The sequence below is a fragment of the Lynx rufus genome, unplaced genomic scaffold, assembly GCF_022079265.1.
Source record: "Lynx rufus isolate CCGP_SWC_20201006 ecotype Redwood Valley unplaced genomic scaffold, mLynRuf1.p SCAF_9, whole genome shotgun sequence".
Taxonomy (NCBI): Eukaryota; Metazoa; Chordata; class Mammalia; order Carnivora; family Felidae; genus Lynx; species Lynx rufus.
Genome location: NW_025814897.1, coordinates 16,628,381 through 16,743,087, shown reverse-complemented (window position 1 = coordinate 16,743,087; position 114,707 = coordinate 16,628,381). Strand labels below are relative to the sequence as shown.

Here is a 114,707-nt window from a genome sequence, read left to right as displayed (position 1 = left end):
TGCAGGGGGAAACGGTTCTGGGGGAAGAATAAATGCAAACTGACAACGGGCAATTGAACAGAAGTGTGGAGGGGGACAGAGATAGAGAGAAATAGCTACAAAAGTCTGCAGGTTCCTAAATCCACAAGGGGGAAATCCCTGACGTTTTTGCTGTTTTCATTCTAGCCAGTACGGTGCCCAGAGATCCAGGTGGCAGACAGATGACAAGGCTCCAGAATAGCAACAGGGCTGGAAGGAGGGTAGAGGCTGCCTCACAAGGGCAGGTCGCTCACCATCCTCCTTCCCCCAAAGTCGTTTTTCCAGCCATTCATGACTCCAGCAAGATGCTAGAAAGTATCCCCAAGAGGGAGGCACCATCAATAATTTAAGTAGAAAAATTTAGGAGCCTGGCGGGGGGGGGGGGGGGGGGGGGGCGTCAAGCAAGTCCACTAGAGGGAGCCCCGACAAACTCAATACCACAGAGAGCCCAGCAAAGTAGTTTCTGAGCACCTGTCTCTGAAAACCAGCCTCATAAGGGAATAGGGGAAGATCAGTAAATTAAGTCTCCACAAGGGAAGATAGCCCTGTGAATGCCCAGTTGAAACCCAGGCCTTACAGGATTTACAGAATCAAAGATTTAAAGACCAGGAAACTGAAGCTGAGCAAAATTAAATGGCTTGCCAAGTTTACATAACTGGAGGGGGGACTAGAACCCATGGCTCTTGTCTCTAACCAGTATCCTTTCTTCTACATTTGTAGCCTCTATGTCAGCAGCCTGGAGTCCGTGGGTCTATCTTTCTTCTGTGTCTCCTTTCTCCGATGTGAGAAACTCTCTCAACTCCCTTCTCCTGCATTTCTTTCCCTTGTACGCTACAGAATGCCTTCCCCAAGCCTAATGTCATTTGCTGATCAGCCCTAGGGATGTAAATTGCCCGAAATGGCTACTATGAGCTCTTTTCCGCTGTATCAGCATAACAGCACCATGTCAGATGTGTAAATCTGTAACTTGTAAGTCTCCAAACCTCAGGCAGTGCTACATGGAAATGAAGCATAGTTACCGGGCTCCAAAGCCCTTTCTCCTCAAACTACATTTAGAACTTAGGGATAAGGAGAGAATTGAAGAATTGACCCTCTGGGACCTTGCTATTTTAAGCTTTGTACTTGGCCCATTCCACCTGTCTCTGACTCCATGTTTCCCAGTTACCTGGACAACACTCAGCCTCCCGAAACCGAACCTTCCAGTTCTCAGTCCTGCCCTCAAAGGAAATTTGTCACCCTGGATTGGCTCCCAGAACCCAGGCTCCTCCTCAGGCTCCTAGCTGGTTGGGCCATTTCTCTGCCCCTCTCCATGAGTGGGTCACCCTACAGGGAAATACAACAGAAGCAAGAGAGGATCCTACAGGTAGGACGAGGCAGGGTAAGGGTGACTGGAAGAGGGAAGAGACAAGTACTGAGGTTTATTTTCTCCAAAAGAGGGTAGAGGGGAATGATTTCTGTACATAGAACCTTACTGGTAGAAAGAAACAGCTCTACCTTCCCCCTACCCCAGGCTTGCCTAAAGGTCCAAGGAGACCAAGAACAGAAGCTTCTGGAAGGTATAAGAGACATGCTCGGAGACTAGAGCTCTAACTCTCCTGGGACTCCTGGTTCAATCTAGGGGTCAGGAAAGCAACCCCATGTGCAGTCTTTTTTTAATTTTTTTTTTAACGTTTATTCATTTTTGAGACAGAGAGAGACAGAGCATGAATGGGGGAGGGTCAGAGAGAGAGGGAGACACAGAATCCGAAACAGGCTCCAGGCTCTGAGCCATCAGCACAGAGCCCGACGCGGGGCTCGAACTCACGGATGGCGAGGTCATGACCTGAGCCGAAGTCAGACGCTTAACCGACCAAGCCAGCCAGGCGCCCCCCATGTGCAATCTTAAATACAAGTCCTCTCCTTCCCCAGGACAGCAAGGAGATGCCATCTAAGACCAAAGGAAAAGGGATGAAAGCTGGGTCACAGAAGAAGAAAAAGAATGTGGGTGCTGGTGAGTCAGGGTGGATGGAGGTGAGCTCCTCCTGCTTCTCCATTCTCTGGCTTGGACACCAAGCAGAGGTGCTCCAGAGAGAATTCAGCCCTCTGCATGACAAGATAGAGCCTTCAGGACCCTCTCCCCCCATATCTTCCCTCCACGTTCCATGGAGCTGGGAAATTGGGGAAACCGGCATATACCCACTCTGTGCTGCCCTTCTGGCTTTGTGCCTTCCCTATATATTCATCACACATATTCTGAGTACCTACCCTGGGCTGGGCTGCCAGGACACAGCAGGGAACTCAGTAGTCCCTGCCATCAGAAATCCCTCCTTGAAAGGTCCTCAGATCTCCTGCAGGAAGAAAGTTCAGGGCGTGGCATGAGGATGGGGAGAAGTGAGGGAGGCTGAGATCATGATAAGGTCCTAAAGGTCCAAGGAGACCAAGCTGAGGCTTTGCCAACTTGCCAGGGCAGATGTGGAAGCCAAATCCGCACACAGGCTGGCAGTGCTGGAAAAGGAGTTGCTCCAAGACCACTTGGGTAAGAAAGTGGAAGCTCAAGACAACAGAGGTGGGCTGGGGGGGGGGGCATTTCACATCGTCAGAGGCTCGGAGGCTTAGAGCTGTTTGCGGGAGGCTGAGGTGACCCCTGCCAATCCTCTGGTGGAGGAAGAACTGACGTTGCGAGGAAGGGTTGGGCCGGGAGGGTTGGTGATGATAGCTAGCTTTTATAAGCAGAACATAGAGGGGGGTTTCCCTTAGTAAGGAAAAGCTCATGGCATTCCAGGGACAAACCCATTTCCAACCCAGAGGGAAAATGAAAGGCTGGAAGCCTGCCACCGGGTTCCCAGAGGTGGGCACGGTCCATCAAGCCCACGGGGCCACGTGGGACCCCCAGCCAGTCGTGAGGACGGCTCTGGGACTTTTCACAGCTCTGAGGAGGGACGAGGCCCGCCGAGCCAAGGCTTCTGAAGACCAGCTGAGGTGGAGGCTGCGAGTGCTAGAGGCTGAGTTGGAAGAGGCCCGAAGTGAGGGGAAGGCCGTCTATGCAGGTGTGTGTGGTTGGTCAGGCAGGTGGGCAGGAGACAGGGGCCTGGAAAAGGACAGCCAAGAGGGCCAGAGGATACAAGGAAGTGAAACAAGAAAGATGTCCGTCTGCCATGCCTAACTTTAACCTTCCCCGCTCAGCATGAATTGGGCAGGGTCCTGAAGGAAACGAAGGACAGCCTCCTGGGATCCCAGGCAGGAACCTTCCTGGATGCCTGACGCCATGTGCTTTGTGGATTAAAAAATGCAGTCATGGCCTTTATCTCATTCATCCCATGGGAGTGAGTGGGGAGAAGGGCTACAGTCTAGGTACTGAGTTGGAATGGGGAAAGGGGCTTGGTTTCCTAGCTCTTCCCCAGCTTTTCGGGGTCGGCCAGCCTCTCAGAATCACAAGAACCACCAAGGCGGCCTTTATGCTCCTGTCCCACTGGACCAAGAAGGCCCTCCCCGCCCACAATGTCCCTTCCTTTCTCCACCACTCCATCCACACCTGGGACCCTCTGTCCCCACCACAGAGATGAGTCGTCAGTGCCAAGTCCTGCGGAAGGAAATGGAGACCCGCAGCAGGCAGCTGGAAGAAGAAGTGAGGGGCCTTCGGGAGCAGCTGGGTAGGCTTCCACTCCCTAACCCCTGTCTCTCCAAGGGGCACTGACAAGGTCCAAGTCTGCAGGGGTGGACTTACGATGGTCCTTCTCTAGGGAACCCTGGGCGACTCAGTCTGTTGAGCATCTGATGACGGCTCAGGTCATGATCTTACGGTTCGTTGGTTTGAGCCCCGCATCAGGCTCACTGCTGTTAGCATGGAGCCCACTTTGGATCCTTTGTCCCCATCTCCGTCTGCCCCTGCCCTGCTTGTGCTCTCTCTCAAAAATAAACATTAAAAAAAAAAAAAAAAAGTCCTTCTCTAGAAGACTGCTATCTAGGCTCTCTTACCCTTTACTTTTTTTAAAAAAAAAATTTTTTTTTTTACATTTATTCATTTTTAAGAGACAGAGAGCAAGCGGGGGAGGGGTAGAGAGAGAGGGAGACACAGAATCCAAAGCAGGCTCCAGGCTCCGAGCTGTCAGCACAGAGCCCGAAGCGGGGCTCGAACTCAGGGGCCTCAAGATCACGACCTGAGCCAAAGTTGGACACTTAACTGACTGAGCCACCCATGCGCCCTCTCTTATCCTTTTCCCCATCAACTCTCCCACCATGGAGGATTGGAGCAGAGGGTTCAAGATGGCAAAAACCTCTTAGGTTGTAACTAAAAAAAGACCCAAGTCTCTTACCCCATCTTCCTCTCTCAATGGTCTCTCCAAATCCAGATCTTTCTCCCCACACTGCCATGTCTGTCATGGGCAAAACATACTTCCTCTCAGCTGATTTTCACAATGAAACTGAGGAAAGATATTAGACTTACGTCCATATGTTCAATGCCTCATGCATGCTCAGTCCTACATAAGTACTTGCCACATAAAGGAATAAACCTTCCAGATAAGCAAAAATGTAAAAAACAGGAAGTTTTTCCTTTCTCTCTTGGTTACAGGATGCAGTTGAGCTATGTTAGCGTGCACATAAGATCTTTCACAATTGTGGTCTCAAAGTTTTCTTAACCTAAAATAGCCTCAGTTTAACCTAAAATAGTCTCAGATACCCAAGAGTTGCTTATCTGCCATGCAGACCCTGAATGCCCTTCCTCATCCTTGCCTTGTCTGGAATTTAAATTCGATCCGCATTTATGGAGCACCTCCTGTATATACTATACATTTCCCCCTATATGCTCACATTCAACTCACAGTAAGCCTGTAAGGTTTGGATCATTCTGTCTTTAAAGATGAAGAACCTTAGGCTCAGAGAGAGACATGCCTAAGGTTACGCAGGTAGTCAATAAGCGACAACCAAACTCTGGACCCACGTCTCTTGTCCCAATGCCACTACTCTCTCTACTGTACCTTAGAGGTATATGTCCGCTCTTTATACGGACTGTGGGAAAATTGGTGATACTGGGGGAGTCTGGAATGATCCCATTTAAGTTCCGCTTTGGAGACTCTGTTCACAGGTAGAGTGTCACTACCCAATCCTCTTTCTCCTTCTGCCCGGCCCCACAGAGACGTGCCAGAGGGAGGCTGAGGCCGCACGGGAAGGGGCAGAGCAGGCCCTCAGAGAGCGGGACCAGACTCTGGCTCAGCTTCGGGCACACGTGGCAGACATGGAGGCCAAGTACGAGGAAATCTTACACGTAAGCACCCCTGTTTGAATCCCAACCACCCCAGTACCCAGCACTCCCCTATCCCCCCAAACCCCAACTAGTATGACAGTGACAGACCGGGGGAAGGAGAAGAAGCATCTCCACAAGGAAATCTGCTCTGTCTTGAGGGCAGACAACCAGGGGATGCAACCATGCCCACTAAGTGTAAAAGCTCTAAGAAGCCACTGGCAAAGGAGAGCTTACAGACCAGCCTGGGGCACCCCTCACGCTGCCCTCTCCCTTCCTGGGGCCTGAAGCTTGGTGTCTGCAGGGCAGCCTGGACCAACTCTTGGCCAAGCTGAGAGCAGTGAAGCCTCAGTGGGATGGGGCCGTGCTGAGACTTCATACCAAATACAAGGAGCGGCTCCGCCAGTTTGGACTCAACCCCCTGGATCTGTGAAGCTGTAAGCCTCTAGCCTCTGGGGCTCTGGGAGGCTCCAGCAATAAAGCTGTCTCCATGTGGAACTCAGCAGAACTGTGGGCTGTGGCTTTTTGGCAGAGGTGAGGACCTCTTACGGGGCAGCTTGGTTCTGGGCTGACCCATTACTCCGAAGACTGAAAGAAATTCGGTAAGGTCTCAACTCTCTTTTAGAGAAACTGGGTCCCATGCCTTGGGTCTGGAGCTTTTTTGGTCCCTCCAAACCACCGTCCCGGACCACCCCCCCCCTCCACCAACACAGGCAGCCAGATTTGTAGGAGAAAGGCCATTTCTATAATAGACTAACAGTGACCAGCCACCAGCCCGCACAATCCTCAGGTTGCAGAGGAAGGTGTAACTTGTCCCAAATTCTTGCAATATACCCGAGTCTCCTGGCGTCATGCCTAGGGCAAGTTCCAGATGGCTTCAATCCTAGCCAGCCCACAGCCCACCTAAAAAGGGAAAACCCTGGGATTCTCCTCTATTTTACTACAACCCTCCCAGTACTATTTCACCTCTGGTCAAATGTGGGGGGGGGGGTTGGTTTCCCACACCAAGAAATCCCCTGACAGTTCTGTGGACACCAGCTGGGTGCCTTACAAGTTAACTCAGTTCTGTCACTACTGACGTGAAGAGAGCATCAGATCCCTCAGGCTCAGCCCCGCAAGACCGGCCCCACTTCAAAAGCCAGCGGTTGTCATCTGTGCTTCTGACCAGCTGGCCAAAACACAAAGGTTCCCACGACCCCGCCCCCCCACCCTTGGGTTCCAATATTTGCCAGAGCAGCTCACAGAACTCAAGAGAAACCTTTTAATCGCTAGATTGCCGGTTTTTTATAAAGGACACAAATCAGGAACGGCCAGATGAAAGTAGGAACGGGACAAGGCATGAGCGTGGGAGCTCCATGCCCCCTCTGGGTACACCACCCGACCAGCACCTCCAGGCTCCCTGAACCCCGTCCTTTTGGGGGTTTTTTTATGGAGGCTTCACTATGGAGGCACGAGCAGTGAAACCATTGGTCATTAGTGATTAATTCAACCTCCAGTGCCTCTCCCCTCCCGGGAGGTCCAGGGTGGGGGTGGGGTGGGGCGGGGCGGGGCTGAAAGTTCCAACCCTCTCTAATCACGTGGTAGGTTCCCCTGGCAACCAGTCCCCCAACCTTAGGTGCTTTCCAAAAATCACTTCCTTAATTAACAAAGTCAGATGTGGTTGAAAGGGGCTTGCTACGAGTAACAGAAGACACCTTTGTCATCTTACTACTTCGGAAATTCCAAGGGTTTTAGGAGCTCTGTGCTGGGAAAGGGTCTAATTTATTACAAATCACGAAATCACACCATTCTTCGTTTCGGGCGGGAAGTTCATCCCAGGGACACAACCCGAAGCTCCTAGGCCCCCTAGTGGGCCTGCCTGCCGGAGGCCTCTGGCCACACCCTCTTCTGGGAGGAAGGGAGGGAGACCTTGGGCAATCCTGTGATTGGGGGTGTCCGGAATCCTAGAGCTGCAGTTCTGGCTTAAAGAGAGCTTCTCAGCTCCTACCATCACAAGCCAGAGAGTGAAGACGGGAAGGCCAATGGGCAGATCTTTGTCCAGCAGAGGAGGACTACAGCAGCTCTGAGGCTAGAGCCCCGTCCTGAGCACAGAGAGAGAGAAGACAGAAGGTCATTCACGGATCAGAAGAGTTCCTTTTCCCTGCCCCCACCCCCACTGGACCGGCCAGGGATGTGGCTTGTTCCCTGGGTCCTTCTGTCCCCACCTACCATGGTCTAAAGTCCCAACCTGCATGCCTCACACCGCTTCACCCTGTAGCCCTCCTCTTGGGCTCTAACTCTGGCTACTCACTGCCCGTCTGTCCCTACTTCCTTACCTCTCCAAACCCTGGGCGATCGCAGGCTTCGAAGCCCCCGCAGGACCTGGCGGCCACCTTCAGGCAGAGGGGTGGCTCAGCCTCAACCAGCTGCTGAAGCTTTTCCAGGTCATTCTCTCCACCCATGGGATACCCATTCACCTCCAGAATCACATCTCCCGTTTGCAGCCCGGCCCGGGCAGCTGAGCCTCCTAGGGTCACCTGGTGAAGAGGGGGGGGTTACGGAACATGCGACACCGTGGAAAAGTTGCTGGATGCTCTAAGACCTTGGGAGGGAAGCAGATGACGGCTCATCAGGAGGCAAAGGACTGGAAAGATCCGAGGTCCATAGGGCATAAGTCACCTGAGAGACGAAGAGACGAGGCTCACTGGCCACACAGGTTAGCCGGAAGCCGTAGCCACCGCCAGGCCCAGGGTACAGGAAGCACCGGCGGGAGCCACAGGGGACAAGAGGCATGGCTGTGTCTTCAACTGGTAGGTCCTTGGTTTCAACCAGAGAGGCCGAGCAGTTTTCCTGGGGAGAGGCAGGAGCCTCTGTGCTCTCCAAGAAGAGAAGTGGGGACAAGCGAACCTGGAAGGAGGCAGACAGAACAAACCTTTCTTTTTTGCTTCTCCCCCCTACCGGAGCCCTGCTCCATTCCTGCCCCCACTCCAGCCCCCGGCCCTCAGCTCGCACCATGCTGAAGAAGCGGTCAGCCTTACGGTCGACAACAGTGAGGGAGACAGAGGAGCCCTGCGCGCGGATCCTGGACACTGTCTCCTCGTGGCCCAGCCCCTCCACACTTTCCCCAGCCACAGCCACCAGCCGGTCCCCAGCCTGCAGCCCGGCTTTCTCAGCTGGCAGTCCTGGGTCCACCTCCCACAGGAACTGTCCTAGGACGTAAACATCCTCATGGCCCCTTCCCTGCTAACCCCAGTGCCAGCCCAGGCCACTGTGGGCACACTGAGGGACTGACCCCGGGGCGGGGGCGGGGGGACACAGTTAGGAGGAGGCTCAGGGCTGGGGTTCAGCCAGGGATACCACTTATATGCACTGAGAGTCGAATGTGAACAGGTTTAACACACACCTTCCCTACCCGCCTCCGGGACTACCACTCACTGGGTTGGCCGTCAAGACCTTTCTCCTCCCGAAGCAGGAACCCAAAGCCCCGGGGCCCCTTCTGTAGGTGCAGAGAGCGCGGCTTGGTGGGCAGTGCCCAGCCCTCCGCTAAGGGCGCAGCCAGGGGCATTCCCAGCCGGCGACACTGTTCCTCCACCTCTGGCCCGGCCACCAGCAGGGTCACTTGCTCTCCACTCTGCCAAAGCTGTAGGAACCCAGCAGGGCATCGGCATCAACCAGCTGGGTAGGGAGGGCAGAGCCAGCCCCTCCTCCAAACCCCAGGAAGGAGGCACTAAGGGTGGGGGAGAGAAGAGCCTAGCAGGAACTGTGAAGGGAAGGATGGCAGGAGGTACAAGGTCAGATGAGAAGATGAGTGTGAGGGGGAGGAATCTGCTGCCTGAGGCATGGCCCCCGGGCCCAGAGGGGTGAGGCCCGAATGGGGGAAGACAGCCGGCCATACCTTCCTGCTGAGTTGGTTATAAGTGAACTTCTCCACGCTGACCCCATTCACTTCTAGCAGTCGGGCCCCAGGGGGCACCCCGGCCCGCTCAGCTGCTCCTCCAGTGCTCAGCACCAACCAGAAAGGAGCCTGATAACCTGGAAGCCGGAAAAAACAACAACAACAACAACAACAAAAACAAGTAAGTTTCCATCTGCCACCTGCCCAGAACTGGGCTGAGATCCCGCTCTTGACCTCCCTCCCGAGCCTCGGGGCTCACTGTAGGTGACACTGAAGCCAAAGCCGCCGTCATCTTTCACTACGTGACACAGTCGGGGCCGGACCCCTGGGCCGAGAGTAGGAGACAGGTGGGCACTGTTCCCCTGCCGAGCTTGAACCATGTCATACACGTGCTGCGCCAAAACTGTCAGCAACACCCGCGGACCGCTGGCCCGGATACGGCGCACCACCTAAAGAGAGGGCATGCAGGGGGAGGTTGGGAGCGGCCCCTCTTGCCAGCGCCCCCTCCCTGGAACCAGCTGTCTGCAGCCAAATGCTCTACCCCTGAGCTATACCCCCCGGAACCAACTCTCCAGATCATCCCAACCTGGGCAGCCCTAAATCCTGGAAGGTGGGGGAGGTTGAGGCTTAGGGACTGCCCCCATCTATCCAGGGAAGTGACTTTCTCTCCCCTTGAGGTGCTAAGGGATGTTCTACGCCACAGGGAAGCCCCAGCCCAACCTCACCACGGCATAGTCTTCACATTCCACAACGTGGTCGTTCACCCCTAGGATCCGGTCCCCTTCCCGAAGACCCTGGCGCTGGGCAGAGGTGCCTGGCTCCACCCTGCACACCACAGGCACAGCCTTGCCCAGATCCTGTCTCAGGTGGAAGCCAAAACTCCTGCCCTCCTCTTTGCTCAGCAGACAGAAGCGAGGCCGCTCCAGGCTCCAGAGATCTGGAAGGGGATGTGGGCAACAGAAAAAGGGGGAGGAAGAGGGGGCCCAAATACAAGTCGCCTTGTGCCTGGCAGACGCTACCCTTGTGACAGGGCACTGGGCAGGCTCCTACCCAGTTAAGTATTGGGCAGTGGGGCCAAATACCCAAATGTGGGAAGAGTGGCTTGAACAAAAGAAAACACCCAAACCCCTCCTACCTCCACACAGTTACTCCCCACCAGGCTGCTATCAGAGGGAGGCCGAGTGGAGTGGTTACCAAGGAGACGGGAGGCCGGAGAGGAGCTGTGGTATCTCTGGGGAAAGGGAATGGTTGCCCAGGGCGAGGGGGTTACCGGAGGGGTCAAGGTCTTCAGCCAGAGAGAGGACAGGATTATCAATGCCCTGCTTTGGGTTAAACTCAAACTTCCTGCAAGGAGGCAAGGGACACAGGTAGGAGCAAGCTGACATCGGGACTCTGGTCCCGGTCTCTACTTGAGGTGCGAATGAAGGCCTTCCCCACCTTGGATCTCCTCCACCCCTTGCCCCAATCCTTCCCAGCATGGCACTTACAGAGTTAACGAGGCTGTGTCCTGAAGATCTGCTGGGCAAAGAAGGGATGAGGAGAGGAGGGGCGCATTCCCTCCCCACCCCGCTCCTCTTCCACAGTCATTAACTGAAAGGACTTGGGCGAACCCCCAAATTTAGAACTTGCCCCCTCCATTCTGCTCCAGAAAGACCTTCCCTTCTTCTCTCTTCCCTTTGCCTCCCAGTCCACAGAAATCTGAGCATATCAGGACGGGGCGTGGACCAGGAAGACAGACCTATCCACTCACCTCTTCTCTTCTAACTTGCCATCTATTTGCCTCCGGGCACCAAGCCCCAACATCAAGTACACCCTGGTCCCAAAGCCTTGGCCTCCCAATCTGCCCGCTCAACTGCCCTCTCAAGTCCCCAGCAGAGGATTTCTCCCAGTCTCCTACCTGCAGCTGCTTCCATAGTTGGATCAGTGACCCAGTGCTCAGGGTAGGGACAAGGTCCATGAAAAACAGCTGACCCTCCCACCTAACCTGCCACGTCCCGCCTCCTTAAAGACACTGCCTTAGGAGCAGTGAGGTAATGGTTAACGGGAGGAGTCTTATCCCCCAGGGAGAAGTATGTGTGTTCCTCCTGCCCCCATTCCTGGGCCCCAACTTTCTCTGGAGACTGCTGCGGTCCCAGCTTCTGCTCTGGGCAGACAAAGGTAGGTTGCTTTTCATGATAATGCCAAGCCTGGGATAGGTATGTTTGAAAAGGTGATAGAAGTCCTATAGCCCCGCATGACTTCCTCCCACCCCAGTATCTTGTTCCTAGACCACCCCCAGCCCTCGCTGCCTCTGAACCTAGCGTCCAAGAACCACCTGCAACAGAAAGTGGTCCGAAAACAGCGCCCCTTCTTGAAAGCATCAGGCAAGAAGGAGGCCATAGTAGGTAGAAGACACAGCTTTTTAATAGAAGCAGGGCAGTGCACAGGCCCCTCGGAGCCACTGAGCATAAGTACGATTGTGAGAAAGGGGGCGTGAAGGTGAGGAGAAGGCACCAACAAGAGAGGAAAGCGGCTCCGGGCATCCTCCGTGTCCTCTGATGAGCAGAAAGGCAGAAGGTGGAGGCCCTCCAACGCATCTGATGGCAACACCGCCGGTGAGGCGGGCAGGAGAAGTGCGCCCCCTGGTGGCACACTCGGAAGCTCCTCGAGAGGCTGGAGGTAAGGTTGGTGGTGCCACAGGGCGACTGGCTGCCAAGATGCCACATGAAGAGTCTTTCTCAGCCCTAGCTGAATGGAAGGAGGCACGTTCCGTGACCCTGGCAACTCCAGACTTGGGGGAGCAATGGTTGGACACGCCCCGGGAGAGCAACTGGCACAGTTGTGCCCTATCCTTTACCTCCAGCCCCACAGGGATCTTTCTGGAAGTAGTAGTGCCAACCAGGAGGCCACAGAGGGCAGGGTCTTGGGCCCAGGGGTCACATAGCTCGGTGACTGCCGCCACCGCTTCAGCTTCCAGGGCCTCCCAGCTGCTCCAGGAGGGCCCTGACCTCACCCTCCACTCGCAGCAGCTGGGCCTTGCGCCAGGGGTTAAGGGTGTCCCCTCGGCTGTCTTCCAGATCTCGAAGCAGCAGCTCAAGGTGGCGCCGGACACGACTGCGATCCCAGCTGTTGAGGTTCCGCTGGACTTCACTAAGGATCACCGACCAGTACTCAGACACTGCTGTCCCCTGTGTCAGCGATACCACGACCCGGGCACCACCTTTAGCCGTGCTCCCCACATCTCGCAGAGCCTGGCGGCCCTCTGAGCTCAGCTCATTGAAGTAGAGGCTAGAAGGAGAGAAAATAGAAGATGCCATTCAGCGGGGCTCTGAGAAGGAGGGCAGGGGGTGGACGGGACAGAGCCTGGGGGGTCCTCACGACTCCTCCCCTGGCTGTGGAAGGTGATGGGGGCGTGTGAGATGAGCCAGAGATGGAGGGGGGTGGCCAACAGGAGGTGGAGATGACATCTAAACTCAGCAGGACCCGGGACAGTAGGGATGGAGCCACTAGGACTCGAAGAGAAACGGTAGTAGGGAATCGGGGCGGGGTAAGGCGTGGGTCGGTTCCGAAGCGGGTCCGTGAGGACCAGTGAGAAGGCAGGGGGAGAGGGTAGGCCCTAGGGCAGGAAGAATGCAGTGGAGACAGGAGGGAGACTGAAGGGCTGGGGTGGGGGGATGGCACCGAGGACAAGACTCACTGCAGCAGCTCCAGGGAGGGGTGGTCCTGGGCAGCTTGGGCCAGGGCCAGGGCCGCTGTGTCACCAGCACCATTGTAGGCCACGTTCAGCTCCTGCAGCTGTTGATTACGGTCCAGCTGGGTGGCCAGCAGCTCCAGGCCCTCGTCCCCAAGGCCCGTATGCAGCAGGGACAGGTGTGTCAGGGAGGTGTTTCCGGCCAGCCCCTCCAGCAGCAGGGCCACACCGGCCGCCGTCAGCGGGTTGTTGGACAGCCTACGGCCACAAGCACCCCAACGTTATGAGGGCCCACGGCAGATGCCCTGCGCTGGGCGGCGGGACTTGGACCGAAAGGATACACAGCCTGGGGTGGGGGGAGCCTGGACACAAAGGTGTGCGGGCCGGGGAGAAGAGCACCAAGAAACAGGGGTGTGGTAGAGCGCACAGGAGGCAGAGCAGGGTGGGGGCTGGCTTCTCCTCCTTCCTTCCGTTCTCTTCTGCTGACCCACCTCTCTTCATCGTTACCACTTCTCTTCTCCTTCCTTTTTTCACCTCCTCCCCAGACCGCCCTGCCCCTTGCCCTCCCCCTCTTCATTCACCTCCTCTTACTCCAACCAGGCTTCTGGGTTCCTAGTAAACCAGTCAGCGCTTTGGAAGCATCTGCTGAGTGCCCAGCATTAGGGTCATCCTTGTGAGGCGACAGGGAAAATCCTGGGAGAGCATCAGCGGCACTGTTGCCAGGCAACCGGCCTGGCTATTATTCCCCCGGACCCACGCTGATTTTAGCCACCAGAGAGGCACCTATCCCCAGTGGCAGCTTTCCTCCACCCCGCTGCTTGTACTGGACCTGGGCGGCAGGACGGGGTCTAGGCCCCCACCCCCTTCACCACACCAGGGGTGGGCCAGCGCCAGGTGTGTTGAGGCGGGAGGCTCACCCTTGACCTTAGCCTGCCAGCAGGATGGCCAGAGCCTCCCTCCAGCCCTCCCCCACCCGTCCCGAAACACTCACCGCAGGGTGGTGATCTGGCACTGGTCGTGCAGCAGCAGGTCTCGGAGGTCGCTGCAGGCCTCGGGGCCCAGGCTGTTGAGTTGCAAGCTGGGACGGAAAGTGGCCAGAGGGGAGGTGAGAAGCAAGGGAGGAGTTCAGCACGGAACGTGCCCACCCACCGTGCCCTTTTCTCACCATCTTGCCTCTCAAAGCCCACGCAGCCCTCCCTTCTATTGCTTGTCACCTCCACGCACCCCAGACTTCCTCGTCCCGCCCCCTGGTCCTTCCTCACTACCTTTGGTCTCCCCAGCACCTTCTCTTCCCACCTCTTCACCCCCAACCCTCTCCTGACTTCCGGCCCATGCTTGAAGGCGGGTCCTCACCCCAGCTTCCGGGCACGCAGGAAGACAGGCCTGAGTGTGCGCAGCCCGGCAGGATCCAGCTGACAGGAGGCCAAGTTCACCTCATCCAGGGCGTGCCTTCCGCTGCCCAGCACAGCTGCCACCACTGTGCACTTGAGGGGTGTCATGCGCACACCGGCCAGGTTGAGCTGGCGCAGGGAGCTGAGCACCTCAGCAGAGAAGCGCTGATTCTGGAACTCATAGTGGAAGAACAGGTGGTCCAGGAGCTCTGATGGGGGCAGCACCTGCCGGCCCAGTTTGCCCAGCTTCTTCTTGATGGCCTGGGCGTTCTCCAAGGCATCCAGGTTCTTGATGGGGCAGCCGAGCTGAGCCAGCACGGCCCGGTTGTGCGCGGACAGAAGCCCTCCCATGAACATGGGGAAGAGCTCAAAGACCTCATCATCGGGAGGCTCGTCTGGATGGCGCCGGGGGCCTTCCACGCCCAGGATACTGGCACCCATCTGGTCCAGGACATCGTCGTTGTAGTAGTCCTCCTCTCGGAACATCTCCAGCACCATGGCCTGGGCCACCGCCTCGCGGCTCTTACCCACCACGCGCCCAAACACTCTTGGAACCACCTGGGAGGGGACACAGGGACGGTGCTGCAGTCTCCTGTGTGCTCGCTCGGCCTTCAAAGCTCAGCGGAAGGTGCATTCTCCCTGCCCATCCGGCCTCACCGTCTCTCTTAAACCCCCAGCACGATTTGTCTGATCATACTACTCCCCCATGGCAGCACCCGCCGTGGCTCCCCACTGCCCACGCAGAATAGAAAACTTGTCATAATTTGGCCCCAATTTGACCTTTCCACAGTCACCTCTCGATACTTGTGTCCTACATTCCTGACATTAGGAAATTCTTTCTCCCGGACACCCCATACATTTGCAAGCCCGGTGGTGGGAAGGAATTTATATCGATTTTGCATTTGGTTTGGTACCAGGCTAGGTGCTGCTACGAAGATATCCTCATCTTCCACATCATCACGGTCACCCCAGCAACAAAGACTGATGTCGCTCTTGCTCCTTCAAGGCCCTGCCAGCCACACTGCCTCCAGCTACAGACTTCTTACGCTCACGCGCTCTGCTTCTGTCCTTTCGGTTTTTGTCATTATTATTATTTTTCGACAGTACCACGGTTCCATTCCTTCAAAGCTGTATTCTCTTTCTGGGGTGACTCCCCTCCCCAATTCTTCTCCTTGGCTATGCTCCAGGGTCAGGTTAAATGCCCTTCCTGCAGAGAAGTGTTTCACACACACACACACACACACACACACACACACACACCCATCAGGTCCCCCACTTACACATTTTCACAGCACCTGCAACTTTGCTTTCCAGGCACTTACCATAATCTCATTTATTTTTTTTTTTTTTTTAGTTTTCATTTTTTTCTAATGTTCTGTTTATTTTTGAGAGAGAGCACGCAAGTCGGGGAGGGACAGAGAGAGAGGGGAGTAGAAGATCAGGAGCAGGCTCTGTGCTGACAGTGGCAAAGCCCGATGGGGGGGCTCGAACTGGCACACTGTGAGATCATGACCTGAGCTGATGTCGGACGCTCGACCAACTGAGCCACCCGGGTGCCAAACCATAGTTTTAAATCACACGGTCACAGGGACATGTTTGTGTTCCCACTGGAGGACCAGAAAGGGCAGAAATCTGGGGCTTCGTTAATTGTTTCTTCCCCAGAACCTAACACATTGCCTGGTATACAGCAGGCACTCAAATGTCTGTTGGGGAAATTAACATTTAGGAGGTTTGGGACATCGTCTCCTGTCCTTGCCTTGGTGCAAGGCAAGGAGGGCCCGTGGCTCTGGCAAGGAGCCACAAGGTTGTTTTGTGGCACCTCCTCTAACGGCCGGTTTGGTTTCTTTTTTCCCTTTTTACAGGTGAGGTCTCTGCCATGGAGGTTATAGCGCTCCTCCCTCAACAGTCACATGGTGACAGCATGAGAAAATGTCACCCTACGAAGCTGAGTCAATAGGCTCGTGAAGAAACAAATCAGACCAGCGTTCTGCTCAGCAGCCCTCCCTCCCAGAGGGCCGGAGTTGTGGTGCTAACAATTTGGTGCACCGAGGGGCTTCTGGAATCCTGTCAGGAGACCACAGCCTCTCACTGTAACCCAGATAAGGCAAACACATCCTCAAAGGGCTGGGCTGGCCTGAGCAATGGCCATTACCTTCCCGTCTGAGCCTATGGTGTGGGAAAGGGTGGGCTTCCCGAGCCTGTTTTCCTGTCTAACAAACAATAAATAGCACTTATGATGTACCAGATCCTGAGGATGAATACATTTACTCCTCCTATTAGGCCAAATGCTACAGATTCTGTTATCCCCATTTAACAGGTAAGACTTGGAGGCACATAGCAGTTAAGTAACTTGTCCAAGATCACACAGCTAGTAAGTGGCAGAGCCTGGATTTAACCCCATATAGCTGAATTACTGAATCCCTGCTCCTAAACATTATTCTTCGGTGCCTGTAAAGAGGAAAACCTGTTAAAATTTTGCCAGCACTGACCAGGGTTCTACCTCCCAAAGGAGAGTTACTGATGCATTCCTAGAGAGGACCAGGGTTACCTAGCAAGGCACCAAAGCTTAACAGAAATATCTATCACACACCAGTAAGGTTTGGCAGAGAGAGCACAGGGTTCAGACTCCTAAACCTGGACCCAGATCCCAGCTATCCCGCTTACTGTCTGGGTGACCTTGGACAAGTTACTTAGCCTCTGTGAGCCTCGGTCTCTTAGGATTTTCTTAGGATTCTACAAAGGGATCATAATAAGATTTCATTCCCAAGGCACCTGGTAGCTAGCCATCACCAGAAGGTGGATCCTTCTTCCCCTCAAAAACTTAGCACGTCTGCCCTGCTCACAGCACAGTCCTTGGGCCTGTGATTTGGACTCTGGAGCAGGCCTGCGCTATCCTAAGCCAATTACCAATGCCATTTCTCCTCCTGGTATAAATGAATAAAATGGCATCTGCTTTATAAACTTGTCTCTGGTGATTTAGTTAGAATGAGTCATCATTCCCGGAGTCTAACCACCTCCAAGGGAACAGAGACATTGGAGTTTCTGGGCCTGCAAAGAAGAGGCCAGACCCTGGACTATAGCGCGATTCCTGCCTCCCACCGACAAAGACCAGAAGAGAGGCAAAAAGAAAACCGTCATTAGGGTCATAGGATTGTGACTAAAGTGCCTGCGCCCTCAGATCCTCCTCCCAGCCATCAAGCCTTCCCCAGTCTGTGGTTTCCTGCTCCCCCTTCCCTTATGTCTCAATCCCACTAAAAGCCAGATTGCCCAAATCTGAAACCAGAGTCAAGAAGAAGATTCACAGCTACACAGGAAGTAGCGGTTTCCTTCTGGGAGAGGAGCAAGGGGGTGAACGGGGGATAGGGGGGCTGAGAGCCCGGGGTGCTGGGCCGTTACCTTGAGCAGGTTGAAGAGCAGAGGCAGGGCTCGCAGGGGTAGAAGCTTGGCCACAATGCCCAGGACCAGACTGACGTCCTCCCCGACGCGGCCCACGAGCTCGGCCACTTCCTTGCCCACCCGCTGCAGGGTCGTCTTCCGCAAACCCAGCACGATGTAGAGGGCGGCCAGGTATTCCTGCATGGCAGGCACGGTGAACACAAAGGTGCCCTGGCGCCCTGGTTCCACACACGGGGCCAGAAAAAACCTCAGGGCGTCCCGGCGGAAGACATGTAGCAGCTGGAACTCTTCCTCAGTCTTCATGCCAGCTTCCAGGCAGCCACGGACATCCTCTTCAGAGAAGTAGGTCTTGCGGGAGGACACCCCCTCATAGGCCAACTTGCCCATGGTTCGGGCTGCATAGGCCATTAGGGACAGCTTGGAGGGGTCCGTGCTGTCCAGCATCTCCCCACTGAAGTTCAGACGCAGGAAGCTGGTGTAAATGCTCGTGAGGGTCTGTCCAGCCGGCGTGGGAGCGTGCAGGAAGTGCAAGGTGGCACAGACGAGCCAGCAATAGGAGGGCAGGAAGCAGGCGGCGGCGATCTGGTGGTGCCCCTCCAGGTTCCGGGAGAGCATCTGCACCAGATTGTCACGCTGAGCTGGCGTGGCCGAGATCCCTGCACCCCCAGCACCGTACTCACAGTCTGGCTGGTTGAGGCGGAGCTGGAAGTAGAGCTTCTGCAGGTTGGTATCAGAGAAGCCACAGATCTGGCCATAGCGGCCCACATACTTGCTGGGGATTCGGCCGATGGCGGAGGGCCGGGTGGTCACCAGAATGCTGGCCTGGGAACGGCACGGTTGAGAGTTAAGCAAGACCTTTGTGTCCTGATGGCCTCACTCTCCAGAGAGCCCCTGAAGATTGAGTGTCCCAGGATGGAAATGATGATGCCCACAGCGCACCCGGGTGGCTCAGTTGGTTAAGCATCCAACTTCGGCTCAGGTCACGGTCTTATGGTTCACCGGTTCAGGCCCCAAGTCAGCGCAGAGCCTGCTTGGGATTCGCTCTCTCCCTCTCTTCCCCCCTCTTTCTCAAATAAATAAAAACTTAAAAAAAAGAAAAGAAAATGATGGCGACTATAATAATTATAGCTAACAATTACTGAGCCTCCACTAGGATCCAGGGCACCGTGTTAAAGTACTTCCTATGCAGTGTCTCAGTTGATGAGTATAGCTCTAGGAGAGAAGGAACAGAGCTTGGGGAAGTTACTGGCTGGCTTAAAGACACACAGCTGGGAAGTGGAGGGGCCGGTTTGAACTAAGCAAGAACCTATGCCCCCACACCAATAAAACACGAGGGCTCGGGACACACAAGTCTTTAGGAGGCAAGTCAGGGGCAGCAGTGGTGAGGCAGGGGGCCACTCACCTCGGGCAGCATGTATTTGCGCAGCAGGTTGACAATGATGGCAGCTGGCGCCTCTGGCTCCTCGGGGTCACTGCAAAGCCCTGTTCCGGCTAACCGGAAGTCGAGGTTGAGATGCTCCAAGCCATGGAGCACAAAGAGCAGGCGGGACCCAGCAGCAGCCAGCAGGGGCAGAATCTCCTTCAGGGGCGTGTAGCGCTGAGCCACAAGTTGGCACAAGGAGGCGGGGGCGGGGCCCAGGGATGACAGATCCTCGCAGGAGAAGGGGATGAGCAGCTCGAAGGCTGGCAGCTGCCCATGACACCAGTCCAAGACCATCTTGCGCACGAGTGTGCTCTTCCCCGTGCCCACTGTCCCATAGAGCACCACTGTCTGCACCTGGCGCCCGCAGGCATCTGGGTCAAAGAGCTGGGACAGAGCCAGTGCGGGGAGACCGGCTAGGGGTGGCTGATGCTCCAGGGCCAGCTCTGCCGTTGGGCGAAACAGCTCATCGGGGCTGCTCTCGCGGATCACAGGGTCTACATGGACCGTGTCTAGTGCAAAAGTCGGGCCGAACTGGCGCTCTTCTCTGGGCAGCCGGCTGAACCACTCGGCCAGATTCCGGCGATAGTGCCGGACAGCTTCTGGATGGGAAGGCAAGGGGAATGGGTCAAGGAAAGGGGCTGGAAGATGCAGGAGCTTAGGGCTGGCCAGGGAGGTGGTGGGGTCAGGCGGCAGAATCAAATCACAGGACCAGGATACCGAGACCCAGAACAATGCTGTGCATAGAGGACACCCTCAGACAACAGACTGTCCAGAGAGTTTGGAACGCCCATGGCAGAGAGTGGTGAGCCTTGAGACAAGTGACACCAAACCTGGGTTGACTGGTTGTGTGGTTGTCTGTGCGCAATCTCCACCTGAATGTCAGACCCCCGGTTTGTTGAGGGCGGATGTGATATATCCCCCCCGCCAGTGCTTTGTATACGCTAAGTGTGCGAAGAGTATACTGCACAAGTGTTGCAGGAAGGGATACATGGACAGGTGGACGATGGGGTGAGGGGAGTTGATGGATCCTCTCTGCCTCCTTCTTCCTGCCTGCTTCTCCCTCCAGACCCAACTCCCCGCCCCCTCGCCCCCCATCAATCCCCATCACTAGGATCCCATTCAGCCCCTCTCCTCAGGCTGACCGAGCAGCCAGTCTCTTTACCAGATGCAGAGATGTCCTGGAACAGCTGTCCATGCCTTCTGGATGGAGGACCACTGCCTGCTGAGCTTCCATGGTGACGTATAAAGGCCCTGAGAGCAAGAAGGGTTGAGCTGGGGCTCGGCTACTGGGCTCAGCCTCTGCACAGGCTCAGAACCCAGGCCCGTCTGAATTGCTGGACTTCGAGCTTCCTGAGATCCAGGCCTCACCCTGGATACCCAAGTCGAGAGCCTTATCAGACTCCCACACCCTTCCCGAGGACTGAGGTCTTTGTCCCGCTCACCCTCTACCCCCGCCACCCCCCCCACCACCACCCTGCTGACTGCCTGCCTGGAGCTCAGGCTGGCCACTGCCAGTCTCCACCCACTTCCCACAGATCCTCCCTCTGGCTGCCCACCGTCGCTTGTACGGTAGATCATGTAAACCAACTTCATCTCAGGCCTGGCAGCTGACTCTGTACCCTCCCCACCCTCAGAAAACCAATCTCACTCCCGAGGGATCAAGATCTCTCCAGGTCCTGCCCCTTCCCAGGCTACTCAGCTATGCCCAGGTGTGTTCTAAGGCATGGCATGGAGGCCTCACCTAGAGAGCCCAAGGGGACGCTCCCCTTTATGGGGCCAACTCCAGTGGATCAGGAAGGGGATTCGTCCATCTACAGAGGGAAAGAGGAAGGAAGAAATAGCACCCAGATCCCACCCACATTTTCCCACCAATACACAGACTCCACGTCTACATTAAATCCCCCATCATTTGTTCGCATAACATCGTGTGCTGCCCCTCTGTAGCAGTTACCATGCAATTTTATATCTTGTTGTATGATTATTTGATTAACAGACATTTCTGCCCCACCCCCTCCACGAGAGCAGGGACTCCGTCTGTTTTGGTTCATAATTACATACTTAGAACCTAGCACAGGGTCTGGCACATAGCACATACTTAAGAAATATCTGCTGAACGCAAAACGAAACCAGAGAAGGGATCCTAGACTCCTGTAGCTACAGGGACCCTCAAAGGTCATCTAGCTTGACTCCCTTATTTTAGGATGGGAAAAAGGAAGCTCAGGGAGGTGAGGTGGCTTGCCCAAGGCCAACAGCTCCTGAAGCACAGTTAGGGCTAGCACACCTGGTGTCTGGATCCCTGCCCTCTTGGAGACACCATCTGGACCCTGAAGAGGAATGTAGAAACAGAAACTGCTTCTTCCTGCTCACCTGCTGGCTGGAGTACTCTTCCCAGACCAGGGCCCCAAGAGGCCCTGGGCAAGTGGCAAACCCACCACATGGTAGGAAAGGTCAGAGCCCGGGGGACTTAGCACGCCACCTTCTATCCTGTTCCCCTGTAAGAAGACTTCTGTGAATGGACCACACACACACACACACACACACACACACACACACACCTCCCCACTCCCATCTCCCCGTGCAGGCCACAGAAAGGCCTTTCTCCTCAGGGAGCATCAGCCTTCCCTTAAATGTCAGCACTGCCAAAGCCTTGACCTGGCTTCAGATCGACTCCCTCCCCTACACCCCCTACTCGAGGGATTCCGTTTCATCTCCTACTACCCCTGAGCCTTCAACGAATGCCTTTCTCTCGACTTCCAGCCTGGTGAACTACTTTATTTAGGCGTCGTTTTCGCTTGGCTGCCAGCAGGCTCGGATGAGTCCTGTGTTCATTTTCAACGGCTTTTCTGAGCCGACGTTTTCAAGTAACAATTATCCACTTTCCCCAGCTCTCAGGTCCTGTTGGCCGAGTTTTAATGATTTCATCACTTTATCTATTCTATGACTTTTATGTAAGCCGCCTTTGAGGCTGGCATAAATAATAAATGAATGGATGACTTCCTACTTGACATCTCCATATGGCCATCCTGCCTGGGCTTCATGCTTCCCCCATACACTCCTCACCCCCTCCCCACCCCTTTTAGTTACTTTATTGCTTTATCTTTCCAAGCACACCATCTATACTAGGCACCTGACCTCTTGGGTCTTGAAACACTTTCTCCCTTCACACACTTGAAACAGCCCTACCGACTCCTCGTGCCAGCGTTTTGCCAGCCTGTTTCTATGGTATTGCCTCTGTGCTACCTCAGATTCTCTGCCGACTTCTGAGGACCCCCTTCTCCTTCTCTGCTCTCTGCCTTCAGTCTCACCCCACCCTCATCTCAGCCACCAATCACCTCCCTACAATCCTGGGTTACGCAAAGAGTCCAAACACCTGGCCCACACAAGCTATTTTTCAGTTTGCCCCCAACCCCTACCTCAGTAGCCAGGCTCACCAAATTCTTGCTCTCAACTGTCCTAACTGTTCATACATTTTCTTGGGCTTGAAATGGCCTTTCTCCCCTGCCGCAATCCTACCCAATTTTTTAAGACCCTGCTCCAAGGTCCCCTCTCCTGGGACCCTGATGCCCCTTAAATGGAGCGTGCTGCTAATTTGGTACCTGGTCTGCCCTGAGATGTGGCTCCTTAAGGGCAGGACACGTTCGGGAGAGGTGGAAAATGGGCTTGGGCCCACCCACCAGCAAGGCCCACCGGTGGAGCGGCCGGGGCCAGAGCCGAGGTCCCAGGGGCTGGAGAAGGGTTAAGAGAAGGCCCTGGAAAGCTGAGAAGAAAGCTCGGGGAAACTAGCTCAGTGGGAGAAAGTCAGATCCAGGGCCACTGCCTCAAGATGGGGCTCGCCGAGCAGGCGGGGCGGCGGTGAGGGCAATTTCCAAAGATCATTTCCAAGCAGCGGGCACAGCAGGAACAGTACGGGGGCTGTGCTCAGAGCTCCTCCCCGCCCTCCAAACTGGGTCCCAAACAGCTCTCCCCGTTCCCGCTGGCCTCGGAGCCCAAGGGGAGAGGCTGCCGGCAAGCCCACCGCTCAGCGCACCCGCTCGCTCCTCCGGGTCCCGGGCTTGACCTCCCCGAAGCAGCGGCCCAGCCGGGGGGTGGGGGGGGGGGGCGCGGGGCTTCGGCGCCGCCCGGGCCTTCACCCGCGGGCCTCCGGCGGCTCCCGCTTCCTCCCAGAGGCCCCCGCTCGGCGCGTCCCGTCCGCCCCGCCCCGCGTGCGCGGAGCCCGGCCCGCCCCGGCAGCAGGCCCCGGTCGCGGGCCGCGGGGAGGACGGCCCGGACCCCGGCGGCCCGCGGAGGAAGGGGACGGCGCCCGGAGCCCGGCGCCGCGGCGAGCAGACCCGGGGCGGGGACGTCCCGGTGCGTCACCCCCCCCCCCCCCCCCCCCGCTTTGCGCCCGCCCTCCGCGGCTCCGGGCCTCGATCCCGGCTGGCCCCGCCGCCGCCGCCGCCCTGATTGCCCTCTGCAGGTTACCAGGCGCCGGTGCCATCCAATTACTTCTCCCCTCTCGGGCGGGGCTTGCTGTCGTGCCCATTGTACAGACCGAGGAACTGCAGCTCAGAGGGTGGGATGACTCCCGCAGGTTGACACAGTTAGGAAGTGGAAGGGCCGGGAATGAGAGTTCCCGGCCTAGATCTTCCGGCCTCACCCCTCCTGAGGCACCTACCCGTCCCCGGGGCATTTCTTCCCTCTGGGCCTCTTCGCCTCCTCAGCCTACCTCCTGGCAGACAGCCGAGTCAAGGCCTTAGCGGGGGCCCCCCCTCTGTACCGGGCCCTCTTCAGCCCCCAGACCTCTGTGTATGGCTTCTGGTCACTTTGATCAAGAAAGGAGTAAGAATGAGGGATACGCTCCCGCCCCAACCTGCTCTTCTTGTCTGGCGCCCTGTCATGGCCTCGCCCTGGGGCTTCCTGGTCCTCAAAGCCCTCACTCTCATCCCTGTGGCTCCACACAGGGCACACCCAGGACCCACGGAGCTGATAGAGCAGCCACCCACCGCCCACAGCCAGGGCCCGCCTCCACATGCAAACGTAGGTGTGCGATGTGCACGGAGCAGAGGTGTGCAACAGGGAAGCCATAGAGAGGCACCTTGAGGCAAGGCTGGGAAGAGGGCTTCGTGATCCCTACTGTCCATCCGGACTGAAGACAGTGTTGACATTTCATTAACACACACAGGCCTATGTTCACTCACTGAATACATGGTATGGGGTTAGTTCTGAGCCACCGGAACAAGGCACGCAGGGTCCAGACCGTAGCCGCTCCCCTCCGGCTAGCCCAAATGATGGTCCATCGGAGGCAGACAGAAGCCTTTGGAAAGGCTGGGGGAGGAAGTTACTAACTGCCTCTGACAGAGAAGGTGACATTTGAATTGGATCTCGAGTAAGTCCAGGAAGGGAAGGGCAGGGCATTCCAGAACAGCAGGGGAAATAGCACATTTTCATTTTAAGAGAAGCTCTGAAAGGGGAGAAGAAGGGGGGCGGGGGGGGACTACGCTGTGAATGTGGTCTCAGGGGTGACATTTCAGACCTGGGGGACTCTTCCAGCTTCACTCCACTTACCTAGCCGTGCGAGGCAGAAGGGCCCCCGGCTGCAGTTACTGGACACGGCTCAGAGCAAACCATTCCCCTCCCCCACCCCCAGTGGGTATGACAGCCATGTCGGCTTTATTAATAACCTTTCATTTGACCGGCATCTCGCGGACAGAGGTACCCTGAGTCACGCTGTGGGCATGTGCTCTGTCATCCAACCTCAGGATGGGGCACCAGGTGCTGTAGACCCATAGCGTGGAGAACTGCCTTAATCATCTCTGCCCTCCAGCCCCTTGCACGGGCCCTGGCACAGAAGGTGGCTGCATTGAAGGAAATGATCTCTGAGTCCGGGGAGGCTGGCACTCAGGGAGAGCAGGCCCATTCCTAAGCATGCTTGGACGGGCAGAGGGCACACCCCTGCAGGTTGATGGGACCGGTGGGAGAAATCATAGGTGGCTCACAGTGGCAAGAGGACAGGATCTGGAGAGCTTGCTCAAGTTGCTTCTCCAAGCCTTGGTTTTCTTCTCTGTGAAAGGAGGAAATGATAATACTCATCCCAGCAGCCTCATGGGGTTACTGTAAGAATCGAAAGAGCTTTCTTTGCAAAGACATGAGCCACTCTACAAAATGTTCTCTGGGCCTGAGTGGCCCTTGCTAGCTCTGGATGGCTGTTCGTCTCCTGTAGCTCCCAAGGGCTCTTACCAGTGTGTGAGTTTATAAATGGTTTACTCTTTTTGGAGTATTTACATTTTGAAAGAGAAAGTAAAGATGAAGAATCTTAAGAAAGACGGCTTAATGGTGGGATTTTGTGCCCTCTGATTTCAATAAGCCACCTGCAGGCATTACTCCAGGGAAAGGGCGGCACCCAGCATGGCCCCTAAAGCTAGCTGGGGTTCCAGAAGCTAGGACTCTGACCTCTTCCCACTTCCCACCACCACTCTGAACCCCTCACGATAACGTCCATCTCCAGGGGTGCCTGGGTAGCTCAGTCACTTAAGCGTCCGACTCCTGGTTTCCGGTCAGGCCATGATCTCACAGTTCATGGGTTCGAGCCCTGCCTCAGGCTCTGTGCTGACAGCTCGGAGCCTGGAGCCTGCTTTGGAGTCTGTGTCTCCCTCTCTCTCTCCCCCTCCCCCACTCGTGCTCTGCCCCTCTCTCTCTCTCTCTCAAAAGTAAATAAACATTTAAAAAATTAAAAAAAAAAAAAGTCCATTTCCAGGCAGGCACCCAACCAGTAATAGACTAGACCCTCATCTGGCCCGGGACACTTAGCTCTGCATGTAGCAGACGCAAGGTAGTCCTAGCAGCTGGCAGGGTCAATGTCAGTCCCTTCCTTCAGTCCCCAAGCTTCAGGATCAGGAAGGAAGAGGGTGAGACAATGTGCTACTTCTTGGGTCACCTTGCCACCAACCTTCAAGGACTTCTGGGCAGTTGTCTACTGCAAACCTCAGACCACCAACCCACGTCCAGTCCTGATGGCTGATGGCTGGGCCCTGGTTAAGTGTGGCTCAGGGACGGGGCTGGGGGGTGGGGGGCAGGAGAGAAGAGAGGAAGAAAAAGAGAAAGCTGGGGTAAGTTCGGTGAGGTGCCTGGTATTCTCATCCTAGCGCTTAGGCTCCGGGGTCTTTCCTGCTTCTCGCTGCCCTTTATGACCACTGACTAGATGCCCTCCCCCCCCACCCTGCCCCGCCAGGCACAACCGGGGCTCAGTGAATTCTGAAGAGAGGGACGTGGATCACTTGGCGAGAACACACCCACGCGACAGACACAAGGCACCCACACAGAGCATGCAGGTCCACCCTCATCATCATCATTGGCCAGTGTCAAGAATGAAGAGTCTGGAGGCAGAAGACCCGGTTCCCAGATCTGGCTTCACCTCCATTAGCTAAGGGTCCCTGGGCAAGTTACTTAGCCCACGTCTCAGTTGTCTCATCTGCAAAATGGGTTATCATGAGGGACGATGCAGAGTCGGCATCGGACTTTCTTGAGATAATGAACACAAAGCATTTGTAACATATAAAGCATAATACAGGTACTTTATATGCTATACGTTCGCTACCTTGACATGTACTAGCTTGGCTTACCACCCACTGCCACAAACTCCCTAAAGTGCGCACTCCTTCCAAGTGCTTCGAAGACCCCTCACAGCCCGTGGTCCTGGGTGCCACGCCCGTACACATTTCTACACGGCATACTGTATAAATATAGGTTTTATTAATAATGGGTGAAACCCCACAAATACAACCGGCATCTCTGGGTGATGGCGGGAATCCGTGGCAGGACAAGAGAAGGAAGAGTGGTATGTGTACAGAAATCCGGGGGGCGGGAAAGAGCCCTGGGGGAAGGGGAACTCAGAAGCGGCATGAGCCTTGGACCTACCACAACGGCCAGACACGTTCTGTGTCTGTCGCTCTGGTGCCCAGGGGCCGCCTTGGCTGATGGGAAGGGTGTGGAGAGACCCAGACGGGAGTTTGAATGAGCAGCAAGCGGCTGGGGAAGGGGTAAGAGAGTGAGAATACCAGCCTGACGCACAAGAGAGGGGGCATGGGGTGGCAGGCGGCCAAGGCCAACTGATGCCCGTGCTTGTGCTTGTGTTGGCTCCTGAACTCCAGAGAGATAGTGCCTTGTGCCGCCCCTGACTTGGAGGGGAAGGAAGACTCGGGGGTAGACACCTGCAGATCCTGGAGACACCCCGGGCAGCACCAGCCTCAACCTTACAGTCCAAGCGGCATGCCCAGGAGGAGGCCGGCACTGCCCTTCCCGCAGCTCCCATCGCCACCACTGCCACCATCGCTCCTCGGAGCCACGGCGGACAGCGAGTGTGTGTAGGTCTGAGATTGCCTGTTCGCATGTATGTGCCCGTTAACTCTGGGGAGGGTAGGGAGTTTTGCAGGACCGGGCAGGAGAAGCAAGAAAGGAAGCTTGGTCTTCTCCTACTCATGCCCCAGAATAAAGTGCGTTCTCCAGTTCCAGTGGCAGGTGAGAGAGAAACACGAACATTATTGCAGAGGTGCCACCAGACCCTACCCCCACCAAAGGGGACGGGGAAGGGTAAACGGGGCGTCCCGTGGCCCCAGGCCTCTCCAATCCCCAGGATTGGGAGGGGCGACCCAGACAGAAAACCCAGCTTCTGTCCCAGCAGATTGTCCAAGGCGGCCAGGTCTGGGGGTGGGGAGAAGGTGAGGAGGAGGAACAGACTTCCAGAGCCTTCCCTGCTCCGTTCCAGTGTCCAAATGGGACTTCCAGGGGGCCCCACCAGGGCCCAGCCCTGGAACCTGAACCTCAGAACAGTCCAGTTTACAAACACTTGTGTGGCGGGGACCCCCAGAGGAGGCCACTTTGGTCAGTTGTAAGTGGGGGCCTGGAGACCCTGGGGCTCCCAGGCAGACAACAGAGGAGGGTGCCGAGGGCGGGAAGGAGGGCGGCAGCCTCCTAGTGGTCTTTGCATGCAGATGTTGGAGGGACTAGGGAGGAAGCTACAAACTGCATCAACTGGGGAAGACTCCTGGGCATGGCGGGGAGGGCTGGAGCCCCGGTTGCCACGGCCACGGCCGGGAGCGCAGTCCAGCAGCCAGCCTGTGGAGCAGCTGAGAGAGGGGAGGATGGCTGCACCAGCAACCAGTGCCAAAGTCTACGAGGTTAAAACAGTCCCAGAGGGCTGGGGCTGGGGGCTTCCGCTGCGGGGGCTGGGGCGCAGGCCAGGGCAAGGCTCTATCTCTCTGACTTGACCCGGTAACGGAGCACAAGGTACGCCAGCAGCCGCAAGGCCAGGAAGAAGATGCCCAAGACCAGGAAGTCCATGTAGAGCTTGGCGTCCTCCACATCCAACGCTCGGAGGATACTCTGTGGATTCTGGAAAGGGCAGTGCTCCTCCAGGCAGGTCAGATCTTCTCGATCCATGCCATAGATGGTCAGAATCACACCCTCAAAGCCATACCTAGGCACATGGGGACATCAGAGCAGGATACAGAGCATAGGTCACTGTTCCCTGGGCAAACCGCCAGGGCCCAGTTGCAACTCTCTCAGCCCTGGGGCCTGGGCTCCTGCCGGAGGGTGGGGGTGGGGGGAGCAGGGACAGATGGTGAGGGAAGGGGCACTGACCTGACATAGGAGAGGTAGGAGCTCCATTGCAGGTAAGTGGGGATGGTCTTGAAGCTGACAAAGAAACCGGAGAACAAGAGGACAGGGATGGCGGTAACTGGGCCCACAAAGGTGGCCACCTGGAGGGGAGGGAAGGGGACCGGGCCATCACAGGAGTGACCAGGATAGACTCAGGACTGAGGTGGCCCCGGGGTTTCCCACAGATCCATTCCTATGCCAGCCCCTGTTTCCTCCCACCAGATCCCGTGCACCGCCCCTCAAGATCCCCAAGTGCCGGCCCTCCCACCTGTAGGGAATTGGAGGCGGCTCCAATCAGCAGCCCCAAAGACTGGGCCACCAAGGCGGTGGCAGTGGCCAGGGCTGAGAAGAGCAGGAAGCGACTGGTTTCAGCTGGCTGGCCTGTCATCCAGTACATAATGCTGCAGTATACCACCGGGCACACCACCTGGGGAGGGGACACAGGCCTGGGCAGTGGGCCGCGAGCCAGGGGCATGGTAGAAGCCCTAGAACAGCTCTTCCTCGAGCGTCCGTGCTTAGTCCTGTCCCCGCGCTCTGTCTGCTGTCCCCGCCCCCCCCCCCCGAGGCTGACCCATGACCCCTTCCTTCCTGGCTATATGAACCTATTCTCTTCCTCCGGTGTCACCATTTCCATTAGACCCACTCTGACCAGTTCAGGCACAGCGACTTCTCCATATCTGAGCTCCGAAACCTGGACCAGCTTATTCTTTGTATTGTTGATTAATTAACTCTACATCGGAAGCACACTTTGTCCCCCTCTGAGCTATCAGCTCCTGGAGGCGGAGTCCAAACCCACGAGTACGGTACGGCAAGCTGCCCCCTGCACAGGGGCACCCAATCGAGAGGCCACCAGAGGCCGAGATCCAGCTGTGCTCTCCCCACAAAGCCATGCACCCTGGCGCGGGGCAGCAGCCGCCCTGAGGAAGGGGCATCTTCGTCCAATCTGCACAAAGGTGCCCTCGGGATTACTGGTGGCCCTGGAGCTTGAAAAAGAGTGGCAGTGGCAAAAAAAAAAAAACAACCCAAACTGGCTAACATTTAGTGGGCACTTTAGTGCATGCCAAGCACTGTTCTTTTTTTTTTTTTTTTTTTTAATTTATTTTAATGTTTACTTTTGAGAGACAGAGCGTGAGCAGGGGAGGGGCGGAGAGAGAGGGAGTCACAGAATCCGAAGCAGGCTCCAGGCTCTGAGCCGTCAGCACAGAGCCCGACGTGGGGCTCGAGCCCGTGAACCGTGAGACCACGACCTGAGCCGAAGTCGGACGTTTAACTGACGGAGCCACCCAGGCACCCCTGCCAAGCACTATTCCAAGTACTTTACACGTATTAACTCATTTAATCCTCAAAAACGACCCTGAGGTAGATACTCTCGTCACCCACTTTATAGATGGGGACGTGGAAGCAGAGAGAGACAGGGGCTAGCTCAACGTCTCCCGGCTACCAAGTAGCACTAAGGCCCCAGGGACTCCACCAGCCCCCACTGCCGTGGATAAGATTTACAGAGTCATTCACGGGGTTATTATTCTTATCACTGTCTGTCTGTCATCGGTCGTTCCCACAAGAACATAAGTTCCACAAGGTCAGGATTACATCTGTCTTATTCGTTGCCGGATCCCAGCGCCTGGTGCACAGTAGGGACTCCCCGCCTATTTGCTAAGTGAAAGGGAAGAGAAAGGATGGCAGGGGACAGGGTTGAGGGAGGCCAGCAAGCAAGTGAGGAAGGAGCCAGGTAGGAGGGAGGAAGAGGCTTACCTGAAAGGGCACGTCGGCCATGGTCTTGGCCAGATAATACGCTTTGAGGCTGTACCAGTAGTTGAGATGCTCCCTCATGAAGACTGCCATCTCTAAGGGGACTGAGGACACAGGCAGATTAGGCACAGCTGTCTGATACCCTGACCCCCTGTGCCCCCAGCCTCCCCCCTCCCCCCCCCCCCCACCCAGGGCAGCTCAGCTCACAGGTGAGCACAGTTGGCATAAGGGCAGCAAACATGAGGAACAGCATGGAGAAGAAGAGGCAGCCGGTGTTGTTGAAGACCTTGCTGGCATCGTTACCGATGTGCAGGTAAAGGAGACCAATGAGCACGCCGATTACCACGTGGGACACAAACCGCAGGTGGGTCAGGACCTGGGTGAGGAGAGGGGATGGGCCGCAGGCCAGGGATGAGCAGCCACACTGGGGTAGGAACTCAGAGCTGCCCTCGCGGACACACGGACACACAGGGGCACTGGGAGACTGCCGGCGGTGGGGGCTGGGGGGAGGGGGGACATTCCCCTCCCAGCTGCTGAGATCCTATGCCCCCCCAAAGCCCGGCCTCTACCAGCCTCTTCTCCCCCAACTTGATGCCTCACCGTGTCCCTGAGGATGGACAAGAAGGTCCTCTTGAAAAGGATGCAGAACTGTGTAAGGGTGCTGGTGGCAAAGGTGTGGCTTTCAATGGGATCCACTTCCTGGGGAGAGGACATTGGCTTAGGTGAGCCTGTCCCACCCACTCACTGCACATCCAGCTCAGTGATGGGAAAACCCCTGAGCCCTTCCTCAGGGCAGGGGTCCTCCAGGTGTACTGATGGAAAATTCCCCACCATTGAGGTGCGTGCCTGGAAGCTGGCCTCAGAGTCATGAACTGGAGCGAGATTCCAAGAGAGAGAGAGAGAGAGAGAGAGAGAGAAAGAGACAAGGAACAAGTAAAAACGTGGGAGGCAGGAGAGAGCAAGGAGGTCAAGGACACCTGTGGGGGCTAATAGGAGACCCGTCACTCCTCTTCTTTACTCCATCAAGAAACCTTTACCCCAAGGGCATAATGACAATCATATCTAGCAATGATAATAATGACCGCAGCAACAGTAAAGAACCCTTCTGGGTTTTGAGGCCAGCATCCATCGTATCAGTTCAGAAGAAAGAATTAACCAGAGGTCATATGGCCTCCAGGCACAGCTGGACCAACCAAGGGATTGTAGGAGTGCAACGCCACCAGCTCACAAGTGGTTAATTATCACTACCCTAAAGATATAAGCACCAGATGGACCGAATGAAATCTCTAACATAGAGAACAAAGATTTTTCAGATTCCAACTCTCTTGAGGTGGGAAAGATCTCCATCTGCTCCGGACGAAACAGCACCACAGCACCTGCTGGCACGACCTTATGGGTCTCCAGTGAACGCCATCCACCTTCTCAAGAGACCCTTGCCCCAACTTTTGGCCTTAAAAACCCTCACTTGCAAGCCCCTGGGGAGTTTGGGACTTTTGAGCACTAGCTCCCCATTCTCCTGGGTGGACCTACGGTGCAAAGACATTTACGTGATGATCTAGTTAGTCCTGCCAATGACCCTGGAGGTAAGTGTCGTCACCCCCAGGCTGCAGATGACAGTAGGACACGTTTTGGCCATGAGGCGAGAGACAGCATTGGTTTGGCTTACCAGGTGGCACCGTGCCGGCACCGAGGACAACACACAGATGCTCAGTAAGAACTTGCTGAACAAATAAATGAACGAGAACGCCAAAGCTCAGAGATCGAGCAACGTGCCCAAGGTCACACAGCTGTTAATATTAGGTCTACTCCAAGTTCTGGGTTCTTCCTAGAACCCAGTGGTTGTGATGCCTCTGGGGGAAAGCCTCTTTGGCAGGGCCGTTGTCCATCGTCCCATCCCCCCTCCCCCACTTTTCCTTCTCTGCCGTCTCCACCCCTACTCACCTGAGGGCAAGGGGGGCAAGGGGTGGGGACCTCATTCTTCTCTGGGATGCTCTTCTTCTCAGCCATGGTACAGAGCCCATTCTGCACAGCCCTGAACAGCATGGGGTTGAGGTCTCCGTACTCTCCAGAGGCCACTTCGATGACTAGGAGGCACAGAGGGGAGCGCTTAGCTAAGATGCATCCTTGGTTCCCAAGGGCAAGCCAGCCCCTCCATGGGTGTGTGGGGAAGGCCAGTGACAGTGAGGCCTCTGCCCCCGAGGAGGCCCGGGTGCATGACCCGATCCCCCAGGTTTGGCCCAGCGTCATCACTCACTGAAATCAGCCGGGTTGTGGTAAGTGGGGCAGTGCAAGCCGAGCCCCTTCAGGTAGGGGATCAGGTTGGTGACCACGCCCTTGAAGATGCACTGACCCTGGCTCAGGATGTAGAGCTGAGGCAGAAAGAGAAGGGTGAGGAAAACACAGCCAGTGGACCCGGCAGGCCCCACCAGCACCTCTACTGATGCCCTGCTCTCTCCCCGTTGCAGGCCAGGCACGTGTGAGGCCCAGAGACCCTCACCTTGTCGAACATCTCAAAGAGCTTGGCACTGGGCTGGTGGATGGTGCAGATGATGGTACGGCCCCCCTGGGCCAGGGACTTCATGAGGGACACCACTTGGAAACAGGAGGCGCTGTCCAGACCACTGTCCAGAGAAAGGGGGTGGGGTGGGGTGAGGTGGGCAGAGCCAAAGAAGGGAGTGTTTGGGGTGGGGCGGCTGCTATGAAGGGGATGGAGCTGGCAAGGAAGGGAGTCACTCTGGCCATCCCCGTAGCCTGTACATACTGGACGATTCAGGCGTTTGGAGTTACCAAGAGGCCCGGAGCACCACTCAGTTCAACAAGCAAATATCCAGCGAGCACCTGTTGAAGGCCAGGCACTGGGATTACGGGGATGGATAACTAAGACAGACTCCGGTCCAGAGGGAGGGAGAGAGAAGCGCACAGATCACTTGAGATAATGTGGAACGTGGCCTGACAAAGAGGGGAGGGTTCAGGTCTGCCATACAGGGGTTGGAGGGCAGTCAGAGAAGTTTGCCGAGTGCATGTGGAAGAAGAAGGAGCTACGCCAGCTCTGGTGGAAGGGCAGGCATGGAGGCGAAGGGCATTCCAGGCACAAGACACAGCATGTGCAAAGCTTAGGGGCAGGAAACACATGTCCGGCCCAGGGAATTATAAGCAATTCAGTGTTATTAGAGCATAAAATATAAGACGGCATGAAGCAAGATGTGAGGCTGGAGAAGTAGGTTCAGACCAGGACCTTGTAAGTCCTCTGATTTTATTAGGAGGGCAAATGGGAACCGTTGGGTGTGTTTTCAAGCAAGGGAGTGAGAATTGCCAGACTTGTCTTTTAGAAAGCTCTCTCTGGCTGCACTTTGGAGGAAGGATTGGCTGGAGGAGACTGGAGGCAAAGAGATAGGAGTCGGTTGCAGAAATGCGGGCAAGAGCAGCTGATGTCCTGAACTTAGGCAGGAGCACTAGGGATGGGGGTGGGGCAAATCTGAGAGACGGAGAAAGGAGGTAGAATCAGCAGGATTTGGTGACTGATTGGCTGTGGGGAAGAGAAGGAGAGGGAGGCATCAGTCAAGGAGGACGTGGGATTTCTGCCTGCATGAAGGATGGGGCTGCTACGGCAATAGGATTGGCAGGGACGGACGAGGAGTAAGCCCTTATCTTGGCCCCGGGAGGCTGCGAAAGCGGACTCTGGTCTCCAGCAGTGGAGCAGATTCCCCGGGCTCAGGGCTGAGAGGAGGGGGCATCCTGCTGGGGGAGGAGGGGGAGAACTACCTGGTGGGTTCGTCAAAGAACATGACCGGCGGGTTGTTGACCAGCTCCAGGGCGATGGCCAGACGCTTCCTCTGCCCACCGGAGAGCAGGGCCGTCCTCGTGTGGGAGCAGGACATCAGGCCCAGTGCTGTCAGGATCTCCGTCACCTGGCCCAGGCCCCACCCCCATCCCAGGTCAGCTTCAGAGTCTCCGCTCCTCCCCACCCCCACACCGCCCCAACTTAAAGAAGTCTTCCCCTAAGTCCACTGTCCCCACCCGCCCCCCCCCCCCAACTCGGGGCTCTAGGACTCAGAAACACACACAGGGCAGCCGTCCTGTTCTCACCCCTGTCTCTTCCCCACTCACCAGTTCCTTCTTCACCTCTTGCTTCTCACTCAGCTTCAGGTTAGCAGAGACCTGAGGCCCAGAGAGTAGGCCGGTCAGATGTGTGTGGGAGGGGGGCCCTGCCTCGACCCCTCGAGGATGGGGGCGGGGGGACAGAAGCGGGGGCTGGGAGGAGGAGGCGGCCATCCAGCCCTCACCATCATGGCTTCCAACACCGTCAGGTGTGGGAGCAGCATGTCTTCCTGCATGATGTAACAGGACATCTTGCGGAAGGTCCTCAGTTCCCGCGGCCTCCCGTTGACCAGGATCTGCCCCTTCATGCCAGACTCCCTGGAGGAACATTGGTCGCGGGTGGGGGGTCAAGGCCACTTCAGATCCCCTTCTGGGCTCTCCCGGGGATCCGGATCCGTCCTCCCGGCCCCTTTCCCCGCTTCCGCCCCAGCCGCGTCCTCACCTGTACCCTGCCAGGATGTTCATGAATGTGGACTTGCCAGCCCCCGAGGGGCCCATGATGCCGATCAGCTCCCGGCGGCAGAATTTACCCGACAGGCACTTGAGGAGGGTCTTATAACCTGCAGTGAGGGAGGGAGGCACTTCTGATCAGGGTTGCAGTGAACAGAGGAGCCCCAAACTCTTAGCAGCGGCCATGGCTTTTATTGAAATAGGCAGTCCCTACTCAGGGTAAACTGATTCGGACGGAGGAACGACCTTCAGAGCAGCAACAGTATTCACACCCTCTCATCCTGGTCCCCTAGAAATGGCCACTCCTAATGTCGAAGCATCAGAGGTGACCATACTCTTCGGTAGGCTATGAAAAACCTCCACACCTCATGGATGGTCGCGGAGAGCGGGGTCAAGCTTATAGACGACCCTGCTCCCCTTCTGTACACACAGCAGTGACCCTCACTGCCTCCAGGAAGATTTTCCCAACGATCAGCCCGAGTGAGCTGGTCGAATGTCCTCGGTGTTCCCATAGCGCTTTGCATATGCCAGCACGGTGGCTATTTGATGCGCCTGTCTCTCCCCCCCTGCCCCCCCAGCCTCTTAGTCTGTGAGCTGCTTGGGGGCAGAGTCTGTGGCTTGCTCATCTTTGTAACCTCAGGAGACCGTCTGGCAGGTACTAGGTGCTCAGTAAGTGTTCCCGGAGTGAGTGTTCTCAGAGCTTTTGCTTCATTCTGGAAAAGCCTTCTTTGTGCTCCCTTGGCCCCCTAGGCTTGTCTCTGCAGCCCCTAACGTGGCCCAGTAACATCTCATCATTCATTCACTCGTTGGGAGGCAGCATATGCATTAAGAGCACCGATTTGGAGTCAGGTGGATCTAGGTTCAAATTCTGGCTCCACACTTACCAGCTGTGTGACCTCAGGCAAGTTGCTTAACCTCTCTGAGCTCCAGGTCCCTCATCTGTAAAATGAGGATGATAGTACCTATCTCATAGGGTTGTTGTAAAGAGTCAATGAGATAATATATGTAAAGGCATATGACACAGTGCTTGGCACATAGAGTATATTTAAAAAATGACATTTTATCATTAATTCCACTTGACAAATGTTTATTGATATCCACTACATTCCAAGCTCTGTACCAGACACTGGACAAAAAAAAAAAAAAAGGAAGAAGATACATTTCCTGCTTTCAAGAAAGTCATAATCTGGGGCACCTGGGTGGCTCAGTTGGTTGAGCGTCCGACTTCAGCTCAGGTCATGATCTCACAGTCTGTGAGTTCGAGCCCCGCGTCAGGCTCTGTGCTGACAGCTCAGAGCCTGCAGCCTGGAGCCTGCTTCAGATTCTGGGTCTCCCTCTCTCTCTGCCCCTTCCCCGCTCATGCTCTGTCTCTCTCTGTCTCAAAAATAAATAAAAAACATTGAAAAAAAAGAAAGAAAGAAAGTCATAGTCTAGGTAAAAATGGTGGGAACGTCTGTGGATCTAAGGAAAGATAAAATAAGGGTTATAATAGAAGCACAAATAATGCACAATGAGAATGCAGAAAATGGAACTGAGGAGGGTGGAGGGGCAAGGGGAATATCAAGAATGGCTTCCTGGAAGAAGTGGCAATTGAGCTAAGTCTTGAAGGATGCTCAGCACTCAAAAATGGAGAGGAAAGTCAGAGGCTCGCCAATCCTTGGAAGGAGGAGCTCTGCCATGTGAGAGAATATACAGAACACAACCCAGGAAGCAGAGGTCAGAGACTACAGGGAGTCACCCGGGAAAACAAGGCAGAGAGGAAGGAGGAAGCCCATGAGACCAGCCTTGCCTCGTATGCTTGCAGACCTGCCTCAGTGAGGCAGAAACACCAATCTCCCACCGGAGATTTTGTTCATTACCACCCTCCTCCGACCCCCACTGAGCCCCACTCCCTCTCCACAATACCTCCTTAGCAGAGACAGCAAAGGGATGTGATCTTTCACTCTCCCTCCACAGCACCCAGCTATCCCTCTGGACGCATCCATTCAGAAGGAGGCTCAGCTGCTGTCCACTCTGCGGTCCTGATCGCACCGACGGCCTGGATAGTGCTTTCCCGTTTATAAACTCATTACCCGGGTTGCTGCTACAGCAACATGGACAAGCCAACTGGGGCCCAGGGACATCCAGTGACTCACCCAAGGTCACACAGCAAGTTCTTCACTGGGAGAGGGCAAGTCACAGGTTCTATCCCTCTGCCTCAGTCATTATGACCATCAATCCGAAAGACGTGTGGTTGTATACTCCAGCAAACGCCTTTCAGAACCACTCACAGGAAATGATTTCTTTTGCAGGGGAGGAAACTGGCAATGATGAACCTTCCTCTCATTTAATCACAGCCAAGCACTAGATGGGACACTGATGCCTAATACAAATATCATCTTACACTTGCCTTTCACAAAGCATTTCCACAGATAATGTCTCAGCTAAGCCTGTGCAATGACATTTCTTATCACCCCTATTCACAGATGAGGAAAGTGAGGCCAAGAGAGGGTAAGCAGATGGCCCAAGGTCATCTTCCAGTGGACAGGTGGCTAGGAACCCAGTCTTTGAACCCCTGCTGTTCCATAGCTGCTCTTCATGGGAAGGGCCTGCCAGGCCTTGACATAAAGACACATCAGAGTTCTAGTCCTGCCTCAGCCAGTAACTCTCTTGCAATTCTGTCAAGTCCTGTCAAAATCAGGACAGTAACATCTCCTCCCAAGGCATAACAGGGTTATTGTGAATGTTAAGTGAGGTATTTAATAATAACTAATAGGAAAGTGTTATGAAAACAAGAAACACCGTAATAATTAGGGGAAAAGGGTGGCAAATCCTTACCTGGGAAAGGCAGAAACTACCCTCTCTCTACATCCCTCTCTCTTTTTCCTCTCTGCCCACCTCTAACTTCTCTAATTGCTTTCTGTCCTCCAGACAAGGGGAGAGGGACTCCAGTGAAAAGACAAGTCAAAGAGAGGAGGACAGAAGACAAAGAAAAGGGCAAGGGGCAGAAGAGACAGCAAAGTGGACAGTGGAGAGTATGGGGCTGGCGAGGTCAAAGGAGAAAGGACCTGGTCAGAGGTGCCAATTTGTGACGGGTGGGTGGGTTGAAGCAACCGGTCCATCTAACTACATTTCTTTCTTATCTACACATCTCCTTGAAACTGAGGAAACGAGAGGGCTGAGGACATAATGGCTACCTCTTCATTTTGCCCAGAGCTGGTCTCGGGGCGGAGAGGCTGCTCAGGGACGGGCACCGGGCAGGGGGCCCAGAGGCCTCAGTTGCCATTGGCTCAGGCCCCGTGACCTTTTGGTCACTCATGGGAGTGAGGGTGGGGAGTACAGAGACAGCTCATGCTTGGTCCTGCTCGGAAGCACCCCAAACTTATTCTTAAATCTCAGAGAACAATGTCCCAGCTCCACCCCTCGTCCACACCCAGCTCTGGGGGAAAACAAAAACAAAATAAACCCCTCAGCTTCTCTATGCCCAGCTCAAGCTGCCCGTGGCCGTGGCCGGCCAGGGGCAAGGGATCCAGGCGATGGCGAGGGTTCCAAGGAACTCAGAGCCCCAGCCCTTCCCCACCTGTGCTGATGAGAGAAAAGAGGAGGGGATGGGAATTGGTGTACCAGGGAAGTTAAGAGACGGGAAAAACAATACGCAGAGAGCAGGAAAACCTGGCTTCTGGTCCCGGCTCTGCCACGTATGAGCTGTGTGGCACTGGACAAGTTACTCAACTTCCCTGGACCTCAGTTTCCTTATTAGTGACGTGAGGATGTCATCTCTCTTGCTAAACCCTCACCCTCCCTGCCTTGGAGGACTTCAGCAGGAATGGAGTAAGATGACAGGAATGAGAACATCTTTTAGGATTAGCAGTGTTTTGTGGGTACAAGGATGTTGCTAACCGCTGGGGAGAACCTGTGCAACACAGCCCCCCACTTCCTCGCACCAGCCCTCAAAGGCAGGAATTCTACCTAAAAAAAAAAAAGAAGGAAAACTCCGCAAGAGTCACTGAACCCCCCCGAGGTCATCATGTCAACTTAGAGGGAGAAAGCTCCAGTAGCCAGTTGAACCTAGAGTCCCACACAGTGCTCACGGGTGTGGGGGGAGCACAGCCCCGCCGCCTCAACTGTGTGCATAGCCAGCGGGTTGAGACTTCAGTGCTCCCACAGGGGCCCATTGGTGCGGAACAGGGGACTCCCAGACCTCCTGCTCTCCACGAGGCAACTCCTGGGGGCTCCACAGCTCCCCACCAGACTGCTCCCTTACCCCGTTTGCGCCAGCAGGGCCCCTCCCGCACGGAATAGGACAGCTCCACGAACTCGATGTCCACTGCTGAGCGCTTGGGTAGGTGGGAGAAGCGCTGGGCTTCGGTGATGTGGTTCTCCACCTTCTTCAGGTGCGTGGTCAGCATCGGGGGCTCCGCCCCGTCCTCCAGCGCCACGGCCATGGCCACGGCCCCGGGTCCTAGTCCACAGCCCACGGCCTCCAGCGCCTTCTCCGCCATCACGCCGCCGGCCTGCAGGGAGAGGGCCTGCTCGGTTCGGCGGAGACCCCCAAGCCTTGGCTCAAACCTCCCTCGCCTTCTGATGCTCCCCCGCCCCCACTCCCCGCCTCTTTCTCAGGGCAGATCTGCTACGGAGAGCACCCCACTCCCCACCGCCAGAGCGTCTGCCCCCTCCTGCCCCCCACTCCCGGCGCAGCAACGCTCGGCTCCGACCTCTCCTCGGTCCGGCCAGCCCCAGCTCCGGCTCCAGCCTGGCCGCAGCCCGACCCCTACAAGCCCTCACCCGCTTCCCCCCTCCCCGCGGTGGCTCTAATCTCCTTACCCCGCAGGCCAGCAGCCCCTGGGGACTGGAGGGTTGGGGAGCGGGGAGGAGGGAAGGGGCGGCCCGCTAGCTGGTCTGGGTAGCCGGGTGCGCGCAGGGCGGACCGGGGGGAAGGCGGAGGAAGAGGAGGCTCTGGGCCTCCCGCAGCATCCCCCTCCCCATCCCCGGGCGCGACGCCCGGCCCGCCCCTCCCGCCGGCGCCCCGGGGCCCCGGCGGCCGCACCACCCGCACCCAAGACCTCCCCCCTCCACCGCCGCGCCAACTAGCCTCCCGCGGCGGGCTCCCCCCTCCCCATCTCCCGCGTGCCTAGTCACCTTGATGCGCCCCCGGGCCGGTGCGGACTGGGAAGCTTGGCGCTGCCGCGGGCCGGGGATGGAGACTCCGGGCCCTTCTCACCTGCCTCCGGCTGCGGCACCGCGGCCCGGCTCCCGGTCCCGGCGGCGCGGGCCGGGGCGGGGCCGGGGCGGGGCGGGCGACTGGGGAGGGCCCGGGCCCCAGTCCGCCGAGAGATGACAAGAATGGGGAGGGGCGAGGGGGGCGCGCCCCGACTCGGCTGGGCTGCGCACACCCGGTTCCCGGAGCCCGGTCCCGGGCGCTGTGTCCTCCCGAGCCCGCCGGGCGACTGCGCTCTGCTCCCAGCTACTGCTCGCCGGTCCCGCTGTTCTTAAAGGGCCCGCGCGGCCCCGCAGCCGGCGGGGGGCGAGCAAGGCGAAGGGGACGGCGGTGCCGGCGACGCGGAGGCCGGAGCCAGCGCAGGTGTGGCCCCGGGACTGGGGGGTTGGCGACGAAAGGCCAACTTGAAGACAGGAAAGGAGCTGAAGTCGTGCAGTGGGGACAAGTCCCTGGAATACATACTAGATGACGGTGGTGCGTATATGGGGTGGGGGGTGGGCATTAGGGTGCAGATGCCATCTCTCTCAAGGGATTGTGAAAGCTGTCAGACTGCGCGCGCACGCACGCACACACACACACGCCATCAGTTTCCCTCGGTTCTGGCCCTTGAGCTCAGGCTTCCCCCAGGGATTCCCCAAACTAGATAAAAGGCTTTGAAAGCTAGTCTTGGGATATCCTCCTCCCCTTTCCCCACACCACCCCCACTTTCGCTCTCTAAGCTGGAGGAAACTAGTTAAGAAGGGAAGGAGAGTGGATGCCTTGGGAGAGCTTGAAAGGAGCTCCAAGGTTAAGGTGGTACTTAGAGCTCAACCTGCTTCAGACATCTTTATTCTCCCAGGCAAATTCAGGCCTTTAAGACAGGCACAAGCCTTATACACAAGCACATATGCACCAGGGCATGTACAGGGCTCACAGACACGGCCTTCCGCATCTCCTAGCACACATGTGCGTTCTCTCCCTCACCCCACAAGCCTTCAAATGCAGGTCTCCAGAACACTCTGGGGCTTTCCCCTGCTTTGCTCCTTACTCTTGCTCCTCTTGGTCCCTGCTTGCCCCAGACCCAGTCTTCTAGGGGTAAGTAGGTTAGCCAGTTGAGACGTGTGACCTGAGCTTTTAAGTTCCCACCTGTCACAGGGCAAAGGCAGATGGGAGGGGAGGCTGCTGGTGCTGCAGCCACCTTCTTACTGCAGCAGTTGAGAGGTTACTAGCAGTCAAACCTCTCCCCTGCTCATCAGCCCCTCCTCCAGCCTCTCCAGCGCATGAGCGCCCCGAGGCTGGCAGCCTCTTCAAGACATCACCAGGCTCCACCCTGTAACTGTAACTTCAGTGGGTTTCGGATCCAGCCCTCCTTACCTTCCCCCCCACCCCATGCCCTACATCACCGCCGTTCCTCAGGACCAACGTTCTCCTTCTCCAGATGGACCCTCCGTTCTCCAAGTTCACTCCAATGCCCTAGTATAGACTCCCCATCGCCAATGGTTGCATTCATTGAGCGATCATTATGGACCTGGCGTTATCTGACTTCATTCTCCCAATGTCCTCATGCGGCAGGCATTACAACCTCTCTTTAGAAATAAAGAAACATGCGACAACGTGGTTGGAACTGGAGTGTATTATAATAAGCGAAGTTAGTCAGAGAAAGACAAATATATGACTTCACTCACATGTGGAATTTAAGATACAAAACAGACGAACATAAGGGAAGGGAAGCAAAAATCATATAAAAACAAGGAGGGGGACAAACCATAAGAGACTCTTAAATACAGAGAACAAACTGAGGTTGCTGAAGGGGTTTTGAGTGGGGGGGGAAGGGCTAATTGGGCAAGAGGCATTAAGGAGGACACTTGTTGGGATGAGCACTGGGTGTTATACACAGGGGATGAGTCACTGGATTCTACTCCTGAAATCATTATTGCACTATATGTTAACTTACTTGGATGTAAATTTTAAAAAATAATAAATTTAAAAGAAGGAAAGAAAGAAGGAAGGAAGGAAGGAAGGAAGGAAGGAAGGAAGGAAGGAAGGAAGGAAAAGAAAGAAAGAAAGAAAGAAAGAAAGAAAGAAAGAAAGAAAGAAAGAAAGAAAGAAAGAAAGACAGGCATAAGGAGGTTGGTTAAGCAATGTGCCCAAGAGGACACATCTAGTCAGCAGCAGAACGGGGCTTGAATCCTGAAGTTTTTGCTTTTACCCACCTGCTATGGGGCCTCTCAGAACCCTATTCTCAAATGGACTCCCTCCCTCCGTCCTGTTTTCTAGACAGGCTCTTCCATTCTCCCAAGATGACCACATCTTAATGACACTCCCCTCCTTTCCCTGGCGTACAACTTTCCAATTCTCAGGAAAATGTTCTCCCCTTTCTTAAGAACACAGTGTCCCCCTTTCCTCGGGACAGGCTTCCCCAGCTTCAGAGACCAACATTTCCAAGTGTTCCATCAGCTTTCCACACCATAGGATTTACACCCCATGCCCCAGAGCCGTGGTCCTCAGCCTTGGCTACGAGTTAAACATCACTTGGGGGATGTCTAGAAACTATGTCTAGATAGTACCGCAAACCAGTTAGTCCTGATCTCAGGACTCAGCTCTTAGTGTTTTTAAAAAGCTCCCCGGTGGACCCCACTGGGTAGGAAGTCGAGAGCCCCTGCCCTAATTGAACCTTCCATCCCCTGGGTTTGAACACGTGCCATGGACCCATGAAAGTCCTCCCTCTTCCCTAGAACAGACCTTCCCATTCTCTAGGGCACCCTCTCCCCATTTTGTGAGCACATCTTCCATGTCCTGAATCTGGAGTCAGTTATCTGCTTTCTGATTTTGATGCTTTGATTCATTCTGTGTTCTTAAGCAACTTTCTCCACCTCTCTGAGCTTCATCCATGAAATAGAGATGATAAAAATTCCTGCAGATCGGCCTCAAAAGAGTCTCATGAGGTTCAAATGTCCAAGACCTTAGTGTTTATTCTCAAGAATAGATCGTACATCCTTACTCTCCAGGCCAGGCTTACCATGGTTCATTTTATTTCCCCCAGAAGAAGCTCCCATTTTCTTGGCAAAGGAGGGAAACTACATTTATTGAATGCCTACTATGTGCTAGGCACCTGGCATAACCACGTGACCTCTGAAAAGAGCTAGGTCTGTATCTTTCTCCCCTGGATTCCTAGAACTTGGACACAGAAAGTACTCAATAGCTATCAGCTGCCTGAATGGTCTAACCAGTCCGCATGGCAATTTTATGAGGTCAATATTATCCTCCCGCGTTTCAGATAAGGAAACTGACGCTCAGAAACGTCAAGCACAAGTATGAGTTGATGTGATGGCTCCAGAGATCCATGTCAGAATCATCTGGCGGGCTTGTTAAAACAAATTGTTAGCCCTACCCCCAGACTTTCTGACTCAGCATCCGCAGTGGGGCCAGAGAATTGGCATCTCTAATAAGTCCCTAGGTGATGCTGATACTGCTAGTCTAGAGACCACACTTTGAGAACCATTGCTCAAGAGACCCTTCATTCCTCAGTCCAGACCTCATCATTCCCAGAACAATCCCCCTATCACCTACCAAGGACTTTCCCTCAGAGTGGACCTGCTCCCTCTTCCCCAAATAGTCCTCCTCCATTCCCTGAGACTGATCCTTTTCTTTCTCTGAGACCTCCCCAGTTCCCATCCCAGACCCTTCCCCCCTTCCCAAGAGGGAGCCTCCAAACAGGGCAGGCTCCTTAGACCCAGAAAGGTAAGGGTTGATGATAATTGGCTTACGAGGAACAAGGCAGAAGCAGAAAACTCCTGTCTCAGCTTAGTGCCAGGAGTTAATCTAGCAGACGGGTGCTCTGGGCAGGGATTTGTGGGAGAAGTAGTTGGTAAGGAGCTTTATGTACCTATGGCAAAAGGGGGGTAGCAGTGTCCTATGGGACCGGGGGAGGAACTGGACTGGGGACTCTGGAACCAACTCAGTTCTGTTCCCACCACCCCAGGCCACTCATCCGCGGGGCCTCCTTTGCCCACGGCACTAGTCTCTCGTCTTCGGCAAGAATGGTTTTAAAATGTATCTATCGATAGAAGGACCCTCTGCTGGCCACTGGGGGAAATGCAGCTCAGGACTGGGAATGAGGGGTGGATTAAGAGGGAGGCTGACCGAGCCCTCCCCTACCCAAGGCAGGAAGCAAAGATGGGCGTAGGCTCGAATCTGGACGGTGGAGGGGGGGTACCTGCGAGGCAGAGCCCCTGCTGTTGCTTTCTAAAGGATCTTTATTCTTTTAAAATTATAAAAATACAGGGGGACTTGCGTGGCTGAGTTGGCTAAGCGTCTGACTTCCGATCAGGTCAGGATCGTACCAGTCCTGAGTTCAAGCCCCGTGTGGGGCTCTGCACTGACAGCATGGGCCTGCTTGAGATTCTCTCTCCCTCCCTCTTTCTCTGCCTCGCCCCCATTCACGTGCTCTGCTTCTCTCTCTCTCAAAATAAATAAATAAACTTAAAAAAAAAAAGTGTAGTAAGGGGTCAGTCAGTTAAGCGTCAGACTGGCTCAGGTCATGGTCTCAGAGTTCAAGCCCCAAGACCCCTTGAGACCCACATCGTTCAAGCCCCGATCCCTGCGTCAGGCTCCTGGCTCTTGGCTCTCGCCTATCAGCATGGAGCCCACTCCAGATCCTCTGTCCCCCTCTCTCTGCATGCCCCCTCGCTTTCGGTCTCAAAAGTAAATATTTTTTTAAAGTGTAACACATACCTCTCCATCTCTCCCCTGCTATGTTGTACCACTCCCTTTTGCTAAGAAGAAAATGAGGGGACCTCCAAAGCTGCAAAATGTCAAGGGTCACCACCCAAGAGTCTCTCTTTTTCCTTCTGATCCCACACACCCCCCTCCTCTTAGTCTCAGCTCGTTTCTTCCCTTACAACTTGAACCTCCACCACACCTCTTGGTTATGTGTGTCCTTTGCATGGAACCAGCCTTGAGCGGGTGTCACCCAGTGGTTCTCTGGCGTCGGTTCCCCTTGTGAGACAGGACCCACTCCACTGGAGGGGGCACAAAGGCCTCTGCAGGTGGGTGTTTCCCTTGGACTCTTCCACTCCTGTGACATGTCTCCGCTCTGCAGCCTTCTTTCTTTCTTTCTTCTTTCTTTCAACGTTTATTTATTATTAAGAGACAGAGAGACACAGAGTGTGAGCAGGGGAGGGATAGAGAGAGGGGGGAGACACAGAATCCGAAGCAGGCTCCAGGCTCCGAGCTGTCAGCACAGAGCCCGACGCGGGGCTCGAACTCACAAACTGCAAGATCATGACCTGAGCCGAAGTCGGTCACCCAACCAACTGAGCTACCCAGGCGCCTCAGAGCAGCCTACTTCTTTTAGATGTACTGTGGACTCTGAATAGCTCCATTTAAAAATGTCCCCTTTCTGACCACAAGCATTCCCCTCTGCCCTCTAATCTTCAGAAGCCTCATCGGAACCTCTAATGCTTTGTTTTTTGGCTTTTTTTTTTTTTTTTTTAACTAAGCTCTATGCCCAACACGGGGCTTGAACTCATGACCCTGAGATCAAGAGTTGCATGCTTTATCGACTGAGCCAGCCAGGTGCCCTGAAACTTCCAGTGCTTTGATCCTAACCACTACCTTCTGGTCTCTCAGGGGCTCCCTGTCCAGTCTTCTCCAGCTGCTCTAATTACCCTGTTCCTTGGCCCGACGCCATCCACGTCCTGGGGGTGGGTCAACCCAGCGGTCTGTCTTCTGCTTTTGCTCCAGGGGTGCTGGTATCTGCTACAAAAAAGTACCTGGTTGTGGTGAATTTGCCAGTGCCTGATCTCGGCCTTCGACCATCAGCTGACCTCACTCTTTTATCTTTTAATGGCGATTCTTATCACTCTCCTCAAAACTTTAATTCCTACTTCCTCAAGGAAATAGAGACAACCAGATGTGAAAGCTTTCTCACCCCTCCCATTCATCCCTCCTTCCCTTGCTCAAAAGGGGTGTCTCCATTCCTTCCCCAAGTGTCATTTATCTACTTGTCCTCTCTATTCCTTGCCCGGTCAAGAAATGCAAGCTATTAAGCGTGAAGAGTTGCCAGCATCCACCAACCTTGCCTCTCAGCCTCAACTCCTGCTGTTGAACAGGACGGCTGTGCTCCTTATTCCCGAAGTGCATCATGGGATTCCTGCCCTTGAGCAAAATTCATCCATTCATCTACCATTCACTATACCTATATTCGATAGGTCGTAACCTTACGGAAATGACCTGATTCCCCATGACCATTCCTCCCTCTCCTCATCTTGGGGAATCATTTCTCTTCTATACCTTAGTCAGCTCTCCTGTGCTCTTCTCTGAGACTGTGGACTTGCCCCAAGAGAAAAGAAGCATTTGCTTCCACACTCCTGGGCTGCCTGCCTTCTCTTTGTACCCCCACTCTTTAAGGGATAGTAAGGTAGGTTGTCTCCTTAATCTTCAGACACCATGATGTCTGACGTATGGGCTGACTCTGGATGAAACCCTAAGGTAATCAAATTAGCAGTGTCATCGCCCTACCTCCAAAGTCCTGCGCTGACCCAGCCCCAGCCTCTGATATCCTTCCATAGGCCTCTAGTTGCTTCGATTCAATAATCCCTCATGCTAGCTCCGGTGCTTTCTAACCTATGCATGCTGAGCCCAGAATCCCCTTCCCCCGAAGAACTGGATTCACGAGGTAGCAAGCCAGAACCTCTTCCGCTGTCCCCATGGTACAGAGCATGAGATCTGGTGTGGGTGTAACAGTCAAGACTGGTAAGGGAGGTACTTTACATAAGGGATTGGCTTGATCCTCAAGACACTGCTCAACTGAGGAAAGGACGGCATCAGGGATGCTGGAGGGGGCAGCCTGAGCCACTGCTTAGAGCACCAGTAAGGGGGCGCCTGGGTGGCTCAGTTGGTTAAGCATCTGACTTCAGCTCAGGTCATGATCTCACACTCCCTGAGTTCAAGCCCCGCGTCAGCTCTGTGCTGACAGCTCGGAGCCTGGAGCCCGCTTCGGATTCTGTGTCTCCCTCTCGCTCTGGCCCTCCCCTGCTCATGCTCTGTCTCTCTCTGTCTCGAAAATAAATAAAAACGTTTAAAAAAAATTTTTTTTTGTTAGCTTATTTTATTGTAAGAATACACAGCATCTAATACATATACAAAACATGTGTTAATCAACTTCTTACGTTATTGATGAGGCTTCTGGCTAATGGCAGGCTATCGCCAGTTAAGTTTTAGGGGAGTCAAAAGTTACACATGGATTTTCAATTACGTGGGGGGAGTCGGTGCCCCCACCCCCCGCATTGTTCAAGGATCCACTGTATTTGTTTTTTTTTTTTTTTAAATCAAAGATTTCTGATTCTTTTTTTTTTTTTTTTTAATTTTTTTTCCCAACGTTTATTTATTTTTGGGACAGAGAGAGACAGAGCATGAACGGGGGAGGGGCAGAGAGAGAGGGAGCCACAGAATCGGAAACAGGCTCCAGGCTCTGAGCCATCAGCCCAGAGCCCGACGCGGGGCTCGAACTCACAGACCGCGAGATCGTGACCTGGCTGAAGTCGGACGCTTAACCGACTGCGCCACCCAGGCGCCCCGAGGATCCACTGTATTTGAATCGTATATGGAAAGTGGGGCACCACCGTGTGTTTTCAAGGTTTGGAGTCTTTAAAGTCTTCATCTGGTCATGGTTAGGAGAAAGGTCTCTAAGGACTTGCCTTTGGGGTTTGTCTTTGGCCCTGTTTTATTCAACCTTTTAATCCACCTCTTGGGGACAGGTGCCAATCTCACAAGACAAAATTTAATAAGGACAAATAGGAGGGCCTGCTGTTAAGACCAAGGTAACAAGTGCATACCTCAGAAGTAAAGGAGCATGGTTTGGGCAGCACAAAGTATGTAGACAGGGGTTCTAGAGGGCAGTGGCTTCACAATGTGTAACCACCAAAAACACAGGCCCAGAGGAGGTGGGGTGGAAGGGGACCCAAATTACATGACATGAGAAGATATAGAAGAAACTGAGGGTACTTAGCCCAAAGAAGCCTCGCTTGTCTTCGACGAGCTGAAGGCCTGCTGGGGTTAGTGGATTATACTTGTTTAGGGGAAGGACAGGGTGTGAGTGGCAAAATCAGTACAAGACCCTAGAGGAGTGAGCCTGGGAATGAGATGGCCTTGCTTGAGCGCATTTTTCATTCACATTTCCTCTCTCCTCCACACTGCCATTTCCTCGAAGGTGCTCTCGTAGAGGCAACGGGAACATCCACACGGGCATTGCCTTAAAGCCCTCATTGTTTCTTGCCTGAATTCTTCCCAGCGGCCCCCTAACTTCTCACTGTTCCAATCTGTATTCCTCATCACTGGCAGAATCACCGTCCTAAAACCTCACGTGGATCCTTTTGGGTGGCCCGGCCTTCCTTCCTGGTCTCGTCTCTCCCCGTGGCGTACTGCCCTGTGCTGCAGGCCACGGAGTCCTCCTTCAGGTGTAGAGACCTGGTTTCCTCTACCTGGAACAATGTGTCCACCTCTTTGTACCTTGTAGCTCTAATCACTTCCTTGATGAAGCCTCTCCTGATCCCTCGCCCACGTAATGCGGTCTCCTCCTCCTCTGAGCCTCCTCAGTGAACTCTGGTAGGCTTCCAACCCTCCACTTACTTTGGTCTTGTCTCTGTACTCCAAGTCTCTTCAGGGCAGAGAGTTTCACTCATCTCTGGGTTTTACTCATCATTTACTGTATCTTTACCACCTGCCACGGCGCCCGGACTATAGAAGGAACTCGGTAAACGGCGGCTGGAATTAACGAAAACCTTGTTCTTTCCTAAATACTTCCTGCAACAGGCACATGCTGTTTTTGCGGTAAGAGTTAAGTTCAGTCCTCTCAAAAAGGTGCAGAAATCCTTTGTGGGCAGCTTTCTGCCCACGAATACCCCTGAGAGTATTCCCTTGACCTCAAGAGTGGCAGCGACCCCAAGAATGGACACAGGGTGCCGAGAAGTGGCTAGACAGGCCAAGCGAAATGGTTCTTCTTTTTGGAGGGTTTCAACCTCTTTGAGAATCTAGTGAAAAACAGACCCTTTCCCCAGGAAACTGTACATTCAGACACAATTTTCTAACCTGGTCTTTAAACCTACAGTACCTGCCATTCCCTAGGGCCTCCAAATCCACCACCCGTCCCAGCTTCCTCCTCAGCCCCACAGGTAGAGACCCTGCCCCAGAGACACGGATTCTAACCAGGACTCAGACGGGATGGCCGTGGCCAAGTGCCCTACCTTCCTGTCTCCCAGCCGATCGTGCATTCTAGAGGGAGTGTTACTACTGCCCGCTCACAGCCTACGCCTGAGACCTCCATGGAGACAGCAGATGCTCTGAGAAGAAATGGAGAAGTTTCACCAAGGGGGGAGGGGGAGGGGAGCAAGAGTAAAGATACAAACAAAAACAAACCCCAGTCACTAAAAGGAGAACAAGCCTAATGAGTCAACTCCTCTTCTGGGCAGCTGCACCTCCTATCTGGTTGAGAGCCACCAAGCATAAGGAAGACATGAGTAAGAGCCTGTGTTTCTTTTATTACCAAAACAACCGTTACACACACACTCAGTGCCTCCAATCCCATCCCTGAGGGTAACCATGAGAGTCCTTGCGATCGCAGGAGCCCTTTAGAGGGAGATGGCTGCCTGGTTCATGCTGCCTTGGCTGGTTGTAAGGAAAAGGCCCTCGCAGGAACCGGTTATGTGTCACCCCTGGACCTAAGGACGGGAATGGGTGCGAGTTGACGGGGGCTTTTACTCACTGTTTCAGAGTGACTAGGGGGTTATGGGTACGCCTGATACCAGCCCCTCTACAAGGACACACACAACCAGCGCATCCCCCTCAAGGAACCCAAACTTCTCAGGTCCCCACAAAGCGCCGTCTGGCAGAAAAGGAAGTCCTTTGGATCCGCTGAATGACGCAAGCCGGGTCCAGAGTGCACCACACAGCTCTTGGCACCACCCTTAAAGGCACCCGTTGGCAGGGGCTGCCCACTAGGGGCACTGCCACCAGCCTGGCTCACACGCCAGGGTCTGGGGTAGGAATGGTCAGGCTCTGCAGCCCTCACACCATCTGGACTTGTGGCTCCTCAGCTATTCCCTGAAGCTTTTCCATGACGTTCCCTGAGGGGGGCTCGGGGGCTGGGGGGGGCTCTCCCGGGGCCTCGGACAGCACATAGTAGACAACCTCTTGCTCGCCCTGGGCGTTGGTCTGGTTCACCACATGGATGACGGGGCTGGGAGTGTCCTGAGAGGCTGAGAGGGCCGTGCCGTCACCGCTCCCACCCTCCTCTTCCTCTTCGGCCTCTTCCTGGGGTCCCGGCTCCCCTGGCACTGCTTCGAGAATGATGCCCTGAAGGCTGCTCTCACTCAGCGATGCTCCCGGGTCCAATCCGTCCTGCGGCTGCCGCAGCAGCTGCTGTGTCAGCTCCACACTCTCATAGCGAACCAGCTGCAGCCGCATGTAGCCATCTTCATGCTCCTTGTACCTGGGGAAGCGGGAGCATGGGGGGCAGCAAACATGCGCAGGGGGACGCAGAAATGTCCAGAGACCGGCAAGCTACGGGACAAACACGAGGGATGGGAGAAGCCCTGGGATGTTAAGTGATAGGAGTTGGAGACCAAGAGGGTTCTTTATTGGAATATGCAGAAGAAATGACAAGAGGGAGGGAGCATTACTGGAAATGGAAAATTTGATGTAGAAACTTGAGAGGGAGGGAGGGAGGGAGGGGGTGCAGAGAGGGGAAAAGAAATGATCTGTGTTGGAGGGTGGGAGTGTCACAGGATTCAGGAGATGGCCTTGGGGCTACGGATGAGGGCCCTTAGGCTCCGGTTCTGGCTGTAGGGCTTTGGCACTGTGCCTTCCATTCAAAGGTCACAAAGCTCATCTTTGCTCCACCACTGATTCTCAGGGCTCCCCGAACCTCAACGGAGATGGTGGACATCCAATTATCCTCAAATTCAAGGTTAACTTGTTGAAAAGGTATGGGGGGGGGTGGAGGGGAAGGTCTGCGAACCTACGGGGCAGGGTTCAGAGACATACCGAAAACGGGGGTGCCCTGAGGGCCACTTGAACTGGTGCTTCTCTCGAAGGTGCACGGTGAGGTTGTTGCCCCTCGTGAAGCATTTGTCACATACGTGACATTTGTATCTCGGCTCTGAGTCTCCCTGATGGGGAGGGGAGGGAGAGTGAGGCCAGCTCTGCATCCTGGGCTCCCCCACACCTGCACTTGCCCTCTCCCACCGACCGCCCAACTCACCTCATGCACTTTTCGGTAGTGGGACTTGATAGAGCAGAGGGATCGCGCACTGAAGCCGCAGCTCTCGAAGTCACACCTGTAGGCTGGCTCCTTGCTATGGGTGTCCAGGTGCTTCCGCAGGTCAATCAGATTCTTGCAGCTGCCAGGAGAGGTCAGGAGCGGTGGGAGGGCACGGGGGACCCTGGACCTCGGGTTCTCCGATTTCTGGCCCCTGGTTCCCCTTACCTGTATTCACAACAGTCACACTTAAAAGGCCGGTCCTCGCTGTGGCGAAAGCGCATGTGGTTTCGGAGGGACGATGGCAGCGGGCAGGTCATATCACACAGAGGACACTTATAGTGATTCACTGAGAGGAGCAGAGAGGAGGCTGTGATCGGGGGCCTAGCGGATACCTGGAGGGTGGGCAAGGAGGTTGGGGGCGCCGGCCGCTCACCATGGTTACGCATATGGTCCCGCAACAGCCGCTCCGTGGCAAATCTCTTGGAACAGTGAGAGCACTGGAAGCGTTGCTCTATAGTGGGGCAGGCAGAAGAGAGCCTGGGCTGCGGAGGATGGCGGAGAGGCACAGACAGGAGAGCAAGCCCGGGAGAGGAGAACCACCCAAGAAAGGGGGAGCTCAGGAACCAGGGATGGACACAGACCATGGAAAGAGCATGGCGCTTGCAGTCGAGAACCTGAATGAGAATCCCTGCTTGACCCCTAACTAGCTGTGCGACCTCAGGTAAGTGAGTTAACCTGGCCCTCGGTTTCTTCACCTGCAGAAAGGGGGAGGAGCAGCATACCTCATGGGGTTGCGAGGATTCACTGGGAAGAGATGCGGCACACAGTAAGCACTGAACAGTAAGAGCACCTAATGACTCTCCTGTCACACTGTGGCAGGTGACTGAGTCCTAGAGGTAGATGTAGCCAGGCTGCAGATGCCTTCGGTGGCCCCCTCTCCCGGGAACATGCCCCTTACCCCCACCGCGAGGACGGCCTGCACCCACTCCCCTTCTTCTCCGATTGCTTACGATCCAACGCGGTCTGGCGACGGATGTGATCTAAGAACTTGGTGTTGTTGGCAAACATGCCCCCGCAGGTGGGGCAGGCCACCACCTTCTCCTGGGTGTGGCTGCGGAGGTGCTCTCGAAGCTTACGGCAGTCCTTGAAGGTGCAGGTACAGCCTGGGAAGGAAAGCCCAGTCAGGCTCAAACGCCCAGAGGCAGTTCTGACATCAAGTCTCCGGCCTTACCCTGGGGGACTGGTCCCATACCCCGCCGCCCCAACTCCTTACCACCCCCCAGGGATTCTTTAAGGACAAGAAGTTAAGGAGTGGCCCTACCTTTCCAGCCACACAGCACCACCTGGTTGTCTTTGCCGACCGCTTGGTATTCACAGCACAGGCTGTGTGCTTCCACGTGCCGATAGAACCACTCGGGGTTGTCGAAGGAACTCTGTGCCAGGGGCAACTTGGGGTTAGGACCGAGGGTGGCTAGAGGGACTTTTACACCGACGTGCCCAAAGGGGGTTTCTTGGCGCTCTCTCAAACTAACTTGGTGGGCCTGAGAAAGTTTGAGCATGGGGGCCACCCGGAAATGAAATGACATAGTAGCAGGAACCTGGCAGACGCAGGGCATCCCTGAGAGGGTCAAGGCATCTTGAGCTAAGATCCCCAACTTCCTTCCACCCCTACGCCCAGCACTGCCCGCTGACCTCACAGTGCTCCCACAGACACAGGAAGTGGTCAGGGATGTCAGGGATGATGTTGCGGCTCTGGAAGTCCAGGATGCAGGGGCTGAGGTCGGCCTGGCTCTGCAGAGCCTGTAGCCCCCACTGCTTCAGCTTGGTGTGGTAGCAGTGGAAGTAGACGTGGCGGATGAGGTCAGCAGAACTGTCCATAGAGCAAAAGCCACACTCCTGCCACAAGCAGGAGAATTCTTCTTCTGCAGAAAGGGGTTTAGGGGGAAAAGTCTGATACCTTCCAAAGCTCAGCTCTCCTTCTACCTGTGACACTTAGCGGCGAGCGAGCAGGCTGAACTCTGACCGAATTACCACAGTTCATTCGGCAAATACCAGCATTTAACAACTACCAATCGTGCACCAGGCACTGGGGGGGTGGGGGTGGGGGTTGATGAGTAAAGAGTCCCGGTCCTTGCCCTCACGATAGCTTTCAGTCAGGGAGAGGAAACGTTAGTTAAGTAACCCCACGTATAAATCTAAAACTGCAGCCAGCTCCGAGTTGTATGAAGGGGGCAGGGGGTGCGGGTTACTGCAACATAATTAAACAGAGCCCATTTGATGTAGGCATGGAGGACTCGGAAGTGTCGCTGCGTTGAGATCCGAAGGGCGAGCATCTGTGAGCTAGATGGAGAAGTGTGGTCGAGGCAGAGGGAAGGGTGTGTGCAAGGTCCAGAGCCACAAACTCACAGTGTGGCTGGCGTGCGCTGCCGGCTCCCTAGCTGGGACACCCCTCACTCCTTCCCGTCGGACCGCAGGTCCTTCTTTCCTCCAAATTCTGCCCGAGATCCACCCTCTCCGGGAAAGCCATCAGCTGCGGCAGTCCAATGCCTGGCTCTCGTGCATCTCTCTCGAAGCACATTTTCAATGCTTTACAGGGGCTTACTTGTTTTTAAAAGGAGCTACTTTGAAATATATAATAACCCCCTAATTTCTCTTTTGTGTACGTACTGTTTGACTTCTGAAACTATCACTTATGCTTCATAGTCACTAGACTTAAAACAGAATCTGAGGTTGGGGAAGGAGAGCTGCCTCTGTACTTTGTGTAGAACAGAATTTTTAAAATTGTTTTGTGACCTGTTAGTGACTGAATACATCAATTTAGGGAGGCGCAAACCAATTTTTATTTTTTTAAGTAGGCTCCATGCCCAACATGGGGCTTGAACTCACGACCCTGAGATCAAGAGTCACACGCTCTACCCACTGGGCCGGCCAGGCACTCCCCCCCATTTTTTTTTTTTAATGAAAAAGAATAAGAATACTTGAGAGAACATTTAATAAAAGCAAGTATTGTTTCAAGTATTTTTTTAACTTTTTATCTGGGGTTGGGAAGTAAAATGCATGCCTATCTGGTAGTTGCAGTGGAAAAAAAAAAAAATTGAGAAGCATTACCAGAGAAGCAGAAAAACAGGTTGTCGACAGCTTGTATAATAATAATATGATCCTTTTTAAAAAAGAAAGTCATCTTGGGGCGCCTGGGTGGCTCAGTCGGTTAAGCGGCCGACTTCAGCTCAGGTCACGATCTCACGGTCCGTGAGTTCGAGCCCCACGTCGGGCTCTGGGCTGATGGCTCAGAGCCTGGAGCCTGCTTCCGATTCTGTGTCTCCCTCTCTCTCTGCCCCTCCCCCGTTCATGCTTGTCTCTCTCTGTCTCAAAAATAAATAAAACGTTAAAAAAAAATTTTTTTTAAAAGAAAATCATCTTTATCTAATTTATTATTGCATGCAGAGAGACGTCAAAAGAACATTCACTAAAGTAATGTCACTAATTGCCTTTTGATGGCAGGCTGGCGGATTCAGATTCGTCCCACATTTCCTTGTTGAATGAATTTTCTATGATGAGTCTACAATGCTTTTTTTTTTAATATGAAATTTATTGTCAGATTGGTTTCCATAAAACACCCAGTGCTCATCCCAACAGGTGCCCTCCTCAATGTCCATCACCCACTTTCTCCTCCCTCCCACCCCCCCATCAACCCTCAGTTTATTCTCAGTTTTTAAGAGTCTCTTATGGTTTGCCTCTTTCCCTTTCTGTAACTTTTTTTCCCCTTCCCCTCCCCCATGGTCTTCTGTTAAGTTTCTCAGGATCCAATTAAGAGTGAAAACATATGGTATCTCTCTTTCTCTGTATGACTATTTCACTTAGCATAACACTCTCCAGTTCCATCCACGTTGCTGCAAATGGCCATATTTCATTCTTTCTCATTGCCAAGTAGTACTCCATTGTGTATATAAACCACAATTTCTTTATCCATTCATCACTTGATGGACATTTAGGCTCTTTCCATAATTTGGCTATTGTTGAGAGTGCTGCTATAAACATTGGGGTACAAGTGCCCCTATGCATCAGTACTCCTGTATCCCTTGGGTAAATTCCTAGCAGTGCTATTGCTGGGTCACAGGGTAGATCTATTTTAATTTTTTGAGGAACCTCCACACCGTTTTCCAGAGCGGCTGCGCCAGTTTGCATTCCCATCTACAATGCTTTTATAAGCAAAACAAGCACAATTAGGAAAGGAAAGTCAGACGTTCTACCTTCCTTGAGCTCCTTCCCCCTCCTGTCCTGCCCCCTTACCAAGTGGGTCCTCCTCCTCATCCTCCTCCTCCCCGGAGCTGTGCAGGTGCTGCCGGAGGTGCTGAGTGACATGCTCGCAGAACTCCTCCATGGCTGAGCACACAAAGGAGCAGGACCCCCACTCACACTGTAGCCCCAGATTCTCCTTTCGGGGAACTTTCCCAGGGGGCGGCATGGCCTTCACCCTAGAGTGGAAAGAAACCCACAGCTGCAAGGATTCCACCCAAACGCCACCAGGGGGTGAACGGCTGGGCTGACAGGCTGCCTAGAGGCGGCAGCAGGCACCTTCTCCCGTGACCTGTGAGAAACCCTGTGCTTTTTCAATAAGGATGGAGTAGCAGTTCCTCAAACCCCTGGAAGCTGTCTGGCGTTCTTGGGAAGGGAAAAACACACTAACATTATTGAGCGTGTGCCAGGCACTGAGCTAAGAACTTTAAAGGCCCATTTCTCTTGAAGCTTCAGAGCAACTGGCCAAGAAGGAATTAATTATTCCAATGGGATGCAGAACAACGCACAGGTTCAAAGAGATGGCTCTGGACAAGGAAGAGACTTCAAATCTAGACTCCTGTGTCCGCCACCTACTAGCTGTGTGACCTTGGTCAAGTAACTTAACCCTTCTGTTCCTGAACATCCTCATCTTCAAAACGGGGATAGCAAAACCTTTTGTTGTTAATTTCACACTTAACTATATGTCAAGCATCATACTAAGCATATTATATTATGTCACCGAATTACCAACACCACCCTATGAGGTAAGTACTATTTTTGACTTCATTTACAAATAGGAACCTCTGGCTCAGAGAGGTTAACTGGTTTGCTCAAGGTCACACACTACTCGTGTGGTAGGGTCAGGTCAGGCTGACTCCAAAGTCCATATTCTTTCCACACAGCTTACAGATGAGCCCAGAAGCTCTTTATTTTTCACTGCATCATGTCCTAAATTCCCACCAGACTTTCAAACTGCCATACTATCAGCCTTTGCCTAATCTATCCAGTGGTTACTCACCACTCCCCTGACATTCTCTGCACTAAAATGTCTATTTAATCCTTGAACAGAGATTTGAACTGTGCGGGTCCATTTATATGCAGACTTTTAAAATACTTTTCAAATACATTGGAAAATTTTGGGATATTTGCAACAATTTGAAAAACTTTGCAAATGAACTGTGTAGCTTAGAAATATTTAAAAAAATTAGGGGTGTCTGGGTGGCTCAGTCAGTAAAGGGTCTGACTTTGGCTCAGGTCATGATCTTGCGGTTCTTGAGTTTAAGCCCCGCATCAGGCTCTGTGCTGACAGCTCAGAGCCTGGAGCCTGCTTCATATTCTCTATCTCCCTCTCTCTCTGCCCCTCCCCTGCTCACACTGTCTCTAAAAAAAATAAGAAAAAGGTAGGTCACAAACACATAAAATATATGTAGGCACCAGTCTTTCATTATTTAATACCATAAAATATATACAAATCTATTAAAAAAGCTAAAATTTATCAGGGCACCAGGCTGGCTCAGTCAGTGGAGCATATAATTCTTGATCTTGGGATCATGAGTTTGAGCCCCACACTGGGTGTAGAGATTACTTAAAAAAATTTTTTATTAAGTTAAAATTTATCAAAACTTACACACACACCTACAGACTGTCATCTTTTCATTTTTGACATCTAGTGTTAGTAACACATGTAACATCTGCAGTGTTGTTGTTTTTACATAACACAATATTTTTTTAAGTTTATTTATTAAGAGAGAGAGAATTTATTAAGAGAGAGAATAATTTAATTATTAAGAGAGACAGGCTCTGCACTGTCAGCACAGAGCTCGATGCAGGGCTCAAACTCACGACCCGTGAGATTATGACCTGAGCCAAAACCAAGAGTCAGATGCTTAACCAACAGTAGAGCTATTAGTAGTTAAGCTTTGGGGGAGTCAAAAGTTATACATGGATTTTTGATTGCGTAAGGGTTGGCACCCCAACCTCCACGTTGTTCAAGGGTCAAGTACAGATTCCATTTGAACAAAAGAGGCCTTATCTGTCTAGCTGATATCGTACCTTGGGTATTTACAGTGCTAGTCATGCTTAGGCCTATAATAAATGCCTGTTGAAGAAAGCTGAATAAGAACCTGCAGGTTCTCCACCTTTAATATGAATTCAATTGCAGGGTTCTCTAGCCACCCTGCCAGAAATTCGGATTCAGGTAGGCTGGGGTTAAGCTTAGAAATCTGCCCTTTTACCTCGGCACCCCAGTTCTGATGCAGGCAGTTCCAGAAGCACAGTTTGTGGAACAAGAAAAGAATAGTTTCCCTCATTAAAAGGAAACAGAATGACAGAGGACAACAGTGAAAGCAAAAGTCCAGGGACAAGAGAGGACACTAAGAGGCCTTGACTCTGCCTGGTGTGTCACCTCTGGGCGGATGTTAACTGATTGTCGCTGCCCTAGAAGGGAGCAAGGCACTGGTCTACCTGATAGAGCTGGGAACTCTGGGAAAGGCCTTTACTTACTACACATGGAGAAGAAAAAAAAAAACACAGAAAAAACAAAACACGGGAAATCCTTCATGACTACAAGTTCAAGAACCTCTTATACCTAACTGCTTATCAGAGAAACCCCTTTTTAATCCAATGCTTTTGCCCCTCCTCCGAGAAGCCAGTCACCTCGGACACTCTGGGATGTCCATGGGGCTGCTGGGCTGCTCGAGACTAACAGTGAACCTTATCAGGATAAAATGTTCACTGTTTTTATAACATTGGGGTAGGAAAAGTAGGGAACACCTTCCTAAGGCAGACACAACATCCCAAACCTCCTCTAACTCTCTGCCTATGGGATTCAAGTCCACCTAGTACCGCATGCAAAGCTCTTCAACTGGCCTCAACTTACTTCTCCAGGAACTGGGTAAAGAAACTAACCCTTATTGAGGGCCTACCATGAGTCAGCCCTGTGGAAACTTCTCTTCCAAAGTTCATTTCAAAGTGAGAGCGCCCAGACTCTAACCCAAAGGTCACACCCTCCTCCTCTACACCATGGGGCTGCTCTGGCTTCCTCTCCCATTCATTCGTTCCTCTTCCTCTCTGATTCAATGAACTTGATCTCAAACACATCACGTTCTCCTCAAGCTCTCTGCCTGAGAAACTTCTACCTACCCTTCAAGCCCAATGTCCCCTCCTTGATGAGTTCTTTCCCAATTCATCCAGGTGCAGCTGGAATATCTACCTGCTGTCCCCACAGCACTGTGCACACCTTCATTATGGTGCTGCTACAGTGGAATGGAAGGTCTGTCTCCCCCAGACTAGGAGCTTCTCAGGGCAGGGACCATCACCCCTTCATTGCCTATTCCCAACATTAGCACAGAGCTCTGTACTCCCCAGACACTCAATAAATGTCAGCATCTGATCACATTCCAGGAAGCTTTCCAAAACTACCCACCCCTCAGGTTATGCTTGCCTCTTGGTTCTATGTCTGGCATAGATAATGCCAGAAAATCTCGACCCTATTTGTATGTTGCCCATGGTCACTCATGGTCATTTGATGTGTTCTATTCTCATTCACCCAATGGGACAATCTTAGCTGCTTCTGGGCAGAAACCGCATCACACCCATCTGTTGTTGACTGGTGGGCAAGACCCAGGAGATGGGTTATCTAGATATCAAGAATGACCTAAACCTTAGGCAAAGCTCCCCGAATCCCTCTTTTTTTTTTTTTTTTTTTAATTTATTTTTGAGAGAGAGAGCGAGTGGGAAAGGGGCAGAGAGAGAGGGAGACACAGAATCAGAAGCAGGCTCCAGGCTCTGAGCTGTCAGCACAGAGCCCGACGTGGGGCTCAAACTCACAAACCCGTGAGATCATGACCTGAGCCAAAGTCAAACACTTAACTGACTGAGCCACCGAGGTGCCCCCCTGAATTCCTCTTTTGTCGTCCCCCAGCTTCCTTTACTTTCTTTGCCTGTGTCCTACTTGTTTCTAGCCTGGGGAACAGTGGGACAGTGACAATCTGCTCACCACTCCTCTTTCTGTGAGCAAAGTGAGGCAACTTGTATACTGGCGAGGGCAATGGACAAGTTGTCAGAAAACCTGGGCTCAAGTTCCCCGTCTCAATGATTTTACTCTGCCTAGAATAATGTAACATTAAGTACCTACTGTAGACAAAGCACTGTTCTAAGAATCTTATGTATATAAAAACTCACTAATACAACCCAACCACCTACCTATTGAGCGAAGTACCACTATTATCCCACTTCACAAATGAGGAAATGGGCCCTGATAGGTTAAATAATTTACCCAAAGCCACAAGCTAGGAAGTGATGGAGACAGAATTCAAAGCCAGGGAATTTGGTTCCATTTTCTTTCTACATCTGCCATCTTATCACTCCTTGTCTGATTCCTTCCTCTCCACAGACCTCATATCTGTATACACAATACCCCAAACATGTTTCATTAAGTAGCTATTTTGTCAGTTTCCTCCAATAAACTGTGAGCTCCTAGAAAGCCTGGCCTGTGCCCTGTTCAGTTCTAACTTCAGGGCCAGTACAAGCTCTTTTAATGTTTACGTGAATCTATGACTTATTATTTTATTTTGGATAAATCACCTAGCTTCTCTGAACCTGTTTCTCTAAATGTAAAACAGAATACTAATATCACAGCTGATGTTAGAGTCAACAAAACTGGTTAGAAAGCTCCAACATTTACTAGCTGTGGGGCCCTAGGCAAGTTACTTAAGCCTCAGTTTCCCAAATAGCAGAGGAATCATTAAACTTGTCTCACTGGATTGATTTATGGACTAAACTAGATAATGTAGATTAAAATGCTTAGCATAACACACCCCTAGAACTCAACAAGCGTCAGCTATTTGTATCCTTGCTTCTGACGGTGAGATGATCTAAGCAGAATTCTACAAAAAGGTCAACAAAAGGACAACCCGACGGATTCCCAACACTTCTTTTCATCAGGGGTCACAGTATGAAACAACCAGCAAATACTTGAGTATATATTTTAACGCAAGGCATCAAATTAACCCTGAACGATAGTCAAGAAAAGAAAGGACTGATGTCCTGAACCTCCTAAGGACTCACAATCTGGCCGAAGAGATGACTCTGACGTGTGAAGACAACTGCCAAAACAAAGCACCCGATGAGGGAGGTCAGGACAGAAAGAAATCCCAGTGCACAGGCGAAGCGGGGAAGACTTGTCCTGAGCGGCCGGGATCGGGCCCCTGAAACACCGGGAGAGTTCGAAGAGAAGAAAGGAGACCCTCCTGGCAGCCCCGCAGGTTTCTCGTAGTGCTTCCCGCATTAAGGCATGGCGGTGACCACGTCTCAGCAGCCAAGCCCCACACGAGAAAGCAGGGAGGTTCGAGTTGGGGTTAGGGACTAAGGGCCAGGGGCGCTGCAGGCGCCAGGCCGACCGGCGTGGCCGAGCTACAAGACGAAGCCTGGCCAAGGTGACTAGGGAAGAGCCTGGCTTGAGCAGCCTACTCAGAGCGTCCCCAAAGTCGCCCAGGCAAGCCGGAAGCCAATTTACCGTACCTCCGCTCCCGGGTCTCTCCAGCTCTTCCCACCTCCGACCATCTCCGGAAGGGCGCTTGAGCGACGGCCACCGAGAGCCAATCATCGCTCTCGGATACCTCTAGCAGCCAATGGCCGCTACGACTGACGGAACCCGTGCGCGACCAAAATACGGAAGGGGCGGGAGCAAGGAGCGGCGGGCTTCGGGGATGGCAGCTTTGCTGCAGCCGCTGAGTTCCAGGCGAGGTGCGGGCGAGGATCCCGAGGCCCCGACTTCCCCCAACTGCGCAGGCTCCGCGCTCGGCACCCACTGGGCCTGCGCGGGGCTCCAGCTGCGCCCCGAGTGGCATCTCCTTCGTCGCGTGGGTTACTGTGTTAAGCTGCCCGCGAGCACAGGGAGGGGGAGTAGGAGGCGGCGGCGGTGGCGGCGCGTGAGGCTGGGTGCGCGCGGCTGTAAGCCCCGCCCGGCCCAAATTAGGGTCCTACCTCTATCCTTCGTTCTCTTACTCCGATTTCTTAAATATCCGCATTCCTGAGCCGTCTTCTCTCCCCCCGCCCCCCACCTCTCCTGTTCCCTGGCTCGGTAAGCAACCATGTTATCCACCTACTCCAAGTCAGAAACCCGGTAGTCATCCCTGATTCCTCTCTCGTGCATCACGTCCGACCCTCCTCCAAGTTGAATTCTACGTCCTTAAACACACGCCGGAGCTCTCGAATTCAGCCCCCTCTGCCCCTCCTCCCGGTCCTTCTCCGCTCCCTGTCTAGTCTATTAACGACGTCGAGCCCGGATGTCTACACTAACTGGTTCCATTGCGTGCACTCTTGTTTTCCTCTAAGCCATTCCCCACGGAGACCTAATCAAACCACCACCCTGCTTTAAACGCTAAAAGGCATTCTGTGGCCTCGGGGCACACACCGTCCCCCCCCCCCCCCCCCGCCCAAACTATACTGAGGCTTTCTAGAACCTTCAGCTTCTGAGTCCTGTGTACTTCGATGGTGTCTTGAGTCCTAGTCCTCTATTTCTGTTCTCCTGCCCCGAGTTACTTTCGGTTTCTCTACCACACCTAGCTGCCTTTTTACTTTTTCTGCTTTGTACTTGTTTCCTCTGCCTGGTACCGTCTTTCCCTTCTCCCCAGTCTGGCATGTATTTGACTAACGCCTACTCATTCTTCTGGTCTCAGTGAATATGCTTCTTTTTTCCAAGAAGTCTTCCAGTAAGGGAGGGCAGGGATTGTATGTGTTCTTCACCTTCATACTCCATCACTTAGTCTAGTGGCTGAAACATTAAGGGCTCAAGACGTATTTGTTAAATAATGTACCTTAGTAAAGTTCATTGGGGTTGATATTTATTTTGTTACATTTTTCTGTATTTCCTAACCTAAAAATAAGCCTATATAATTCATATCATCAGGAAACACATTAAATGTTCAATAGAAGATACTATTAAAAATAAGCATCATAGTAAAATCTGAAATTTGTGCATGAAGTTTGTTACTAACAACAGCGAATTATATTATTGTCCCTGTTTTAAAATAGGACTTTTAAAATACAATCCAGAAGTAACAAAAATATATTTTATCAACTTCATTCCTTCAAAAGCGCATAGAGTAATACTTCACAAAATGCCAACCTTACTTTAATTCAAATTTACACCACTGAAGATGGTTCGTGGCTTCAATTTAGCAATTGCATGAAGAAAAAGTTCATTCACAGAACTATGTAGACTCAAAACAATTTTTACAGAGCAAAAATCTCAGGATAGCTCTGGAATCCACACATATGTCTTCAAAATTTGAGACTGAGTCTTGCTGTCTAGCATAGTTTACTTCCATCTCAATCTGCTTCTCTTGAAAACAAGCTACAATTTTGGCCGGATAATTCAGACACATCCTCAGATTTGGTCTTTAAGAGCTGCCACAAAAACTTAAAGCATAATTCATACTCCTCAAGAGCTGTGGCTCTCTTCCGAAAGTGTAAAATGAATAAAGTTATCAAGTGATGTTTTGTATTTCTTTTGTGTTCATGTAAAAACACCTTTATCTTTGAAATGTGATCAGGTCCTTTACCATAAAATAGATGATTCCATTGAGCTCCGGGCAGCTCAACACTAGAAGCTGAGTACATCTTCCAGTTAGCATCCACTCAGTCCGCAGGTGCAGTGGGAATCTGAACGCTCGCCGCCGCCCCCCCCCCCCCCGTGACAAAAATTTCTTGTAAAAATTCGAGATCAGTGTGTCTGGCTACCTTGGCATCCTGGTAAGCAAGCCGCTCCTGTGTGGACCACTAAGAGTTGCACTTTTTAGATCAGGCGAAATAGCTAGATAAATCTCTTTGAGTTCTCATGACCTAGAGTTGAGCGTATCACTGTATACAAATTAGCTAAATATCCACACTCTACCACTCTTTCTAAATATCCCATATTCTGTGACTAGTATGGACAGGAACGTGGGGAATATTGCCAGTCCCGTGCTGCCTACCCAAAGGCATGTGCCCTAACCCCCCAGTGACGTAGGTCAGAATGGTGAGGCTGGAGGTGACCTGAATGGTTATCTAGGCCACTCCTCATTTTAGAGATGAGGAAGTGGAGTTCCAGAAAGGAGAAGTGGTCTGTCCCAAGGTCACTTGGTGTGTCTGTGGCACACTCAGGCTTTCTGTCCCTGGTCCAGGGCTCTGTCTGACACCCTGTAGCAGCTTACCCAGGTCAAGTCCTGTGGAAGGTCCCAGAGAACAGGGACCAGGGGTGTAGATTTTGCTAGTATCCCTAGCTCCCTGAACCTTGCCCAAACTTAGGAATGAAAGACTTTTCATTGTGATGAAACCCTTATAAGACTTCCCCCTCCCAATCTGTCTCTTCTGAGGCAACAGTTACACTTATTCAGCACCGACCATATGCCAGCAGAACTGTGAGCGCTCGACGCATTTGCTTCTCGGCCACAACCAAGCCATAGCTACTATCACGGTTCCCATCTCACAGATGAAAAAACTGAGGCATTCTGAGGTAACGTAACTTGCCCAGGGTCACGCAGGTAATTACAGCAGCTGAGATTCAAATCTAGGCAGTCTAGAGCCAGAGTCCCTGCCTAGGATTCTGTTCTATCAGGGAAGCAACAGCCTATTCAAGAAAGGGGAGTGAAGATGCCTGTCCTAATTGATTTTTTCTTCTCTGATGGCCTTCTTTTGCTACAATATCATCCCTCAAAGGCCCGTTCCCTCATCCTCTCTAGGTCCTCTCAGCCCACCCGCCACATCCTCATCCTCTCTAGGTCCCTTCTTCCCCACGGGAACTTCTTAGCAGCCCCAACACGTGGGTCGCCTACTCCACCTCACCGTCTGGGCCCCTGTCTCTGACCCTCTCACCCCACCCATCCCACAGCCTCGCTGCCCACTCACCTTTCAAAGGATAACCAGTGGTCCAGTTTATAAACTCCAATTTGACTTTAATTTAATAAATTAAATTCCAAGCCATCACACAGCAATGGACATCATCATCTCCCAACACGCGGAGGGTGCAGCCCTGCTCTCGCTCCATCATCATCAGTCTTTAGTAAAGCCCCTGGAGCCATCGCTCTGGGGAAGGCTCCCACCCAGCTCTGGGCTCCCTCCTTCCAACAGAGCCACTGCTCACAGAGAAGGCATCAAGTACAAAAACGGTAATAAAGGGGGGGAGGGACGAGGAGCAGGAGGGGAGGCAGGGAGGTGGGGAGTACCTGCCCCCCAGCCCGGGCACCGGCCCGGCTTTCTGTGAGCTGCCAATGTCCTCAGAGGCAGACACTGGTGCTGGTCAGAGTGGGGACCTGAGGGAGACAAGGGAGTCCTGTCCCAAAGGGAATTGCCTACCTTCCTGGGACAGGAAAGAAGGGTCACCTGGGAGAGATGCCCTCTCTCGTCTGTGCACTGAGGGTCCTGGACCACACATATAAATAGAAAAGAGAATAAATAGGGGAGGAAGGACCAGCTGAGGAGCTGAGCACCCTGGGACTCCTCTGAGGGGCCAATGTCGACAGCACAACCGGTTCCGAGGAATGCCCACAAGTGCAGGGGCAGAGCCCTCCTCTTGCTCCCGGCCACCCACTCCCTTTTCTGTGTTCTCAGCAACAGGTGCCCGCCTCTCTCATGCTTCCCGTTGTAAGCACCCTTCCAACTGGCCCCACAGCCCAGGGTGGACAGGGCTTCCTGGAACCCAGAGGGCTTCCCTGGCCCAGGCTGTTGGGAATCCAGGAAGGGGAATGGAAGAGGATGTGGAGGGTGGGCTGAGAGGACTCCTGCCCTCTCCTCGCTCAAAAGGTGAGGAGGGCCCTCAGAGCTGGGGGCTGGGGTTGCCATTGGCCTTGGGTTTGGATTTGAAGGAAAAGCGCTTGATAAGGCGGCGAGAAAAGCTGCCAGCCTTCTTTCGGACACTGGGGGTGGCCGTCGTGTTGGAGAGGTCGTCGTGTGATTGGCTCAGACCAGCTTCCTTCTGTCGAGGCCTCCGGCGGAAGATAAGCTTCGTGCCACTGCGCAGGAAGCTCACTGTGGGGGAAGAGGGGAGGCTGAGGCAGACAGAGGGGTATGACAGGCGTGGGGTGAGGTGGGGAGCAGAGAAAGGACCAAGCACGGAGGGGTCAAAGATACAGAACAGAACCTTTCCTTCGCCTAGAAGCCAGGCTTCCTTAGGAAAGAAAGTAGAGACAAAACAATGCCTCTTATCTTTCCTGAGGAAAAAATGGTGGCGCTCATGGGATTCTGTGGGCAAGTCTAACTATTGCCGCTGAGGAGGAATGTCACAGGGCTGCTTCCCTGTAAGGACAGACTGACAAATGGACCTCTTTACTCTGCAAAGAAAAGACGGAGCAGAGGGCATTTCTAAAAGCCCATAAAAATCATGAAAGGATAAGGTGGGTGGCCAAATTCCAGGATGCGAGCAGGAAGCTGCATCTGGAAAACTTCAAGGAGGTAAATTTGGGACCAGTATAATGAGACAAGTGTTTACACAGCAGGCTTTGGACTTAGGAATCTCATTATCCCAAGAAGTGATGCAGGCTTACATCATAGTTAAAATACATGTGTGGTTGACGGACTCGTTGGCAGAGAGATAAAGATGTTTGGGGGCAAAGCCTCTCGTCCTTAGAAGTTAGAAAAGCACCACGACTATCCACGGGCTGTGTCACTGCTAGAAGGACACTTCTAGGTTTGACTGGGCGTAGGATTCCTTATACTCAGAGGAAAGCGAGTACAGAATGGAAGTCGGCAGGGGCGGGGGGGGGGAGAGAAAAAAAAAGAAGGAAAGAAGGGGTGTGCTTAGACCCAGGAAGAAAGAAGAACAGAGGTAAAGGGAAATTCTTTGGCATCCCTCCCAGTCACCTGTGCCTGTCACATCCAGGCCAGGACCCAAGGCAGTAAGTGCCCCTTCTCTACGCTGGCTTGGTTGAAACAGGCTGGGAAATGTAGCGATCCCTTAGGGGAGGAAGGAGAAGGCAAACTGGGTTGGGAATCCCATTCCCGTAAGTGTCCAGTAGGACCCAGGTCACGATACTGGGCACAAAAGGGGAGGGGGATAAGTAAACGTTAAAAAAAAAATTGAAGGGGCGGCTGAGTGGCTCAGCCGGTTAAGCGTCCAACTTTGGCTCAGGTCATGATCTCGAGGCTCGTGGGTTCAAGCCCCACACTGGGCTCTCTGCTGTCAGGGCAGAGCCTGTTTTGGATCCTCTGTCTCCCTCTCTCTCTGCCCCTCCCCTGCTCCCTCTCTCTGTTTCTCTCTGTCTCCCTCTCAAAAATAAACAATTTTTTTTTAAATAAAAAAAAGAAGAAGTGGAGAGGACATGCCAATATTTCCCCACCTTTGTGATCCTTGAGGCTGCGGGTCTCCAGGGCGCCAGTAGACCCTGTTTCTGACTCAACATCATCCACAGATGGCCTCTCAGAAATGTCCGAACGTGTTGTCTCATCTGCTTCCTGGACGCTCGTGGGGCTGGAGAGGGGATCTAGGGGTCCTGGAGACATGGCCGGTGGGTCTGGGGGAGGTGAGGAGGGACCTCCACTGGTTCCCGCATCATCCTGCATTGAGGCCTCCAGGGATGCCGCATAGCCCAGAGACAGTGCCAACTCGTCCTGAGCGATGGGCACCTGGCAGGAGGGACACATTTTAATGGGCAGGACTGACCCGTTAGGGCTTTCTCCCTATCCCAGCTCCTCTCCTCAGAGCCCTGTTACCTTGGAAACGCCAGAGATGATGAGAGTGCTACGCTTGGTGGGTGTCTTTTTGGCTGCCCGCCCGCTGGGCTCCGTCAGCTGGCGAATCGCTGTCTCTGCTACAGGGTCCAAGCCGTTGGAAAGGTGGCTCTCCCCTGCTGGGGGTACAGAGGATTGGTAACATGACTCCTCCGTGGCTCCTTCTTGGACTTGGACTCCTGTGCCCCACCCAAAATGGTTTCTGACTCTGGGGCTCCAGTGCCAACCGCCACTCATACTTCCCGATCCCCCACTCACGGCTGCTGCTGTGGGAGGCACTGCTGGGGCCGCTGCTCTCACTCAGCACAGTCGTAGTCTTCTCGGTCACCTCCACCTTGGACGGGGAGCGGGAGGGGGAGTCTGGTGGGTGGGGGAGGGTCAGTGAGCCGGGAGGTGCCTTAAAGTGGCCCCCACCCCCTACTGCCTTTATTGAGATGCACACTTTGGCTGACTCAGAGGGCAGGGGTGACGAAGGGACAATTAATCACATGGGTGATTAATAAGATGCCATGGGGCAAAAAGACAGCACGGGAAGCAAGGGGAGTGTGGGGCAATGGCATGGGACCCACTGAGGGTATGGGGAGACACCTTGAAAATGCAGAGTGCACAGAGATGGCACGGGGGTCCCCTGGGGGTGGGGGGAACCCCAAGAGACCTCTGGAGCTGGGAGAAATGTCCTGGAGGGCCCCTGGGAGTGGGAGAAGTACTACAGAGGCCACTGCGTTTGTTGGAGGATCCCAAGGATGCTAGGAGGTCGAGGGTAGAAGGAGGCGCAAGTAGGCAACCGGGGCCAGGGGGGAAGGAACGGCAAGAGAGCGAAGTACAAGAGTCTTGTAGAGGAGGCCCTGGCCGACCCAGCGCTAAAGCAGGATAGGAACAGCGGGGAAAAGGAGGGATGGAAGAGAAGGCTTGAGAGAGAAAGATGATGAGGAAGATGTGGCTGGATACAGGAGGAGCTGGAATTAGGTCTTCCCTTGCCCTTCCCTGTCCTGCATGGGTCTGCAGCCAGGGACCCCTGGCTCAAGCTGGGCTCCCTTCTCTTTACCTAGTTTCCCTTCTACACGAGGCCGGGACTGGACGGTGGTGACTGTGGTCACGATGGTGCCATCAGGCATGATGGTCCGGTCCAGCTCGATCTTCTTGGTGGGAGTGATGCTGGGGCGTGGAGTGGAGGGAGCAGGTGTACCTAGGTTCCGGGGGGAGCCCTCCTCATACTGAAGCTGCCGAGGGGTAGAAGAGCAAAGAGGCGGCGCCTCAAAAACTGCGCTTCCCCAGTGTCCTCCCGTCTTCTCCCCAGGCTCAGCTTCTCACCTCCACTGCGATGGTGGCCGCTGGTCCCAGGGCTTTCCCCGGCCCTAGGGTGAGCGGGCATACCTGTCTTCGGGACAGCGGTCTGGAAGGGGAGCCCACAGGCAGCGTGACCTGGCCCAAGAGTTCAGCTGGGGAAAGGGGGAGCACTGTGAGCTGGGCCCACGACCGGGCCCCGCTGAGCACCCATCCAGAGGGGCTCCTTCCTGCCCCATACTCACTGTCTCCAGAGCTGCTGTTCCTCAGCACTTTGAGGGTCAGCTCCCGACTCTGGGGGCCCAGATCCCTGTGGCCAAGAGGAGGTGGGGCAGGGAAGGGGAAGATTAGTAAATTGAATCCACCCTTGAACTGATCACAGGCCACAGGCCCATGGAATAAGGGCTCCAATGGAGCCTGCCCTCCAAATTACTGTCTCTTCCCAGGGTGCCTGGCTGGCTCAGTCAGAAGAGCATGTGACTCCTGATCCCGGGGTCATGAGTTCGAACCCCACTTTGGGTGTAGAGAGTAGTTAAATAAATAAAATTTTAAAAGAGTAAATCTTAAAAAAAGTATATATGCTAACTAATTTGGATGTAAATTTAAAAAACTAAAATTAATGTTTAAAAATTTTAAAACAATTAAAAACAAAAACAAATACTCTTCCCAAGAGAACGGGACAGAACTCTTCTCAGTGAATAGTATGCTAGGCATTCAGATCCTCCCTGATCCTGCCCCGTTTGCCCTCCCTGTCTCTCCATGTCAAACCACCCCCTTCCCTTTGCTCAAGCTGTTTCCTCTGCCAAAAACACTTCTCTCTCACACTCTGTTGAGACCCTCTTCTTGCTCTAAGGTGCGGTTTAAATGCCACCTTCTCCACGAAGCCTACGCTGATCTTTATTCCCCATGGGAATTAATCTCCCCACACCTAAGCACACCCACGGCATTCTGTGTAAATCTTGACTGGAGCCCTTATACCATCGTCTTTACATACATCTGTGTCTGCCTGGAGCCTGCAATCGACTCAGGGGTGGGGGTGTATCTTGGTCACGTCTGTATCCGCAGGACCTAGGCCAGGGCCTGGCATACAATGGGAGCTCACACCAAAGTTCAGTGAAAGCAGAGCTGATTCGTGCTAAGGCTATGCTGGAAGGGTCTGATCTTCAGTCTGCCCATAGGAGCAGGGGTGGGGTTAGAGGAGTCACTCCTTACAGTGCCAGGTCATCAGTCCACTGCACGTCGGGACCGGCACTTGTGGGCTTGGTCCACTTCTGTTGTGCAGGGTTGTCGAGCTCAGCTACACAGCATAGCTCCCCAGTGCCTGGGAGGAACGAGAAATGAGAAGATGCTCAAAGATGGGAAGCCACCGAGGAATGATGAAACTACACCCGTGGAAGAAGGGCAGGGGGCACCTGCACCCATAGCCCTGGCAGGCCCCCAGCTGCTTCTAGCTCTCACCTTCCAATTCACCTCCCAGGTGAGATGCTCGAAGCTGCCGTAGGAATAACCGGATAGGTCTGGAGATGGCTGGCTGCGCCTGGGGCACCGTGGGTGGCTTCTCACTGGATACCTAAGAGCAGAAGGAGGGAAAACGAACGAGGATCCCGACATAGCACCCTGGGGACGATATGCATACAGACTATTTGCTTTGAGTGCCTACTTACCAGGCCTCCAGGGGCAGAGCAAGCCCTGAGGTTGACCATCATGGCTGGCTGAGTGCTGACAATGGCATCCTCAATCAATTCCTCAATGGTGGAGAGATCTACTTGCTCCTCGCCTCTCTGTAGGGAGAAAAGGAGAATAAAGAGGTGGGGCCCCCAGCTCTGCACCCCCTCCTTGCTCTGCCTCTTCCGCCGAGCCCTGCCCCCTTACCTCCCTGGCCTGCAGCTTGGGAAGCACCGTCAGGCTGAGATCTGGACGATCAGTGAAGGCCCAGGACACAAGCAGCCCCTCATCAGGGATTTCCTCCAGGCTGACTTCCAACTGCGGAGGAGGGACAAAGGGGCTGGGCTGACTTGCCTCACACCTCCAACTACTCCTACTCCCCAGGACCCTCCCTTCCCAAATTCTGTCCCGGGGGAACCAAACTGAAAGGCTGAGGCCTTGAACCGCCCCCTGCCCAACTCAGTTTCCCACATCCCCTTCCACCTGTGTTGGTGGCAGTGTCAGAGTGACGTGGTAGGTCTCCATGGAGACGGCAGCGGGGGACTGCTGGGTCACGGAGACTGGGAACATCACCTCCTCAGCAGAGAGCTGGCAATGCAGCACCTGAGACAAGCAAAGCACGGAGGCCAGGAGGGTCAGGCATGGAGGAAGGTGCCCAACCTTGCTTTGCGCTGCCCTTTAGAGAGCCCTCCCCACTGGGTTTTCCTTGGGACTTCACCCTTCTGGGGTCACAAGCCCATAGAAGAATTAAAGTCAAAGACTCCTCTCTCCAGAAAAATGCAGATATACACACACATGTGCTACATTTCGCATGCAACTTAAATGGGATTCTCAGACCTCCTGAAGCCAATCCTTGCATTCCTAAGGCATTCACAGACTTCAGGCCAAGAACCCTCAGACTAAAGGGAACTCTTGGGACCAGCCCCCCTCGGGGTCTATAGAAGGCAGTGCTCGGCAGCCCCTTACCATGGTGCGCTCTGATTGGTCTACGCAGGTCACATGACTAATGCTGGCTCTGGGTGGGAGTTGGGGCACCTCCTCAAAGGCGATTTGGATGGAACTCTGAGGGAGTAAGTAATGTGGACACAGGGTCAGGTCTCTGGAGCTGCCCCCCACAGGGCTGGCCTGCTGGGTTGCTGGCTGGGTCCTGGCACTGCGGAGTCCTCAGCTGCAGGCTGGCTTCTGGCCCCTTCTTGGCTCAGGGTTTTAGGACAGGGAGTGTTCCCCTTGAACCACACCTCTCTGGGGCCTGCAGTTGCTAGGAAGGATGGAGGAGCTAGACCACCTCAAAGACCAGATCACCTTGAGCTGAAGACCCTCGATTCCTCCTGGAATACTAGGAGCCTCCCTCTTCTCCTCCCACCTTTCTCTTCATTCCTCAACCTACCCCCAAAGAAAGGTGCGCACCGGGAAAAAAAAATAATAAAGGTGTTGGTTGCTACCTACGTATAGTGAGGGAGAGAGTGACTCGGCTGAGCTAAAGGCAAAAGCAATAGGGCCACTTATTCAAGATAAGAGCTGGAGAAATGAGGCTAAGCCTACGTCTACATACACAGGATGCAGAGGCTCACGAGTATGACCCTATCTATATTCTTGGGGTTGAGGACTAGCTCCACATGGGCGTGGGGAACTTTACCAGAGGCACTGGCAAGAAAAGCAAGCTCAGAGAGCTCAAGCTTCCAGAGGCCTGGCTAATTCCCCAAGGCAGACAGCAGGGTGGTATTAGGCAGCAGAAAGCTGCTTAGCTTGGGTCTTGAAAGAGCTTCCTGATTCTTACACAGCAGTGGAAACAGCCTACTGCAGTCCCATCCAGAAAGCAGGATGGGAAGGAGAACTGAAGAAGGGGCACCCACTGAGCTGGCAGCCCTTCCTCGGGTCTTGGGATGGGAGGAAACAGATTCACAGGGCCCGTGTGCCTGGCACACCAGAGAACACCAACTTCTCTGCGCCTGTAGCTGGCTTGTTTGAAGGCCAGGCCCAGGGAGATGGGGAGATGGATGCTAGGAACCCCAATCTTCCCCACCCCCTGCAAGGGAGGCCAATGTCCAGCTGAGTCAGCTGTCCTGGGGAGTCTCTCCTGACCAAGGGACAAGGTACAGGGAGAAGTGGGTGGAGGCATGAGTTCAAGATGTAGACTAACAGATGCCATCTGGCTTTCTGCTGGCTAGCTGGACAGAGGAGACTGAGCAACTTCTTACGTGGCCACTTTTGTTTCCAGGCATCTGGGGAGCTAGTGGAGCAAAGCCCTAGTGGGAGCTGGAAATGGAGAACCTTCTGGGTAGGGGGCTGATGGGCTGTGAGAGTGAAGACAGAATACTGGGCCGGGATGGGAGAGGGCCCCATGACACGGAGGCCTCTACCTCCCACCCCACCTCAGTCTTATGACCATGCTTCCTGCCCTACTTCCTGGGAGACCAGATGCCCATGGTGCAATGGGAGGAAGTAGGCTGGGCTGGTTTGTGACTGACCCTCAAGAGGCAGTTCCAGACTCATCTACTGAGAGGGGCATGGACTGTCAATCTGCTCTCCACCTTAACACCTTTTCCTCAATATATACACTGCAGGTCAGCAAAAAGAAGGGTGTGTTAGACTGTATCAGTGAAATTACTAAGGGCCTGGGGGGGGGGTGGTGTATATTTCAGGCTCCTTGGGGATCTATCTGCCTGATCAAACCAGGGATTTGGGGCATGAAATGTTAACTGGGTGTGGTGGCATGAGGACCAGGCAAATTTCTTCTGCAGGTGCACCTGTTTCCCTTCTATCCTTGCTCCCCGACACAACCAGCACCCAGGCTACACGGAAGTGCCCTCGGGCCCAGGGATTAGCGTTGCTATGAAAACAGCAACTTGTGCTTGGGTTTGCAGCCAGAGAGTACCTTGACCACAGAATAGAGGATCTGGGACATAGCTAGATTTCTACAACCTCCAGCCTCACCTGCACCCTTTTCTGTGATCCCAGAGGGGAAGAGAAGCCATAGGGTTCTCCAGTTGATCCCCACCCCCATCTGGCCCTCCAGGCAAGAGCAGTCCCTCCCTCCCCGCCCTGGCAGGAAAGGCTGAGGGAACCACCTAGGTGCTCCTGTCCAACTCACCCCGTCCCTGCAGGCCTGCTCGTTCAGCGCTCGCACCCAAGCCCGTTGCCAGTTCTCTCGGAAAGACTTGAAGGCGAAGAGCGACGCCAGGAGGCCCCGGACGCCTGGCTCCTCGGGGGCACCAGCCCGAGTCGGCCGCAGCCGCAGCAGCGAGCGCCACACGCCCAGCTCCCGAAGGGAGCCCGCGGGCTCGGCAGCTAAGGCGGGTCCCGGCCCCCGGCCCCCGCGGGCCCGTGCCAGCCACAAGCCCCGGGCATACTGTAGCAGCCAGCCAAACACCGTGAGCAGCGAGGCGGCGAAGAGGATCAGCAGGGCCGCCCAGCCCACGTCCTGCTGCCCCCAGCCCGGATCCATGCTCCGCACGGGCTCCGGTCCGGGCCCCGGCACGGGCTCAGCCGCTGCCCCGGGGGAGCATGGCCCGGGCGGGCCGCGGGGCGGGGGCGGGCTCCCCCGGGGCTGAGCGCGCGGGCTTGGGGGCTCTGCGGGGATGGGTGTCCGGAACTAGTGGATGCCACAGATCGATGAGAGGAGTCCTGGGGGCTCGCAGCGCCGGGGTCCCTCTCTGCGTGATCCGGGTCCCTCCTCAGTTGGTCCGGCAGTCCGACCTGGGTTAGTCGCCTGCCAGCGCCCGACTCCTCCCACGGCGTGGGCCCTTCTGGACCCGGGCGGGGACTCTTCTGCAGAGACGTGGGGGCTCGCGGACCGGCACCGGCTCCGGAAGGGCTGCGTGCGCAAAGCCGACATTGACAACACGGCCGGCGCCCCGCCCCCACCCGCCCTTAAAGGAGCCGCACCCGCGCTGGGCGGGGCTTGGCGAGCCCGGCGCCCAAGCTCTTAGAGGAGGGCGGGAGGACTACGCCGAGGGGAGGAGGTTCCGGGGTTGAAAATAGGCGGGATCTTTGACCACCCCGCCCCATACTGAAAAAGGGGTACTCCCTTTCCCCCCCCCCCCCCCCCCCCCCGAGCTCACAGCAAGAGCAACTTCGCTCACTTGAGGTATCTCCTCTGATTTCCCTTACGCACTTAGATTTCTATAGTTTGGACGCATGTGGGGTTAAGGACATGACCTCCGTGGATGGCGTCGGCTCCTTCTCCCAACACCCCTAGGCACAGCAGCTTCTTTGGTTCCCATTTCTTGGCCTAAGCTAGGCCCTGGGTGAGTAAATAGGTGCAGAGCATCCCTCCTACATAGAAGTGCCTGGCGGAGGTCCAGGAGACACCGACCAGAAAGAACTTGAACCTAGTAGAGTCTGAGAATAGAACATGGAATGTTAATCTCCCTCCACCACCACCACCTCCCTTCTCCTAGCACCTAGGACCCAGGAACACCCTATTAACCTCCTTGCTCGCGTGGGTTTGTTCTGGAGATATTTCCCAAGCCTGGGGCTGCTTCTGTTTTTAAAAATAATATATTTCCATAGTAACAGCTCTTGCCCATGGAGCACGTGTAGAAGAGGTGGTAATGAGAAGGGAGCTGGCAGCGTAGCACTGGACTATCAATAGATTCAGCCAAAACATGTGATGCCATCCGGATATGTGATACCCCAACAAGTGCACACACATACAAAATGATGCTATGGGTACACTCTGGCCTCAGGATCGATCCCTTTTCCTGGATTTAAGGGAGGAGATTCCATCCCTACGGGACAGGAGCTTGTCATTTCCTTCTGGAGGGAGAGGAAGGAAACTCTTGCAACAGAATTAAAAGGAAGCCCCATTCCCCAAGAGGCCCTTCTCCATGTACATATGGCAAAGTGTTCAGCACACAGGGTAACAGGGTAGGTATTAATCTCCCTCCCAAATCCAGTCAGTAGTCCAAAGAAGGAGTATCTGGGAATAAACAATGCCTTCTAAAGTGCAGGGCTGCAGAATTAGGCAGAATCTGGCAGGTCAGCAACAGGGTTCCTGAGCCAGAGGAGGTGGTGGGGTAGCCTGGGATGCTGGGAATTCACTGTAAGAAATGATGGGGGGATGGTTGGTAATGGACTAACCTTGCTGTCGTCCTGCCCATGCGTGCGTCATCACTGGACACCGAAAATGATGAAAGATTCCTAGAATGTGGTTTTTTTTAAGTTTATTAAATTTTTAATTTTTATTTAATTTTTATCTTTTTTAGTAATCACTCAACGTGAGGCTCAAACTCATGCCCTCAAGATAAGAGTCGCATGCTCTTCGGCTTGAGCCGGCCAGGTGCCCCTAGAATGTTTCTAATCATTAGGTGAGGAAAAGACATGAAATGAAGGGAAGAAAGAATCCCAGGCAGGCTCCGCATGGCCAGTGCAGAGCCCAAAGTGGGGCTCGAACTCACGAACTGTAAGACCACGACCCAAGCCAAAATCAAGAGTTGGCCGCTTAACCGACTGAGCCACCAGGCGCCCCTGTCATTTAAAAAAGTCTAACAGAAAATATTCCATTATGCATGTCAACACTAAGAATTTCTATACTGTTTCCATCTTTTGAAAACTCATTTCGGGGCGCCTGGGTGGCTGAGTTGGTTAAGCGTCCGACTTCGGCTCAGGTCATGATCTCGCAGTCTGTGGGTTCAAGCCCCGCGTCGGGGTCTGTGCTGACAGCTCGGAGCCTGGAGCCTGTTTCAGATTCTGTGTCTCCCCCTCTCTCTCTGACTCTCCCCCATTCAAGCTCTGTCTCTCTCTGTCTCAAAAATAAATAAACGTTAAAAAAATTTTTTAAAAGAAAACTCATTTCATCTCAATGGAATGGGAGATCTTGGGGCTTGCTTTCAGCTAACAACTTTTGATATACTGATAGGGGAGAGATGGGAAGAAAAGAAAAATGTAGCTCAGCTGCCTGGAAAGAGCCTGGATCCTGCAAGTGTCATTGCCCAGACTATCCAAAGCTATCTCATGGACTTTGTAGGCACTATAAAACATTTTTGGGACAGGCTTTGACAGGGAATCAGACTTAACAATAGATTGGCCTTGCTCACTGGGAGGTGCTCAGGGCTCCCTAGTAGGAGACATGCATCTGAGATGTTGTCTCCTTAGCCCAAGAAACCAGCAGAAGCTACTGACAACTCACCTTATCTGTAAGTTCTAGGACGAGCTTCGGCGTTCAGGCAAATGCTTTGAACTTTAACCAGGAAAGCCACAAAATCTCAAGTGTGGCCAAGTCCTGTGTTTGTTTCTCCTAACTAGTCTGATAATCAACTGGACATTTACCATCATGGGTACAAAAATGTTGGGATTATAATGTAAGTACCCAAGTAACCATTTTCTGATGGTAAACATGTATATTGGATGAAAAATCCCTAGTGTCTTGACGTTGAACAAGCCCTCCCCCCCCCCACCAACCAACCCTGTTCCAGTGGGGGTTGCAGGGGGGGTGGGGGGTTGGCTAATATTCTCTGGAGAAGAAAGAGTCAAATGTTCCCAATGCCAGGTTGGGAAGGAAGATTTATTAGGACTGAACTCCTAATAAAAAAGGAAATAGATACACTCTCCCTCAAACCTCCAGGGAGTCTCAACCTGCTCCTGATCAACAAGATAACTAAATGCTGCCTCCTCTGAGGCTCCCACAAGCTCCTCCTTTCCACCTGCTCCTGGAGTCTCACTTTCCCTATTTGGGAGGCCCTTCCACCCTTGCCACCGACTGAAATCTTTGGAGATGCTACTCTTCAACATCCTCTCACCTCCCCCTAATTGCTCTGTGCGCTCCTATTGTGATTTGACCCTCTTTCAAGACCCAGACTCATTGTGTGTGATGATGCCTTGTATACAGATATCTGTGTGTCCTTAGCCCCATGGGGATCCCCTTAGAACAGAAAACACTCACCTCTGGGGAGTTTCCAGTCTAAGAGGCACCGATACACACACACACACACACACACACACACACACACACACACACACAAAGAGAGAGAGAGAGAGAGAGAGAGAGAGAGAGAGAGAGAGAAACACTACCAGTGGAATAACAAGTACTTACAATCTGGTGGAATACTATCAAGTACATTACTGGGATTACTTTATATATATAAAGTATATTTTATACAGAGATGAGTTTTTTTCTTGCTAATTACAGCTGCCTTCAAGTCGAAGGGACATTTCACACCTGGTTTTGAGAGACAGGAGAGACCATCTTTGGCCCCAAAAGTCAACCTGCCTCTGACTCCTGGTGAGCACCATTTTTGAGAGTGGACAAAGCGAGGGGATACTTGAGTTGTCTTTGTACTCCCTGGTGGCGATTTCCTCTCTGTGGAATGTAAATCATTTCCCACTGAAAGCCTGCTGGTGAATGAAAGGGAAGAAACGGGGGAACCGTTATCTGCAAGGAAACAGGTGCCAAGGAAAAGGCATGGTAACCTAGAGGAAGAAACCTGACTGGCAGTTCCTCAGGCCCACAGGAAACCACGTGTGGGGCTCAGCCTCCTGCTTCCTTAGCTCTTTCCAATGCCACCTTCCAGCTCCACCTCTTAGGTTTGGGAGCTTGGCACAATGCAGTGTTCCGGGACTAAGGAAAGTCAAGTACCAGGTTGAATTCAAGACCTCTCAGTCCCTTCAGTGGTTAAGTGCCCCGCTGGGTTGCCCGGCAACTAACAGCTTCGGCGGGGGTAGAAGGCAGGTGGGACTTTGAAAGAAGAGTACCTGAATCAAGGACAAGAAAAACATGGAGTGGGAGGGAGTTTTCAAGTGTCTGGGCTTTAGAATTTACATCATCTTCCAAACTGTAGTTGCGTTTCCAGGAGCCAAGCTGCTTTTACCTTGGCTTCCGACTACGTTGGCAACAAGTTTTCTACCAGGAGCAGGGGTGCTCCTCATCCTCGTCCCTCCTGCCCTTCCCCTTGCCTCCAGGAGCCATCTTCCCGGCTCCAGAGGTACCCCAGAGGAAACGCGGGGTACTGGCCCTTTAAATGTGACCTGAGGCGGCCGGCCGGCCTAAAACTGACGTGGAACCAACAGAAAGCGGCGTCAGACACGTGGGACAAGGAGGTGTTCATTTTGGAACCGGGCAAGGAATTTTTCCGCTTTGGGCTGTACACCTTTAATATGGTCTTAGGAAAGTATCCACTCTTGTTTGTCTTTTTAATTACTTTCCCAATACCCTCGTGGTGACTCAACTCTCGAATAAAAGGCTGAAGTTTAAAATAACACTCCGGTTCCCGCTCTCGTTCCCGCATTAAAAATGGCCGCCGCCGCCTCCCACAACGCTAGTTGCTCTGCGAGCAAGATCCGGGAGGAAACCGTGGGAAGGCAAATGCAGTGGGGCCACAGGCGAGGTTGCTCTATAGAGGCCCGCCGGAGTCCCGAGGGCGGCTCAAGTCGGAGTTGTTGGGTTTCGCTCAGGCGGCTGTGGGAAGACGCAGCCACTTCCCCCTGCTGAGGGCCGAGGGCTCCCGCCCAGCTTGCCCTTCAGCTGCGGGGGCGGCGGAGCGGGCCCCCTGGCTGGTCATCATGTGGGCCTTCCCCGAGTTGCCGATGCCGCTGCTGGTGAATTTGTTCGGCTCGCTGCTGGGATTTGTGGCCACAGTCACCCTCATCCCCGCCTTCCGTGGCCACTTCATCGCCGCCCGCCTCTGTGGCCAGGACCTCAACAAAATCGGCCAGCAGCAAATGTGAGCGGCGGCACCCTGGTCCCGGGCGGGAGGCAAGGGCAGAGGAAAAGTGTGGGCCGGGCAACGGCGGGAACTGGGGTGCCTGAGCGCGGAGACGGAACGCTAACTCCGCAGAGAGCTCCGGGCTCTGGGAGGTGAAGGGCAGAGCTAGTTAACATCGGGAAGGGATGTAGTGGTTTGGGGGACCCTCGTGTGTATCAGGCACTCCAGCACTGGTGCCCTTCCCCCCTTCCCCATTAGATTGCTGTGATGCCTGCACTAGTGAGTGACCACGCCCCCTTTCCTCCTTCCTCCCCCCCCCCCCCCGCCCACCCCTTTTGCTGCTGGGCCACAGCCCAGAGTCCCAGGGAGTGATCAGCGGTGCTGTTTTCCTTATCATCCTCTTCTGCTTCATCCCTTTCCCTTTCCTGAACTGCTTTGTGGAGGAGCAGTGTAAAGCCTTCCCGCACCATGAAGTAAGTGGGTGAGTGGGGGCGGTTGCTTGTTGGCTGGGGGCTGGCAGCTACTTGAGGGAGTCGGGGTTATTTGGGTTTGGGTTGAGGGGCTGAGGAACGAGCGCAAAGACAGGCATTTTTGAAAGGCGAAGTGGGAGTAGGCTTGAGCTGTGACCTGCCCGAGCCTCCCCCAGTTTGTGGCCCTGATAGGTGCGCTCCTTGCCATCTGCTGCATGATTTTCCTGGGCTTCGCGGACGATGTACTGAATCTGCGCTGGCGCCATAAGCTGCTGCTGCCTACAGCTGCCTCACTACCTCTTCTCATGGTCTATTTCACCAACTTTGGCAACACGACCGTTGTGGTACCCAAGCCCTTCCGTCCGATTCTTGGCCTGCATCTGGACTTGGGTGAGTAACCCTGCCGCTGCTGACCCTGTGGCCTCTACTTTAGGGCACCTTACGCTGATGCTCCAGATTCTCCCCTAAGTATCCCTGTCTTGTCCCTGTGTCGTCTCAGATCCTTTCTGTTGCTTCTGTACTTTTTCCTCGCCACTCGTCTCTGAAGAATACCTTTAAACCCTCATTTCTATGAGTGGCACACTCCTGTCTTCTTCCCCCAGGGATCCTGTACTACGTCTACATGGGGCTGCTGGCCGTGTTCTGTACCAATGCCATCAATATCCTAGCAGGAATTAATGGCCTAGAGGCTGGCCAGTCGCTAGTCATTTCTGCTTCTATCATTGTCTTCAATGTGGTGGAGCTGGAAGGTAGGTGGGATTGGGGAGTAGGGAGAGAAGTCTGAGTGTTGAGGAACTTGCCTGATATCTGGCTTTGGGGAGGTTAGGGGAAAAAGCAATATATTCAGATTTATTAAACGTGAGAAAAATAGTTGCCCTGTCCTTTATAGCTGGGTTGGCACTAATAGGTAGGTTATGGTCTTCTCCTATTGAACGTAAACAATTTCACAGAACCTCGGAATCAGACAAGGGTCACTCTGTGACCATGACACAGTAAAACAAAAACCAGATTCCTCCATAACCATGTCTGAATATAGACAAACTGCAAGAACACTGTGCATTAATAAAAACGACTAAGACCTCCCTCTTCTGGCCAACATGGGCAGTTGCTGCTGCTTTCTGATAACTCAGTTCCTGCTAATTCTTAGATAAAATCAAGATACTCGATCACAGAATCACTTCTACTGACAGCACCCAGTCTAGGGCAAAGCTCTGCCTCCTTGCTTTGCCCAGAATTACTTAAATCCTATAATAGGTGCCTCTTACGGAGGCATCCCCTGGTTGCCTGTGATGTGTGGTCTCCAATGTCTCCCTTATTACAAGTCAGTAAACCCAGCTTTGACTACAGGTGTGTTTCTGGTGGTCTTTGGCTGATGGATATCAGTAAGTGCCTTTTAAAACTAACTACTTTTAGGGGCATCTAGGTAGCTCAGTAGGTTAAGCGTCCGACTCCATTTTGGCTCAGGTCATGATCTCACAGTTCACGGGATGGAGCCTGGCATCAGGCTCTGTGCTGACAGTGCAGATCCTACTTGGGATTCTCTCTCTCCCTTTCTGTCTGCTGTTTCCCTGTTGGTTCTCTCAAAATAAATAAACTTCAAAAAAAAAAAAAAAACTAACAACTTAAAAAAAATTTTTTTTTAATGTTTTTATTTATTTTTGAGAGACAGAGAGTGCAAGCTGGGGAGGGGCAGAGAGAGGGAGACACAGAATCTGAAGCAGGCTCCAGGCTGTGAGCTGTCAGCACAGAGCCCAATGTGGGGCTCAAACTTGTGAACCACGAAATCATGACCTGGGCCAAAGTCGTACACTCAACTGACTGAGCCACCCAGGCGCCCCAAAACCTATCACTTTTAAAACATGATCTCATTTAAGCTTTGTAACATGTGGCACGTATTCTCATCAACTGTATTTTACATTTGAGGAAACTGAGGGTTAGAAAATTTAAATGGTCATGATCAAAGTCACACAGTTAGGAAGTAAAGCTGATATATCAAACCTCGGTGTGAATGATCTAAACCCAATTGAAGACAGTAACTCATTTAGGAGGGGTTCATGAACAAGGTGGAATATTAGGAGTTGCCTGGGTGACATAAAAGGGGTAGTGTGTTCTTGAATGTGACTGGGAAGAGGTGGAGAATACAGCTTGGAACAGAACTTAAGAGACAGACAAAAATAGGACCAAGGTATGCAGGGGAAATACCTATCAACTTGTGCTTTCTTTTTCCCCTGCTTCCAAAGGTGATTATCGGGATGATCATGTCTTTTCCCTCTACTTCATGATACCCTTTTTTTTCACCACTTTGGGATTGCTCTACCATAACTGGTAAGTAGGCCTGTGGCTAGGGGTAATAACTATTTGAATATGTAGCAAGTATGGTCCTGATCTTGACCCACCTCCTGCTGGAGAGGCTACACCTGTACACACCTGCAGTGAGTGTTTTCCGGGTCTTTAGTCGGTAATATTCTTCAGTTACTCTCTATCCAATCATAGTTAGGGACAAGTGCTATAGAGCCCCCAGAAAGAAATGAACTCAGGGCTTTGGGTTCTGGACAGTTGCTGAAAGCGCTGGAGTCTCCTCTGGGCCAGAACTAGAGTCAGGGCTAGCCCAGGGCCCAGGGTACGTGATGTGCGAGAAAAGATTGGTAGTGCCTCCTGCCCCTGGCTCAGATCCTCTCCCCCACACAGGTACCCATCACGGGTGTTTGTGGGAGATACCTTCTGTTACTTTGCTGGCATGACCTTTGCCGTGGTGGGCATCTTGGGACACTTCAGCAAGACCATGCTACTCTTCTTCATGCCCCAGGTGTTCAACTTCCTCTACTCACTGCCTCAGCTCCTGCATATCATACCCTGCCCTCGCCACCGTATGCCCAGGTAGCCACTTTGGGGCTTGAAAGGGACATCATAGCTTTTTCACTCGGGATGCAGAAAAGCCAGCCTTACACATATGCTGTGCAAAGGGAGTGGGCCCAAAGAAGGGCTAACTCTGGCCATGTGGTTAGCTCTTATAAATTACAGAGCACGTTTACCTACATAATCTGATCAGCTCTGATCACACAGTAGTAAGCAGAGCCAGAAGATCTTAGGTTGGTTTCCACATTCAGTGCTCTTCCTATTAATTGGCCACAGTGAGGAGAGTTCTTGTAGTGGCCCAGTCACATAAAGCTCTCTTCCCCCTGCAGACTCAATACCAAGACAGGCAAACTGGAGATGAGCTATTCCAAGTTCAAGACCAAGAGCCTCTCTTTCTTGGGCACCTTTATTCTAAAGGTAACAGGGTAACAAGGAGGTAAGGCTCTAGGCCGCCATCTGGAATTCAGGGACTGGGGAACCTAGGCTGGCATCAGATCCAAGGGGAGTTTGGAAGCATGAAGCAGATCCCCATTGCTGAAGCACGGTTGATGTTCTCTCCACCTCTGATCCTTCCAGGTAGCAGAGAGTCTCCAGCTAGTGACCGTGCACCAGAATGAGAATGAGGACGGTGCCTTCACAGAGTGTAACAACATGACCCTCATCAACTTGGTACTTAAGGTCTTCGGGCCCATGCATGAGAGGAACCTGACCCTGCTGCTGCTGCTGCTCCAGGTGTGGTTGGGGAAGGGCTTAACACTGCCTTGTGTCCCTTTCTCCAGGGTTCTGACGCTAGTGTGTTTCCCCTCACAGATCCTCGGCAGTGCTGTCACCTTCTCCATTCGGTACCAGCTTGTCCGGCTCTTCTACGATGTCTGAGTCCCCTGATCGTTGCCCTGTACTGCACGGTCTGCAGGGTTCCTGACTCAGGCCCACCACCTCTTTCTGGACGCGAAATGCCTCCTGGCCAGGCCTCTCCCACCTTTCATTCTCCTCCAGATTTTGTACTTAGCATTTCCTTTCTGCTGTGATTATTGACATCTAACGACTGTGGATTGGATTTTGGCTATGGCTTCCTTCAACCTGCCACTCTCCCTCTCCATCCCGTCTTTGCAGCCTCCGAAGGTGGGATACTGCAGCTTTTATGCAGTTATCCACAACTCTGACTCTGAAGGAATATGTTGGGCCTGAGAATAGAACCCTGGCTGGGGATAGGGACACGGGCTTGAAGATCACTTGATATCTGACTATAAATTAAGTATTCTGATCAGTAAGAGCAGACTGGGGGGCCAGGTGCTTCCAATGGTGACAATAAAGTGTTGTCTTTTTCTTGTTGTTCCGGTAGGTGTATTTCCTATATGGGCATTTTAGGGTAGATTGGGAGGGTGGGTGGAGGCACCTCCTTCAAGAGGATGCCTCTCTCTCGGCCCCGTCCTTTTTCTTTCAGTGTATCGGGAAGTGAACAAAGAACGGAGACTGGATAGAATATGTTGAATAAATATTGAAGTCCCGCTACTTCAGGTAGCAGGAAAGGCCGTAAGATTGGACTTACCTGCTCTCTGGTGTGGGATAGAATTGGGGTGGCGGGCGAGTCTTATTTATTCCCTCTTCAACTTTACCTTTGCAGGATGGGAGGAGGGAGAAAAAAGAGGGTGACCAAGCCTGGAAGGGGAGGCAGTGGTGTTGACTCCTTGCCGTTAAAACTCCTAGGCCCGCAAAGATTTCCCAGAGGCTCTTGAGGTGGCTCAGACTCCACCCTCTTTGTCTTCCGGTTCTGGGCTCCAGCTGGAGCGTTTAAATCTGGCGCCCTTCACATAGATTGGCTACATCAGGGAGTGGCTGGCTGGCTGCGTGCTACCACTCCTCCTCGCCTTTTTCCCCGGGCAAAAGGTTTTCAAATTCGACCAATCGGCGGGCGCGCTCCCTCAGTCGTGGCACGTCACTGAAGGGTTAACTGCAACCAACCGGAGGCGGGTATTAGAGAAAAGGGCCAATCAGGAGGGCGCGGGGGTGTGCCCTGGGGGCTTATAAGGGCGGCCCCTGGGCGCGCGCGCCAGCAGTTGGACTGCGGCGGGCGGCTGTTTGCTGGCCTTTTGGTAGGCGTCCCTTTTCACCGCTTCTCTACCTCGCGCAGCATGTCGGGCCGTGGCAAGACGGGCGGCAAGGCCCGAGCCAAGGCCAAATCGCGCTCGTCGCGCGCCGGCCTCCAGTTTCCAGTGGGCCGCGTGCACCGGCTGCTGCGGAAGGGCCACTACGCCGAACGGGTTGGCGCCGGCGCGCCTGTGTACCTGGCGGCCGTGCTGGAGTACCTCACCGCGGAGATCCTGGAGCTGGCGGGCAACGCGGCCCGCGACAACAAGAAGACGCGGATCATCCCCCGCCACCTGCAGCTGGCCATCCGCAACGACGAGGAGCTCAACAAGCTGCTGGGCGGCGTGACGATCGCCCAGGGAGGCGTCCTGCCCAACATCCAGGCCGTGCTGCTGCCCAAGAAAACCAGCGCCACCGTGGGGCCGAAGGCGCCGGCGGGCGGCAAGAAGGCCACCCAGGCCTCTCAGGAGTACTGAGGGGAGCCCGCGTCGCAGCCGGCCCCCCATGCCACCACAAAGGCCCTTTTAAGGGCCACCACAGCCCTCACGGAAAGAGCTGAGCCACGTCGGGCTCGGGGCGGGAGGCCGCGGCGCTCGGCTCCCCCTCCCGCGTTGTCGTCGTCGCCGCCGCCGCCCGGCCCACCCCTCCCCCGCGTGGGCTCGCGGGTCCTCGCTCTCGGTGTCTCGGGCCGAGGGGCGGCCCCGCTCGCCTGGCGCAGAGACCAGAGAGCTGCGGCTGGGAGGGGGCTGGGGGCGCGCACCTGCCCTCCGCGGCGCCCGTGACTCAGCCGCGCCGGCCCCGGAACAGCCGGTGGGCTGCGGTGAGGCCGCGGTGCCTTCTGGAAGAGCCGCTCGCAGCTCTGACGCAGGGCTGAGGCGCGCGCCGGGGCCGGGACTCTATCGCACGCGGTGCAGGAAAGACCGATCGCCGTTCGTCCTGGCAGCCCCCCCGGCTCCCGCCTCCTTCGCCCGGGGGGCCGGCCCGCGGCGGGGAATGGGCGGGGAGCCCGGGTTTGCGGGCCGTGGGGACCGCAGGAGGTGTGCGCGCGCCCGCGGTGTGACCGCCGCCGGGCCCTCTGGCTCCGCCGCTCGCCCCACTTCGCTTCCGGCGACTACTCTACCGGGCCACGCGCCTCGTACCAGCACCGGCCCGTGAGTCCCCGTCTGCACTGAGCCTCCGATAGCTTCGGAACTGGAATTTTGCAGCTATAACCCATCCAAGACTAGTACCTTACATATTGGGGAGTTTCAGATGGACTAATTTTGTTTATTAAAGGATTGTTTTTTAAAAACGCAATGTCTGTGGTCGTTCTGTACGAGTTGTAGGGTTGACTTTGTAGACGCCTATCTTCCTGAGGTCGTGGGGGCTGGTGGGGGAGGGGGGCTATCTGATACGTGGCTCACCTGATAGACACACGGGTTAGCCAGAGAGGGGCAAGTCCTAGGTTTGTCTGATCACGGCTTTCTTGGTGTTCCCTGGGAGACCATTTCTTGTTTGAAATAACTAAGGTGGCAGAAACCAAAAATGTCCCAGAAGAACTTTGGACAGACGTCCCAGCCTCTAGAATGAAAGGTTTTCTGTTGGTCCTTGACTGCAACCCCACCAAAAGCAAAGTCGCCTTCAGAGCTGGTTTATTAGTTGAGTTGGTTACATTCAAAGGCTGTGGCTTGAACTTTTTCTCTAAAGAGATGAAACCCCCACCTACTGAGGAGGCAAGGCACTCACACAGCCCCAAAGTGAGGCAAGTCCCTGGGAGTCTCTGACCTTGCAGTTCAGTCCCCTGGGGTAATCACTCCCCAGTTAGCAGTGAGACTGGGGCACTAGGGCTGGGATGCAGGCACTGCATTATAGCAACCCAGGCACTTGTGCCCCACAGACCAGTTAGTGGGCATCGTTAAGCTGTCGTGCAACATCCAGGATGTTCTTGGCTCCTTTGTTCAGCAACAAGCTGGCCAGGCTGATGCCCAGGTTCTCAGCAGCCAGCTGGGCTTGTCGTGGAATGTTCCGGGCAGTGATCCCCACCAGCTGTGGATCATCCTCTGGGCCATCTTCATGCTAGGTGAGGGAAGGAGGGGGAATTTGGTGAGCACAAAAGAGGAGGTAACATGCAGGTTTGTTTCTCACCCTCTCCCTCACCCTCCAGCTTTGGCACCTGGGCAGTGACACAAATGGTGGCCTGCATGGTCTCTTGCATGCTATCTGAGCCGTCTAGACTCCAGACTCCTCCTGTCAGGTACAGCTGGGAAAGAAAACGGTTATCTCAGCATATTCTGAGAGAACTGGTTAGAAACCTGGGCTCTTGTGGACAACTTGTGCATGGGGACAAATGTCACAGTGCTTACTTGCCCATCCTTCATAGCTGTATGCACGGCCACTGGCACACTGCAGCCTCCTTCCTGCAATGAGAAGTTGCCCGGTGAACTCCAAGGACTCTTGTGTCTCCAAGGACTCTGTCACCAGAACCCTCAGAGATAGACTTCTGAAGACATAGCTGAAACAGGCAGGGGCCCAGTCCTGCCTATACATTCAAGAATGAATTACCATGAAATAAAGAGCATCAGTTTGAGAAATCTCCCCCATTGACTATTCCCAACTCCTCAAGTCCCCACCCCTCCAATCCCCGGAACACAGGTCCTACCAGGTGCCTCAGGAAGGCTCGCTCGGCAATGCAGCGCAGCAGGGTCTCAGGATCATGCAATACACCCACCAGATCCAGGATGTCCTGGTCCTTGGCTCGGACTTCCACGCCCAGGGCCCCCTGAGGGAAAAACAGCCTAAGACATCAGGCCTAATCTTTCCCCAACCAATGGAGCTGAGGATGGGAACCAGCCCACCTCCACCTGCTCCCTGGGGTCTCTTTTAGCCCAGAAATCTCGCAAGCCCTCCCCCTCCCTAGAAATGTTTATGCACAAGGTTGCAAGACCAGCTTTTTGGTTGAGAACAAAAGAGCACATCAACACGTGGCTTCCCGGGTCAAACATACCTGACCCACAGCATACATGCACTCCTCCGGGTGGAGTATCTGCAGGGGCAGAATAGGCACTCAAAAGGGTGGAACTGGGGGTACTAAAAGCAGACAGTAGTGAGATGGGGCTTCCCTACCACACAGAAAGCCTAGGTAGGCAAAAGTGGGGGTCTGTCCTCTGATCCCCAATCTTCCCAGCCTGGGACTCACTTCCAGCTCGTACCGTTAGAGGCAGGGTGTTCAGAAAGAGAATACAGGCAGGAACAGGGGGACGATTAACTGGGGATGGAGAAGGGACAGCCCCTTACCTGTCCCACCCGGTGCTGCCAGCCCATGCGCTGCAGGCCAGCTGCAGCCAGGATGATGGCACTGAACTCCTGAAATTCATCCAGCTTCCGAAGGCGTGTGTTGAGATTTCCCCGCTGTGCAGAGACGCTAAGGACCACAAGCGCCGGGCAGTTTGGAGCCTCATGCCGCTGCTCCCCCTGCCTGAGTCCTTCTGGATCCAACTAACATCTCACCTTTAGTTTTCAGCTTACTGATAACAGCTAACGTTTACTTAATTACTAACACTTAATTGCTACATACCAGACACCGATCTAAAGTGCTTTGCACACATCTATTTAATTTTCACAATCCTATGAGGTAGGTATTATAATTATTTCCATTTTACAGATGAGGAAAATGATACAGACAGGTTGAATAACTTGCCTGAGATTACAAGATCTCTGGGAAGCATTCCCCGACCCCCAAGTCTGTGTTTATCGATGTTCCAGCTAGAAGCTTCTAGAGAATTCCCTACTTCGTGCACTGGAGCACTCAACATGTACTATTTTGAAAATCAGCTTTATGAAACATTCGATATATTTAGAACATCAAAATATAGTAGAATATGAAACAAAAATGGAAGCACCCTCCACCTCCCCTGTTCCCCAGTAATCACTGTTCAGTATCACTCTGTATTATCAATGCCTGTTTGTCTCCAGGCAAAAATGTAAACCTCTATAAGCAAGGACATCGTTGGTCTCACCACTATCCCCAGTGCCAGGCACTGGCCTGGGGCTAAGAAAACATAAAAGGATTAGGGATGGATGGATGGATGGATGGATGGATGGGTAGATGGACAAATAGGGCAGACAGTGGAGGACAGACCTGCTGGTCCATGGTCCACTTCCTCTGGAAGTGGCCCCATGGACCTCATCTTCCTCCCTGGCTACTGCCCCCTCCCTCCTCTGAAAGGATACAATGCTCTTGAACTCCAGGTGTGGGAACTTTCTCTGCAGCTGGGCCGCCCTCCGCAGGGAGCTGGTTCCCACCACACTGTTCAGAGAGAGGGTGTAAAATGAGATTTAACCCAAGAAAGGCATGGTTCCTTTCCTCCTCCTCTTAGCCCTCTGTCTTCTGTGCATGTCCCACCGGGATGTCTATCTGGGCCCCACTCACCTCTTCTCTGGCAAGGTTTCTAGGGTCTTCCCAACAAATTTTGGGTGAAAGACAACGGCATCATAGGGGTTCTCCCGCCTGGAGATGGAGGAAAAGTCACAGAATGAGGAAGAGCTCTCAGTTAAGGTCACTTCCAGGGTCTCTTGATAGCCAACTAACTGGCATTTTCTGTTTTTGGCCATGCCTGACACCCCTCAGCCGTAGAGGCAGAGGGTAGCGTCCCAAAGGGAAAAGCAAAGGTCAACACGATGCCTACCCCCCTGCCCATCCCCCGACTCGCAGCGTTCTTACTTGCAGATGGCTCCAATGGTGAAGCCAGGAGGAAGCACAGTGGGCAGGTCCTTCAGGGAGTGAACGACTAAGTCCACTCTAAAGAGACGGGAGAGGGAGGCTAGGAGAAGGGATCCCAGCAGCAGGCCCCCACCCCTCCTCTACCTACACCTGCCTCTACTTCAGTGGTGTGCTTAGAGCACATTAGGAAGCAGGCACGTCTAAGACCTCAGGACCCTGAGACCCGCTCCTCCCCACCCTCCCTCCTGTCCCCAATGCCCCAGCCAATCCTGCCCTCCAGGCAGCCAGATGGCTAGGAACCAGAACACTCCCCTTTTGTGAGGTCTGAAAAACCCACATATGAGCCTCCTTCTAGCCAAGGGTTGAAGCCCCCCAGTCTAGCTGATATCCAGCTCTGATGTGCACTGGGGTCCCAGTGAGAGACTGGGACGGAACCATGCTCTCCCGTCTTTCACATACTCATTCTTTTCCAGCGCGTGTTCCAGCTCCTTGGTAAACAGGCTCTTCTCGCCAATCTGCCGGTCAAGAAAAAGCCTCAGAGTGAATCTTTTGGGGGAAGGAAAGAGACGGGAGGGAAAGGGATTGGGGGGAATACGTTACCTTAGAGAGCGCAGTATCAAGAATCTTGTCCCCTGTGGTGGACATAGCAACTGAGGAGAGAATCAGTCACGTGCTCATCGATCGGCGTTTAATGAGCCCCTACTGAGCCCAGCACTGTACTAAGACTCCTAATGGATACAGGCACCCCCCCCCACCCCCGCCCAATTCCTTGCCCTCTAGGAATGTATGATCTAGGAAGACCAGACACACTCATAAAAAGACCCAAAGCAGAAGATGCAAAATGCCAGGTTAGCCCAGGGAGTCAAAGCTAGAGGTAGGTATTCAGAGGAGGAAATGGCCCTCCAAAATGGGGACAGCTAAGAATTCTTTTTTGGGGGGTAGGGTGGGGGAACAGCTAAGAATTCTCTTTTGGGGGGGGCGGGGGAACAGCTAAGAATTCTTAAAGGCACTGGGACCAAGCTTTGGGCCCGGGGAAAGCCAGCAGTGTTGTGTCTTCCCCTCTGGGGGGAAAGGGCTTCCCTTTAGCTTCCATTCCTGTCCAGAAGACTCACCGATTTCAAACTGCAGGCCTGGGTATAAGGCTTTCAGCACTGCCACCACACTGTCTGTTTGTATGCGAGCCAGCTGGAGGCAAACACTCAGATTAGTCCTATCCTTCCCTGGCACTGCCCCGAGCTCACACCCTCACAGGGTTTGGGAGACTCGGAAGGAATTGGGAGTCAGAGAGGTGGCTGAATGCCCACGTAGGAAGGAGAGGGGCCTGGCCTGGTCTGCTCAGCCCGGGGACTATCTCTCCACAGAACGCAATATACCATTCTGCGTGGGATTTAACACCCAGCCCCCCACCCCCACCCCGTTTCCTCCATTCCTAACCCTCTCGGCCCCCCAGCTTGCAATACTGTGGAGCACAGAACTCTTGTGACAAACTTGCTCCGCCCAGTAACCGTACTCACCTGGCTTTTTCGGGTACCCACGCGAATCACTCTCATCTTTGGGCTGTTTTCTTCCTGCAGAAAAAGTCCCCAAGTCACAGTCCCCTCTGTTCCTCGTGTGCCTCAACACCTTGTCCAAGAACCAGAATCCCTGGCTTGGAAGAAAAGAACCTCAGCCAGCCCCTGGCCTGTGGCCAGCTGAGCCTTGGAGCGGGAAAGCACTCCGAGACTGGTCCCTTTACCTGCCTCAGCACCTTTTGCCCTCTTCGCGGATCCAGAGAAACAGAGACCTGAGGGAAGCAATAGCAGGACCCGCTGTTGCTGTTGCTGTAATAACCGGACACTGGGTCCAGAAGCCCATCCCGGCTAAGGTGGTGGGAGTGCTGCACACAGCCAGGTGGGTAAAGAGATAAGGCCCATCAGCCTGGCCACAGGGAGGGTGGGCCCTGCAGTAGGCAGGGGCAGGGCAGCTGGGGCCTCGAGGGAACTTGCGCTGAGTCACTGAGGACAAGTTCAGCATCCATAATACAGCAGGCACAGGAGAAAGTTTCAGTGCCACCTAGATACCGAGAGCTACCCCACAGGTGCCACACCATGGATTCCCTAATCTGGCTGGAATGTACACATAAAGGACTGGGATCAAACAGATCTTCTGTAGAGTCCAGGTGACCTTGAACATACCATCCCATTAGTATCAGTTTGTTCATCTATAAAATGAAGAGGTTTGGACTCCAGGATTTTCTGCCGCTGATGTTTAATTTTTTTTTTTTTTAATGTTTATTTATTTTTGAGAGAGGGAGAGAGACGGAGCATGAGCGGGGGAGGGACAGAGAGAGAGGGAGACACAGAATCGGAAGCAGGCTCCAGGCTCCGAGCTGTCAGCCCAGAGCCCGATGCGGGGCTCAAACTCACAGACTGTGAGATCGTGACCTGAGCCGAAGTCGGACGCTTAACCAATGGAGCCACCCAGGCGCCCCGGTGCCGCCGCTGATGTTTGTAAGACTGAAAGGCTGAGCTGCCGACTGTCCATTCACCTAGAGTGCTGCCTCTGGTCTCACCAACCAGAAATATCAGGAGGTCAGTGACCAAGCTAGGAACTCAAAGGGACATGCCTCTTCCTCCTGCCAGGGCACCCTGGACAAAGGTGTTCAGTGCCTAGCAGGTAGAATTGCGTTCCTCAGTCGCAGGTCCTATTGCTTTCTAGACCAAAGAGTAGCCACTGCAGATAATGTCAACTTTCCCTATTCTGAGATCTTTAACCCGTGGAGTTGTTTTGCAGGCAGGATTCTGGGGCCTCTGTTGTTGGGGATGTGACAGCTGGCTGCTCCTGGACCCTAGTCTATTGCATTGCTGTCACATCTCCCATAAAGAAACCCTAGGGACCCTGAGCAAATTAGGCTAGGCCTGAATGCTAAATATGGCCCCTAAAATTCTGGGCCACTAGGAGCCCAGAGAAAGAAATCTATGGTGTCAGAAACTGCTGGGTTCAAACAATCCCTGCATCGATCCTGCACAGCATATTTTATTCCATTAAAAAGTTACTTAAAGGGGCGCCTGGGTGGCGCAGTCGGTTAAGCGTCCGACTTCAGCCAGGTCACGATCTCACGGTCCGGGAGTTCGAGCCCCGCGTCAGGCTCTGGGCTGATGGCTCGGAGCCTGGAGCCTGTTTCCGATTCTGTGTCTCCCTCTCTCTGTGACCCTCCCCCGTTCATGCTCTGTCTCTCTCTGTCCCAAAAATAAATAAACGTTGAAAAAAAAAAAATTAAAAAAAAAAAAGTTACTTATTGGGGGCGCCTGGGTAGCTCAGTTGGTTAAGCCTCTGACAGGCTCAGGTCATGATCTCATGGTTTGGGAGCTCAAGCCCCCATCAGGCTCCGTGCTGACAGCTCAGAGCCTGGAGCCTGCTTCAGATCCTGTCTCCCTCTCTCTCTACTCTCCCCTGCTCATGCTCTGTCTCTCTCTCTCTCTCAAAAATAAATAAACGTTTTTCAAAAATTGGAAAAAAAAGTTATTTATTGAACATGTATCCTATTGCTTTTAATTTTCATGACAACCTATCAGCTAGACAGGGCAGGATCTCCAGCACCATGTTATGGAAGCAACTGAGGAGTGAAATGACTTGCCCAGAGTCACACAACTAATAATGGGCAAAAAGTTGGAGCTAGAATTTTCCTACTCCTACTCAAAAATTTTCCTACTCCTAGTGCTCAAGAACGTGGGCAATGGTAGGGGTGCCTGGGTGGCGCAGTCGGTTAAGCCTCCGACTTCTGTTCAGGTCATGACCCCTCGGTTGGTGGGTTCCAGACCCACATCTGGCTCTGTGCTGACAAACTGGAGCCTGCTTCAGATCCTGTCTCCTTCTCTCTCTGTCCACCGCCCCCCCTCTCAAAAATAAACATTAAAAAAAGAATTAAAAAAAAGAAGAATGTGTGCAATGGCAAAAAATCCCTATCCTCACCAGCAGGCTGGACAACGGGAGATAAGCACTTTTTAAAATGTTTGAGAGAGAGACAGAACACTGGGGGGAAGGGCAGAGAGAATGACAGGGGCAAAGGATCAGAAGCAGGCTCTGTGATGACAGCAGAGAGCCCGATGTGGAGCTCGAACTCACAAACCGGCTGAAGTTGGACGCGTAACCGATTGAACCACCCAGGGGCCCCTGCCCATCTCTTTATCTCAGGCTAGCAGTGGCCTCCATTGGCTGTAGTCTGCATCTACACAAGCCCACAGCTCCGGCGCCGAGCTTGGGAGAGGAAGGCGCAAGGGTGGCGCCCCACCCACCATCGTAACCCTAAGGTGTGTCTCAGCTGGGGACTCCTGAGTAGGCCAGGGCTGAGTGACCGCTAAAACGGAAAAAGGGGAGAAGGCGCACTTCCAAGATGTGTGTGTGCAAGTGGAAGACTTGGGGTACACTCTCCTCTCAGGATCCGAAGTAGAACATATTCCTAAAGTGGCCGAATGCTGCCTCGGCCCTGTCTCGTATAAAAGGGCCCCGATCTTGTGTAGACGAACTTATCTGGGCTGTTCACTAAGTCTAGAGCGGATACCAGGCCCGGCGGAACCCCACCCAGATCCTCGCAGGGATGGGGGTTTCGTTCCAGACTATCCCTCCACTTTTAATCCCGCCCCCACAGCTCCCTGATCTCCCGTCCTTCCTAAGGGCAACTCAGCTACTGGTCCTTTAAAAAACTATTTCGTAAAAAAAAAAAAAAAAATGACGGATAGTCGCTCGGGCCAATAGACGACGGAGGGTGGCAACCTGGGGCCAATCGTTGCCCGGCTAGCCCGGAGTGCCCAAGTTGCGAGGATCACCGGCTCAAATACTCACCGCCGTCGCGGCCGCGTTGCCATTGTCAGACATGGCTGTGCTCAGGAGGTAGGTCCGGGAGGTGCCGCCAGGGTCCCCGGGAGTACAGGGAAGCCGGAGGTCCCGGCCAACGGGCACCAGGTGCACGCGGGGTGCGAACTCCTCCTGCAGCCTCAGACTCCGGGCTCTCCGTCACTTCCGGCGCCCGCCCCCGGAGGGGAGGACCACCCTCGGGGCGGGAATTAGAAGGATTGCGACAGACCTGACCTTACCCTTCTGTTACCGCCCCTACTCCACCCGGCTGGTGGGGACCTTGGGGACCCTGTGCGCCCGTCTTCCTTGCTGGAGACCCGGGCCTATTAACCATTCATTATTTTACATATACCTCGTTCTGAGCTGGGAGTACTGATGGTCAATGACTAAGAGATGCTCCCCAGATTTATCCGCAGAGCAGCCCTCCGACGCCACCCAAAGGGCCAAGCCAAAGTTAGCAGGGCCCGACAGGAAAAGTATTAACTCTAAAATGCTGCGTTTGAAGTAAAGCGTCCTTGGGTAACTTCCATGCCCCTTCCACTGGATTCAACACCTCCAGATAAGAGGATGCTGCAGAAAGTTGGTCACCCAGAATTCTACAGCTTTATCTCCTTGGCTGTGGCACAATTAGTGAAACTGATGCGGTGCTTCCTTTGTTCTATTAAAACTTCCCTCTGCCACAGCCCTGAAATAGGCAACACTCGTATTTCTTAACTGAGGAGACTGGCTCAGAGATCAAAGGTCATGCCCCAAGAAGGGGGGCGCCTGGGTGGCTCAGTCGGGTAAATGTCTCACTTTAGCTCTTGGCTCAGGTCATGATCTCCCAGTTCGTGGGTTGGAGTCCCATGTTGGACTCTGCTGACAGCACAGAGCCTGGAGCCTGTTATGGATTCTGTGTCTCCCTCTCTCTGCCCCTCCTCCTGCTCACACTGTGTCTCTCTCAAAAAATAAACAAACGTGAAAAAAAAGACAACCCAAGTGGGAGTGCCGTTATAAATGGCACATAATTATTAGTGGGAAAAGTGCTGGAGAAAGTGCTTGTATTAATAACCATGCACTGAGTGCCCACGTGCTAACTACCACCAAGGAACTGGACACCCATTCGCGCCTCAGGCCTTCACAACAGCTATACGCGATGTTGTCATTCCTAATGTACAGACGAAGAAACAGGTTCAGAGGAGGTAAGAGACAACCTAAATCAAACTAGGATTCAAACTTAGGTCAGCGGCCCCGAAGTCTGTATTCGTAGCCACTGCAAATACAGTTGTACTCTCCCTTTTCCACATACTACCTAAACTCTAAAGCACAATGTCCGAGTTACTTTTCAGCTGAGTAACAAGTAAGAGCAGTCTTCCGACACATTTGTAGGCAGACACGTAGCCACACAAACTTCAATGGGCAGCTTCCAAGAGGTAGGAAAAAAAGCGTTTCAACCAAGGCCCTTCTATCTTATCACTTGGTACTAAATCCGGGAAGACACCAACCTATGCATAATGAAGGCAGGCTCAAACCCCAGGATTCCCACCAGAATCTGCCTCCTGCTTGAGTATTTTGTGCAAACAAGAGCCACTGAGACCAGCCGGACTAAAGAGCAGGCGCTAGTCTGGGGGCCTTGGTCCAGGTTGCTCCTGGAGCTCAGGTACCAGGCCTTTCGTCACTGAGGCTCTTCAGTAAACTGGTCTACTGGAGGCCACCAGCCCCACCCATTACTGGAATGAGGTCTTGTCAACATAATCTTCAAAGAACCCTGCAAGAAGGGAATTGGAGTTCTACAAGAGCAGAGGGAAAGTACATCTTGCACAATTAAGAATCACCAGGAAGTCCCCAGAACAAAACCTTCAACCCCCAAACCATTATATTCTTTTATTTATAGACTCTGGGAGCAAGGACCCAAGCACAGCCTGGTGCCCTTGGATAGAGAACAAAGCAGCTATTGTCCACACTCAGAGGTTGCTGAGGTACCCTCCCCCGCTGGTCTGGAATGATCCACACTGCTCAAAAAGTCAACAGGAGGAATGGCGGGCTGGCCGAAGAAGGGAGAAAAAGTCCTCTTTAGTCCTGAGGGCTATGGCATCAGATCAGGGTGGAGTCCTGGGCATGTCTGCCTGACTCCTGTGCAACAGCCCTGCCTCTGTCCCCCATGTCCCTACTACTGTGCCTCCACTATCACACCCCTTCCCCTGAGCTGTTTAAGTGCCCCTCCTGGAGTGCATGAGCAAGTCCCGCTGCAGCCCAGCCTCCAGGCTTGCAGTCAGCCTGGCCGTGGGAGGGTCGGTCAGCAGAGTCAATTTGTTGAAAACCCCTCGGCCGAAGTAGTCAGCAATCACAGAGAAGCTATCGTTGGAGCACTTGAGCTGCAGGGAAAGAGGAGAGAAGAATCAGAACTGCAGGTGTCCTGTCCTGAGGAGGAGGAAAGAAAAGAAGCGAATGCTCCCGTGACTCTCCGTGAGTGGGGCAGTCATCTACCCACTCATGCCCACCTGGTGCTGGAACTGATCATGGAGATCGCGTTTCTGTTCCTGGGCCCGGATCATATCCATGACCTTCCGGTTTTCAGGGAGGCAGGTGGGGCAGTCGGCATCACTTTCCGAGTAACTCTCAAAGCAGTGCTGGTGGAAGGAGTGGCCGCAGAGAAAGTGGACCGAGGGCAGCTCCAAGGCACTGTTACAGATGCTGCACTTGGTCTTCTGGAAAATCTTCGGACTGCAGGCAAGGGAGACCAGAAAGGAGTGGCAAAGAGTGGGGGCAGAGCCAAGAGCCGGGTGCAGAGAGAAGGTGGCTGGAGTCGATGAGGGGTCCCTGTCGAGGGACTACAAGGTCTTGCTCTTAACCACCAAAAGGGAGTGAAATGAGGATGCCGCCCGGGCCTGCAGAGTCTCAGCGTGCTTCCAGCAAGTCCGGCTAACCGGTTCAGTTTTCACAACCACCACTAAATTGTCTTTCACGGTTTTTAAAAATTTTTCACGTTTGTTTATTTTTGAGACAGAGGGAGCACACACACACGAGTGGGGGAGGGGCGGGGAGAGAAGGGGACAGAGGATCCGAAGCAGGCTCCGAGCTGACAGCAGCGAGCCTGACACGGGACTCAAACCCGTGAACCTTGAGATCATGACCTGAGCTGAAGTCGGACACAACCCGAGTGAGCTACCCAGGCGCCGTTTTTTTGTTGTTGTTTTTAATTGAAGTATAATTAACATACGTTACATTATTTTTGGGTGTACAACATGGTGATTGACAAGTCTGTGTGTTGCGCTATACGCTCACCACAAGTGTACCTACCATCTGTCACCACACAGCACCATTACCACACCGACTACGTTCCCTGTGCTGTACCTTTCATCCCCGTGACATTCGTTCCACAGCTGGGGAACTTGTACCTTTCAGATCTTTACTTAGACGTGATCCTTCCAGTGAGGACTTTCCTGGCCACCTTATAAATGAGTGCACACACACACACACACACACAGCACCCCACTCCCCTTCTTAAACTAGTTTTCTCCTTAGACCTTATCACCATCTGACATACTATAATATTTTGTTGAATGTATTCAGCGCCTGCCTACCTCTATGTTGTAAGCTCCACATGGCAGGGCTTTTTTCTGTCTGTGTTAAGATCAGTGCTTGCCAGGGTGCCTGGGTGGCGCAGTCGGTTAAGCGTCTGACTTCAGCCAGGTCACGATCTCGCGGTCCGTGAGTTCGAGCCCCGCGTCAGGCTCTGGGCTGATGGCTCAGAGCCTGGAGCCTGCTTCCGATTCTGTGTCTCCCTCTCTCTCTGCCCCTCCCCCGTTCATGCTCTGTCTCTCTCTGTCCCAAAAATAAATAAACGTTGAAAAAAAAAAATTAAAAAAAAAAAAAAAAGATCAGTGCTTGCCATCTGACTCCTGATTTTAGCTCAGGTCATGATCTCACAGCCCTCCCCTGCTCTCGCCCTCTCTCCCTTTCCCTCTCTTAAAAAAAAAAAAAAAAAAAAAAAAAAATGTGTCTTTAGAAAAAAATACAGACTCATAAAAAGAAAAACACCTGCTGCAAGTTAACATCCTCCAAAAACCTAATAAATAACGATCTATGGAATAAACCATTCTTTGGAATTCTTCCATTAAAACAGATCTTCAAAAATGCAAAGTTTGAACACATTTTCATACAATCCTCTATGAAAAGTATTTAATGACACCCAGTGAAGAACAAGATTATCCCCCCTCCACATATCTAGTCGCCAAGTACCTCGCCTTGAGCTCCTGGATCTCCTGGCGGATGCGGGTGGTCTCCTCTCGGTACCGTCGCACCCGGAGCTCGTCCTGTGCAATCTGCTGGCTCTGTTTCTGTAGTTTTTGGACCAGGTAGTCCCGGATGACAGACAGGGTGGCTGTGGAGTTGTGGGCCAGAGTCTGCACCACTGAGATTGGGCCCGGAAGGAAACAAGACAGTGAACCGAGCAGCACCCTCTCGATAGAATGGAAGCGCCCCTGCCCCAGAGCTGTGGGCAGCCTGCACCCCTCCCTACCGCCCTCTGAAGTACCTAGAAGCGGTGGCATGAGGTTCTTGCTCTCGATGTGCTTGAGCACGGCCGCCACATACTCCTTGCAGTCCTCCTCCTTGCGGGCAAAGTAGCTGAGTGCCTGCTCCCACAGGGACGGCTCCTGCTCCCCGTGGCGCTCGCACACAGCAATCACCTGCCGGTACTGCTCATGCTGCATGTGGTAGTGCATGATCTGCTGGAACCTGGGGCCGGGGCAAGGCGCACCTCAGTGGCTGTCCCTGGAAAACCGGATCCTCCCCCTTCCCTGAAGTTGCCCCAAATCTTACAGCTTCCCCTGCTCATAGAGGTAAAGGACCCCATCCTGGAAGTCGTGCATCTGGCAGAGGACCAGGGCCTTGTCAAAGACGTCGCAGAAGCGGCCGCTCTTCAGCAGGGAGATGGCCTCTGCATGAAGCTTCTCTTTGACCTAGGGAAGGAGGGTAGAGTTGCTGGGCATAAGGGGGAAAAAAATCACAAAGCTCTCTTGTGACAAGGCAAGTCAACTGCCTCTTCGATCGCCTCTTCACGGAGGAACCAGTTAGCCCCCAAGGGTGAGGGGTCACTGGTCTAAAGAATGCAGCAAAAGGCAACCACAAAAGATGGAAGGGCTGTCTTTTCTCCAGCATCTGCTGCAGCTTTCGCCAGGCCTCACCTGTGGATCTTTCTCATGGGCCCAGTTCTGTAGCCGCAGCTCGAGGAGTGTGTCATAGATGCCCTGCGGGGAGTCAGGCTGTACTTCACTCATGTGTTCTAGGAAAGCTTTCAACTCTCGAGGGTTGTTGGCAAAGATGGGGATGAACTCCTCTGAGTTGGCCTAGGATGGCAAGGGAGGAGAGAGGAGGCCGAGTGAGTGGGTGTGGTATCCATGAGGCCCCGGAAGTGATCCCTGTTGTCCAAAAGCCATTCTCCTTGACGTCTCACCCTGCAGCCTGGAGCCTCCCTGTCACCTCGGCCTTCGAGGCTAGGCTGATAGTCGGTACACAGTCCCTTCAGCAACTGGGTCGTCTGCTCTGGTATGTGGTGCATGAGGATCTTGCCATAGCGTTTCATGTTGCTCTCTGCCTGCTCAAAAGGCAGCTTGCCGATGTACCGAAGGGCTTCCTGATAATTCTGTGGAGAGGTAAGGGCAGAGTAAGCGCATGCTCCTGCCTTCCCACCAGGAAGTACTTTCATCATTCCGGGGATGTCCTGGAAAAAGAACAGGTCTCTGTCTGGGTCAAGAGTCTCACTTACTTTAATGTCCTCTAGCTGAATCTTTAAGTACCACTCATGATGTGCATGGTTCTCAGCCAAGTAGAGGGCATGGGAGTAGTAGCCAGCCTGCCGGAGGACCTTGATGGCTGTCTCCACATCAAAGTGGACTTCGCTCTCACTCTTGGTCTGCCAGGGAGACGTCAGACAAAATCATTCACAGAAAGGTTGTGGTTGGAGAAGGGAGAGGAAACCTGCATCTGAGACCAGATTCTTTTTTTTTTTTTTTTTTTTTAACACAAGCTCTAGGCCCAATGTGGGGCTTGAACTCACGACCTGGAGATCTAGATTTGCATGTTCTACCAACTGAGCCAGCCAGGTGCCCCCTGACAGATTCTTAAGATAACAATAAAGTTGCGGCCGGGAGGGTTGGAGACAAAAAAAAAAATTAAAGAAAGTCCACGGTTTTAAAACACTAGGTTCTCCTACTTCTCAGTAAGGTTTTAAGAGCTAAAGTCTTCCTCTTCCCCTACTATTACAGGGACACCTCTGGGGACCCAGGGGCCCACCACTGTTAATTCCCTGAGCTTACATACCCTCAAAAGTTCAAGCATCAAAAAACAAGAGGGAGACAGGAGAGAACTAGCAGGAAAGGCTATTCCTCTTCCCAGTTTATAGACCAGAGGGTCCTGGTCCCCAAATAAGGTGAGCCCTTTCTTCTCCCTGCATCTGCTGAAAAAGGGGCAAACCCTGGTAAAGCCACCTCCCGCTCAGTGGGGCCCTCGGGGAATCTACCACCACCACCACCACCACCCTGCACCTTGATGAACTCCTCTAGCTTCGAACTGTCCTTGAGCTTGGTATAGCAGTTGAGCAGCAGGGTAGTGTGGTCAGCATTGGCCAGGGACTGCCGGTGCAGGGTCTGTAGGTAGGCGGTCAGGTTGTGGATGCGCTGGGCATCCAGAAACTTGCGGATCACATAGGATGGCTCCAACTTTCCAATGGTTCTAGAGAGACACGTGCATCAAACAGCATCTGGATCAGCGTACTTCTCTTTCATGTGCCTAGGCATCACTTGCAGATCCTCAGCACGTCTGGGGGGAGGCCTGTGAATCTGTATTTCTAACAAGACCTGGATGATATCAATGCTACTAGACTGTAGACCACATGAGATGCAAGGCTAACACAGCACTGGTTCTTAAATATGGCTGAAGATAGGAATTCTAGAAAGGTAGAGAGGCCAGACAGGTTCACACCACCTCTTAGTAGGGCAGAAAATTTCAAGAATTAGGGTTTCTTCAAGGGAAGAAACTGTAGAAGCCAAGAGATGAATACCCTTTCCCTTTAAAGAATCAAATCAAGGGGCGCCTGGGTAGCTCGGTCGGTTAAGTGTCTGCCTTTGGCTCAGGTCATGATCTCATGGTTCATGAGTTTGAGCCCCCCATCGGGCTCTCTGCTGCCAGTGCAGAGCCCGCTTCAGATCCTCTGTCCTCATCTCTCTGCCCCTCCCCCACTTGTGCTGTGTCTCTCAAAAGAAACAAACAAACAAATCAGATCAAAATGAATTTTTTTTTTTTTAAACTAAGCTTTGTGCCCAATGTGGGACTTGAACTCATGATGCTGAAATCAAGAGTCGTGTGCTCTACCAACTGTGCCAGCCAGGTGCCCCAAAAATGAATAGTAACAAAGGCCAGCCTAAACAAGAACGGGTGCCTGGCTGGCTCTGTCAGTAGAGCATGTAACTCTTGATCTCTGGGTTGTGAGTTCAAGCCTCACATTGGGTGTGAAGCCTACTTAAAAAACATAGATACACAGGTAAAAACAAAATAAGGTTTAAAACAAGAGATACTCATCAGCTCCACTGCACCCTGGTCATGTAATATTTGACCCTAAATGTTCCCTTTACGGTGAACTGTACCAACTTCTCACCCAGGCCATCACAGTTTCTGCAGGGAAAAAGAATGGCTCCTTTTGGTGGAGTCCACTCCCCTAACCCAAGTCCAGGTGTTAGTCTATCTGGCTGCATTCAGAGCTATATCCTAAAGCACCCAAGACTAACCGGATATACTGTTGAACAGCCCCATCGTGGTTGCCCTTGCTGTAGAGATGGTCCCCATACTGCATGAAGATCTGGGCCAACCCATCACTATCTAGGTGCTGGCTCTTGGCCAGGTTAATGGCCATTTCAAATAGGTTCTTCTTAAACAGCATCTGCAAGGGGAGAGAGATTAGAAAATTACTAGAAGCAGTCCTCAGGAGACACCCTACCAGAAAGCAGCTACAACACACAAGCCAGACGGTCCTGGATTTCTGATCTGCCTAGATCCTAGACAGGGCAAGACCTCTCAGATACCCCGAAGTCCAACATGGCCTTACTTTCCAAGGCTCTCTGCAGACAGAATGGACCCTGAGAGTGGACTCAGGCTCTCAGCCATTACTTTACTCTTAAAACCTCATCCCAGGCCATTTACCTTGTAATTCGGCCCTAAAGGAGCTAGGTAAGGCTGTGCCCCAAAGGGAAGGAAACACCCTGGCCAAGGTGACTTGGCCTCCAAGAGGAGCCTGTTCCTACACCTGCGTCTGGGTGCCCGTGGCCAGCTCTGGAAATCTGGTGGCCTTGCCTCCAGTTTGGTCTGTGTGTCCTTCTCCTGCAGCGCGTGGACCCGCCCATCCCGCGTCAGCACGTACAGGGAGCCCCACTCAGCAAGAACGTCCACTACGTCCTCAAAGACGGCACTATAGGCTATGAACTTGTTGCACAGGTCGTAGATGTTGAGGATCTGCTTGTCGGAGCTCTGGGAGTCCCTACTGGTAAACTCCGACCTGTGTGGGAAAGAAAAAGCACCGGCTATTTGCACCAGCTCCTCTTTCCATGACAACTTTGGTGCTGCCTACTCTGCCCAGAACAAATCACCCTCTGGCCCCTCTAGCAGCATATCCCATAAATGCAGCATTGCATGGGCAGTTGTAGGAAGAGAACACATAGACCTGATCGTACCTTTCAGGATCCTACCATTAACATAAAGGGTGGCTTAAAAAATTAAGAACATCCAAACACCCATTCATATAATTAGCCCCTGGTATATGTGAGATACTGCGCTTAGTGCTGACTGAAGATAAACACTGACACGGATCATTTCCATCATGAGGAAGAGCCTGCCACCCCTTTTCAGGTGGCTCAGAATAAAAATACTGTGTCCTGCATTCCCCAGCCCTTTATAGCTTCTCCACTGCTCATTTCCTTGTTCCGCCACCCAGTGTGTTTTGACTGAAGAGTAAAAAAAACAAAAACAGGTCAAAAATTCCCTGGGGCGTTCTAGGGCACTTAGCAAATACCTGTAGCAAAAATACATTTTTTCAGTAAAAATGTTACAACTGAATCTAAGTGTGAGGACAATGTACAGAAAACCAAAGTAGCAGACTGACAGGATTGGGGTATTAGGATTTTAAAATCATGCTAATTCTGGCGAACAAGTGGAGCCTTCTCCCTTTCCCTTCCCCATGGAGTCCTTACTTGGGAGAAACCTTCCGGTCACGGGAGACAATGACAAGGTAGCCTCTAAACCAGTGAGCAATGAGTTTATGGCCCTCGAAGGCAAAGCAGGGCCCACGTTCATCAGGCTGGTACAAGTAGACACATTCGTCTCCAGCCACTATGAACTGCAGGTCCTGAGAAGGGTCGCTTAGAGCTGAGCAGCGCAGGCCACAACCATGGGTGTCCAACTCCACACGAGGGTAGTCCTTTCCAGAAACTATATAGGACTGCAAGAAGAAAGGCGTTAACAGGCTCCCTTTCAGGAGGGGGCATCTAAGCCTTCCCAAAGGTATTCCCATCTCCATACTGGCTCTCTTTCTTTTTGACTCTTAGCACCCTAACACTTTCCCTGGCTCCTTGCTTTGTCCATTACCATCACCCACATTTTCTCCCTCTGTGTGTATGGTCACTAACTACAGGAAAACTGCCACTACAAGAAATGCAATAATTCTGAACTTTTACCAAGACCATACTTGGGAGTAGACTGTTAGAAATTAAGAGCATCAGACACCAACAAAGTAAAATACCTTGTCCGATGTTACTTAACAAGTTAGGGGAAAAAAGCAGGTCTTTCACTACAAGCCCATTGTTCTTTTCCTAACTCTGACTCTTCCTTGCCTCTTAAGTGAAAAAATAAGGGGCGCCTGGGTGGCGCAGTCGGTTAAGCGTCCGACTTCAGCCAGGTCACGATCTCGCGGTCTGTGAGTTCGAGCCCCGCGTCGGGCTCTGGGCTGATGGCTCAGAGCCTGGAGCCTGTTTCCGATTCTGTGTCTCCCTCTCTCTCTGCCCCTCCCCCGTTCATGCTCTGTCTCTCTCTGTCCCAAAAATAAATAAACGTTGAAAAAATAAAACATTAAGCTGGGCAAATGACTCAAGGCTACATGATGAAGAGTTTAAGAACCCTGCCTCTCATCATTTCCTTATCGTAGGCCCCTTTCTTGCCTGCCCCTAACAGTGCAGGCCCCCATCATACCTGAACATTCTCAGTTGTCACAACAAACAAATGAGTGGTCTTTCCTGCTTGGCGAAACGCCAGTCCAGTAACAGGATAGTTGCCCTTGTGCAGAATCTGGGTCTTGCTATGCCGGTCCCGTGTGATGTCTCCTTTGTTCAATGTAACACTGCCATCTGTGAAACCTGTAGGGGACCAGGAAACAGCACTTCATTGAGGCTGAAAAGATCAGGGAGCACAGAAGGGGAAAAAGACCATTTAAGGCACTTGTTAGAAGTGATAAGCTTTCAGGGTGCTTGGGTGGCTCAGTCAGTTAAGCATTTGACTCTTGATTTCGGCTCAAGTCATAACCTCATGGTTTGTGGGATTGAGCCCTGTGTCGGGCTCTGTGCTGACAGCATGGAACCTGCTTGAGATTCTCTCTCTTTCCCTCTCTCTCTCTGCCCCTCTACCTGACTCGTTCTCACTCTCAAAATAAATAAACTTAAAAAAAGAAGTAACAAGCTTTCTCCTTATATCTAACTCTTCCAATGGTTAACATAAAAATCGGTGCACACAGGCTCTTTTTCAAAGAACGAAACTAAATGCTTTCCCGCTCAAAGGCCTTAGTTCAGTATAAAGTGGTCTCATTAAAACAATGAAGACAAGCTGCAAAAGCAACTCTGAAGAAAATCTATAAAAACCACGGAGTGTTAGCTTTGCCTTCTTCCGCTTACCAATGGCCATAAAGTTGAGATTTTCATGGACAGTCAAACAAGACACAACAGTTGGCTCTGTTCCTGGGATGGCAGGGAAGATGCGAGTGCAGAGTGGATTGCCACCATCTCTCTTTTCCAGGTTCCAGATTTTTACCTGTGAACAGACCTCAGATATGTGAATACTACTCACCCTCCAACAGCCATTCCCAGGGCCTGGGCCTTTCCCACTTCCTTTCTGGGACTCACCAGGGGGTTGATGCCTTCTTCATCTTCACCAACAGATGCCAAAATATTGTGCTGCTTCAGCTGATATAGGTGTGTCACCCGTAGTTTGTAGGCTTGGAAGCCTGTAAGCTGTAGAGAGCGGGGCAAGAACCAGATTTGGCCTTCCATATGTGTAGAATAGTCAAGGAACCTCCTTTCCAAAGAGAGAGACTTCTATTTAGACCAGATCCCAGACAACTACTAACATATATTATTTAATCTCTCTCAAATTTTCAAGAATTTCTCCACATATTATCTCCTAAAAGTTCTCCATCTTAAAAACAGTGAAAACGGAGACCAGAGTTTAGTAGCAACAATATGAAGAACAAAGCAGCAAACTTCTAGTCTCATGTATCTCCTTGCCCACAATTTGGGCAGGAGAGATCATGCCACCTTACACATTCATCTTGTAAAACCAACCTGCATGCGCTGTTTAGATCTTAAAAATAACCTTGCCAAACTGGTATCTTACAGCTCTTTCACAGAGAAGTAAATGGAAGCCCGAAGAGGTTGCCTTGCCCACGATTGCTCAGTTGGCAACAAGTTACAGAACGGACTTCCTCCTTTCTTCCCTCAGGCCACAGAAGGAGCCACTGGGCGCCCACCTAAAGGAAAGTGTCACGTAACACGAACCCCTCTGACCGACAGATTCCATCCCAGCTGGATCTCTTCAGGGATCCGGGGAGGGAACAGACAGCTCCAGAGGAAGGATATCTCCAAAGACGAGGCTCCCTCGGCCTGAGTCGCAGACAGTGATGCCAGGAGGAAGGCAAAGGAACTTAGAAGCAGCGGGCCCTGAGGCAGGTGCAGCCGCGGGAGCAGCCCCATCGTTGCCCAGCGGCTCCTTCACCAGCTCCTTGTCGAAGAAAACGAAACGCCGCCACTGCAGGTAGGCCGCCATCTTGGCCGAAGGTCCCCGCCTCTGGGAGAGAGGTCATGTGAGAGGGGCGGGAGGATCACGTGAGCCGACGGCTTCCTGGGGCCTGAGTGCACATGCGCCCTGGCGGCCAGGTGACAGCTTCCCGCGGCGGGGAGAGTGGGCGGGGCCGCGTGAGGTAGGACTCCCCGCCGGTCCCTCGCCCCGCAGTTGGCCTGTTTACCGGCTCTGTACCTGCGCTGGCTAAAGTGCTTCTGAAGTGCTGGACCCTTCACCTCTTTGAGCATCAGTTTCCTCCTTTATTAAATTCGTGGGCACTGAAGGACCAAGATGAGGAATATCACACGCCTTAATTGTAACCCACTGTGCTCAAGCAGATTATGACCTACGACGGTTTTGAGGCATGAATAAACCAATGTATATGAAACTGGCTTTTCAGCTGTAGGAGCGGAGACATAAAGTTAGAAGTTTGTGTCTGCAACGAGATACGGATTGCGCACCACAATCAGTGTCTTACGTTCATTTTTGTGTCCCTCTGTCAGTGTGGCATGAATTAGACATGTAAAATCTGTTTCTTAACGAAGCTAGGAAATACTTGTGGGGCAGGAACTCTCAAGAACGTGGGCTTTTTTTCCCTTTCCGTAGTGGGAGGGTATGGGACATAAGCCGAACGTGGGAAAAGGCCTGGAAGTGGCAGCTCTGGGAGCTGAGTCATTTAACAAGTGGCAAGTGTCTAAGATATTCCATGGCCACCCACCATTTACATCTCTGGCTAAAGCAAGTGTTCCTGGGGAAAACTGTAGGTGTACACTTTGGCGTCACAAGGAGCTCTGCACAGGAGTGACAGTCATTTTGAGATCCTACGGACATATGAAAAAGTGACCATGTGGTATCTGTGAAGTTTGTTTTTGCATCTCTCTCCCCCACAGCTTTTTATTTCCAGAAAATGTTATCTTTATTCCCACCAGCTGGAGATCCCAGAATGCGGGGGCTGTGTTTTGTTTACCATGACCAGTCCTAACAGAGCCCGGTAGAGGCTTTGTGTTTGGTTGAAGGAATAAATGTGGATGATTTTCCTCTTCCCCCCGCCTCTCCTCAATCTGGTTGACGGGAAAGGTAGTGTCCATTTGCTAAAGAGATAAGTGAGGGGAAGAAACTGTATAGCACATAGATTTCCTGACTTCTAGCTCAGATTTCTTTCCTCTTTCACAGTTTCAACATCTAAACCCATGTGCAGAAGTATAAATGGGGAGTAGCCTGGACCCACTTTCACCTGCTGAGTATATTTTGTACTACTCATTGGAATTTTTGCAAGTGTGTTACGTCAATCGTTAAGACTACGAATAACATGTTAAAAGAAGTGATGTGGGGGGCACCTAGCTGGCTCAGTTGGTGGAGCATGTGACTCTTGACCTCAGGGTCATGAGTTCAAGCCTCATGTTGGATGCAGAGTTTACATTTAAAAAAAAAAAGCAGTGATGTGAGGACAAGGGGTGAAGGATGGGTGAAATAGATAAAGGGGATTAAGAGGTATTTACAAAAAAAAAAAAAGAGACAGGGATGTAATGTACAACATAGGGAATACAGTCGATAATATTGCACAAACTTTGTATGGCCACAGATGGTTTACTGGATCTATGTGGTAACCATTTTGTAATGTATATAAATACCACGTACACTTGAAATGAACACAAGGTTGTACATAAGTCACTTTTCAAGAAAAGAAAACAAGCAATGTGAAATATAGAGACGTGAACAGCAGAGTGGCATCTTTATTGTTGACTTAGGTGCTCCCCCTACTGTCTAACAGCAGAGGTCCAGAGTTTTCCTACTTCCTATTTGAACCTGGGAAGGCCTATGCCCATTTGGTCTTATTGATGAGGGTACAAAGGCAGGGATTGGTGACCCACTGCACTTCTTCAGACTCACTGCCTTCCTTCCCTTCCTCCTTTAGACAAACATGTATCAAGTACTCACTATCCCTGCAATTGTACTAAATGCCCAGAATATAAATATGAACAAGAGGTGGTTCTTGCCCTTTAGGGAGCTCAACCACCAACATGGGAGACAGACATAGGAATGACTGCCAGTAACCAGCCCTGAATTTCATACAATTAATTATACCTAACAGAGTACTTTCACTTTTTATGGACTTTCCTAGCAACCATCTGCAGAAGTATCATTATCTCCGGTGAGAAACGGGAGTCTCTATGAGGTTCAAGTGACTCTCTGGGCAAGCACATCAAGGTTCTTCAGTTCCCTAACCTTTAATTAGATGCTTTTCTGGAGTGTGAAGCTAGGCTGTACTTGTCAGAACATACACCAGGATTTGTCTTTTTGTTATACTTGTCTGAATCTAGGAACTTCAGTATAGTGAGGAAGATAAGCAGAGGAACTACACAGAAAATGATGTACTAATTGTTACAGTTCTGCATTTGGAGAACTTTGAGTTCTGAAGGGACTAAAGAAGCAATTCAAGTCTTTAGCTTGAAATTAAAGGGATCGCAACTCAGAATCAAGGACTGCCTAGCAACAGCCTCTCTTTTCTGCATTAGCAAAATGCTGCCCATGATGTATAAAACAGTCATATTCACTGGAGCAAAACAGGAACTTTTCTTGTTTTGGCTTCAAACTTTTATTTTCTATCAGGTTTTGTTTTTTTGTTGTTTTTTTCCTGCCTCATGTGGCTCTCTGGGTAGAAAACCATTTTTTAGACTACTGAAAAGTCTGGGTTTTTTTCTCTTAACCCCTAAAAGGCTATCAAAAGTTTCCACCTTAGCAACAGGACAGCTAAAGTTTCCGCTTCAGCAACAAACTCAGAGGTCTCCCCATACAGGTTCCAAAGTTACAGGGAAACAGGAGGAAGCAATTAGCTCATTATTGATTGTGAAAATCTGGCCAAAAAAAAAGGGGGGGAAGGGAAATTCCCCATGAACTTGGCAAAGCACTTAACCAAGCTTTTAACAACTGCAGTAGTGCCCATTTTTAAGTTGTATTTCTCTAGAGTAATAATAAAAACAAGTGGTTAACTAACGTGTACTTGGTGCTTAGGATGTTCCAAGCACTCTACTAAGCACTTTACCCCCTTGTACATCAACCTTGTGAGGCATGTACCAGCATGTCGCTTTTAATGATGTGGAAATTGAGGCTCAGGAAAGCTAAACAACTTGCCTAGAGTCACACAGGTAGGAAGTAGTGCTTGCAGGCAAATCCAGGTCTGTCCAATTCTGAAGCCCCATATTCTGGGTGCTTGATTTATTTTTTAAACAATATTTATTTATTTTTGAGAGAGAGCGACACAGAGCATGAGCAGGGGATGGGAAGGTAAACATAGAATCCGAAGCAGGCTCCAGGCTCTGAGCTGTCAGCTCGAACCCACAAGCCGTGGCATCATGACCTGAGCCGAAGTCGGACACTCAACCGACTGAGCCACCCAGGCACCTCTGGGTGCTTGATTTAAATTTTTGTTTTTAGAAGTCAATTCCATAAATTTGTTCATAAATCTGAGTGATTTTCTAGGTGTTCGTGAAATCACAGAATTCAAGAACACAAAAAGCCTTGCTTTCTCTGGACACATAATCATTCCCATCTCAATGCAAACTGGGAAATGTCCCCAGTACTTTGTCTCCTCATCCACTCCTCACTCCATCCAATTCAAATTCATAATACCAGGACTGGAGAATTGCATCAGTATTTTTTTCCAATGTTTTTTAGTTTTATTTATTTTGAAAGAGAGAATCCCAAGCAGGCTCTGCATTCCTCAGTGTGGGGCTCAAATTCATGAACAGTGAGATCATGATCAGAGTCGAAATCAAGAGTCAGATGCTTAATCAACTGAGCCACCCAGGCACCCCTGTAACCTTAACAGTATTATTAAAGATACAGGGGCTGTCATTCACTGCTGTTGGTAGGGCATATGGTAAACTTTTCTGGAGGGCAACTCGGCAATATGTATCAAATGCCTAAAGAGGAATTTAAGCCTGCATAGGCACTTCTAGGAATTTATCCTAAGTAGATTATAGGGGACAGATTTGCATAAACATCTGTCAATAAAAGTGTCTACTGCAATTTTATAATAGAAGGGAAAAAAGGAAGCAACATAATTGTCAAATACTAATGTTGGTAAATAAAATTATTGTAGTTCTTTATACAAATCTATAAGAATAGCCACTGAAAATTCTGTAGAGGAAAAATGACATAGGAAAATTAACGGAATTACAGTCACAAAATATTATCTCCATTAAAGTTTAAAGTGTGTGCATATACATCAGAATGCTAAGTGTTTAATTTAAAAAATGGAATTGTGGGTGATTTTTATTTTACTATTTGTTTTTCCTATGTTCTTCAGTTTTCTTCAATCACATTTCTTTCGTAATTCTAAAACCATTGGTGAAGAAAGAAAATAAAAACAAAAACAAAAAAAAAACTTATCTAGGTACAGCCTCTCCTGCTAAAAGTGAGTTTTCCCCTGTCTCAGGGTTCCAGCAAAATCAAACCTTCTAGTCTTTTGAGTGACACAAAATAACTTCTAAAAATTTTCTAAAATAACTTCTAAAAATTGTATTAAGGTATAACATATATAGAAAAGCATACATACCATGGCCCATTAAATTTTCACAAAGCCATTGCAACCAGCATGGTAACCAGAGCGCGGCAAGCACCCCCAAGAAGCGTGTTATGTCCTCTTCTAAACACGAGCACCCCACAGGGGTAAGGACCGTCTCCACCTCTATCACCATAGCTTAGTTTTGCCTGGTTTTAAACTTTATATAACTGAAATCATAAAGTATGTACCCTTTAGCTTCTGGCTTCTTTCACTCAGTATTAGCTTTGTGGGCTTTAGTTAAGTCACAGACTGTAATCATAGACCATTTTCATTGCTGTATAGAATTATATTGTGTGAATTCACCACAATTTATTTACCGATCCAACTATTTTTTTTATTTTGAGAGAGAGAGAGAGAGAGAGAGAGAGAGAGAGAGAATCCCAAGCAGGCTCTGAGCTGTCAGTGCATAGCTCAACATGGAGCTTGATCTCACGAGCCATGAGATCGTGATCTGAGCTGAAATCAAGAGTTGGATGCTTAACCGACTAAGCCACCAAGGCACCCCTACCCATCCAACTATTGATAGGCATTTAGGTAATATTCAATTTGGGGCCGTTATGAATAAAGCTATTACAAACAGTCTCTTAGTGAATATATATAAACATTACCTAAACCTAAGATGGAAATTGCTGAATGACAACTAATTTTATTTATTTATTTATTTTAACGTTTATTTATTTTTGAGACAGAGAGAGACAGAGCATGAACGGGGGAGGGGCAGAGAGAGAGGGAGACACAGAATCGGAAGCAGGCTCCAGGCTCCGAGTCATCAGCCCAGAGCCCAACGCGGGGCTCGAACCCACGGACCGTGAGATCGTGACCTGAGCTGAAGTTGGACGCTTAACCGACTGAGCCACCCAGGCGCCCCGACAACTAATTTTTAAAATTCTCCTGAACCAGGATGTTTGTCCTGATTAACACTGCCCTCAGCACATGATGTAACATGCATGGTTTATAACGTATGCACATGCTCCTGCTAATGTGTTCACTTTAATCTTCTGACAGTTGCACATGTCCTGCAAGATGGCAACTTTAGGGTTTCTGCTCAGGGTGGGGGAAGCGATGTAGTCCTCAAATGTTATTAACATGTTCTAAGTGAAAACTAGTGAATTCAGCTGCCTTCATCAATCTAAATCAGGTGTTTTACCTTAACATTTTCCCATCATTTTACAACTTGTTCTTGTGAAACACTAGGGTCCTCTCTGGTCAGAAAACAAAACAGGTGACTCTCCAGAGCACTTGCACCTGCCGCACCTCCCAAGGGGACAGATACCCAGGTCGAAAACCATAGCTGCAGCAAAACTGTACTCCCACCAAGGATAACCTGAGGATGGGAGCTCATTTAGGAGCAGATCAAACTGACCTTCTTAGTGTCCCAATTTGCACACATTCAATAGGTTTTTAATAAGTACTGAGAGGTGCCTGGGTGACTCAGTCGGTTGGACGTCCAACTTCAGCTCAGGGCATGATCTCGAGGTTCATGAGTTCGAGCCCCACATCGGACTCTCTGCTGTTGCCTCAGAGCCCGCTTCAGATCCTCTCCCCCTCTCTCTGCCCCTTCCCCTCTCGCTCTCAAAAAATAAACTAAAAAATAAATAAATAAGTACACTGAAACCATAAACATGTTTCCCAACAGACTGACTTTTCCAAAGGCAAGGACATGGTCATCCCCATCTCTGGAATCCCACACCTAGTGCAATGCTTATAACTGACAGAGGCCCAATAAATATTAGAAATGAATAATCTGTTTGAAATGGATGGAATCTATCCTACCAGACTGCTACCCAAAAGTCGGGTCAGTCATACAGTAACAAAATCTTTCTCTGTGGAACTGAAATGACAACTTAGCATGTCTCATAGAGCTGAAACGACAACTTAGATATCCATCACTGTGACTGGCCAACCCCCGTGCTATGGAATGTTCTACAGCAGTAAACAATGAGGTGAATCTTTACACACTGATCCGGAAAACGTTCCGTGATACGTTATTACTTTCAAAAAAAGGGGGAGAAAATGCAAGCTGCAAACAAACTTCATTATACAACATTTTATCATTTAAAAAGAAAGCAAAAGCTACAGATTTCAACAAATGTCCGTAAACGCCCAGGAGGAGGCCTGGAAGGTTACACACCACACTGTTAACAGTAGATAATTCCAGAAAGAGTGAGACTGAGCATGGTATCAGAGGGATTTATTTCTCCTTATTTCTACCAAGGTCTCCATATGAAGACTGAACAGTCCACAAAGGGAAGAAAAATAGACCTCTCCCTGATACTACCAGTAGATGTGTTTATCTTTCAAGTACAGACACCTGACTACCCTGCCTCCCTAAGCATCATGAAAAATGTCGGGAAAGGAACAGGTAAGAGTTCCTTAAACAAGTCCTGGCCGTTACAGCCAGGACCTTCTAGGGAACCTTCTGCGAAGGGAGGCTAGGAGTCGATTTCGGAAGAGGGAGGATACAGGAGACCGATTTTCCACATTTAAGAAAAGTGCGCTCAGGTCAATAAAACGGGGCAGGGGGTGGGGGTGGGGCAGGTTGAAAAAAGAAAAGTGAGCTCTCCAAGCGCTGTGCACACTTCCATTAGGCTATGAAGTACACAGAAGGGAGGGAGGAGCGCCAAACCTGCCCGAGATACTTTAATTCTGACAGAAGCGGGAAAAAAGAAGATATACAAGATTTAAAGGAACGGAAACATGAGGTGATGCATTTATGCTCAGTTGATCACAGCCTCATAGATAAAAGTGTCTTTTGCGTGCAGCGCTTTCCATTTTGGAATATTCTGTCTCAGAAAAATGGGTCTTAGAGTAAGGGGTCCAGGCCAAGTTCGGTTATCTCTGTCCCACCAGCGAAGATCTGTCTTGGTGTCTTTAAGGTGAAACGAAGGTGGGGGTGGACCAAGCCTGAAGCGTAGCCATTCTGGATTTCTATCCGAAGCCTAAGCAGTTCAATACCAACCAGCAAGCGAGAGCCTCTTCCGCGTGGCTGCGGAGGGGATGCCGGTCATTCCTGCTCCTCGGCCGGGGCTCCCCTGGTGACCGGAGTAAGGGGACCGACTGCGGGACTGTCCGGGTGCTCACTTGCACCGGGCACGAGTCACTCCCGACACCGGCAGTCCGGCATCCAGCGCCGAGGCCGGAAAGGTCCCGGAACGCACCGGGGCGCGCGCCGGGCCCCATGACGTGGCCCAATCCCGGGCCGGCGTCGGCCGTTTCCCACCCCCAACTGGCGGACTGGCCCCTCGGCAGCCTGCGGCCTGAAGCCGGCGACGGAGGAGGGGGGCGGGCCTAGGACGTGGCCCAATGGGAGCGCGCGCCGCGGCGATGGGGGCGGGGCCCGGCGCGCGGCGCAGGGCCGGGCGGCCGAGGCTCCAATGAGCGCGCGCCGCGTCCGGGGCCGGCTGGTGCGCGAGACGCCGCGGAGAGATTGGTGGCTAATGTAACAGTTTGCAAACCGAGGGGAGTTGTGAAGGGCGCGGGCTTGGGGGCGCCCTGCCGGCCTCGTGGGTACGTCCGCCGCCGCGTTTGTCCCAGAGCTGGGGCCGCACGAGCGCAGGCAAGCGGTAACGGGGTTGGGGATGGCGATGGGAGCTGGCCACCCCTCCTAGGAGAGGCAACGTGCTAGCTCCGGGGGCGGGTCGGTAGCGGGAGCAAGGGCCGCACGGACGCCGGTGCGCTTGACCCCGCAGCTCGGTCCCGAGGCGCCCCCACGCTTTAGGGGAGGGCCGGGCCGCGTTTCCGGGGGTGGGAGCCGCCGCCTTCGCCAGGTGACGCTTAGGTGAACTCGGGGGACTCGGTACCTGCCCGGCGAGGAATCTTACCGTTGCAGGCACGGCGTCTGTGTAGGCAGCGGGGCGGGGGGTTGGGATGGAGAACGGGCGGCGGGCGGGACAACCCGAAAGGATACCGAGGAGGAGACAGGCCCTTCTAACATCCCAGCCTCCAACGTCACCACTTCTCAGTTCCCGTCCAGGCCCGGCCTGGCTTTCCCCGCCAGCGGGGGAGCTCCAGGTGTAGGGAGGCAGTTGAGCCCTGGGCGGGGATCCCTGGCCGCACCCCAGGTGTCTAACAGCAGGGGCAGTGCTAGGGTGAGCCAGTTACAGCCTATGCCGTGGACGGAAAGCTCTGGTCTCCTTTCTCCTGTCCCGGTACCTTCCCTGTTTAGGGATGTGGTGGATGGAGCCCAGGACC

General features: G+C 52.8%; 11 protein-coding genes across 32 annotated transcripts in view; 4 read left to right on the top strand and 7 right to left on the bottom strand.

The window, feature by feature from the left end:
- The first annotated feature begins 1,938 nt into the window (after window positions 1-1,938).
- Window positions 1,939-5,669, top strand: CCDC153 (coiled-coil domain containing 153). The gene is made up of 6 exons (XM_047070947.1): window positions 1,939-2,008; window positions 2,468-2,533; window positions 2,925-3,044; window positions 3,555-3,647; window positions 5,130-5,260; window positions 5,541-5,669. The coding sequence occupies exons 1-6, from the start codon at window positions 1,939-1,941 to the stop codon at window positions 5,667-5,669; spliced, it is 609 nt and encodes a 202-aa protein (XP_046926903.1).
- An 814-nt stretch (window positions 5,670-6,483) lies between these two features.
- On the bottom strand, window positions 6,484-11,412 carry NHERF4 (NHERF family PDZ scaffold protein 4). The gene is given in 11 exon segments (XM_047070946.1): window positions 6,484-7,317; window positions 7,552-7,752; window positions 7,895-8,122; window positions 8,228-8,424; window positions 8,651-8,855; window positions 9,111-9,247; window positions 9,370-9,559; window positions 9,836-10,081; window positions 10,083-10,133; window positions 10,135-10,326; window positions 10,328-11,412. Coding segments are annotated over 11 exon segments (1,938 nt in total). The 5' UTR covers window positions 10,589-11,412; the 3' UTR covers window positions 6,484-7,287.
- Window positions 11,413-11,490: 78 nt separating this feature from the next.
- On the bottom strand, window positions 11,491-23,107 carry NLRX1 (NLR family member X1). Of its 4 annotated transcripts, XR_006960566.1 has the most exons (11): window positions 23,018-23,107; window positions 21,358-21,482; window positions 20,732-20,801; window positions 20,153-20,241; window positions 18,970-19,589; window positions 17,568-18,389; window positions 14,134-14,729; window positions 13,772-13,858; window positions 12,787-13,038; window positions 11,947-12,377; window positions 11,491-11,837 (listed from the first exon to the last, which is right to left on the bottom strand). XR_006960566.1 is itself a non-coding variant. In XM_047070942.1 (10 exons), the coding sequence occupies exons 2-10, from the start codon at window positions 21,425-21,427 to the stop codon at window positions 12,056-12,058; spliced, it is 2,928 nt and encodes a 975-aa protein (XP_046926898.1). In that variant the 5' UTR covers window positions 21,428-21,482; window positions 23,018-23,107; the 3' UTR covers window positions 11,491-12,055. The 4 variants fall into 4 exon arrangements, 3 of the variants coding, with proteins under 3 accessions (XP_046926898.1, XP_046926900.1, XP_046926901.1); XM_047070942.1 differs by having other exon boundaries at window positions 11,491-12,377; XM_047070944.1 differs by lacking the exon at window positions 23,018-23,107 and adding an exon at window positions 22,587-23,000 and having other exon boundaries at window positions 11,491-12,377.
- A 3,591-nt stretch (window positions 23,108-26,698) lies between these two features.
- On the bottom strand, window positions 26,699-49,529 carry ABCG4 (ATP binding cassette subfamily G member 4). Its single transcript, XM_047069981.1, has 15 exons — window positions 49,342-49,529; window positions 39,164-39,413; window positions 34,913-35,030; window positions 34,656-34,788; window positions 34,480-34,530; window positions 34,135-34,280; window positions 32,870-32,993; window positions 32,627-32,741; window positions 32,314-32,456; window positions 30,973-31,071; window positions 30,580-30,748; window positions 30,376-30,476; window positions 28,892-29,050; window positions 28,606-28,724; window positions 26,699-28,441 (listed from the first exon to the last, which is right to left on the bottom strand). Exons 1-15 carry the CDS (start codon window positions 49,366-49,368, stop codon window positions 28,216-28,218), a joined length of 1,980 nt encoding a protein of 659 aa, XP_046925937.1. The 5' UTR covers window positions 49,369-49,529; the 3' UTR covers window positions 26,699-28,215.
- An 86-nt stretch (window positions 49,530-49,615) lies between these two features.
- HINFP (histone H4 transcription factor) lies at window positions 49,616-62,117 on the bottom strand. 5 transcript variants are annotated; one of them, XM_047069984.1, is made up of 11 exons: window positions 61,155-62,031; window positions 55,647-55,831; window positions 53,049-53,278; window positions 52,678-52,789; window positions 52,367-52,519; window positions 51,790-51,867; window positions 51,582-51,702; window positions 51,357-51,495; window positions 51,140-51,264; window positions 50,285-50,585; window positions 49,616-49,815 (listed from the first exon to the last, which is right to left on the bottom strand). In XM_047069984.1, exons 1-11 carry the CDS (start codon window positions 61,481-61,483, stop codon window positions 49,804-49,806), a joined length of 1,785 nt encoding a protein of 594 aa, XP_046925940.1. In that variant the 5' UTR covers window positions 61,484-62,031; the 3' UTR covers window positions 49,616-49,803. The 5 variants fall into 5 exon arrangements, with proteins under 5 accessions (XP_046925940.1, XP_046925941.1, XP_046925943.1 ...); XM_047069985.1 differs by adding an exon at window positions 60,702-60,739 and having other exon boundaries at window positions 49,616-50,585; window positions 61,155-61,274; XM_047069987.1 differs by lacking the exon at window positions 61,155-62,031 and adding an exon at window positions 62,099-62,117 and having other exon boundaries at window positions 49,616-50,585.
- A 2,436-nt stretch (window positions 62,118-64,553) lies between these two features.
- Window positions 64,554-74,133, bottom strand: C2CD2L (C2CD2 like). Of its 2 annotated transcripts, none has more exons than XM_047069979.1 (14): window positions 73,381-74,133; window positions 71,256-71,351; window positions 70,773-70,892; window positions 70,497-70,607; window positions 70,289-70,405; window positions 70,083-70,194; window positions 69,837-69,945; window positions 68,870-68,934; window positions 68,652-68,779; window positions 68,386-68,560; window positions 67,599-67,700; window positions 67,323-67,459; window positions 66,950-67,235; window positions 64,554-65,642 (listed from the first exon to the last, which is right to left on the bottom strand). In XM_047069979.1, the coding sequence occupies exons 1-14, from the start codon at window positions 73,732-73,734 to the stop codon at window positions 65,431-65,433; spliced, it is 2,124 nt and encodes a 707-aa protein (XP_046925935.1). In that variant the 5' UTR covers window positions 73,735-74,133; the 3' UTR covers window positions 64,554-65,430. The 2 variants fall into 2 exon arrangements, with proteins under 2 accessions (XP_046925935.1, XP_046925936.1); XM_047069980.1 differs by having other exon boundaries at window positions 67,323-67,456.
- A 4,459-nt stretch (window positions 74,134-78,592) lies between these two features.
- On the top strand, window positions 78,593-83,589 carry DPAGT1 (dolichyl-phosphate N-acetylglucosaminephosphotransferase 1). Its single transcript, XM_047071706.1, has 9 exons — window positions 78,593-78,949; window positions 79,284-79,404; window positions 79,578-79,791; window positions 80,004-80,150; window positions 81,642-81,726; window positions 82,090-82,278; window positions 82,587-82,674; window positions 82,834-82,989; window positions 83,068-83,589. The coding sequence occupies exons 1-9, from the start codon at window positions 78,789-78,791 to the stop codon at window positions 83,131-83,133; spliced, it is 1,227 nt and encodes a 408-aa protein (XP_046927662.1). The 5' UTR covers window positions 78,593-78,788; the 3' UTR covers window positions 83,134-83,589.
- Window positions 83,590-84,325: 736 nt separating this feature from the next.
- Window positions 84,326-85,641, top strand: LOC124505332 (histone H2AX). The gene has a single exon (XM_047071263.1). The coding sequence runs from the start codon at window positions 84,390-84,392 to the stop codon at window positions 84,819-84,821; it is 432 nt and encodes a 143-aa protein (XP_046927219.1). The 5' UTR covers window positions 84,326-84,389; the 3' UTR covers window positions 84,822-85,641.
- A 318-nt stretch (window positions 85,642-85,959) lies between these two features.
- HMBS (hydroxymethylbilane synthase) lies at window positions 85,960-93,972 on the bottom strand. 6 transcript variants are annotated; one of them, XM_047071257.1, is made up of 14 exons: window positions 93,866-93,972; window positions 90,559-90,612; window positions 90,157-90,229; window positions 89,645-89,694; window positions 89,504-89,559; window positions 89,045-89,122; window positions 88,754-88,831; window positions 88,555-88,630; window positions 87,619-87,732; window positions 87,329-87,367; window positions 86,984-87,103; window positions 86,688-86,741; window positions 86,498-86,584; window positions 85,960-86,400 (listed from the first exon to the last, which is right to left on the bottom strand). In XM_047071257.1, exons 1-14 carry the CDS (start codon window positions 93,896-93,898, stop codon window positions 86,227-86,229), a joined length of 1,086 nt encoding a protein of 361 aa, XP_046927213.1. In that variant the 5' UTR covers window positions 93,899-93,972; the 3' UTR covers window positions 85,960-86,226. The 6 variants fall into 6 exon arrangements, with proteins under 6 accessions (XP_046927213.1, XP_046927217.1, XP_046927216.1 ...); XM_047071261.1 differs by lacking the exon at window positions 93,866-93,972 and adding an exon at window positions 90,780-90,944 and having other exon boundaries at window positions 90,559-90,692; XM_047071260.1 differs by lacking the exon at window positions 93,866-93,972 and adding an exon at window positions 90,780-90,944 and having other exon boundaries at window positions 90,559-90,688.
- Window positions 93,973-95,725: 1,753 nt separating this feature from the next.
- On the bottom strand, window positions 95,726-105,955 carry VPS11 (VPS11 core subunit of CORVET and HOPS complexes). 3 transcript variants are annotated; one of them, XM_047071160.1, is made up of 16 exons: window positions 105,748-105,955; window positions 105,016-105,164; window positions 104,788-104,923; window positions 104,093-104,256; window positions 103,099-103,346; window positions 102,206-102,407; window positions 101,644-101,795; window positions 100,405-100,591; window positions 99,627-99,773; window positions 99,315-99,503; window positions 99,046-99,207; window positions 98,681-98,820; window positions 98,394-98,596; window positions 98,099-98,270; window positions 96,358-96,580; window positions 95,726-96,231 (listed from the first exon to the last, which is right to left on the bottom strand). In XM_047071160.1, exons 1-16 carry the CDS (start codon window positions 105,932-105,934, stop codon window positions 96,067-96,069), a joined length of 2,826 nt encoding a protein of 941 aa, XP_046927116.1. In that variant the 5' UTR covers window positions 105,935-105,955; the 3' UTR covers window positions 95,726-96,066. The 3 variants fall into 3 exon arrangements, with proteins under 3 accessions (XP_046927116.1, XP_046927117.1, XP_046927118.1); XM_047071161.1 differs by having other exon boundaries at window positions 105,016-105,123; window positions 105,676-105,948; XM_047071162.1 differs by lacking the exon at window positions 105,748-105,955 and adding an exon at window positions 105,639-105,721 and having other exon boundaries at window positions 105,016-105,187.
- Window positions 105,956-113,928: 7,973 nt separating this feature from the next.
- Window positions 113,929-114,707, top strand: part of HYOU1 (hypoxia up-regulated 1) — an 11,936-nt gene continuing 11,157 nt past the window's right edge. For 4 of the 7 annotated variants that reach the window (XM_047071349.1, XM_047071348.1, XM_047071347.1 and 1 more), the window contains exon 1: window positions 113,944-114,072. The gene's annotated coding sequence lies outside the window, so the exon portion shown is untranslated. Of the gene's footprint in view, window positions 114,073-114,707 lie in introns of all 7 variants that reach the window. The other 3 variants (XM_047071346.1, XM_047071343.1, XM_047071344.1) reach the window with 2 other exon arrangements.

Excerpts from the sequence above, each read along its gene's own strand:
- HINFP (XM_047069983.1), bottom strand. The coding sequence starts at position 61,483 with ATGCCACTCGGGGCGCAGCTGGAGCCCCGCGCAGGCCCAGTGGGTGCC. Across the intron at positions 55,832-61,154 it reads GGAGAGACCCGGGAGCGGAG|GGTGAAGGCCATGCCGCCCC; the intron begins GTACGGTAAATT and ends TTTCCACTCTAG. Across the intron at positions 51,703-51,789 it reads GGACCATATGCGTAACCATG|TGAATCACTATAAGTGTCCT; the intron begins GTGAGCGGCCGG and ends TGCTCCTCTCAG.
- NLRX1 (XM_047070942.1), bottom strand. The coding sequence starts at position 21,427 with ATGTGGTGGGTTTGCCACTTGCCCAGGGCCTCTTGGGGCCCTGGTCTG. Across the intron at positions 14,730-17,567 it reads TGCTCTTCAACCTGCTCAAG|GTGGTTCCAAGAGTGTTTGG; the intron begins GTAACGGCCCAG and ends GTCCCCTCCCAG. Across the intron at positions 13,039-13,771 it reads TGCCAGATCACCACCCTGCG|GCTGTCCAACAACCCGCTGA; the intron begins GTGAGTGTTTCG and ends TTGTGGCCGTAG.
- LOC124505332 (XM_047071263.1), top strand. The coding sequence starts at position 84,390 with ATGTCGGGCCGTGGCAAGACGGGCGGCAAGGCCCGAGCCAAGGCCAAA.
- HMBS (XM_047071257.1), bottom strand. The coding sequence starts at position 93,898 with ATGTCTGACAATGGCAACGCGGCCGCGACGGCG. Across the intron at positions 89,123-89,503 it reads CACGCGCTGGAAAAGAATGA|AGTGGACTTAGTCGTTCACT; the intron begins GTATGTGAAAGA and ends CCGTCTCTTTAG. Across the intron at positions 88,832-89,044 it reads ACCATTGGAGCCATCTGCAA|GCGGGAGAACCCCTATGATG; the intron begins GTAAGAACGCTG and ends CTCCATCTCCAG.
- DPAGT1 (XM_047071706.1), top strand. The coding sequence starts at position 78,789 with ATGTGGGCCTTCCCCGAGTTGCCGATGCCGCTGCTGGTGAATTTGTTC. Across the intron at positions 82,279-82,586 it reads CCTCGCCACCGTATGCCCAG|ACTCAATACCAAGACAGGCA; the intron begins GTAGCCACTTTG and ends TTCCCCCTGCAG. Across the intron at positions 82,990-83,067 it reads TGCTGCTGCTGCTGCTCCAG|ATCCTCGGCAGTGCTGTCAC; the intron begins GTGTGGTTGGGG and ends TTCCCCTCACAG.
- VPS11 (XM_047071160.1), bottom strand. The coding sequence starts at position 105,934 with ATGGCGGCCTACCTGCAGTGGCGGCGTTTCGTTTTCTTCGACAAGGAG. Across the intron at positions 104,924-105,015 it reads AAGAAGGCATCAACCCCCTG|GTAAAAATCTGGAACCTGGA; the intron begins GTGAGTCCCAGA and ends GTCTGTTCACAG. Across the intron at positions 99,774-100,404 it reads AGCTAGAGGAGTTCATCAAG|ACCAAGAGTGAGAGCGAAGT; the intron begins GTGCAGGGTGGT and ends TCTCCCTGGCAG.
- CCDC153 (XM_047070947.1), top strand. The coding sequence starts at position 1,939 with ATGCCATCTAAGACCAAAGGAAAAGGGATGAAAGCTGGGTCACAGAAG. Across the intron at positions 3,045-3,554 it reads GGGGAAGGCCGTCTATGCAG|AGATGAGTCGTCAGTGCCAA; the intron begins GTGTGTGTGGTT and ends TCCCCACCACAG. Across the intron at positions 3,648-5,129 it reads GGGCCTTCGGGAGCAGCTGG|AGACGTGCCAGAGGGAGGCT; the intron begins GTAGGCTTCCAC and ends CCGGCCCCACAG.
- ABCG4 (XM_047069981.1), bottom strand. The coding sequence starts at position 49,368 with ATGCACGATCGGCTGGGAGACAGGAAG. Across the intron at positions 31,072-32,313 it reads CTTGCCCCCCTTGCCCTCAG|GAAGTGGATCCCATTGAAAG; the intron begins GTGAGTAGGGGT and ends TCCTCTCCCCAG. Across the intron at positions 29,051-30,375 it reads TGGCCGACGTGCCCTTTCAG|GTGGTGTGCCCGGTGGTATA; the intron begins GTAAGCCTCTTC and ends TCCCCTCCCCAG.
- C2CD2L (XM_047069979.1), bottom strand. The coding sequence starts at position 73,734 with ATGGATCCGGGCTGGGGGCAGCAGGACGTGGGCTGGGCGGCCCTGCTG. Across the intron at positions 71,352-73,380 it reads AGCAGGCCTGCAGGGACGGG|AGTTCCATCCAAATCGCCTT; the intron begins GTGAGTTGGACA and ends TTACTCCCTCAG. Across the intron at positions 70,406-70,496 it reads CCAAGCTGCAGGCCAGGGAG|AGAGGCGAGGAGCAAGTAGA; the intron begins GTAAGGGGGCAG and ends TTCTCCCTACAG.